The sequence below is a fragment of the Cajanus cajan genome, chromosome 11 (genome assembly GCF_000230855.2).
Source record: "Cajanus cajan strain Asha chromosome 11, NIPB_CcT2T_4, whole genome shotgun sequence".
Taxonomy (NCBI): Eukaryota; Viridiplantae; Streptophyta; class Magnoliopsida; order Fabales; family Fabaceae; genus Cajanus; species Cajanus cajan.
The window spans coordinates 26206804-26318311 of NC_138527.1; the positions used below are offsets into that span (position 1 = coordinate 26206804).

The 111508-nt window shown below is 32.7% G+C and overlaps 8 protein-coding genes, 2 long non-coding RNA genes and 2 other non-coding genes across 20 annotated transcripts; 6 read left to right on the top strand and 6 right to left on the bottom strand.

Moving 5' to 3' along the window:
- Positions 1-16745: 16745 nt before the first annotated feature.
- On the bottom strand, positions 16746-20193 carry LOC114916013 (uncharacterized). 2 transcript variants are annotated; one of them, XR_003804321.2, is made up of 3 exons: positions 19568-20170; positions 17233-17376; positions 16746-16961 (listed from the first exon to the last, which is right to left on the bottom strand). XR_003804321.2 is itself a non-coding variant. In XM_083066800.1 (2 exons), the coding sequence occupies exon 2, from the start codon at positions 18655-18657 to the stop codon at positions 17659-17661; it is 999 nt and encodes a 332-aa protein (XP_082922926.1). In that variant the 5' UTR covers positions 18658-18780; positions 19568-20193; the 3' UTR covers positions 17386-17658. The 2 variants fall into 2 exon arrangements, 1 of the variants encoding a protein (XP_082922926.1); XM_083066800.1 differs by lacking the exons at positions 16746-16961; positions 17233-17376 and adding an exon at positions 17386-18780 and having other exon boundaries at positions 19568-20193.
- Positions 20194-26368: 6175 nt separating this feature from the next.
- On the top strand, positions 26369-33695 carry MGT3 (magnesium transporter 3). The gene is made up of 7 exons (XM_020360601.3): positions 26369-26603; positions 27433-28041; positions 28427-28497; positions 31966-32094; positions 32189-32524; positions 32765-32812; positions 32927-33695. The coding sequence occupies exons 2-7, from the start codon at positions 27591-27593 to the stop codon at positions 33155-33157; spliced, it is 1266 nt and encodes a 421-aa protein (XP_020216190.1). The 5' UTR covers positions 26369-26603; positions 27433-27590; the 3' UTR covers positions 33158-33695.
- On the bottom strand, positions 32778-41679 carry LOC109799937 (putative inactive purple acid phosphatase 1). 4 transcript variants are annotated; one of them, XM_029271560.2, is made up of 13 exons: positions 41655-41679; positions 40918-41112; positions 40673-40764; positions 40446-40512; positions 39548-39670; positions 38634-38726; positions 38269-38398; positions 36989-37070; positions 36153-36285; positions 34975-35180; positions 34766-34891; positions 33870-34179; positions 32778-33626 (listed from the first exon to the last, which is right to left on the bottom strand). In XM_029271560.2, the coding sequence occupies exons 2-13, from the start codon at positions 41107-41109 to the stop codon at positions 33321-33323; spliced, it is 1860 nt and encodes a 619-aa protein (XP_029127393.1). In that variant the 5' UTR covers positions 41110-41112; positions 41655-41679; the 3' UTR covers positions 32778-33320. The 4 variants fall into 4 exon arrangements, with proteins under 4 accessions (XP_029127393.1, XP_020216187.1, XP_020216188.1 ...); XM_020360598.3 differs by lacking the exon at positions 41655-41679 and adding an exon at positions 41366-41525; XM_020360599.3 differs by lacking the exon at positions 41655-41679 and adding an exon at positions 41259-41368.
- Positions 41680-41705: 26 nt separating this feature from the next.
- Positions 41706-46898, top strand: LOC114915972 (uncharacterized). Of its 3 annotated transcripts, none has more exons than XR_003804263.2 (3): positions 41706-41983; positions 42365-43583; positions 43729-46898. It is a non-coding gene; the product is annotated as an uncharacterized LOC114915972 (long non-coding RNA). The 3 variants fall into 3 exon arrangements; XR_014430501.1 differs by having other exon boundaries at positions 41719-42567; positions 42956-43583; XR_014430500.1 differs by having other exon boundaries at positions 41712-43583.
- A 142-nt stretch (positions 46899-47040) lies between these two features.
- On the bottom strand, positions 47041-49840 carry LOC109800140 (pentatricopeptide repeat-containing protein At1g69290). Its single transcript, XM_020360854.3, has 2 exons — positions 49765-49840; positions 47041-49697 (listed from the first exon to the last, which is right to left on the bottom strand). Exon 2 carries the CDS (start codon positions 49421-49423, stop codon positions 47456-47458), a length of 1968 nt encoding a protein of 655 aa, XP_020216443.1. The 5' UTR covers positions 49424-49697; positions 49765-49840; the 3' UTR covers positions 47041-47455.
- On the top strand, positions 49793-49866 carry TRNAN-GUU (transfer RNA asparagine (anticodon GUU)). The gene has a single exon. It is a non-coding gene; the product is annotated as a tRNA-Asn (tRNA).
- A 9852-nt stretch (positions 49867-59718) lies between these two features.
- On the top strand, positions 59719-59792 carry TRNAN-GUU (transfer RNA asparagine (anticodon GUU)). The gene has a single exon. It is a non-coding gene; the product is annotated as a tRNA-Asn (tRNA).
- Positions 59793-61619: 1827 nt separating this feature from the next.
- Positions 61620-68613, top strand: RUS3 (root UVB sensitive protein (Protein of unknown function, DUF647)). 3 transcript variants are annotated; one of them, XR_002239967.3, is made up of 16 exons: positions 61625-61870; positions 61953-62010; positions 62167-62226; positions 62552-62590; positions 62683-62745; positions 63053-63109; positions 63286-63349; positions 64326-64409; positions 65108-65190; positions 65311-65440; positions 66285-66377; positions 66683-66821; positions 67260-67300; positions 67404-67591; positions 67787-68157; positions 68279-68613. XR_002239967.3 is itself a non-coding variant. In XM_020361715.3 (15 exons), the coding sequence occupies exons 1-15, from the start codon at positions 61728-61730 to the stop codon at positions 67880-67882; spliced, it is 1338 nt and encodes a 445-aa protein (XP_020217304.1). In that variant the 5' UTR covers positions 61625-61727; the 3' UTR covers positions 67883-68252. The 3 variants fall into 3 exon arrangements, 1 of the variants encoding a protein (XP_020217304.1); XM_020361715.3 differs by lacking the exon at positions 68279-68613 and having other exon boundaries at positions 67787-68252; XR_002239969.3 differs by lacking the exons at positions 67787-68157; positions 68279-68613 and having other exon boundaries at positions 61620-61870; positions 66700-66821; positions 67404-67502.
- Positions 68614-69443: 830 nt separating this feature from the next.
- On the bottom strand, positions 69444-72268 carry LOC109800617 (pentatricopeptide repeat-containing protein At5g50280, chloroplastic). Its single transcript, XM_083066340.1, has 2 exons — positions 71342-72268; positions 69444-70884 (listed from the first exon to the last, which is right to left on the bottom strand). The coding sequence occupies exons 1-2, from the start codon at positions 72115-72117 to the stop codon at positions 69603-69605; spliced, it is 2058 nt and encodes a 685-aa protein (XP_082922466.1). The 5' UTR covers positions 72118-72268; the 3' UTR covers positions 69444-69602.
- Positions 72269-79387: 7119 nt separating this feature from the next.
- LOC109800936 (ureide permease 1) lies at positions 79388-84345 on the bottom strand. The gene is made up of 7 exons (XM_020361874.3): positions 84039-84345; positions 82374-82512; positions 81987-82161; positions 81859-81896; positions 81670-81770; positions 80765-81139; positions 79388-79958 (listed from the first exon to the last, which is right to left on the bottom strand). Exons 1-7 carry the CDS (start codon positions 84264-84266, stop codon positions 79806-79808), a joined length of 1209 nt encoding a protein of 402 aa, XP_020217463.1. The 5' UTR covers positions 84267-84345; the 3' UTR covers positions 79388-79805.
- A 3875-nt stretch (positions 84346-88220) lies between these two features.
- On the bottom strand, positions 88221-91022 carry LOC145953276 (uncharacterized). The gene is made up of 2 exons (XR_014430816.1): positions 90749-91022; positions 88221-88483 (listed from the first exon to the last, which is right to left on the bottom strand). It is a non-coding gene; the product is annotated as an uncharacterized LOC145953276 (long non-coding RNA).
- Positions 91023-91386: 364 nt separating this feature from the next.
- Positions 91387-94127, top strand: LOC145953216 (uncharacterized). Its single transcript, XM_083067065.1, has 2 exons — positions 91387-93297; positions 93558-94127. The coding sequence occupies exons 1-2, from the start codon at positions 92751-92753 to the stop codon at positions 93590-93592; spliced, it is 582 nt and encodes a 193-aa protein (XP_082923191.1). The 5' UTR covers positions 91387-92750; the 3' UTR covers positions 93593-94127.
- The last annotated feature ends 17381 nt before the right edge of the window (positions 94128-111508 follow it).

Below are 111508 nucleotides of genomic sequence, written 5' to 3' on the forward strand. Positions count from 1 at the left end.
CGTCTTAGTTGCTCCTGGGTGAAAACTAAGCTTGCTCCTATGACCTTCCTCTAGGATCAAACGTCTAAGTGTAGGGTCACTATGCACGCATACTCGGTCTTTAAATCTTAACACTCCATCTACACCCAAGGTAAATTCTCCCCCAATACCTTGTCCTATAGCATCAAGTCTAGCCACTAGAAATGAATCCACTAACTGTGCTTCTCCAATTTCTCTCAACAACTCACTAGTCACCCGAGTCATACCTAGTCTCACACTACTAGGGGTGACCTCACAAGTCAAACTCAAGTCTCTAAATTGAGCCAAAAGGTTCATCTCCCTAATCATAAGAGAAGACAAATGCAAAGATTTCCTACTTAAAGCATCAGCCACCACATTGGCTTTGCTCGGATGATAACTAAGATCAAAATCATAGTCCTTAAGGAACTCTAACCATCTCCTTTGTCTCATATTTAATTCCTTTTGGTCAAATAAATACCTAAGACTCTTATGATCACTAAACACCTCAAATTTTGAACCATACAAATAATGTCTCCAAATCTTAAGTGTGAATACCACAGCTGCTAATTCAAGATCATGGGTGGGGTAATTCTTCATTTTCAATTGCCTAGATGCATAAGATACGACCTTTCCTTCTTGCATTAACACTCCACCCAAACCCATCTTAGAAGCGTCACAATAAACCACAAAAGTCTTACTAAGGTCAGGCAACACTAAAACAAGTGCACTAGTCAACTTCTCCTTAAGGGCTCGGAAACTATTCTCACATTTACTATCCCATACAAACACAACTCCTTTCCTAGTTAAACTTGTCAAGGGTAATGCTAACTTAGAGAATCCCTCTATGAATCTTCTATAGTATCTAGTCAATCCAAGGAAGTTCCTAATGTCACTAACTGACTTAGGTGTCTCCCACTTAAGCACCGCCTCAACTTTAGATGGATCTACTGCTATACCCCCACTTGAAATCACGTCCTAAGAAACTCACCTCCTCTAGCCAAAAGTCACACTTAGACAACTTGGCATAAAGTTGTCTCTCCCTGAGGGTTTGAAGTACTACCTTTAAGTGTTCCTTATGCTCCTCTTTAGTCTTGGAATAAACTAGTATGTCATCTATGAAGACAACTACAAATTTATCCAAATACGGATGAAAAATTCGGTTCATGTAATCCATAAAAATTGCAGGAGCATTCGTCACACCAAAAGGCATTACTAGATACTCATAGTGTCCATAACGAGTCCTAAATGCTGTCTTAGGTACATCCTCACTCTTAACTCTAATCTGATGCTACCCCGATCTAAGATCAATTTTACTAAATACACAAGCACCCACCAACTGTTCCATAAGATCATCTATCCTAGGCAATGGATATTTATTCTTAATGGTCACCTTGTTCAATTGGCGATAATCTACATACAATCTCATGCTACCATCCTTCTTCTTAACTAATAGTACGGGTGCTCCCCAAGGTGATACACTAGGCCTCACAAACCCCTTCTCCAATAAGTCTTCTATTTGTTTCTTAAGCTCCACTAACTCTATGGGTGACATCCTGTAAGGTGCAATAGAATAGGTCCTGTTCCTAGTACTAAGTCTATGGAAAATTCTACTTCTTTTCTAGGTGGTAAGCTAGACATATCATCAGAGAAGACATCCGAAAAATCACACACAACAGGCAGTTCACTCACCAAAACATTACTCTCAGAATTCAAAGAAGCTAACAATATGTACACTTGGGCATCCTCTTGCAAAGATACCTTAACTTGGTTGGCAATCAAATAATCCTTACTCACTTTTTCAACAGGCTCACCAAAAATAATAGATTTATCAGCATAATTCAAAAGGACATGATTGGAAGATAACCAGTCCATACCCAGAATGACATCTAGCTGACTTAGAGGCAAACAAATTAAGTCAACCATGAAATCTCTACCATCAATAATCAAAGGACACTTTCAACAGACATCATAAGTAGACACTGAACTACTAGTTGGTGTCTCAACTATTAATTCAAAAGACAAGGAAGAAATAGGTAATTTTAATTTGGACACACACACATGTGATATGAAAGAGTGAGTTGCACCAGAATCATACAAAACAATTAGAGGAGTTCCATTGATGAAACACATACCCTGAATTAAGTCTTCGGATTGCGTAGCTTTAGCACCACTCAAGGCAAACACCCTTTCTATCGCTCTAGGTTTGCTAGCGCTCCCTCCAACGTCTGTTGTTTCTTTCCTATTCTAGGGGCATTCACTAGCTTTGTGTCCCTTCTCTTGACATTTGAAGCATGTTATTACTCTTTGCGTCTCACACTCAACTGTCCTATGACTTGGCTTCCCACATTTGAAGTAGTTTTTGTGTGGAACAGGACCCACACTTCCCCCTCTAGAAGTTTGGCTAGTCATTGGAGCTTGACTCCTTTGTTGCAAAGAACCTTGGTTATTCACTTTAGAACTCGAATCTCCAATAGACTTGGTGTAAGGCTTACCCTTACTAGATGAACTAAACTTATTATTCCTCATGGGTCCTCCACTCTTATAATGAGTTACCCTAGCACGGTTGTCCTCATCATATACTCGGCACTTGTTTACCAATTCATGATAGTGAGTGATCCCTTGATAATTGAAAACTTGTTTAATCTCAAGGCGAAGACCACTCACAAACTTCACACATTTGTCCTCCTCATTGCCCACACCATCATACATAGGACAGAATCTAACCAAGTCTTCAAACTTAGTCACATACTTAGCCACAGAATTTTCTCCTTGCTTCAACTCAAGGAATTCCACCTGTTTCTTATGTCTCACATCTCGGGGAAAGTATTTCTCCAAGAATAGCTGCTTGAAATTCTCCCAGTTCACTTGGGTACCTACAGCTATCATTCTTTGCAAAACACCTTGCCACCAGATGCTAGCCTCTCCAGAAAGCATGAAGGCAGCCAAAGTCACCTTCTGTATCAAAGGACATCCCATAGCTTGGAATATCTTTTCAACTTCAAAAGTCCAGTCAGCAACTCATCAGGATTATAACCTCCACGGAAGCTTGGCGGATTATTTCCCTGGAATCTCTCCAACCAATCTATCTCTGGTCGTTGGTTCAAATTACCAAGAGCCTGAGCCATCGCTTGTAGAGCATCAACGATTGCACGATCGTTCCTACCTCCTGCCATTACTTTTCTGATCCCCAGAAAAGTTAACAATTATACTCTAATAAAAAAATAAACAACAAACTTAATCAATCGTCATACTAGCATATCAATAAGTTCAACAATCAATTCATTATATCATTCATCTACCAAACAAGCATAGTAGACTCATAACTCACGGCCGATTAGATCGACCTGCTCTGATACCACTAAATGTGACACCTTTACTACCCCAACACATATATTGTAATAATGAAAACTTACAAATAAATCTTTCAATTTCGGTATAAAAGGGTTCACATGAGAAACTTCAAAATTGTTCTTCAATAACCACAATAATAAAAATTTAGAAAATGAAACACAAGAGTTTACAAATTGTTTTCAAAATAATATTTACAATTCCAAATCCATATAAAAATCTATGTCCTAAAAATCCTCTGCCACGATGTCACAATATCAGAGCATACCCACAATTAAACTGTTGGCATTCTAGATGCCACTCGTTGCCAGATCTTCCTCACCTAAAACATCCACAATTTGTACGGTGAGAAAAGAAAACATATATATGTAAAGCACATACAAAAACACAACAATGTAATCTCATTACATAATGAAATATTTTCAAGCATTTCTATATATCATAACTCTATCAATCATGCATCATTTTCACATCATAATTCGCAATCACACCCATTCATCTCAAATCTTGCCATTAACATTATTATTTTCACATTCATAATTCACACAAATCTTACAATTAACATTATGCCAAGGCCACGCCACAACTGACATAAGTGATACGGGTTAATTGCCTCACTCATCCCACACCATGCTAGGGTCATGCCTTCCCTGTAGCATCACTTACCCAAGGGGTCGTGTCATCCCTGGTCATTGATGTGAGGAACCACAATCACATCACAATCCACACAATCTCTTACAATTAACCCTGTGCCAGGTTTGCCATATTTGACATAAGTGATATGTGTTAACTATCTTCCTCATCCCACACCATGTCAGGGTCACGCCCTCCCTGTACACTACAAGAAAAACTATTATTATCTACGGAATATTACCTACAGAATTTTTTCCGTAGGTAATTTTTAGTTATCTACGGAATATTACTTACGAAATTTTTTTCGTAGGTAATGTTTGGTTATCTACGGAATTAGTTATCTACGGAATATTACCTACGGAATTTTTTGCATAGGTAATTTTTAGTTACCTACGAAATTTTTTCCGTAGGTAATTTTTAGTTACCTACGGAATTTTTTCCGTAGGTAGTTTAGTTAACTACTGAATATTACCTACAGAATTTTTTAAGTAGGTAATATTTAAGATTTTCTTTTTCTCACAATTTTTATTATATATATTTTTCTTTTAATACAATGTACAAACAAAATGCGTATATTATTTTTCTTTTAATATTTTAAGGTTTAATATTAGTAATAATTTATTTTATTTTTTTAAAAATTGTAATAAAGTATGTAAATAGAATACGAATTTATCTTTCAATAAACTTATAAATTTTACTTTATTATATAAATCAACAAGTTTAATATTTAAAAAGATAAACAAAAGTATATATAATTTTAATATATTATAGTAAATTTAATATAATAATAATAATAATTATTATTATTATTATTGTTATTCATGTTTATTAAAATAGATCAATTTTTAAGTGTAATATAAGTTTTTTTGAAATAACTTGTAGCGTATGCTTTTTAACTAAATAGATTATAGTAAAAAATAAATATTAATAAAAATTATTATTTTAAATTTTTTATTTTTATAAATTAATGATGATAAAAAATAACATACTAATATTTGATTTTAAATTTTATATGAAAATATTATAATATAATTAGATAAGATTTTAAATTAGTATTTTATTAATGGTTGATAATTAGAAAATAAAACAAGAATAAATATATTTTTTGAATTTTATATCTTAAATTCAAGATGAATAAATATATTAAGTTAATTAATTAATAATTTATTTAAAATGTTAAATTTTAGTTACCTACGAAATTTTTTTCGTAAGTAATTTTTAGTTACCTACGGAATTTTTTCCATAGGTAATTTTTAGTTACCTACGAAATTTTTTCCGTAGGTAATGTTTAGTTATCTACGGAATATTACCTATGAAATTTTTTCCGTAGATATTATTTAAGATTTTCTTTTTCTCACAATTTTTATTATATATATTTTTTATTTTAATAGAATGTAGAAACGAAATGCGTACATTAATTTTTTTTTAATATTTTAAAGTTTAATACTAGTAATAACTTATTTTCTTTTTTAAAAAATTGTAATAAAGTATATAAATAGAATATGAATTTAGCTTTCAACAAACTTATAAATTTTACTTTATTATATAAATCATCAAGTTTAATATTTAAAAAGATAAATAAAAGTATATATAATTTTAATATATTATAGTAAATTTAATATAATAATAATTATTATTATTATTAGGTTAAAACCCTATTTTGGTCCCTTATATTAATTGTTTGTTTCAATTTAGTCCCACTTTTATTTTTGGTTTCAATTTGGTCCCAAACTAATTAATTGGTTTCAATTTAGTCCTAAATTAAATAATTGGTTTCAATGTGGGACTTCCGTCCAAATTATTTAAACGGAGTTAACTTTTGGTCACATGGATGCCACGTAGATGCATACGTGGATGCCATGTGGATGACAATTTTTGGCTAAAAACCTATTTTGGTCCCTTATAATAATTGTTTGTTTCAATTTAGTCCCACTTTTATTTTTGGTTTCAATTTGGTCCCAAATTAATTAATTGGTTTCAATTTGGTCCCAAATATATTAATTGGTTTCAATTTGGGACTTCCGTCCAAATTATTTAAACGGAGTTAACTTTTAGCCACGTGAATGCAGTTTTGATCCCTCAAGTATTACAATTTGATCCCCAATATTTTAATTGGGTAATTTTAGTCCTTAAAGAATTGTAATTGCGCGATTTTGGTCCTTCAATTTTTAATTGAACAATTTTAGTCCCTCGAATATCATAATAGTACGATTTTAGTTTCTCCCATTAAAAATTAATAATTTTAATATATATATATATATATATATATAATGTTTTAAAATTAAACAATTATTTATCTATTCAAATTAACGTATATTATAATTTTTGATATTATATCAATAATATTATTAATATATTTATAGATAAACTAATAATTTGATAAATATAACTTGTTATATATTAATATACTTTTAAAAATATAAGTATATTAATTAGAAATACTTGAGGGATCAAAACTGCATCCATGTGGCCAAAAGTTAACTCCGTTTAAATAATTTGGACGGAAGTTCCAAACTGAAAGCAATTAATATATTTGGGACCAAATTGAAACCAATTAATTAATTTGGGACCAAATTGAAACCAAAAATAAAATTGGGACTAAATTGAAACAAACAATTATTATAAGGGACCAAAATAGGTTTTTAGCCAAAAATTGTCATCCACATGGCATTCACGTATGCATCTACGTGGCCAAAAGTTAACTCCGTTTAAATAATTTGGACAGAAGTCCCACATTGAAATCAATTATTTAATTTGGGACTAAATTGAAACCAATTAATTAGTTTGGGACCAAATTGAAACCAAAAATAAAAGTGGGACTAAATTGAAACAAACAATTAATATAAGGGACCAAAATAGGGTTTTAGCCTTATTATTATTATTATTATTGTTATTCATTTTTATTCAAATAGATCAATTTTTAAGTGTAATATATGTTTTTTTTAAATAACTTGTAGCGTATGCTTTTAAACTAAATAGATTATAGTAAAAAATAAATATTGTTAAAAATTATCATTTTAAATTTTTTATTTTTATAAATTAATGATGATAAAAAATAACATACTAATATTTGGTTTTAAATTTGATATGAAAATATTATAATATAATTAGATAAGATTTTAAATTAATATTTTATTAATGGTTGATAATTAGAAAATAAAACAAGAATAAATAGATTTTTTGAATTTTATATCTTAAATTTATGATGAATAAATATATTAAGTTAATTAATTAACAATTTATTTAAAATGTTAAATTTTAATTTATAAAAATAATATTTTAAAAGAGAAGGGTTATAATAACACCAATGTAATAATAAGGGTTATTTATAATGTTAAAATTTAATTTATAAAAATAATATTTTAAATGTGAATTTTATAACTTCAACTGTTAGATTAAAAGTTTTGTACTCTTAGCTGATATATACAAAATTTTATATTAGTTCAAGATTATTTGATACTTCATTCTTGTAAAACAAAATTGACGTAATATATACATTTCAAAATATACTAAAATAACACTTTGATTACCTTTAAGTTGTTGTTCAATTTTAACAAAATTTGATATAAACATATAAAGTGATATGAACTTTCGATCTAACGGTTGGATTTACAAAATTCATATTTAATATAAAGTTATTGAGCGATGTAATACTTAGTAAAAATTACATCGGTGTTATTATACCCCTTATCATTTTAAAATATATAAATTATTATTTAAACTTTTAAATTTATAATAAATAATTTAATTGTATCATAATATTAATTTTAAATATAAATAAGTAGATTGTTAATTATACAAGTAAGTATATATATATAAAGATTAATTAAATATAATATAATTATTATATATATTTTTATATTTTATAGCAGTCTAGACATACCAAAATGAGAGGGATCCAAAAATAGTATAAGTATGAGATTGTATAGTTGAGAATGACTTAAATGAATTAATTTGTACTACTTATACTGACAACATGCATTAACTTTTCTGTAGCCCATTTCATCAGAACTCCACAGTTAAGCGTGCTTGACCTGGAGTAGTACAAGGATGGGTGACCTTCTGGGAAGTTTCCCAGAAAATGTGTAGTAAGGACAAAACACGTTAAAAAGTGAAGTGTCATGAAATAACATCCTTGAGAGGCTAAATATGAGGGTTGTTACATTAATAATGTTGCCTACGGAAAAATGTTACCTACGGAACAGAAAATTCTGTAGGTAACATTACCTACGAAAAATTTCCGTATGTAACGTTATCTACGAGCTTATTACCTACGAATTTTTTCCATAGAAAATCCGTAGGTAATTAACAGTTACCTACGGATTTTCAGCATTATCTACGAATTTCTTCCATAGATAATGCTGATTTTTCTTGTAGTGGTAGCATCACTTACCCAGGGGCCGTGCCATCCCTGGTCATTAGTGTGAGGAACCACAATCATAATCATATTCACATCCATACAACATCTCATCTCATAGCTCAATTCCATACACACATCTGATAAGTCCAAAATAATGGGTTTCATACACCTCAAACAATTCACATCTAAATCATCAATTTTTATCAAGTAATATAACAATAACATTCATAAATTAATATACTAGTCAATGGAATTACCAATTTAATATAATCTTAACATAAATGGTAAAACCCCCAATTATTCCAAAACCTAACTCTCAGGCACTTTTCTACAATTTCGTTCTCTATCCTAGATCATCATTCTTACAAATTAAATATATATTTCTAATCCTCAACACATACAAAATCTAATATGACCATCAATTCCTCAAACAGAAATAATCCAATTTTTCCAAAACCTAGCTTACAGGTACTTTTCTATAATTTCGTTCTCTCTCCCAAATCATCATTCTTACAAATTAAATATATATTTCTAATCCTCAATACATGTAAAATCTAATGGGATCAACAATTTCTCAAATAGAAATAATTATAAAATTACTCATAATCTTAAGCGACTCTTCCTCTACCCAATTCCCTCATGTAACTCTACATACAAATAATCCCCTTTTCCCCCGTACCTTGATATGTAGAAGTTGAACCTACACAAGATCTGGTTGGTCTTCCTCGCTGGGTTCCCCTCGGTCTGAAGCAGAAAGTAAAGGGAAAGAAGAGAGAGCAGAAGAAATGAAATCAGAAAATGAGAGGTGTGCTTTTTGGGAGTGGTAGAGAGCTCAATTTATAGGCATCAGGCTTCGCCGGAACAGCCTGTTCCAAATCTGGAACGCCCGTTCTAGACCCTTAAATCATGGGTAAAAATCACATCCAGAACGACCCGTTCTCAAACTAGAACGGCCCGTTCTGGTGTGCATTTATTACTCACAACGGCCATATTTTGGAAACGGCCCGTTCTAAGCCCATTCCCATTTAGGGTTAAAGACAGTTTTAATAGTCCGGAACGGCCCGTTCCAACTTTAGAACGGCCCGTTCTGGGCTACTAACTCACATTCATTTTGGTAGTTTGGAACGGCCCGTTCCAATTCCGGAACAACCTGTTCCAAGCTACTAAATCACCCCTATTCATTTATAAAAATTACTAAAATACCCTCAATAAAATAAAATAAAAATTGGGGTGTTACACTAGGTACTTGTGTATTCATATCCACATTCGCGACCAACATTTTATTTATTTATAAAGTAAATAAATCAATAAAGAAATAACATTTAACACAAGCAAAAATAATATTAATTTATCAAATTTTTAACGTTACAAAAATCTAACATAACAATTCTTATAAATAAAGATTAAAAAATATTTAATTATTGTAAATAAACTTTAAAAAAATCAACATAATAAAAGTTATTATTAAAATTACCACATGACAATGTGTCAAAAGTGTGGCTAGATGTGACAAATGTGACATTGAAGTTTGAATTGGCCATGTTAGCACCTTGTGCACCAATTGGATGTCCACCTACACGGACCATATGTCCATGGTGCTCTCATGGGTCAATTGAAGCCCAATAAGCTTATATATCATTTTCTAATTACACACCCCTTTTAAAATATTATTTACACTCCTAAAAAATTATAAGAAAATAAATTTCTATACTATTTGACCCAAAAATACAAGGTCAAAATTTTGAAAATATTTATCAAGAAAAATATTTGCAGAAAAGAGAAATTAAGTTACTAAAAGTGAACAAAAGTTCAATGTAACAGCCCAATTTTCAATGTGCCGTAGGCCCAATTCGTTGCCCAGAACGGGCGCGTTTCAAAAGTGAAACGGGCCGTTCTGGAATAAGTTAAAGGCCCAAAATTTGAGAAGCAGAACGGGCCGTTCTGGAGGGAGAACGGGCCGTTCCGGTTTGGAGAACGGGCCGTTCCAGAGGGAGAACGGGCCGTTCTGGTTTGGAGAACGAGCCGTTCTAGAAGCAGAACTGGCCGTTCTGTTGGGTTTGAGAACGGGCCGTTCTGGTTTGGGAACGGGCCGTTCCAGTTGAAAAATTTACGTAGGTTTGAAGGGCCCAGAACGGGCCGTTCCGATTTTGGAACGGGCCGTAGTGGTAGGTGGGCGAAAAATCCTATAAATAGGCCTCAAATCCTCTCATTTCTACACACCTCTCATTCTCACTCTCTCTTCTCTTCTGTTCTCTCTTTCGTTCCTCTTCTTCTCTCTGAAGACCAAGGGGAACTCAGAGGATGAGGTTCTGCTCCAGTCTTAGTTCCGATCCTTATTTAAGGAAAAAGAGGAGGTTCTGCCCGAGTTCCTATGTATCCAGGTACGGGGGAAAAAGAGATAATTTATATGTGGAGTTATATGAGGAAATTGGGTAGAAGAAGAACCCTTAGGATTATGAGCAATTTTATAATTATTTCTGTTTGAAAAATTATTGGCATTATTTGATTCTGTATGAATTTAGGAGTACGAATATATGATTTATTTGTAAAAATAATGCTCTGGGAGAGAGAACGAAATTATAGAAAAGTGCATGTAGGCTAGGTTTTGGAAAAGTTGAATTATTTCTGTTTGAGCAATTAATGATACCATTAGATTCGGTATGTGTTGAGGATTATAAATATGCTAATAATTTGTAAGAATGATGATCTGGGAGAGAGAACGAAATTGTAGAAAAGTGCCTGTGAGATAGGTTTTAATTAAGGGTTTTACTGTTTATGCTGAATTATATTAAATTGATAATTCCATTGTTTATAATATTAATTTATGAATGTTATTATTGTATTGATTGATAAGAATGAATGATCTTGATGTGAATTACTTGAGGGGTGTGTAAACCCTTATTTTATTGGGCTTATCTGTTGTGTATGTGAGGTGGAATTGTGTACGTGATGTGAATTTGAATTATGAGATGAGATGTTGTATGAATGTGGTTATGATTGTGATTATGGTGCCTCACATCAGTGACTAGGGATGGCACGGCCCCTGGGTAAGTGGTGCTACAGGGAGGGCGTGACCCTAGCATGGTGTGGGATGAGTAAGACAGTTAACACACACCACTTATGTCGATTATGGCAGCCCTGGCATAGGGTTAATTGCAAGAGACTGTATGGATTGTAATTTGATTGTAGTTCCTCACACTAAAGGATCAAGGATGATACGAACCCTGGTAGTTGATGTTTCAGGGACGAGCGTACTCCCGGATAATCAGGGATGATACGAACCCTGGGTAGGTGATGCTTCAGGGACGAGCGTACTCCTTAATGACTAGGGATGGCATGGCCCCTGGGTAAGTGATGCTACAGGGAGGGCGTGACCCTGGTTTGGTGTGGGAGGCAATTAACCTGTATCACTTGTGTCAGATGTGGCGAGGCCTTGGCATAGTGTTAATTGTAAGATTGACATGAATTATGAATATGGAAATGATGTTGTAAATTGTATAATTGGTGTGGATTATGATGGATTGAGATATGTATGTGAAATGAGATATGTTAAATGTGAATTGAGATGTGAAGATGATGAATGATTGATATATATATATATATATATATATATATATATATATATATATATTATTAAATAATGAATTATGATGAGATTATATTGTGATGTGTTTGTATGTACTTTGCATATAGATATTTTCTTTTCTCACCGTATAAACTGTGGATATTTTAGGTGAAAAAGATCCGGCTACGAGTGGCATCTAGAATGTCAACAGTTAAATTATGGGAATGCTCTGATAATGTGACATCGGGGCAGAGGATTTCTAGGACAGAATATTTATATGGATTTGGTATTGTAATAAATGTGTTTAAAATTGTAAACTCTTAAATTTTACCTTTCAAGTTTTATTTTTCAGTCATTTTCTTATATTGAAGAAAGAACAGTTTCGAAGTTTTATGTGAACCCTTTTACAAACCCTTTGAAAGTTTATTCTTCTTAATTAAATTATATTATATATGTGTTGGGGTAGTAAGGGTGTCACATTCAATAAGAGTTTGAACCTTTTTTCTTCAAGCCTAATCCACTCCTCTTAGCTCTTTTAGGACTTGGCCCCTTGACACGATGTCATCAATTAGTCAAACCTAACACCAATTTCACATACTCACGTAATTAACATCAATATTCACTTTTCTCTATAAATCAAGGGTTTTTCACAAGCACTCATGGATTCATGGTCAAAACACTCAATACGAAATTAATCACACATACAAATAAATAAGATTATATCTCTTCAAATAAATAATTTGGAAATATTTATTATCCTTCAAATACATAAGATAATTTCTCATTGAATAATATAATTTTAAAATATTTATTTTTCTTCAAATACATAAGCTAATATATATTCAAATAATATAGTTTTGAAATCTTTATTTTTCTTATCTTAAAACATTCTTATCTATGAAACCTCTAAAATAACCAAAATCATAATATCTAACCAAAATAAGTTAAAATAAAATATATTTATATTTATAATAATTAATATAACAAACAATTTTATAAATCTTTCTTTAATCAATAAAACGCTCATAATTATTTAAATTTTTTTAATGTAATTATAAAACCTAGTTAATTAATTAAAATATTCTTTTAATAACATTAGAAAACTTAATTAAGATGTTAGAACTCTTCTAAAGAAGTCACAAAATCCCTCTTCATTACATCCCAAAACTCCTTAATAAAATTGAAATTCACACCATCTAGCTCGGATTCTTTGAGTTGTCACAATTTTATGTATGACCTCATCCATCCGGACACAATTTTATGATATTATAACTTTAATTATGTTAATTATTTGTGGTTTCATATTGTAAGAAATATTTTTATGAAATCCTTAATCCAATGTAAAATACTTATATTTAGTTTAATTAATATGTATACAAGTCAACATTCTACTTCACTACAATGTTTTTAAAATTAGGACACTATTTATAAAAGTAAAATGAAATAAAAAACTTAAGTGGACTACTTTAAAATAGATTTAGTATATAGGGATATTAGTTATATAATAATCTAACACTAATTTCAAAGAATAGAAATTGACATTTATATATAAGGGTATATTGGAAGGGTAATTTTTTTTTTAAGTAAACATTTTTTGTTAATCTTTTTTAAAAAGTGACAAGATGAAAAAGTATCATGTAACATTTTAATCATTTAATAAATCTATCAATTTCAAAATAAAAGTCATGTTTTTCTTTATTTTCTCTCAACTTTTACATCCTACAATATGATATCCAAAACATAGGTATGAACATACAATTGAATAAATAAAAGGTATGTTTATTTAGTTTTTTAAAAAAAAGTTTTAATTAAAAATTATCCTTGAAAATCATAATAACTATATATGTTCTTATAAAAATAAAATGTTGTAGTATGTTAAAAAATAGTAATTTCAAAAGAAAATGTTCAAAAGAAATATATTAAAATTTTATTATTCTTTTTATTTAAACAAATGAATTAAAATATATTAGAAATCATCCAAATTTTTTAATAACAGAGCATTCAAGACCCAAAGACAAAACTAAAATAATTTTACAAAAGTAAATCTTAAATTAAAGATATATACAAAAATATTTCACAAATATATAAAAATAAAGCAAAAATGTATTGAAGTTATAAAAATATGAGATTAACTTAGGTTTTTCAAAAATTGTTTTTCAACAAAAGTTTCTTAATTATGCAAGATTTGTAACACCCCAATTTTCATATTTTTTATTGAGAATAATTTAGTAATTTTCATAAATTTATAGGAGTGATTTAGTAGTCCAGAACGGGTTTCAAACTACTAAAATAATGGTGATTTAGTAGCCCAGAACGGGTTGTTCCCAAACTGAAACGGGTCGTTCCAAACTACTAAAAAGGCCTATAACCTAGTTGAGAACGGGTTGTTCCAAACATGGACTTTATGGGTTAAAATGCAACCCCAGAACGGGTCGTTCTGGTTTAAGAACAGACTGTTCTGGACGTGAATTTTACAAATAACGAATGAGTTCAGAAAGGGTCGTTCCAGATTCGAAACGGGCCCTTCCGGCCAAGCCTGATGCCTATAAATAGCACGCTCTAGCACTTCCAAAAGCACAATTTTCACTCCTGACTTCTTTTCTTCTACACTCTCTAAAGACTAAGGGGAACCCAAAGGAGGAGACCAACCAGATATCCTGCTTAGTTTCAGCTACTGTTTATCAAGGTACAGGGGAAAAAGGGAGATTTATGTGTAGAGTTACATGAGGGAATGGGTGGAGAAGAGTTCCTGTGGAATTTTTAATAATTTTATAATTGTTTCTGTTTGGAGAATTATTGGTATTATGATATTCTGTAATTGTTTAAGATTAGGAATATGTAATTAATTTGTAAAAATGATGGTCTAAGAGAGAGAACGAAATTATAAAAAAGTGCATGAGTTATGTTTTGAAAAAATTGGGGGTTTTACTAAGTGAGTTAGGATTCTATTAAATAGGTGATTCAATTGAGTATTATATTAATTTATAAATGTTATTGTTATATTATTTGGTAAAATTGATGATCTAGATGTGAATTCATGGTGAATTGCTTGAGGGGTATATGAACCACTATTTTGTGTGGACATATCTATTTTGTGTATGTGATGTGGAATTAAGTTATAGAATGTGGTGCGATGCCTTCACACAAATGTATACATTATATCTACTATTTTAGTATTGAATTGATAACATGATGTGGTGAATAGTATGTTATGACTTAATTGTTCAATTAATTATGATGTGAGTATGTTGACATAAAATGAGATGTTGTGTGGATTGTGAATGTGATGTGATTGTGATTCCTCATGCTTATGTCGGGGGTGGCACGACCTTGGGCAAGAGATGCTACAGGCTTGACCTTGGCATAGTGTAAGATGTGTGAATCTTCATTCTTATGTCGGGGGTGGCATGACCTTAGGCAAGAGATGTTATAGGCGTGACCTTGGCATAGTGTGGGATGTGTGATTTCTCATGCTTATGTCGGGGGTGGCACGACCTTGGGTAAGGGATGCTATAGGCGTGACCTTGACATAGTGTGGGATGTGTGAGGTAATTAACACTTATATCAGGAGTGGCACGACCTTGGGTAGGAGATGCTACAGGCGTGACCTTGGCATAGTGTGGGATGTGTGATTCCTCACACTTATGTCGGGGGTGGCACGACCTTGGGCAAGAGATGCTACAGGCGTGACCTTGGCATAATGTTGATTGCAAGATTTGTAATGAATTGGTGTGATTGTGAATTGTGATGTGAAGATGATGCATGATTGATAGAATTAGGATATATAGAAATGCTTGTAAATATTTCATTAAGTAATGAGTTATGTTGTGGTTTTTCCTTGTGTGCTTTACATATAGATATTTTCTTTTTTCACCGTACAATTTATGGATGTTTTAGGTGAGGAAGATCCGGCTATGAGTGACATCCAGAATGCCAACAGTTGAGTTGTGGGTGTGCTCTGATAGTGTGACATCGGGGCAGAGGATTTCTAGGACATAGATTTCTATATGTAGTTGGAATTGTACTAATTATTTTTAAAACAATTTATAAACTCTTATATTTTATTTTCTAATTTTTATTATTTTGAATATTGAAGAACATTTATGAAGATTCTCATGTGAACCCTTTTACCAATGTTAAAATATTTATTTCCTTAGTTTAATTACATTATTACGATATATGTATTGGGGTAGTAAGAGTGTCACAAGATTGATGATATACTCGCACAAGTTTTATCTTTAAATATTTAAATATATTCCTAAAAGAAATAGAAAGATGACAAAAGAATCAATAGTTCACTTGGAAATAATTTTGAAAATCAAATACTTGTAAATACCAATTTTTTTTATCAATAAATGTCAAAAAAAATTCAAGAAATATTAATTTTTGTTGAATAAACAACTTAAAATTAGGTCTCCTATTACATGGATTACTGAAAATAAAGTAGAATAGCACTTAGAAAATCCTTCCAAAATGTGCTTCATTCATCCAATATGGGTATTTTAAATCTTGATAATTAAATTTAATATATTTAGAAGATATTATGACTAGCTAATGAAAAATTATTATAACTAGCTACTCTTATTGCAAATGAAGTCCTTTATAATTATGACATGGTTTGTTAGACAAACTTTGTGAAACTAGTTGCAAAATCTATTAGTTGTTTGAATTTTAGATCATAATCAAACGATAAGTTCATGATAATTATTATTACTCATGATGATTCTAACCCGTAAATAATTTCATAAGTTCTTTGAAGTGAATGGTGGCATATATGAAGCTCCAATATACATGTGCATTGGCATGTGATCAAACCTAAGTACCTAAAGGTGGCGGTACTGTAAAAAAATGTGGCATTTGATATAAAACCCAATATGTTAACAACATTGGCAACTGGTACAAGAAAATTTACAAAAAGAACAAGAACAAGAAAAACATTTGAACCAATTGCAACAATTGGTACTTAAGTTGGAAGTCACTTCAAATTCTTGTTTAGATGATTGTTGTTGAGGAAGATCCATCTTCACAGAATCATTTGTTTCTTCTTCTTTCAAACTACAACAATTCCAAATTGATTCAAATCAATGTGTTACTTGCAATTTGAGTTGACACTTATATAAATTCAAGACAATCGTAATGTCTTGTAACATATGCAAACATTAAAACAAATAATAAAGACATACTTATAATTAAAAAAAGCATGAGTAAATAAGGTAAATTAAATATTAAAGGAACCATGTGATAAAAATCAAAGAACAATTTCAAGTTGTCTAACTTGATGCTTAAATATTAAATATGAGATATAAATGAAAGGGAGAAAACATACATTGAAGAGGTGTGATGACGATGTTTTGTATGGTTAGTATTCCAACAACAAGAAAATGTCCCACAACAATTGTTACTCAAACTCAAATGGCAGAACACCCTGCTACAATTATAGCAATGCCATAATCTCCTTGAACGTTTTTTTCTGCAGTGCATAAAAAAGGATATTCTTCATTGATTGGATTTCACTATGAAATTTTATATAATTAAAGATGAATGTCCTTATGTGTTATCATACTATTAGTAAAATATGTTTGTCTATAAATGAGTTATAAAAGACACGTGTAAGATCTAGCTATAAACAAAAATAAACATGTCCACATGAACATATATATTTGCTTACCTAGTTCATATTTATAACATCTCATTGATATGTATATATGTGTGTATTATGTATATTATTAAATAATTAAAAGAATAAATAAACTCACATTGGGAAATCACTAGTGCTCATACCAGTGCCAATATTATTTGAAAGACAAGAAATAATGAATTTGGATGACTTGAAACTTTTAGTTTCATCTAAAGTCTCTATTTCATCATTAGCTTCATCAATCCCTTCTCCTTCTAACTTGAGAGATCCTTGCGATGTTTTTGTTGCTTGTAAGTTCTCTACAACATTCTTTAAAGTAGTTTCTATCTCTTCTTCTATAACCGAAGAAATTTTGTTGTTTGACCCACTCAATTTGGTCAAATCCTCTAACAAGCTTAATTCACCACATATAAGTGCTTTTTCTCTAGAAAAACTAGGTTGCCCTAGTTGAATACTAAATAATGAATCATTAGAACCAATACTCCACTCTAATGGATTAGTATTTGCTTCAAAGATTGAAGATGGAACCCGAGAAACATCATATCTTCCAGAACGATCCATCACTTGAGTAGGAGGACTTGCAGTTAGTGACAAACTTTTTTGGTTGTGGCTCAAATTGTAAACTTGATTTGTTGATGTTTGAACTAAAAGGTGGTTGTCAACTTTAGATTTGCCAAAACTTTCATCATTAGAAACATTATCTTTCTCAGATTTTGATGCTTGGATAGATTCATTAGAATTGGTATACTTAAATTCTTCATTTATTCTAAACAAATCATCTAATGGTGATTCTAATGAAGAGGGAGAACTTGATCTTCTTGAAGAGGAAGATATGCTTTTGGTGCTATTGATATGTGTGTCTGAATAATTACTTTTAGCATTTTCACCTTGGTTAATGACATTTATTTGCCTTTCAGAATCAATACTGCTTCCACTTTCACAAATTGAATCATTACTACTTGAATGATCATCCGTAGTTTCTAAAAATATTTTTGTTTTCTTGTCTTCTATGTTATGATCAAATGTCTCTTCATCCATTTGAACACTTTCTACTTCTTTTTCCTCACAAGTTTTTGAATGTGTAGAACTTAGTCTAGGATGTTCCAAATCCATTACAAATTTTACATTAGTACTTGACTTTGCATTGTTCTATATCTCCACATTTTTTGTGTCAGTAAATTGAAATGCAAGTTTGAAAAAATATTTCCAAGTGAAGGGCTCCAAATCTTTACTTTTCTGGAATTAAAAAAAACAAAATAATTACATAGAGAAAATAAGCAACAAAGTATTTCTAGATTATTATAGGCACATGTTTTTGTTAATAACCAATGAAGAAAAATTGAATTTCATGCCACGTAAAAAAATAAACTTTTGGATTTTTATATTAAATTTAACTCTTAGAAAAAAATAAGACATTTAGAATAATATATATTTTTGCAACCTAAGTGTTAAATCTTATTGTTTTCACATAGCATATCATCAAACAATATATGACAAAATTTTCCATGTAAACCCACCTTTCCTCTTGGATTGATAATCATATTAACAAAACATCTTGTGAACATTTAAAACTAATACAAATTCCAGACATTCGAAAGTCATTCCCTTAATCTAATTCCATTATCCATCTGCAACATATATTTCAACAATTCAAAGAACATACAAATTTCATCAATTTTTTTTTTATTATCTCATTATATCATATTAGGTTTTTTTACTTCCTTTCTCACATTATTCATCCAAAAATGAATCATGTTCCATTTTAAATACCCATTTTCAAAAAATTTCCCCTTGTTGATATACGTTAATTCATTCTTGAGTAAAAAATGACACAAAATAATAGGAAAAAACAAAAATTTCTAATGTAGAATACAATAAAAATTTGTAAACAAAGTACAATCGATAACCAAAAGTAAATAACAAAATTAGAATTTGCATCAAAATTTTAAGCATTAAAAACAAAAATTTCAGAGGTAATAAACCAAGTGAAAGATGTGTTCGATTAACTAGATTAGTAATGTACCTGGAAAATCATATGACTTAGAAAAAGATTTCATGTCCAGAACTTTTTGTTGTTTCTCTATGTTGATAATTGTCGCTAGCAACAAAAAAGTAGTTGAATTTGAAAGGTTATGGCAAAGACATGAATCACAATTGGGAATCAGAAGCCAAAAGGAAATGGGAAATTAGGGCTTTGTGAGGGGAATCAAGTGACGAAAAGTATTGAAACATTATAGAAATTAAAGTTTTCGATTCCATTCTGTGAACAACCAATTATTTGTCTGTTTAACAAATCTCTAACGAATATCGTTGACGACAACTAAAGGTATGTTAGGTAATTTCCAACACATGTATGACATACTTTCATTTAATTTCTTTATATAACTAATATTTTCATCAGTTTTAATTTATTTACTTTTAGTTTTATGAATATTTCATTGTATTTACAACCTTACATGAACTATTTTTTTTTTAAATGTAGTTTCATTTAATCAACATCTAAAATAGTAGGTTCTTATAAATCTTTTTTAAAATATTTAATGAGAAATTACGTTCTTGATCTTTTAAGTATTGCAATTGTACTATTTTGGTCTCAAAGTTTTAATTGAGATATTAATCCCTCAAGTATTGTAGTTGAGTGATTTTAGTTTCAAGATTTTAATTGAGTAATTTTAGTCCTTCAAATATCATAATTATATAATTTTAGTTTCTTTTATAAAAACTCTAATAATTTTAAAATTACAATATATATGTATATATTTTTATTTTTATTTTATTTAGTAATAATAAATATATACCGGTTGATACATGAATGAAAATTATAATATATGTAACTTAGATAGGTAAAATATGTATAATTATGTAACATGAAAATTATATTATACGTATAATTTTAAAACATTATATATATATATATATATATATATATAAATATATAAAAGGATGAATCAAATTGCTCCAAGAGTAATTTTTGGTAAAGTTATTCCACTTAATAAATTATGATATATGTTAAATTTCAATTATTCAACCGTTAAATTAAAAGTTTTTAATGTATAGATCAAACTTACAATTTTTTTAAAAATTTGAAAATATATGACACTTCGTTATATAAATTTAAATTAATATATAAAATAATTTTATGATTATCTATTAATTTGAATTATCAAAACGAATTATCAAATAATTTTCAAAGTTTTTAAAAATTTGTAGACTTGGTATATGCATTATGAACTTTTAACTTAACGATCGGATCAATAAAATTTAACATACACCATGAATTATCGAGTGAAATAATTTTATCAAGAGTTACTCTTTGACTAATTTGATCCTCCCCCCTCCCCTCTCTCTATATATATTATTAGTAATATAACATTATTGATAAATTAATACCGATAATATTATCATTATATTTATAGATAACTTAATAGTTTCATAGATATAAATTAGTGTATATTAACATACTATTATGAAAATATAAATATATTAGATAAGATAAATATATTAAAAAAAGTTAATCAGAAATATTGATACATAATATCACATGTAAGCTCCATATTAACAAAAAAAAAATTTAATAAAAGAAACTAAAATCATACAATTGCGATGTTTAAGGGACTAAAATTTTTACTCAGTTAAAATTTCACGAGCCAAAATTACACAAGTACGGTATTTAGGAAATTAAAATTACTTGATTAAAATTTGAGAGATTAAAATCATACAACTGTAATACTTAAGGGACAAAAATATATTTAAGTCAAAAAATTTAATTGATAAAATAGTACTTATAAATAAAATAATCTAAATCAATAGTCAGTACATAAAATATCTTTCTCAATTACAATATTTATACTTATAAATTTCTCTTTTCTAACTCATTTTAAAATTTTCACATTAGCACCAATTCAAGATGAGAATTTCATAATAGAATTTAGAATCTCTGATGTTCATCCTTGTTGGGATACAAGCAAAGTCTCACATCGTTCAAACAAGAGGATGAACATGAGTTTATAAACACACAGTTGTCTCCATTAAAGAAAGATCTTTTGGGTGACGTTCAAAAGCAAAATCGTGAGGACTTGGGCCCAAAGTGGACAATATCTCACCAGTGTGGAGATATGTGTATATATGTGGTAACCCCCAGTGCACAACAAGTAATATCAGAGCTGATGATCTAATCAGGTGACCGGCTCGACGAGTATGATGGTTGGCAGGTAGATCCAAGTTTGGGATCCCTTGTGTCGAAAGTCTTCCTAACGGTGGGTCCATGTGGAAGAGAGGCTTCCTGGTAACATGGAGGGCAGAGCGTGAGTAAGCTTTGTGGGCCATCATCGGATAATATTTGTAGTTTTCGCCGCAGGGAAAGGGGTAAACCGTGGTCCTTTGTTTGAGGGGAGGATTGTTGAGATGCAAGCAAAGTCCCACATCGTTCAAACAAGAGGATGAACATGTGTTTATATACACACAGTTGTCTCCATTGGTTGAGAGGCCTTTTGGGTGATATCTAAAAGCAAAACCGTGAGGGCTTGGACCCAAAGCGGACAATATCTCACCAATGTGGAGACATGTGTATATGTGTAGTAACCCCCCAGTGCTCAACAATCCTATAATCAAATTTTAATATAGTCATCTAGGAACATTTTATACTCAAGTTGGTATGTGTAGAAGATGATGCAACAAATAGAATTATAATATGTGTATCTTTATCCAAAAAAAAAAAAATATGTGTACCTTTTTTGCGACAAACCTAGTTATAAGTCTCTCAAGAAGTTAGTCTAATGCTTTGTATGACGTGGTTTGTGTTGTGGGGGTGCCTTTAGTATTAAATCCTTTATCTCATAGTGTTTATTACTGACAATTCAAGTTCATATTCTTGTACTATACATATATGTTTTAATTAAATATTTTATGATATGTGTAATTTAATTAAAGATACATTATGTTTTTAGTTGTTTTAGAATTTTAAAGATCAAAGGATCATGAAGAGTTAAGTTGATTTTGAGGTTATTTGTGATGGGATCAAGTTAACCAAGTTTATAAGAGAATATTTAAGATTTTTCTTAAGACATAAACTTCATAAGTTCATATATAACTTGAGGAAAGCTAAAGAGAAGTTAGAGAGATAGATTCTAGAGTTAGAGAGATCCTTTGCTTCTTCTGATTTTGCAAGAACCTTATAGGTCCTTTCCTCAACTGAGTAATAGTAGTATATTTGAGGATTCACAACTTGAGAGCTTAGAAATTTAAGGTTGAATTGTCGTATGATGACCCCGAAAAATTTGTTGATTGATTATATTGAATTTGTGACATCCATTCTACCCCAACATATATTAATAAAATAAGAATTTTTTTTTCATAACTCTGAGTAAAATGGTTCACATATAAAACACCTCCAAATATCCAATTAATTTGAAATAAAATTTAGAAATAAAAGTTTTACAATTGTATCTAACAAAAGAGACATGAGATCAATGAAATAAAACTTCAAATCTAAGCCCCTTGCCTCGATGTCACACTATTAGAGCAACCTATACTTCAAATTTTGGCACCTGGAGTGCCACCCATACCAAGTTTCTCTTTATCTAAAACAATCACAAACTATACGGTAAGAAAAGAAAACATTCATATATACAAGTCACAAAAAGAAATTCCAGCCAATACAAATTCATTATATATATATATATATATATATATATATATATAATTAAAGATTTTAATCAATTACACCTCATGTTATCAATTCCAAAAACCATTCCATACTACCATCTCACCACAATTCCATTCAATTCAATCACCACATCACAATACAAATATGCACCATGAACACACTCACATCGATACTCATGCACCATAACCTCCTAAGAAGCATTGACTTAGAACGCCGCACAATGGACAAACCTTATCAATCCTCTCAGGCACCACCTCACACTTATCCACTGTTATACACCACATAGGCCAGTGGATATATAAGTGTAACATGCATTCCTTGTTAAACACCATACAAGTCAAGGTAATGCACTTCCCTGTTAATCACCACACAAGCCAAGGCGGTTACACCTATATATTATACATTCCCATGGTAATGCATATGCGTCTATCGATGGTCATACCATTCCACCACATCCATTCTCATACTCCTCCATGTCAATGCATTTCACACAAACGTTTTCATACATGCAAATGATTTACACACAAACATTCTCAAACATAATAATGCATTACACACAAATTTTCTCATATATCCCTCATTCAATTACCAATTATTCACAATTAATCACCCTCAATCAAGTACACACCATTCATACATATATTTATACATAACACTCGTCAAAACCACATAAAATTCACAAGAGAGCGGTGCAGTTTGACTTTTCATATCAACACGCACTGATGGAAACCCACTTCCCAAGGTTTCCTTTTGAAGAGATAAGACTAAGAAGGGTGAAGGTTGATGGAGGAACATCCATAGGACGCTCACACTTGAAGGCCATTGAACCTTGTTAAAGGTCCATAGTTAGGAGGCTTCTATAGAGGAGATGCTTCTTAGACATATGTTTTATATGAGCATTGAGTATGATTCCTCTTTTTAGTCTCATAATCTCTATTGTACATACTTTGTATAGTTTGAATTCTTTTATTGTTATATAGTAGATACTTATATAGACTTATTTTTGCCTTTGTATTTGTAAGACACATTTATTTTTCTTTGTAGGTCATACCCTAAGGGTTTTAGGATATGTTGCTTGGAGATTCTTACTTCATTTAACCTTTTATTAAGGGTTATAGATTTTCATATTTTTAGTTTTAGTAGTGGGTAGCAAGTAGCAAATGTGTAGGTGAAATTAATAATTGGGCCTTTAGTGGGTCTAGGCCAAATTTTACATATTAGACTTGTTTTTGTCCATTTAATCCAAGAAATTGATTTAGCTAGGTCTCACCATCATTTGGTGAACCTAACTAAAGCAATTCCAAGTTTTTTGGATTGGATTAAATGAAGAAAAATAAGCTTAGCCGCCCATCCTCCTTCTTAGACAAATTCTAGTCTAGCTTTTCCAACACACTTGCCTCTTGGCTTGCCAAGGGGACAAAATGAAACTTGACACTCTATGATTGGTTCTTCTAGATCTAAGTTTCCCCTCCTTGTCTCCTAGGAGACAACATGACATTTAACACCTTATGATTGGCTAATCTAGATCTAAGTGTCCCTACCTTGTCTAGCTTGTACTACAAGCTTCTCCACCACTATATATATATATATATATATATATATAGATAGATAGATAGATATAGACTGTTTCACTTGTAAAACTTACTTTTGATGCATTTTATGAGATTTGATTGAGATTTCTTCTTTGATTTCTCTCTCTCAAAAATCTAAATTCTCTTTTTGATTTGCTTCCAATTCTCTTATCCTCTTCTTAAGAGTGTGGTGAGAGTTAAAGTAATTTATCTTCTACCTTGAAGTGACACCACTTGAAAAGAGTGCTTCACGTTCTAAGGTGAAACCATAGGTCTCTACCTCCATCAGAGACCTTGAAGAAGTTTGAAGGGTGTTAAGAAGCAAAAGATGGAATTTAAAGGAGAAGTCATATCAATCTGATTACTCTATTAGGTTTCCATAATGTACTCTCTTAAGGGAACCCTTTAGTTATCTTTGTCTCTCTTTGATATGGAATGTCAGAAAAGAAAAAAAAATGTAGTACGATCTGGGAACCTAACCTATTTATAAAGAATCTCATATTCTTTCATAAAATAGAATTATCTTTTATGTATCACACATTAAAGGTCTCGTCATTTCAAATACATAATTGTTCAAATAATTTATACGTCATTAAATCATTTTAATTTGACATAACCTTACATTTCCTTAATATATAATTATTCACATATAAGGTCAATGTTGGATTAAGGATCCAACACATTCTTCTTATTAACCCAAATTTTCATGAAGTTGAAGAGAACAAAAAAGGTTAAAGTTGTTTTCTTTTGGATTATTATAACTTAAAACAACATAATTATGTAATAATTTATTTCATTTAAATTGTAATTGTTTCTTAAATGATAGAAAATATTGTGATTTTTTTTTATACGAGGATTTGATTGGAAGACAAAAGATAACTATATTAGATCTAATAATATCATCAAAAGTTAATATTTTATCTTTTTGTTATGTTTAATATGTCTCTTTTAATTCAATTTAATATATTTATGTAAAAAATATTTTACTTATTTAATTCAACATACAAAAATTTAGGGTATTGTTTTCACAAAAATAATAGAGTGATTCAAATATGGATGATGTTATGAAACATGCCTCAAAAAAATTTCTTTTGCTGAAACAAAGTTCTTGCGTAAGCATTGGTTATAGTTGTTATAAAGTATAATAGAAATAACTAGTTAATAATTATTATAATTAATTAATAATATAATTATTATGAAATTAATATAAAATAAACAATATTAAAAAAAATTAAGGATGTGGATTAAAAAGATTTGAAAAGTTGTAATTATAAAAATTAAAAAGATTTATTTTAAATTGTAAAAATTAAAAAAGGTTAAAAAAATAAATATAAAGACTAAAAAGATATATTTTTAAAGTATAAAAACTAAAAAATAAAATAAATAAAGTTATAATAATTTTTTTTAATCAAGTTTAGTTCTTGGTTGAGAGAAAAAAAAAAGTGGTGGTCAATCTCACACTTACCGAATGAAGCATTAATTAACTTTTAGGTTATAGCTGATTTTCCAGCAAATCTCGTGTTACAATTCCAACAACCAGTTTAAAAAGAGAGATTAGAAAAGAAATAACTTAATTACTATCATATTCATTAACCTTTCCAAATGACATCGACCTATATTTTACTCTTTTACAAAATCTAATAATAATCAATGACGTAAAACTATTTCGCATGAAAACCATGGCTACAATCTAATCTATCGTTTCTGGTAATGCAACATTCAAAATCTTCGTCTCTACTCTCTCAGAATAGAAACCTTTTCGTAATCTTACTTTAACCCATCACCCACCAATCGAACATTTTCTGCTGATTTTTGACCTTCAGGTAACTTTACTTCTTTTATTTCCTGGGGTTTCAATTTTTTCCTTTGTTTGAATCTAATTTTATGGAAATTATTAATGGGGTGGCGATATATATGCAAACGGTGAAATCTTGTTGAGACTCGGGGAAATGGGGGATGTAGTTAGTGGAAGATCAAGGAGTGGAAAGATGGGTACTATTGATGATATTGAAGTTAGGATTTTGAGTGAGATTTAGTTCAACATGTGGAGAATTTAACTGATTCAGTTTGTTTGAGTTGGGTTGAAATTGATTGTAGGACTCTTTAGTGTGAATTGCTATGCTATTTTGGCACAACACAACGCTGGTGTTCACAGGTTTAAAGGAAAGTACACGAAACTCTGCTACCAGTATCTGGCTGAGTTTATTGGCAAAGCAAAATTTTGAATTTGAAGATATATTGTGTATTGAATGCTGGCAATTAGCAGAGCATTGGGTTTTATACCCCTTAATATTGTTCTTCTTTTTATTTGGTTGTTTCCTTTTTATTTGATTGATTATTTTGGTTAAGGTTTTATTATTTAATTGGGTGGAAATCACTTGTCGCAGTCTCTTGTCCCTTCAATTAAAAAGTGATATGTGATTAAAATGTAACATTCTTTTTCCTATCATGTTTCACTTTTTAATTGGGGGGAACGGGACATGGAACAAGAAATGGGAAGAGATGAATTTGTTCCATTCAATTCACCTATTAGTATAGGAATAAGGCCTCTTTTTTTTTTTTTTTCCTCTTTCCATTGTCCAGTAATTTTCTTCTGGTATATGTGCTTGTTGAACTAATGAGCACATTGGTTCTATTTTCTTCCAATTTCAGGTTTTAGTTTGAGAATTGCACAAAGTATGGATCACCTCAGGTGGTAGAGGTGGTTCATGACTCCAGTTATGAAGGTTGTGGTGGAAAAGAATGCTGAATACTGATGGAGACTACCTCAGCTAAAAAAAGTACTGTATCAGTACTGCAAGTGAGAAAGGATGAACTATGATGCAATTGCTATGGATGAAACACAGGACCAGTATTATTCTTCCAGTCTACCTGAGTCTTCCTTATCTCATGACAGTGGCGGGAGGTCTTATTTCAATGGGCAAATGAATCGAGGTACTGGTATATCAGGCCTAAAGAAGAGAGGTCATGGAAGTCGGTCTTGGATTAAAATCGGTCAGGATGGGAATTCTCAGACTGTGACCCTTGACAAGGCAACTATTATGAGACATTGTTCTTTGCCTTCTAGAGATCTCCGGCTATTGGATCCAATGTTCATTTATCCTTCTACAATATTAGGACGAGAGAAGGCTATTGTAGTCAACCTTGAGCAAATCCGGTGTGTAATCACTGCTGATGAGGTCATCTTGATGAATTCATTGGATGGTAGTGTCGGTCAGTACAGGTTAGAATTATGCAATCGGCTTCAGAATGAAAAAGCTGGTAAGCATTGCAGCTCATATTGCTGTAACGTATACATTTAGGTGCAAGGAAGACTCGTGGGAAAAAAAATGTTGTGTCTAGATTCATTATGACTGTATTAGCATACCTAATGGTCTTTTCTGTTGTAGCACTGTTTGGGAATGGATGAAGAAAGATAAGGGATAGACATTGAGTGTTGTAAGCTGTCAAGTCTTTTCTTGATAATACTTTGAATTTGAAAGCTTAAATCGAATATGATACTTCTTCAGCTGTTGTGATTTCTTTCTTGAAAGCAATGTTATAAATGCTATATTTCCAATTCCAAGCTATTCTGAGGTTTTTTAAGCTTTCTGGTGGAGGTCATTACTGCATAGAATTGCTTATTTTGTCTTCCATTTTTGAACAGATGATCTACCTTTTGAATTTAGGGCACTGGAGTTGGCTCTAGAATTGACGTGCACATCTTTGGATGCTCAGGTATGCATTGATCTAAAACTCTTATTTGCTTGGAAACCTTCCACATTTTTGGCTGTGAATTGGTGATGGTATTTTTCTACATTTTCATCAACTATTCTGATCATTTGCCTGCAAATTCAGATAATCCATAAAACTTATTCTGAATTTCTGATTGCACTTTATTGACTGCCCACAATATATTCCACCGTTCTCTGCAATCAAGATTCAGGCTGGTAAAAGTCCTAGGATTAATTCTGTGTAGCACTAAAGAAATTTAGGGAGACAAAAGTATGTGCAAGGAGATCTGAAGAGGGTGATCTTCTAGCTAATATCTTACGAGTATATAAAAAGAAACTTCTATTATTAAGGAAATTGGATCTCTTATTACAGCTATGGAACCCCTTTGTATTATTGTATAGTATTAAAGCCATAATCAAAAAGCAAATCCTGGCCCTTATGTCTAAATCCAAACCATCTAAAAGGCTAAAAGAAACTAATAGACACAAATACAATAGAAAATAGAAATCCACAGTAGTGGCTAATACAGTAGCATCTTTAGGGGTGGGTATGGGTTGGATTTTTTAAAAATCCAATCCATATCCAATTAAATGGATTGGATTTAAAATACATATCCTTATTTTTTAAAAATTGTGATTGGATTTCTTGAAACTAGTTTTAAAACCGGTTTGTGGTTCAAAACCAGTTTTAAAACTGGCACAATTTTAAAACCAATTATAAACCATAAATCATTTTGAAATCGCTTCATCATTCAAAAACAATTTTCAAACCGATTTTGAACAATAAAATAGTTTTGAAAACTATTTTAAAATTAATTTATGGTTCAAAATTAGTTTTAAAATTGGTTTGGTTTTAAATCATAAATCAATTTCAAAGATTGTCTTAAATTTGATTTATGATTCAAAGCCAAAAATTGGTTTGATTTTACTGCTATTTATTATTATTCTTTAATATTGACAAGTTCTTTCTAAAGCATAAATTTAAATTGTTCACCACTTGATATTTAACATTATTCCTTAATAATGTTGCCCTTTCTATAACATATAAAAGTAAAGAGTGCACCTCAATAACAAAACAAAGAAAACGTTATAAATTAGTTTATACTTGTTATAAAATTTTTACAATAATAATATATCGGAAACCGTTTTATATATAACTTTTAAAATAATTTTTAAAAAAATTAATAATCTCACTATACATTGTTAATATATTCTAATTAAATTATTTTGAAGATTGTACTTTTTTTTTCGTTTTGTATTATGAATATCTTATAAAAGATATTTTTAAGATATATGTTACTTCTTTACAACTGTTTGTAATACTTATAATTAATTTTAAAACTGTTAAGAATGGAAAGATACATTTCATTAAGAAATAAGAATAAAGAGAGGTGTTTTGTTATGTTACAAGAAAGAAGGCAAATGGAACACATTTCCTTGTTGTATAGGCATAGTTAATAGCAACTTTTGCAATTAGTGAATATGTTATTAATTATTATTAGCACATGAATAAATAAATGATAAAAGTATAGAAATAAATAATAAGTAATGAGGGATGCTCTACCTAATGTATTCTTGGAGTTGACATTCGTTTTACAAAGGAAAATTAACCACGTTAGTTTGTTAATCACTTAGCTAGATGTAGATACAGAGTTGTGTATCTTCATTATAAAGGTTGAATGGAATTTATTCAATTATTTTAAACACAATTTGAAATAAATATAAATAATACTATTTTTTTTTTCATTTTATAATTTTGTTCTTGCGAAGCCATTACACCAACTCCGCCTAGACTAAAGAAATATTCAATTACTAACTATATTTAGTTTCTTTTATGATGAATATACAAAAATAATTTATTAATAATTAAATTAATTTTTTAAGATATTATAAAGCAAGAGAGAATTATGTTTTGAGATGGTATAACAACTTTTGGTTTGTGTAAAAATGGATATGGATATTAACCGGGTACTTAAATGGATATGGATATAATAATCAATGCATTAAAATAGATTTATAGTAGAGCAAATTGGTATGGATATGGATTGGATTTGGTGATCCGGATATTTTGCACAGCCGCTAAGCGTGAGAGTACTTTGGTACACTAGCGTGATCAATATCAAATTCTAGTTGCTCCAATAGATGTCCAGGTGTCTAACATATAATTATGATTGATTCCCCTTTGTCCTACATCAGTTTCTACTCTATTTGTTTATGTTCACATGAGAAAGGGGTCAAACACATTGGGGGGATATTGTAGCCAATGATCTTTGATTGTCTAGATAACAAACATGAATTCAGGCTGTGGTTGCTATCATCACTTGATGTGTGCAAAATACATTACAGGGAAAGTGTACCCTGTTGCACAATATAGGAATAGAGTCCCAAATATCCTCCCATAGAGACTAATTAGCTATTACCAATGTTGCAAGACTTATGCTATTCAGACAACAAATTAAGAGGGTGAAAAGAACTTGGATTAAGTTTAATTTTAGGAGAAGAAACTGATCTTTTTTTGTACTTTGATCAGACTTACATGGAAAGATTATATAGGTTGAGGTGGCTGCAAGAGATCCTAACCGCCCTAATTACAAAATAAATAAAGATAAGATAGGAAAAAAAATAAAAGATAAGATCAAATTAGATTTGAATAATTTGATATTGATCTTAACTACCTAAATCTTCTAGAAACATTATTTGAAATAAAATTATATACAACTGTCAATAGCCCCCACAAGTTGGTGTGTAGATGTCCAACATGTAAAAATTTTGTAAGAATTTGAAATTCAAAATTAGGTTTCAACAGTTCTTTTGTAAGAATATCTACTTGTGAAATAGGAAGAAATGGAATGCATATTAGGCTTGCATCCACCTTCTCTTTTATAAAATGTCTGCAATTTCCACATGCTTAGTTTGATCATGTTGAATGAGGTTCTAGGAAATACTAATTGCAACCTTGTTATTGCTAAACAACTTCATGGGAAAAGTCATAAGAAGTTGTATAGATGTCCCTAAAAACTATCTTCATCAAATCCTTGTGTTGATATCTTCATAAAATCTTTTTGCTATAATCTCCATCAAATGTTCTAAACTATTTTTCATCCAATTTAATTATAAAATAAGAGAAATTGGGCAAAAACCAATACAAGAGATAAATTAACATGAAGTTTCACAATACCCCCCAAGAAATATGAAGGAATGAGGGTTTATCACTGCTCTCCCATCTTATTCTTATCTTTGGACCTAGGTCATTGTAGTGTAAATTTCAATGGCTTCAGTCTAGGTATAGGCATATAGCTTGGATTTTGCAAATTGTTGTTTCAGTGTTGGAATTCAGGTAATTGTGTTTATATGCCATATTGTATGGCTTGCTAAATGCATAGGAAAATATGTTGAATAAGCTACCAGCCATATGTAAATAAATTGTCATCTTGAGTCCCGTGTATCATTACAAAGGACGTTGATTTGATAGGTAAAAGAACTGGAAATGGAGATATATCCTGTGCTAGATGAATTGGCCTCATCTATCAGTACTCTCAATCTGGAACGTGTTCGAAGATTTAAAGGTCACCTACTTGCTTTGACTCAACGAGTTCAGAAGGTTGATTAATGTAGAATTATTATCCTTGATTACTATTCTCATTTTTTTCCAGCTTTCTGTTACCTGCAGCTAGTAACTTACTGTTAATTCCCAGGTTCGTGATGAGATAGAACATCTCATGGATGATGATGGTGACATGGCTGAAATGTGCCTAACTGAGAAAAGGAGAAGATCGGACACTTACACTTTTAGTGATTGTTTTCAAACTCATGCATCAGGTAGAGTGATTTCAAGATCAGCTCCTTCTTCACCAGAGCGAACAATTAGTGGAGTCCAGATGTTGCAAAGGGCTTTTAGCAGCATTGCAAATTCCAGTAAACATGGTAGTTCAATGGGTTCATCTGATAATGGGGAAAGGATTGAGCCTCTTGAAATGTTGCTTGAAGCATACTTTGTCGTCATTGATAATACTCTTAACACACTATTGTCGGTATGAGAAATTTGACTTACTCATCTGTAGCATTAGAATCTGTGTTGGATATCATAGTATTTGCTTACATAACATTATCACGCTTTCAGCCAATCAGCTGTTGCATTCTGATTTTTGCAAATGAGTAGTAGCCTTAGTGACCTTTTTATGTAAACTAACAGCATATGGTTTTATTAATTAGGCATGATGCTTCATGCAAATGCTAAGTGAATATTTTTTTCTGCTGGTAATGGTATGCAGCTCAAAGAATACATTGACGACACAGAAGATTTTATCAACATAAAATTGGTAAGATAAGATTTACAATTTGCAACATTCTGCTGTGCTGATTATTCTTTTATTTCATTGATACTCTAAATTGTATAAACCAAAGAGCGTTACTTTTCACTCTATCTATTACAGGGAAATATTCAAAACCAGCTAATACAGTTTGAGTTGCTTCTTACGGCTGCTACATTGGTGGCTGCAGTATTTGCTGCTGTAGCAGGAGTATTTGGAATGAACTTTGAAACCACAGTTTTTGACTATCCATCCGGATTCAATTTGGTTTTGGTAATTACCGGAATTGCTTGTGTAGCATTGTATTTGGCCCTCCTATTTTATTTTAAGTACAAGAAAGTGCTTGAAGCATAAACTTCAAAAGCTGTAATTTGAGTGTGCATACCACCGAAAGCCATATTGGTCAAGGTGACTGCTTGCAGCCATATACACATCTATCTGTTTGTGGAAGGTAATCTACTCATAACTCACTGCTTCAACATGGCTGGACACTTTGAAGCTTTGGACATTTCATCAATCAAGATGCCATTGTTATGCTTGGGCAACTATCCACGGTGCAGGCCAAGATGTCTCTATAATCCCGTGATATTTTGAAGGAGTCGTGAACCTTCCCATCTCTGCTCTTCTTGTACTCAAACAACAAATTTGAATGATCAAATGCAGTTAGTTTTACAAACCCATAGTCATAGTCTTTAAAGATGCTCCATTTGGTTTTGAGGGAAGTAAATGTTGAAAGGCTTGCCCCACCACCACCAGCAACAATATGTATGGTCCCATTTAAGGTTCCCTTATAGTGGTGTTTCTCTTCATTAGTGCAGATATTCTGTTGCAAAATGTAAAAATGGTACTTGTTAGTAGAGCGAATATCAATTCAGCACCCAAATTCAAATGATGTTATTTCTGGCATGTAAATTGTTTCATTTTTCTCAAGAAGAGCATAGTAGGGATTAGGGATCTTGACGTTTTGAATACTTAATGCTTAATTCTCGTTGTTGTGCTATTAATGAAACATGTTAGCCCTATTCACCAAAATTTGAATGGATGAAGTGCACAAGATTGAAGAGACCTGGTATATGGGGCATGTCCTCTCATAATTGTGCACATGGCCATAGATGGCAATGTCCACCTTGTATTTCTGCCAGAGCTTTTGAAGGCTCTCTCTCCCCATTGGTTCAGCAAATGATCCCTCTTCTGCATAACAGATACAAGAAGAGTATCCAAGTACACGATGTGCAAGGAAAATTAGCCATGGTTGTTTTTGTCTGTCAACTGTTGCCAAACAATGCTCAATGAACTTGTATTGTTCTGTTCCTTCTCTCCAATCATGTTCAGTGTCAGCAATACAAAAGCGGAACATGCCATAGTCGATTGAATACCTGGTGAAAGAATGTAAAAATGTAACATGTTCCAAATACCTGATGAATTATGTCGAGTGTTCTCTACCTAAAGCTTCGATACCAAAAACTATGGTGGACTCTGTTATAAAATTATTTCAGTGGCTCATTGTGGTCACTTTAACCTTTCAATCAAATTGATTATTAAAGACTATCTTCTTGTCACACTTATAGTAAAAGATAGTTTCATAAAAATTTAACATGTTGCCATACCTATAGAATACCTTAAGTATATTTTGGACTTAAATTTCTAGAAATGTGCAAGTCACTTTTGGAGTTATACATGATTAATTTTAGAATAATAGTTAAAAAGATAAGATGATGCCATTAGAAAAAAAAAAAAGTAAAAGCTTCAATACTATATCTTTTTAAGAACTAATTTGATTATTTACTCTTCTTTATTGAATGCCATAGTAATTGTTAGTAATCAATTTCCTTCATGCTCAAATCATGGCAAATCATTAACCCCGACAGCAGATAACCTTTCTACATGGGAAAATCCTAAAATTTGCTAATTTATTGATCATCATCTATTCATCTCAAATGCATGGAAGTCATATTGCCATACCAAAGCTTAGCCCTGTTCAAAGCAGGGGTGTAGAACATAGTCTGTGCCAACACACCACATTCTCCGCCAGAGTCCATGTTCTCATAAAAGGACCCTGTTCCAGGCCAGTCTCGCTCATGGTTCCCACTGTAAAGACAAAAGCAGCACAAGGTGTCACAGTTAAAAAGGAAAAACAATTGACTAATTTTTGGGGTAGGCTATGTAAAAACCTTGCAATCATGTAAGGCACAGTTGATGCAATTGGCTCCACCTGTGCTGTAAATTGATCCCACTGAGAAAGATATCCATTTGCATAACTTATATCTCCAATATGGAAAACAAGGTCAATGTTTTCCAAGTCCTGGATAAGCTGCTTGGTAGTGTTAATTGAACCATGCTGGAAATTGTTGTATTCATTGGAACCATCAACTTCCTCCTGCATGGTTAAATATGTATCAAATACTAAGAGGATTGAATGATAAAAAGATTGTAGTTCATATTGGGAATAATAGGATCTCATAGTCATATTGAGATTCACGCGTATGGAAAAAACTTTGTAAGGAGGAGCTTAAAGGCCTTTTGGATAATTTCTCCAAAATAAACTTATAAGAGAAAAAAAATATAAATTAGAAAGAAAATATAAAATTAGTTTCTTCAAATGCTAAAATTAACTTATACATAAGTTAAAAAACTCTCTCATATTAATTTCTCAAAAAAAAAAAATTTAACTTGTACATAAGTCAATTTTAACTTATAGAAGGGTTATATTATTGTTATTTATTTGAGGGGATATTTATATCAAGAGAAGAGGATTATAACTTTGTTATTTTTATAAGGTTATTTCACACACAATTTGAGATAGATATTGGCTGGATTATAACTTTGTTATTTTTATAAAGTTATTTCATACACAATTCCACAATTGTGAGGTATTGGCCGCTTTGAATCTGAGCTTATACGATTTTGCTTTTAGTTATTACCCAAAAAACCTCTCAATTATTGGAATATGTGTGTGCTTTATAAACTCTTATTTCTTTTCTTATTTTATCAATATGAGATCTTGTTTATATCCCAACAACACATTACAGTTAAACAACAATTATATGCCTAATATGCAGTTTGTGAACACCTGAAACTATGGCAGTTTCTTAAAGAAAGAGTAGGGAAAGAAGTATTGTCTGTAAGCATCCCTTAGAATATTCTTTGGTTTGATACCACAGATTAGATTTTAAAAGGCCAAGCAAGATAGAATTGATTTAGTATCCTCCCAGTATGAGCGAATCTCAATGTTAGACATCAAATTATTAGAATATGTTATGATCAAACTCCATGACCGAAATTGCTGACAAATATAATAGATGTCATCCATCAAATATATGCATGCATATATTTTCATAACAGTTCAAACCTTTCCCATATCTCCAAATATGACTACACGTTGTAAGGACTTTTGTCCAGGAAAAGGAGGTGCTCTAAACTGATAGTTTCCGCTCCAGATATATGTAGCATTGTTTAATCTGTGTCCTATCTTGTACTCATATCTGCACAATCAACAGAAAGCACAATTAAACAACTATCGTGACATCATTATAATAAACTCACTAATTTAAATTGAAAATATGATGCAACACAGTAGGTTTTATCTAGTTAGGAACTCGATAACAAAAACAAAAAAGTTGTTATTAATGGTTGTTGTTAAGGTCTCAATTTAAGATGAAATCTAAAGCAGATAATGACAATACAACAAAATAACAATAATTAAGCCTTACTACACTGGGTGGAATTCGCCCTTAATAGATAACAATATCAAATAAAAAATTATAGCTTCAAAGTGAAGCTCCCATAAAATTAATGAAAAAATAATCTATAACATTTATAATCTATAACAATATATAAAGACGATACAATATTTTTATGTACACATTTTTTTAGACATTTTTATCCTTTATTTAATTTGGCAAGCGCACACCCTCTTTTTTTAGTGTAGAAAAATTCAGTAATTTTATTTATCCAAAATGATTTTTTCTTTAATAAATTGTAACTTCCTTACAATTTTATAATTTTCATGCGCATAGTATTCACATGGCACGGAGTGCCTTTATTTTACTAGTATACTATAAAGTAAAACGAAATCTGAATATAAGATTCACGTATTTGTATTGGCATATACCTTGAAAGTGGAAAACACTAAATTAGAAAGAACATAAAACTAGGCCTAAGCTAGAAATTAGTCAAAATACGTACATTCTGTTGGGCCACAGTTCTTTCAGATGACTGGTGTGTATGTATCCAGGGTCACGCCATCCCACTGTTCTTGCTGGTGCACCTGTTCATAAATAGATAATGTTAATGAGAAATGAGCAATACTTTTGGAAAAATTTTCCACCAAACTAAACTTTCAAGAAAACTGAAGTTCCCAATGGTAGACTAAGCACTTTGTTCAAGGATATGAAGCATAAACACTTTGTGTACATATCTAATTTCGTTCTGTTACCCTTTTGGTGTCCTTGTAATGTCTTGTATTGTGTTAGTGTCAGTGTCATGATCCGGATTCCCTGCATTCACTTTTCCATGCATTTAGCTTTTCAGAAACGTTCGATGAAGATTGAACTGCTCATATTTTCTCTCATTGAATCAACTTGAAACAAATTCATAATTTCAGCCGTCCAATCTTCATCTAACAGTTATGAATGCATTAAACTTATGGATGAAAAAAAGTGACTGCACTGAATCCAGTTCCGTCCATGTTTCTTAGGTTGAAGGGTATTAATGTACTTACAGTTGAAAGGACCGAATTTGACATACAGTAATGTAATCCTTTTGATCAACAGGAGCATTGAGACATTCTTTAGATTTTATATATTTTTTTTTTTGAAAAAGGCAGAGATTTATTAGGAACAAATTGATAGTGGAGATATCACAAGTTTTGGCCTATGACCTACACCCAAAAAACAAATACATCAGTCCATGATTATAGTGAACACCAACACAACCTGGTACCAAATTCAATATTCAAAAGGCATAAATCTGAATTTGGTACTAAAGAGCGAGCAATAATATGAAATCTACTTCAGCTCTTCCATACATAACATAGGTTGAACTTGCTAGTGGTAAAACATAAGATGCCTCATTTCCTTTCGGGGAACCTATCTCTTGCCATCACATCATTTATTATATTTATTAATGATGTATTATATTTATTAATGATGGAGGGAGATGGACATAAAAATGATGTTATACAAATTGTTCTATGTGTATCATTATCCTTTAAGAGAGATTACACAATTTTATACAGACTAATGATACACGTACAAAAATTTATACAACAGTTCGCATAATATCATTTTCGGTGTGTATCTATCTCCATTAATAAATGTAATAAATGATTCAATGGAAAAAGATAAACACAAAAAATGTTGTACAGGTATCATTTCTCAATTCCAAATGTCAAGGTCAAGCACATATCAAAGATGTTCAAATTGCAAGATATACCCCAACTGTAAAAATTTACTGACTTCCCTTACCACATAAGCTATCACTAGTGAAAGTCAGTGTCTCAGCAGGAGAATCCATATGATCCCCTCCTTTTGGACCCCATTGAACAAAAGGTTCGGCATCACTGATCCCATATCCACTTGTCCATGTTACAGTCATCTGATTTATGTTCAAAGTGATATTGTTTTAATTTGATAAAATGAAAGAAGCATTTAAAGGAAAAACAGTAAATGTAACACAAATATTTTTAAAAAATTAACTAAAAGAGATAATAGCAGCATGCTGAATGCTTTCTTTCTTCACATAACATTTGCTTACATAGGGAACTTACTTATCCTTGTAACATCAATTGTATTAGTTTTATGAAGTCTAGGACTGAAGAAACTGAACTTACCTCGTTCCATGACTTTCCTAGCGCCAAGCGAGGGTAAACTGGTGCGTTTGGATTTGCAAAAGCTATTTTATTTGACACTGCCACTAGCTTTGGCTATCATGAGGTAAATAGAAACAAATAAGCGAACGCATTTAGCTATTTCATGATAGATGTACAATTTATAAGTGACAGTTTATAAAATTGGACAATCTGATGGAAAACTAGATTGGGTCCAAGGACCTTGATCAAAACTGAGGATCATCAATCTAATTATAATATATAATAGTTTAGACAATGAATATAACATCAAATGAATAAAATAAAACTGCAATAGTAATATTGTTCTTATCAAGTTCAAAGTAAGAAGCAATGTATAATACATTTCTTTTTGTGATAGTTGCTTCAATTAGAGTTCTTGTCTATCTGGTAGGGGAGAGATAGTCCAATAATAATAATTCAATTCATATACACGCACATATATAGCCTATAGGAAGCTTATCGGGTGAGAGATGACAGCATAAGAGGAGCTAATCTCAACCATCGATATATAGTTGTAAGGCCAAAATTAACACCTGTCACCTCCCACTCGTGCTCTCACTAGATTTCATAGTAATAGCAAAATCTGAAGAGGTAATGCTAAGACTTGGTATCTAAAAGGAAAATACTACAAAAGCAGAACAAAAGTGAACAAAAAAGACAAACTGAAAAGGAGAGAAACAAACAAGATAATGATCACTCATCCCACAACGTAACCTTTAAAGGGATTTGTTAACACTATTTAAAAAGAAAAGGAAAAAAGAAAAGGCAAGAATATTCTCATGGACCAAACCTACTTCAAAATAATTTGGGCATACAATTTGGTTTGTAAAGAATCTTAGAATACTAACATCCACTTGAATACTTGATCAAGCAAGTTCAAATTAATGACAGCTTACGTTTGACAAGCCACCAGAAAATAGTGCAAATGAGAAATCTGATCTCTGATTAATTAGCTGAAGCTTCAGAAACCCTTTTCCAGTTACTTTGTAGAGGGGACTTGAGTAATTTGCATATTGATACTGCACAATGATAAACTCTCATTAGACCATCACTTCAAGAAAACCAACTAAAAGTATTGGAAGTTGGGATTTTTCTACTATCATAATTAAATATTTTAAATTCTTGCAGTTTTCTATTCTGCTTGTATGTTTGGACAAAGATTGCTTATGACAGAAAGAGTAATAAGCAAATTGTTGGGATTCATCCCAAGTCCCACATCGGTAAAAATGAAGGAACATTGGCTAGTTTATAAGTGTCCACCATTCCACATAGTATGAGGCCTTTTGGGAAGGAGCCCAAAAACAAAACCGTGCGGGCTTGGGCCCAAAGTGGACAATATCATACTATGGTGGAGGAACGGGTGGACTGCGGGCCCTACAAGTGGTATCAGAGCCAACGGTTCGTCTGGGTTTGATGCGGGAAGACCCTCAGTGTTGTGCCTCGCGATGGAGATTCGAACTTGGTGCCTTGTGTCGAAAGTCTTCCTGATATTGTGGTGTTCAGGCGGCGTGTCCCGTAGAGTTAACGGCGGTACAAGATGGTGACGGATTATCGCTTGAGGGGAGGAGATCACGAGACATGTGGTCCTTTGTTGGGATTCATCCCAAGTCCCACATCGGTAAAATGAAGGAACATTGGCTAGTTTATAAGTGTCCACCATTCCACATAGTATGAGGCCTTTTGGGAAGGAGCCCAAAAACAAAACCGTGCGGGCTTGGGCCCAAAGCGGACAATATCATACTATGGTGGTGCAAAAGGTGGACAATCGGGCCCTACACACATCCCCGCATGTACCTTAATGGGCGCAGAACACAATAGTGGCGGATAGACTCTACGATTTTCTTTCGCACATGTGGAAGCACTGAAATGCAAAAAACAGAAACTTTTAAATAAAACTAAGCAATCAAGTTTGGTTGTACAAAGCAAGAATTTAATCAAAACTTTTAAAGGACTTCAAATTGTAAAGCCAGTTTTCTGGCTAAAGTTTAGAACGATACATAGACACAGATTTTGAATGTTACCTAAAGTTTGCGGGAGAGAATACTCCAATCCAATCATCAGTCGATGGAATTGGAGAGCTGTACTCTAAGGTTACCCATTCAGCAGTTTGACCCTATAAAAGAATCCCGTAAAACTCAAATCAGCAACAAGGCAATATGGAAGATGGCAAGCAGAAAAATAATACAAAAGTTAAAAGAAATTGGTAATCATCAAAAAAAAATATACAACACTGATGAATATACATTACACAACAGTTAAAACTTACTTGTAGTCCAAGAACTTCTGGTGATGCTTTGATGTAAGCAAGGTCAAGAAGTGATACTGTTGCCTTATGAACAGCAACTTTTGATAGAGGTTGGTCTCCATGTGACCACACCCTTTGGAGCACTGAACAAACCAATAGAAATGCCAAGGAGACAAACTTGGATCCCCCCATTTGAGCTAGCTGTTTCAGCATGAGCTGTAATTAATTACACCAAACCCTATGTAAGTAGTTATAATATAATCAAAGTTACAAAGCAGTAAAGATAGACTATATTCATGAAGAAAATTCTAAGTCCAATTCCAGAAAACCTGGTTATCTTACTTATCTTTTCCCCAACTCACCAAAATATTTTGAAGTAGAAAAACAAAAAAATTGGCAAATTATAGAATATGCAAAGGTAAGGTAACTGCAACTTTATAAGAAGTAGATGGCGTTAGAGTTCACCTACCTGTCACTTATCTAAATTTGTTTGTTGAAAGAAAAATAGAAGCTTTTAATTTGAGGGAAGAGATATTTCATAGGACAATAGATTGCAAGAGGAATCTTGGGAACAAAAAAAACAAAGATGCCACTCCACTCTAACTAACAACCAACATCGTTTTAATAGTATGGCTCCAGTTATAAAATATAAACTAGTGCACACGTGGACCACTTATCTTAACTGTTAGATAACTAATTTTTTATTAAATGGTTGAGATTTGTCACCAGTAACTTGTTGAAAGGGTGAGGTGTGTTACTTTTTTAAAATTGCTAACTCATCCCTTGCCAGAGTTGTTTTTCTGATTTTGGAGAGTGAAGTCCTTAAATGGTTGCTGATCTTTCCTCTTCCCTTTGTGCCAATTCTCACTCAAATAAAGCCTCTTTCTTTAGCTATTTGGCTTGGAGGGTTTGTCTATTGTCCAAGGATAAGGCTATTATTGAAGTTTAGGGTTTAGGCTGCTAAAAAATATCTATCTATCAGTAGTTTTAACAAAATACAAAGGTCATACATATTGACAAATGGTTTGCTATAGCAGAGAGGCTTGGCTTGGAGCGTGTATCTATTCTCGTCTCTTCTCTCGGACAGGTTAAATTTCTCGTTTTTAAATTTTTTTTTTTGGATGGAGTTTAAGTCAAAGTTTTCATCTTTTTCCTTGGTTTTAAAAAAAATGCTGATTTTGTATTTGGGTCACAAGTATTGACGATTTTTTCTACTTTTCATTTATTTGATCCATCTTATGAACGAGGGATTAATTGTTAAATAAAAAGAGTGATTGGTATAAGAAGCATCAAGCATGTTGGAAAACATCATTAAAAGGGATTTCATGAATTTGATTTTTGTGAGAGTGCACTGCCATCATTTGATCCATGTAACAGACCTCACTCATTAGGATAAAGCTATTGTTGTCGTTATTATTGGCTGATACAAATGCTTTATCTGTTTCCATATTCCTACTACCATTGACAGCATTGTCATGTGACACTTGTGTTCTGCATACATATTTGTTCATTGCCGGAAAGTTTCATCCTTTTCGTTTGAGTTACTATGGAAAAATGTTTGATTTGACTGCTGAAAAATTCATGGCCAAAGAAATTGAAGTGTTGGTGGCGGTTGTTTGCCATGTTTCAAATGCTTGACAAAGGAAGGATTTGACAGACAAAACTGTCCAGGTAAATTTCCTTCACATAATCTATGAAATGTATTTGGTGTGATGTGTCGAATACATGTTCATGTACTTGGAAAACTTCTGTCTAACTACATCTTATAACTTTTTTACTTTTACTTTTTGAACATTTATGCCAATATAAATGAAAATATCACAATAGTTAGATAATTTATCACGTCTACAATATCAGTTCCATGTTTAAAATTTGTATTTTATGTTAGTGTTAATTTCAGAATAGTTTTACACGTAGTATAGCCGAATCATATCCCATCATTTTAAAAAAAATTGCGGAATACCTTTTTCTTGATTTTATCTCTGCTTTCAATCCTCTTTTTACTTATCGATGGGGGAAAGTAATTGTACTAGTTACTGTAGTATTTTTTTTGGTATAGTACGAAAGCTAAAAAAAAAAAAAAAAAACAAAGACAACAAAAAGGAAAAAGCCAACTAAAGGAAGGCTAAATCAAGGGAGAAGCTATCCAGCACAGCTTGCGGTGGAGTTCTCCAAGAGCACCACTTCCAGGAAGACTTTGCCCCAAGTTTGGCAAGGATATCAGCAACAGCATTGGAACCACGGGGAGTATGAGTCACCAAGACAGTCCAACACTTCTCCAAAAAGCTGCGAATTTGGAGGATCACCTGTGCATGAGGGTGAAAATTCAGATCAGATTGCCCGTTTACAGCATTAACCACATTCAAGGCATCACTTTCACACATACTGTAGTATAAATCTATTTTATGCCTGTTATATCTTGGTCTGGAGGTAAGACTAAGACTTTGCCTCTATTTTCGCCGGTGCATCAATTTGTGTAATCTTTTATTAGAATGCCTTTCAAACAATTTGAATGCTGTTCTAATATGGTTCAGTATTCTAGTTTGTTACAGAAGTATGAAAAGATAGATGTCATTGTGCCACATGCTGCTGCAAATCCTTCTGTTAATGCTATTTTGCAAAACAAGAGTCGGTCCTTTACAAGCTGTGGGAGATGATTGTCAAGGCCTCTTTAAATGCTTCTGAAGGTAATAATTAATTATGGCCGTTAAATGACCAAAACAAAAAGATGTGCATTATTTTGGCTATTTCACAGTATTTTCTTTTTCTGCCACTTCCATGTGATGTGCTGAAATTGTGTATGGTGTATTATACACTAAATGATTTGTGCAGAAGGGTTCTTTCATTATCATTTCTCCAGGTGCTGGTTATGATCTGCTAGCTTCTATGGCTATGTATGGAGTGAGAAAAACAGCTCTTCTGGGACTTACCAATATTAGTACTTGGCTTGCCATTTTTCATTCATGAAACCAAATTCGGTGAAGTAAAAAATTTCATGCATTCACAATCTGAGAATTGTAATACATTTTTTGGTGCTTCCACAAAATGGTGAATACTGTTAAGGTGGTCTGGACAGTATAAAGAAAGCCATTAAAAGCACAATTGACGAGACTAGATTGCATGAATTTTTGTTTGTTGAAAACAGAAAAAGGAGAAAGACCAAGAACTTAAGGGAGCAAATAACATGAGGAAAAGAAACATGTCTTAAATTTTTTAATAAATTAAAGGTTTTATGCTTTTAATTCAGGATTGAAAAGGTGATGGAAATTTATTTACAGGAATAATGGGTAATGGTAGTATGCTCTACACAGTGCTGCATACTTCTCAAGGTGATCCTCACTTTTGTAACACATTATACAACACAACAACTATGCAAAAGAATCTACCTGGCACGGATCCTAGAGATCTAGCCTATCTGCCAGCGTTTGTTACTCATACAATGCCCATTTTACTGAATTCTTGGACATCACATGTACTTCTGCTACTCAAAAGTGAAGTTCGAACAATTACTCGGCCATTAAAATTTAAAAGTAAGTGTTAAAGAAAAGGATAAAAGAATGAGGGCATAAAAGATAGGAGTAAACCAATTGTAAGCCTATGGTACTTTCTCCACCAGGACAGTTTCCTTCCACATCATCCTTCTGGTTGCAACAATCAGCACATAGAAACGAACCTTACCTTGCCATGCTTTGAGCTGGTGGAGAAAATGAAACCTGCATGGACACTGTCACACAGATGCCCTCACTTGAAGCAAGGTCAGCCTGTTAAACAGCAGATACGAAAATGCCAGATGTTGATGGACTTGAGTTGTCGTCGTTTCCTAGTCTGCAAGACATGCCAAGTATTGAACATTTATAAACAATGAATGTTTTAAAAATGTATTTCCAAAATATATTAGAAGAACATGAATATAAAATTAGCTTCGATAAGAAAACCATTTAAACCAAATCATACACTTCTATACAAGAACAAATTTACAATTACAAGACCCAAATCAAAGCTGGCTTGCTAAGGCGTATAATATAAAGCCTAGCATTTTAAATTGGATCATATATGTGTTTCTACAATCACATCCCTGTATCTTTCAAAAAGTGCTTAGGCAAACATTCAGCTTCCTAGAGTCTCATTATTAAATCATCATAATTTCTGCTCGTGCAATGCATTGTAGAATGACAAACAAAACCATGGCATGTTGTAAGACAGCAAATAAAGCTTACCAAAGAGTTCATTTCCTCATATGGAATAGATAATTTTCTATTTCTCCTTAGATTATTTACTCATTTAAATTTCCACTAAGCCTCCCGGCAATATACCATAGCAAAATTCTAGGATGTCAACAATGAACCAGTTCAGACAATGATCCAGTAACCATAATGTTTTCCAAACTCTAGCACTGGAAAGACCTCAAATATGCATAAACCAGCAATAACTAAACTAGCTTTATAACAAGTAGACGCGGTTAGAGTTCACCTACCTGTCAATAATCTCAATTTGTTTGTTGAAAGCAAAATAAAGGATATGCAAAAGGAATCTTGGGAACCAAAAAACAAAGATGCCACTCTCACTCTAACTACATACGTTCAAGGTTCCAGTTATAAACTAGTTCATAACTAGATCACTTCTTTTAACAGTTAGATCTATTAAATTTTTAATAAATGGTTGAGATTTGTCACCTGCAACTTCTTGTAAGAATGAGGTGTGCTATTTTTTTTAAATTGCTAACTCATCACTTATCAAGAGTTGTTTTTCTGATTCACCCCATCATTGGAGTGTAAACCCCTTAAATGGCTTATCTTCGCTCTTGATTTTGCTCCTTTTCTTCTCAGCAGCAGAGGGAGTCTCTTTCCTTTGTATCAGTTATCACTAAAACACAAACAAAGCCTCTTCCTGTGTGCCAGTACTCACTCAAACACAAACAAAGCCTCTTTACGTGGCTTATGGAATACAAATTCTAGATAACATTAGGTGAGTTTATTACACACCACCAAGTAAGTAAATACATTATTTGCATGTTGCGTCCATGGATAAGTGCATTCTTTTAGGTGACTATTTACACACCACTAAATAAATAAACAGAACACTCATGGAGACTTATATAATGCTTCAAAGTAGCATGTAATCATCTAATTAATTCATTTCATTGCATACAGGTTATTTAGCACTGATTTAGTACATGAACGTTCCTGCTACACAATCACATTTTCTCTTTCATACCTTTAGGAACAAATTTAACACTAACAGTATTCAAGATTCATATGGTTTAAACTATTGCAAAGCCATACCTATTAACGCAAGATGTTGAAAGAGAATTGTCTACACTAGCTTACAATTCATAGAACAAACAAATTGAGACCATGTTTTAGCATATGATTCATTTAACAACTTATAACAAGACATTCCTAAAATGTGTGTAACTCCATAAATTATCTGATATTATAATATTTTACCATTGAATGTCACTTAAATTACTTATTATTTCATATTCAATTATGAAAATGACCAGAGATTAGTAATAGTAAAATAAGCATATGGAACACGCCTAATGTTTTAATCCATTGAAAAGAGTATAAACAAAGATTCCAGAGAGAGCTTCTGAGAAAATTAATTATTTTCCCCAAAAAGTTCAAAATCATACACGTCATTTTCCCACTTTTAAATCTCATTCTACTCATTCAGTTTAAACTTGACAATTTAAGGCAAATCACCTCCTTTAGTTTGTTAATATCACAACTCTTTTGGTTACTATAATTATACTATGACATGATTTGTGACAAAGGTGTAAAAGTTTTGCCCTCACTACTTATGCAGCACATAAAGTATTAAAGTCTCAATTACTATCAAACAGTTTTGACCTATTAAAGAAAACATGAGGTTGAATAAAAATATTAAATATGAAGACAGAAATCTTGGGGAAGAACAATCTCCTGCTTCAAGCCAGGTTTAATTCTAGTGCTTAATGCTTATCTGGTTCATATAAAGACAAAAAAAAAAAAAAAATTAAATCAAGGAAATAGAAAATTGACCTCTACTATGTGTGGTGGTATTTATTTGTGCCCTAGAGTTACTGGTTACTACTTCATCCTTCATAAGTGGTTAGCAAGAAATTAGTCAATATCCAACCATATTTTCTTCTTTTGGGGAATATTGAATTGAAACCATGTATGTATATACAGTTCATTCATTCAGTGTGTTTAAATTTCCAATCTTATGTACAAGAAGACAGCAACCAACAACCAAAAATGGGGGACAGCAGAGAACAAAATACAAGAAAAAATGAATACATTTAAACAAAAATGCAAGAATCAGCTGGATAAACTTATCAAAAGTGTCAAATAATTGCTTTGTGTAACATCTGGGGCAAAAATAATAGGAGAAAAGAACCTTGTTGACAAGCCTAAACTGAGTAAATAAAAAATTGAAGTGCTCCAAAATTTGTGAATTTGAAGCACACGTCTTGAAAGAATTTACAATATTGAATCCTTCCTCAGTTCATTTTGAGTTGTTTCATTAAGACATGATGGTTTAATCCTCCGCAAGTTAAATAGCCAGAATTAAATGTTCATGCATTCAAGCCAGCCCAATTTTTAAAAGCAATAAGTGCTTCCATTTTTCTAAAATTTCTTTTCCTTAACCTAGCCACTTTGAGCTTTTTATGGGTCTCCATGAATGCTTGCTTGTATCTCCACTTATCAACAAATATTTTCATCTCCTTAGCTTTCTCCACAACTTGCATAGCAGCATCAAAGAAACCTCCCTTGACCATAGCATACAAGAAAGCATCAACTAGATTGTGGTCAAACTTGATCCCCTTCTGCCCATCCACTGATAGCTTTCGCTTAACCTCATTCCACAACATCAACACGAGAAAATATTTCTCTGCCAAGACATATCCATTAATCATGGACAAGTATGTCTGATCATTTGGCTCAAATTGTAGGAACATCATCCTTCTGAAAGTCCTTCTTGCATCTTCTAGTCTCCCAGCTTTACAGAAAGCATGGATGATAGAATTCCAATCATGAGTACCCACTTCAACCCTAGGATCCTCAACCACCTCATCCAAGAAAGCTGCCATCAACTCAGGCCGATGATTCTCCATCAAACCCGTCATCATAGTTAAGTAACTCCCTTTCAAGTCAGGAATCCTTGCCTCTCTCATGTCCCTAAACAGGGAAAACGCTGACTGAAAATCTTGGCTGCACATGGAAGCTTCTATCAAAGCATCATAGGTCTCCACATCCAACTGAAGACCCGAATTACTAATCTCCATCACCAACTGAGTAGCCTCAGCAGTCCTATTGTCTTTGCAGTAAGCCTTCAGAATAGGCACATAGACCCCAAGACCCACAGAGGCCCCCAGAGCATTCATCTCATCAAGAATACTGTGTGCTTTATCTGATACTCCAAGGCTTACACACGCATTAACAATACCATAACCTATAGACTTATCAACCACAATACTTGAACCCTCTAACTTCTGAGCTTCAATAATCAAATTAGCCAAGCCCTTGATATTTCCTTTCTGAAAATAAGCGTTAACCACTTGACAGAAAGTTTCAACACCAAAACCCCAATCCTTCCCACCTCCATCATTCAAACACCTAACAATAGTTGACTCCACAGAAGCTAAATCCCCTGACTTAACATACCCACTAATCAAATTAGAATAAAAACCCTTCTTGTTCAAACAACCAAACCCACCCATCAAAACTTCCAACTCACGTATCTTCTCCTGTAACCCCTTGAGTGCATACAAATACCCAAGAAACCCGAAACTCGATTCATCAGGCCTCACCCCGAGCTTCGCCATGATCCCAACCACCCTCTCAGCATCACTCACTGACTCAAGCTCACAGCAGCAACCTTCCAGCGCCGCATTACAAGCGCCAACATCAGGCTTCATGAACTCCACCCCCTCCTCCAAAGCCAGCCTACAATTCTCCTCAAAGACCCTGAGGAAGGCAGCAAGGCTCCCATTGCTCCTGCTGATCTGAACCAGCACAGGGCCCCAGACATGAAAGGGCACAAAGAGCCTGTTCCTGAACATGCTCCTGACAAGGGCAAAGGCAGGGGCAGCAGTGTTGGCACTCCTCATGGAGTGCATGATGTGGTTGAGGGTGTGATGGTGGAGCAGCAAGGGGTTCTTCTCCATGAGGAAGAGGAGAGAGGCAAAGGCCCTCTTGAGGTTGAGGGTGTCACCAAGGGAGGAGAGGTGGGTGAGGAGGGAGTTTGTGAGTGGCTTGGGAGGGAAGGCTTGGTGGGAAGTGAGGGCCTTGAAGGACCTCCATGCCTCATCAGTGTTGCTGCTTATGAGGGACTTGTGGAGGGTGCTCTCCAAGGTTGAAAGCTGCTCAGGGGAGAGGCAAGGTGGGACCTTTTGGGAGGGTTCTGAAATGGGTTGGGGCTGGTTTTTGGTGAGGGCAAAGACTGAGGGCTGGAGGAAGGAGTAAAGGGTGGGGATCTTTTCAGGGGTGGAGGAGGAGAAAGCTCTATGGGGAATAAGAAAAAACGAAACTTTTTTGGCCATTCTTCTTCATTCAACGTAATCATCAATCATTGGAAACGGGTTTTCAGATTTCTCAGTTTTCAATTGAAAATTGACACAAACAAGAATTGAAACGCTCCAGTTTCCGGAAATTAATGACAGAGGTTTAAGATAGTCGGTGCTCTAACCTGAGTTCTTCACTGTCTGAGGAAGAAGGAAGCTTAACATGTGTTTCCGTGCAAAAGCATGTTAAATGTATATATTCAGTGAATAAGTATTCAGTTCTGCACTGTCTAACGAAGACGTTGTTCAATCGCTGCAGGGAGAGAAGGAAGGTCAGAGATAGAACTATGTTAAATGCAAATACTTGATTGAATATCTACCGGTGATGAGGAATGTCATCCAAAGCAAGCTGGAATAGCTCAGTTGGTTAGAGCGTGTGGCTGTTAACCACAAGGTCGGAGGTTCAAGCCCTCCTTCTAGCGTTTTTCATTTCAATTTTCTGAACATCTTGGTAAAACAAATTTACATACTTTAATCTTTTATATTTTTTATTTCATTTCTTCAATTTTTAAAGTGTATAACTTTACTTCAATTAATATAAAAAATAAATTGATTTATTTTACCATTTTATTTATTCTCTACTAATAAAAAAAAGTTTATCGAAACCAAATCCAGTAATTTTGAGTTTTTAAATTATAAATATATGTTCTTGTCTAGTTTTTAATTAAAAATTGGACAAATGTGCAAATGATAAAAAAAACGGAATCTTGGGGAAGAATGATTTATATATATATATATATATATATATATATATATATATATATATATATATATATATATATATTTAAAATAAAGTGTATAACTAAATCTAATAATAATTTTGAATTTGAAATTTTAACTCTTTCTTCAAATATCAGCATAATAGATTATGTACCGTAATGTTTGGATATAATTAGTATTTGTAACACTTTAAGTTTTAAAATATTATTGTTGTTTTATTTAATTATATGTTGTGGAGTTATTATTGTTTTATGTCGAGAAATTTTGAAATTAAGAAATTCTTTGAGTTTTGAGGTAGTTTTGGATTTTGTTGAGTAGAAGTCGAGTTAACTTTGAAAAAAACATATAAGATTTCTGTTTAAAATTGGACTTTATAAATTATGTTCTCTAAAAATTTAGAGAGATAGCCTTAAAGAGAGAAACTCTGGTTTCTAAGCACCTCTTCTTCCTCCTAATCTTCAAAGTTATGGAATCTCATAATCGAGTGGTTGATTGGTTATTTGAAATTATTGAAGTTGAGGAATTTCGTGGGTGCAAAGTAGCGTCGATGTAGCTCAATGTTCTTTTTAGTCATTCTCCTATTCTTCTTGATTTGGATATTTTCAAGGTAAATATAAAACAACTTTTGATTGTAATAATATTGCATTTATACAAAATAAAATTAATATTTATGAAAAGTACAACTTATTATATTATATTTAATTAAAATAATAGCTTTTGATTAAAATGGTGATTTATATATATATGCACCGATATTCAAAACATAGATGGATTTCCTATAAATCTTTATTAGAAAAAATTGTATATGCAAGATAAATTACTTTCAAATATGAATTATTTACTTACTTTAATACAAATGCATATTTAAATGTAATTAGCTAATTAATGTCTAGAAAAAAAATGAAATAGAAAAGTGTCCCGAAAAGGAATGGATAATCACGTATCACGATGCATATCATGCCATATGTCATCAAGGTACATGGTCATCATGTAACAAGATGTATGCTTTCCACATCTCGACCCTCTCGACTATATCGACGGTCGAGATGACAATATATCACCACCTCAGCCACCAAGGCACATGGCGGTCACGTATCAAGATGTAGGATGCTTTTCACGTCTTGACCTTCCTGCCTATATCGACGATCGAGATAAGTAATCCTTGTACCTTGATGGACTCGAGGATTATATATCTCAGCTCACTTGGTCACGTCGGTCACATCAACTATCGAGATACAAGGACTCTACATTGTGCGCAACCTGAATAGCTTAGGAGTACCTAAATTTCGGCCGTCTCGGAAATACATGACCCTCGCTTCCAAAGGTGACCTTTATCATCTCGGCCAAACCAAAGGCCGAGACTGCCGAGACGATGACACCACTAAGTCTTGTTATATGGTAAATCACATTATTAATGAAGAAGGTACGTGAGATTAAGGGATAATCCGTCATTAGCAATCGCACTACTTAATTGGTAATCAAGAGAACAAAGGCCCGTCAAATCTAAACCCATTATGGTCAATATAAATAGTTACACAAAATAGATAAAACTACTGTTTATTTATTGCTACTATCGATATTCGTGTTTATCTTAACTTGAGCGTCGAATTGTCTTTTGCAAGTACCTCTCTCCTTATCTATCAACTCGGAAATCTCATTTGAGCTTAAGACCCAGACTACTACATGAAGATTATTAGTATGCCCTTAAATAAATACAAAAAAATTGAACACAAAATAAAATTACACAATTTATTTCTATAAATATAATTATTGTCCAAAATATTTCAAGCTTATATTTAAATAACTTATTAATATCTGAAACATTTGAAATTGTAATAATTATATTGTGTTGAAATACTTATGATAATAATAATTACTTAATATTATTATTACATTATGACCATATTTACAGGCTCTCTATTGAATATATATATATATATATATGAAATACGAAATTTATAAAAAAAAAATATTAAAAATGGTCATCTATTTGAATATAATATAATATATAAGTAAAATATGAAATGCGAAATTCATAAAGGATATGGCCAGTTAAATTCGAAGTTTGAAACTTTTAACTAATAATAATCAAAACATATATATTAGTTGATATAAATGGTAATTGTTTCCGTTAATTAAGATGATCAAAATTTATAATAATAACACAATTATTAAAAAAATAATAGGAATATATATATATATATATATATATATATATATATATATAATCATATCATTATAAATATAATTTATTGACACATTTTACATAATGTGATCACTTTTTATTATTACAATTATAAACGTAAGAAATCCTGCCAATAAATTATATTTATCTACATATATTTGTATTTTTTTTACATTATTTTCTCATTTAAGTAATGATTTTTTATTTATTTAACCAAATTACTTTTTTATGAATTGAATTTTTATTATTTAAATATTAGTTATAATTTATTCTAAATTTAATAAATAAATTAATGTGATACTTAGTAATTCATTCTAGGAAAAATATATCTTAGTATTATTATTTAATTTGAATGTTAAAATAAAAATTATTCTAGTCAAAATTGTGCTGAAATCGGGTAAAACATATATTTTTTTTAATCTCAATTTGATTTTGTTTTATCGTTTTGACAAATTCTCGATTTGAATATTCAAATCACAAAAATCAATTTAGTATTATGGCCAAAGATTTTGGTAAAATATTTAAACGATTCTGATGTATATTTATGCATATATGCATATTTCAATTCTAACACAAAAATTAGATTTCAAAAAATCACTCCTTGAATGGCTCATGTGGTTCTTCTATATATTGAGTCACAATGAACACTTTCATGTATTTACATAGACAAAAAAAAAGTTTCAAGCACTATACCTTGTTTTTACAATAATGTCTCAAAATCAAATGATCTCCATTTTCAAACTTCTTTCTTTCTTTCTTTCTGTCTCTTCCTTAGCATGGCTTTCAAAGGTAAAAATCTCATTTTCAAGCCTCTCTCTTTAAATATCTATTAACTTTGTTGATAAATAATCATAATTAATAAACCTTATTGACTTTTTTTTTAATAATTTGTTTTTTATTTACGTTACTCAAATTCAAAATCTTATTTAAAATACTCAAAACAACATGTGTTAGTGTGACATAACACTTTGTACAAACATTAATTTTTCTTTAGTTAAGGTTTAACTGATTGGTGATGTTGTAGTTGATGGGGAAAGTTGCAGCATGGATAGCATTAGCATTGTGCAATCAAAGACAGGAAAGTTGGTAGAAGGCACACCAGAATGGAGAGTAAGCATCAGAAACAAATGTAGGTGTGTTCAGTACCAAGTGCAGATCTATTGCCTTGGATTTCAAACAAATAAACCTGTGGATCCATCAATCTTAAGCATTTATAGTGGTGTTTGCCACCTTAATCCCACCAAAGTTATTTCTCCTTCTCAAACTATTCAGTTTCTCTATGCATGGAATGTTCAGTTTCTGTACTATCCGTACTGCGAAACCGAGCTCCGAGCTCGGCACCACAGCGCATGATGACCTCGGGCACGCGCCACACGATGTCAGCTCGGCATTTAAGTAGATCATAACTGATCTCAGGGGATCTCGCGCCAGACGAGATCCGTTATCTAATCATATTTTATCTCAGGCCCAAGGCCCAAAGCAACCCTAATTCACACTAAGGTACGTGCATTACATATACGAGACTCATACTTATACAAACCCTAACTTTAGCATCGGAGTCTCTTTTGCAGGTACCACCCCCATATTGGAGCATCAAGCGTACCAGTGAAGGAGGCTCACCGATCTTACCTGGCGGATCAGCTCTACAGCAGATTTTCGGTAAGAACATTTGGCGCCTACCGTGGGGCCGATCAGGACAGCTCTTATCGGCCACGCTTATGGTTTTCACCAGAAGCCATAGTACACGCACAACAGACGACGCAAACCACTCAACTACCATGGATAACGAAGCAGCGTTGAGGAGACTAATCGATCAGGTCGAACAGATGCGGCAGCAGCACGCCGCCGACCTACAAAACATGCGTGCCAAGCACGACACTGACCTAGCGGCAATGCGTACCGCTAATGAGGCCGACCTGGCGGCGCTACACGCCGAGAACGAGCGAATCTGCGCTCAACCCCCTCGACACCACTCCGATCATCCTCCTCATACGAGCAACCATAATGAGGAGGAGGAGCACTCAGTCTCCCAATCCCGGACTGCAACTAGGGTCCCAACCCCCAGACCTGCTTCACATCAGTCTCATGCACCGACGCACAAGCCGACCCATGAAGTCAGCAAGGCTCCTACTTATGCCGTGAGGGATCAGGCAACCTTCCGCCGCCACCCTTTTGTGGATGGCATTATGGAGACACCACTCCCTCATGGGTGGAAGCCTCTCCACCTCGACCGCTACGATGGCACGACGGACCCAGACGAACATATCGACCTGTACACAACACAGGTAAATCTCTACACCAACAACGATGTTATCTTATGTAGGGTGTTTCCGACCTCGCTCAAAGGGGCCGCGCTCAACTGGTACACCCAGCTACCTGCCGAGTCAATTGACAGCTTTGGCACCCTGGTCAGACGGTTCAAAGCACACTATGCGACGAGCTGACCTCATCACATAACATCAGCTACCCTGGCCAGTCTCAGACAGAGTGACGACGAGCCACTCCGGACGTTCATGGAACGATTCGTCGCCATCTCGGTAAAGATCCAAAATCTGAATCCCGAGGTCGCACTGCACTCCATGCTCATGGCGTTGAAGCCAGGACCTTTCGTCGATAGCCTTTGTTGACGAGCTCCTCCCGACATGGACGAGCTTCGAGCTCGCGCTGCTGGGTACATCTAGATAGAGGAGCATGCCGAGTTCCGCAAGGCAATTCGCGACAAACTACAAGGAAAGCAAGACCAAGGTCAGGCCACGAACATTTAAAGTTGGCGACCTTGTTTGGCGATTACGGGGAGAAGCAAGAACATACCCCTCCAAAGGAAAATTTGGAACTTGAAATTCCAGCCACCTCAAATTTTATTTCTCTTAACTTGTAAATTCAGGTGATGTACTCTTTTTTCCTCCTCAGCCTTTCTTCCCACTAAAGAAAAGATTTTTTGGCCAAGGAAGGTTTTAACGAGGCACACCTCAGAAATAAATCAACAAAACAACTCCATTCCCATACATTTTCGGTATTGGCACATTAACCATGACGACTTGCCAAGGTCGAGTTCGAACCTTGAGATCACATTTTCTTAACCAAGGTATGCCAAGGTTGAGTTCGAACCTTGAGATCACATTTTCTTAACCAAGGCCGAGTTTGAACCTTGATATGCCAAGGTCGAGTCCGAACCTTGAGATCACATTTTCTTAACCAAGGTCGAGTTCGAACCTTGATATGCCAAGGTCGATTCCGAACCTTGAGATCACATCTACTTAACAAGGTCGAGTTCGAACCTTGATATGCCAAGGTCGAGTCCGAACCTTGAGATCACATTTTCTTAACCAAGGTCGAGTTCGAACCTTTATATGCCAAGGTCGAGTCCGAACCTTGAGATCATATTTTCTTAATCAAGGTCGAGTTCGAACCTTGATATGCCAAGGTCGAGTCTGAATCTTGAGATCACATCTACTTAACAAGGTCGAGTTCAAACCTTGATATGCCAAGGTCGAGTCCGACCCTTGAGATCACATTTTCTTAACCAAGGTCGAGTTCGAACCTTGATATGCCAAGGTCGGGTTTGAACCTTGAGATCACATTTTCTTAACCAAGGTCGAGTTCGAACCTTAATATGCCAAGGTCGGGTTCGAACCTTGAGATCACATTTTCTTAACCAAGGTCGAGTTCGAACCTTGATATGCCAAGGTCGGGTCCGAACCTTGGGATTACATTTTCTTAACCAAGGTCGAGTTCGAACCTTGATATGCCAAGGTCGAGTTCAAACCTTGAAATCACATTTTCTTAACCAAGGTCAAGTTCGAACCTTGATATGCCAAGGTCGAGTCCGAACCTTGAGATCACATCTACTTAACAAGGTCGAGTTCGAACCTTGATATGCCAAGGTCGAGTCCGAACCTTGAGATCACATTTTCTTAACCAAGGTCGAGTTCGAACCTTGATATGCCAAGGTCGAGTCCGAACCTTGAGATCACATTTTCTTAACCAAGGTCGAGTTCGAACCTTGATATGCCAATGTCGAGTCCGAATCTTGAGATCACATTTTCTTAACCAAGGTCAAGTTCGAACCTTGATATGCCAAGGTCGAGTCCGAACCTTGAGATCACATTTTCTTAACCAAGGCCGAGTTCGAACCTTGATATGCCAAGGTCGAGTCCGAACCTTGAGATCACATTTTCTTAACCAAGGCCGAGTTCGAACCTTGATATGCCAAGAGCGGGTCCGAACCTTGAGATCACATTTTCTTAACCAAGGTCGAGTTCGAACCTTGATATGCCAAGGTCAGGTCTGAACCTTGAGATCACATTTTCTTAACCAAGGTCGAGTTCGAACCTTGATATGCCAAGGTCGAGTCCGAACCTTGAAATCACATTTTCTTAACCAAGGTCGAGTTCGAACCTTGATATGCCAAGGTCAAGTCCGAACCTTGAGATCACATCTACTTAACAAGGTCGAATTTGAACCTTCAAACAATAAATTTGGAAATTCCTCAGAAGCCCCTTTGCTCTTACATCACTCGGTGCTTGGGGAGCAAGTGTACTGGCCAGCCGAGTTGCCGACTTGTCCCTCACCAATCTACTGACTCGGTCAAAGGTTTACCAGCCTAACCAAGCAGTAAGCTCATTATTACCGAGCTCCTCAGCCCGACCATGAAACATGGACATCGGAGCACCACATCGACCCAAAGAGGCCACGTCATCAAACAAATATAAATACAATCTTGTCACCGCGCCGCCCACGCGTTATGGGAACGAGGTAACGATTATGACACATGGCATCATGACAAATAGGCGTACGCGAAAAGTCACGACCCCTTGTCGAGCTTGGTCTTAACTCCTCGACCTACGGTCTTCGGAGCTCGGGGGGCTAGTGTACTATCCGTACTGCGAAACCGAGCTCCGAGGTCGGCACCACAGCGCATGATGACCTCGGGCACGCGCCACACGACGTCAGCTCGGCATTTAAGTAGATCATAACTGATCTAATCATATTTTATCTCAGGCCCAAGGCCCAAAGTAACCCTAATTCACACTAAAGTACGTGCATTACATATACGAGACTCATATTCGTACAAATCCTAACTTTAGCATCGGAGTTTCTTTTGCAGGTACCACCCCCATATTGGAGCATCAAGCGTACCAGTGAAGGAGGCTCACCGATCTTACCTGGCGAATCAGCTCTACAACAGATTTCCGGTAACAGTAGTTTCCATTTCGTTTCATTTCTTCCATAGTTGAATGTCGTTAAGTACAAGGATTATTTCTGATTTTGTATTCTTTTACTACATTGTTTATTTGCTAGCAAATTAAAGGTTTAATGGAAACAATACATTAAATGCATCTGATACACTCAGCAATGTTCAATAACAACCTCATGATAATTAAAACCAGAGTACTAAATAAATTGCTAAATCGACGTAATACACTGAAACTGGGATAATATATTCAATTTTTTATATTTAAATTTATTGCTGTTATTATTTTACTAATAAAAAAATATCAATAGTACTGAATATGAGTAAAATAAAATATGATGATGAAATTTGAGCAATTTTTGGGAGCAAACTATACATTCTCATGTATAATAATTTATATTATATATACGTGCATTCAGCTAAAAACACCGGATCAATTTTTTGTCTCGCTGAAATTTTTTATTTTATATTTTAATTATAAAATATATAATTATAATAATTAAGATGATTATTACGGCTATATAATATATATATACACTATAATTTTAATTAAAATATAGTAAAATTTAGAGTATCCAATTTAATAATATTCACTATAAGATTTTAAAATATTTTTTTTATTAAAATATATGTTAAAATAATTTTTAGTTCATTGTCATTAATATCAATTAAATAATAACTTAATACTTATATATTACTTATAATATATATATAAATATATATATAATATTATAATATAATGAAAATACTATTTTATTTAAATATTTATAAAAATATCACTTTAGCTGTATTGGTAAAATATTGTTTGAACCCTTCTCTTATATAAATAATCATGAAAACTATATTTGTACATGATAGAAAAATAAACAATTGAAATTAAAACCCTCTTTTATTATATATATAACATATACAAATATATACAACTACATAAATATATAACTATATACAAAATAAGTCCTACTGTAATCAAATAACCTAAGTGTCCAGCAATGTTTATAGATCTACCATGTCACTTCAAAGTGACACTACATTCATACTGCATATGCATCACGAAATTATTATCAAAAACAACATGGAGCCATAAATTACCCAGAATCATCAAAATTCTCACAAACACCATAAAAAACCAAAGACTCAATACTAATCATTTCATCTTCACTCATAATTAAAAATTCAACAACCGTATGAACTTTAATTATTAGAAATCAACATACAATCCATAAACAACACAAGCTCCCCTTACCACTTGAATCCTTCTTTTCAAATATCCATGGATAGCATTAGCATTGTGATTAACATTATCATCAAAATCTTCTTTCTTTCGCTTCACAAGCTACGAATCTTCAATTAAGCAACCCAATTAGCTACAGGAAGGAGGGAAGAAGGATTCAACATAGAAATAGGGAGAAGGTTCACTCAAGTTTCACATAAAACTCTCTCTACTTTTCTCTAGAAGTTCCTTAAAACATGAGTTTAATCTTTTTTACGATGGTGTATCATATCATTAATAAGGTGGGCTAAGAGTTTGAATCGAATTTGGATCTTCTCCTGTAATATTCTCTCTCCAGCCTCTCTCCAACATTATTAATGATCATTAGATATATCTAATGACTCAAATTTAATCTTATAAAAATTATTTAAGAAGTTATATTAATTATAAGATTAAATTTGAGTCATTGAATATATTCAATGGTCATTAATATTGTTAGAAAGAGGCTCGAGAGAGAATATTATAGAAAATGATCCTTTGAATCTCTGCTACACATGCATTCTATAGTGCATATGCTACACGTGTTGGATTCACTTCATGCAATTATGCAAACTAATCTAATTGATTTCTTAACTCATAAAGCATCAATAGTTAAGATGGAGCTTCAATGGTTACCTAAAATAAAGGGGTAGGCTCTCCAAATTCTATTTCCTTTTCGTTAGCAGGTTTTCCATAGAAATATATTCTTCCATCTTCGTATAAATATCTTCCTTGCCCATCATAATTCACTTGAGGGATTCGGATTCACCAACAATTAGTAATATATTTATATATTTATATTTATCTTATATGCTTCTGGGTGGGACCAAATTTTGATAGGAGTCTAAAAATGTGCATATAGTTGCAGATATTATGATTCATAACAACAATGTTTTTATTTTACTTTAGTATACATTATACCATATGCTGGAATAGCTCAGTTGGTTAGAGCGTGTGGCTGTTAACCACAAGGTCGGAGGTTCAAGCCCTCCTTCTAGCGATTTTTATTTTATTTTTAAAATGCTTTATTTCAAATGCTTTTGACATATCACATATACATAGGTGATTTAACTTATATGTTTATTACAGTTCACTTTACATTCCAAAATATTTGTATAAAATGTTATTTTTTGTGACTTTAGTTTTTATATTTTACATTGTCAAAAAATCTAAATATTTTTAGCATTAATTTTTTAAGATCTGATAAAAATTATTATATTAAAATAATTATTATAAAGTAACCATGAAAACATGTTTCATATCATTAGTATTTACGCAATGTATTGTATTGTATTTTTTTTTTATTGATTTTAACTTGTGAATTGTAATTATATTAATAATTAAAATATTTGTATGAAATTCTATAAAAATATTCTTTGTGACATCTTGATCCTGCACATTTCTCAAAGTTTTTAACACTCACTTAATAACATCGTTTAAAGCACATCACCATTTAATAACATTCACTTGATTGAGACAATTGGATTTGAATTAACCATTTTTATTAAATAAAAAAATAGTTTTTATTGTGTAATTAATTGACACATAGAAATGTTAATATTTATGTGTTTATTTATAATTTATAACTGAATATATTTATCCACCTACATAACAAAAAATGTATTTATATATTTAATATTATTTTTTATTTCTCACATGTTTTTTTTATTATCAAAGAATATTTCTGGTCGAATATGAACAATTTCCTTTAAAAATTTGATAAATATTAAATAAATAAAATCTTTTTTATTTTTATTTTTATTTATGTGTAAGAGTTAAGATTTGAAATTTGGTCATATATATATATTTCTTTAAACTATTTGAAACAAAATTACTCATTAAATATTAATATTTTTTTAACAGATATTCAAATCTTAACCGTTGAATTAAGGAAACTAATTCTTTGACTGCTTTTAGCCAAATTTATCATTATTATGAAACTAGCATTTTTCTTATTTAAAAAATAGACTGTGTAAAGATGAAGAAGTGTCCTAATATTTGTATAATTTTTAACTACTTTTTAAAAAAATGTAAAATTATATTTTTGATTTTTATCTTATTTTAATATTTATTTTTATTATATATATATATATATATTTTAAGTTGAATTAATTTGATTTTCTTAAAACAAATATTACTTTTTAATTTTGAAAAATTATTTTAAATTATATTTTAATTGATTTAAGGCAAAAAAATTATTTTATTAAATTAAATTATTTAAATTTATTAAACTCAATCGATGTTCTAAAAAAAATTATAAACATCATGAAAATGATGTAAAAATTAGTCCAACAGATAACTCAAAATTTATTATTATATTTTTTTCTCATGAAATATATTTTTCATGTATTTCACTATATTTATAGTATTGTTGGATTTTTTTTATCTGATTTCTTTTATATATATTTATTTAACATCAATTAGGTTTGATAATATATATATATATATATATATATATATATATATATATATTTATTTATTTAATGAGAAAATTTTCATACCTTGAACCAATAACAAAAATATTTAAAATTGTTTCACAAGATTGAAGGCGTTTGTTTCAAAAAATTAAATTGATATAAATTCAAAAGATTAAAAAATAATAAAAATAATATAAAAAATATAATATAAAAATAAAAAGTTAAATATTTTTTTTAATTCTTATATTTTCACTTATTTTATTTTTTAGTTTCTATACCTTAAAATATATATGTTTAAAAAAATTTAAATTTATTTATTTATAATCAGTTTAGTTTCTATAGTTTAATATAAAAAAATATTGAAAAAGTTAAGTATATGAGCTTAAAAAAATAAAAAGTATAACATGGTCAAAGTCCCTTGGTGAGTTTGAGTTTTGAGATTCCACAACACAACAACCTGCGAACCGCGAAGTCATCAAGGTGTGGCTGGGTTGCACTTCAACTTCTTTCACCTGTCCATGGAAACATCTTCATCTTCATCTTCATCTTCATCCATGTCCAATAAGACCATAACCTTCGAAGAATGGAACGGTTCATCCCCCACCAAGCTCTCAAAGACTTTCACCATCAAGGCTTCTTCTTCCTCTGTCACCATTTCAAGGTACTTCCCTTTCCTATCATCATCATCATCATCATTATTCATCACACTCTCTCACACACTTATTCTTTCTCCTTCTACACAGATCTGGTGCCCGATTTACCCATGTTTGGAGACGCTTACTTCAGGCATTTGTCCCTGAGGCAAGCTTCTATTTTTCCTCAATATCTTCTCTAAAAGATAAAAAAAAAAAAATTGAAATTTTATATGCCATTACTATTTCGTCATGTGGGTTTTCTTTAAGTTCATCATTGTAACAAAGGGTTTCTTATTTTTTTGATGTTGTTGGTAACATACAGGGTTTTCCAAGCAGTGTGACTGCAGATTATGTTCCTTTTCAAATATGGGATTCATTGCAGGTAACACACAATGAAGAAACAGTGTAATTGAGTTATTGTTGTGAGTAAATAATGGTTTTTTTGCACTGTAATCTGATCACAATTTGTCATGTATAACTGGGTTATTATTATGAGTACTTAATACTTTTTACACTGTAATCTAATTACAAATTGTCATATACGGAAAGTTGTTGTAACTTGTAACAATAACTACAACTTATCATATTTTTGATTAGTTGACATTGTTTAAAAAAAAATTATACTAATATTGCATATAGATTAAACTCTATTGTTATATTAAAACAATGTTGTAGTTCTTGAGTTAATTATGGATTGGTTATGGCAGGGCCTTTCAACGTATATAAGGACCATGCTTTCTACCCAGGTAAGTAACTGTTTAACTGGTTTTTTTATGTTGTAGTTGTTGTCATAAAATGGCTAGAATAGTACATGAGTGGTCAATGAAATTCGTTTCAGGCTCTCTTGAGTGCTATTGGGGTTGGTGAGAAATCAGCTACTGTCATTGGTGCCACTTTTCAGGTATCAGCTAGTTATGTTATGTATTTAACAAGAGTAATGATTGAAACCAAGTTTGCTACATGGGGCTTGGGAGAAGAAGCCCCAAGCCTTTTTTGTTTCCTTTATTTGTTTGGTACATATAAAGTCTGATTGGATATAAGTGTTTCTGAGAGCTTCTCTATTGGAAAATATTCTTTATTTTCAGTAGAGAAACTCTCAAAAATACTTTTAAGCTTGTATCCAAACATGTTCACTATCTTTTGTGTTTCTTAGACCACAATGTGTGATGTGTTGACAGTATGATATTGAATTTTGAATCTGTTTCCAGTGGTTTTTGAGGGATCTAACTGGTATGCTTGGAGGAATCCTATTCACATTTTACCAGGTCTGCATCTCTCCTACAAACATGTTCCTTTATCTTATTAATTTTGTACTGAAATGTGTGGTACTAACTTTATGTGGACCATCTGATACTTGGATTGACATATGCTGGTTCTCTCCTCTCTAATGATACTTAAATCATGTTTTAAATTATATTTATATTTATCCTATATGCTGCAGGGATCAAATCTTGACAGCAATGCAAAAAGGTGGCGTTTGGTTGCAGATCTTATGAATGACCTTGGTATAGTCTTTCACATTCATCTTTTTTCAAAAAACTATAATAAATTGTGCAGACATTTCCTACATGCTATCTCTCTGTCTGAAGTATAGACAGGCCAGAAAAAGATTTACATAGTGAGTCTTGGTTTACTAGTAAGTAGAATAAAGGATTGAGATCAGAAATAAACAAGTTGATAGAAACAGAAGGGATCTTGTATCTGGAATTTTATGGATAAATTTGTCGACAAATTCTTTAAAAATTAGTAAATTTCCGTTAAATCATTTGGGTGCAAAAGCTACTGGAATGTTTTAAAGTTTCCACAAAGATTGAACGTTGATGCTAACATGTGTCTCAGTCTCCGCATACCACAGAATAACTTTGTTACAACAAATACTTGATATATGTAACTCCATTCCAGATTTGCTACAGTGCCACAATTAATGAGATTTATCAAATGCCCAGTTTTAATCAAAATACTCATATATAGCTTTTGGGCTATATATTTATAGTAGGCTTCCGTTCTACATTGTCAATTATTTAAATGGAAACTTTTATATTTGCAGGATATGTCAGTTGTTTGAATGGAATTAGTTTTCATCTGAACACTGTCCTGGTTATGCATTAGCAATGTCTTCCAGATTGATTGACTTTGTTGAATTAGTTTCTTTTCTGTTCTCAACTGAAAAATACTGTCGCAGATTTGCATTCATTAATATCATTATAGCTTTGATTTTGTGCATTGTAGGTAGAGCAATATATGCACTTCTTGTGGGTATATTGATAATATACTTAGCTATAAGAAAAGGAGAAATTCTACTTGAAATGCTTTACTTGGCTACTAATGTCTAATTCTCTTGATATTTGCTTCATTAAACTAAAAATTAGTAGCAGCTAAATAGTGTTTTTTTTAAGATGCTGCTTTGTGTTAAATTTGATCTTTCATATTGCATTCTTCATAGCTCACATCGATTTGTTAAGGTTTTTGAATTGTTTGCAGGAATGCTAATGGACCTCATTTCTCCATTGTTTCCATCAGCTTTTGTGTTTGTTGTTTGCTTAGGAAGCATATCGAGATCTTTCAGTAAGTTCCATCATTGCTGGAAGTTCAAAATTAAATCAATAATGTGATTTAGAGTTAGTTGCTAGCTGTAGGTTTTTTTCCTCTTCTTTTTTTCCATATAATATAAGGTAATGGACTCTGAAGCACAGGTGCTTCAAAATTTATGCCGAACACGTATTGGGTCCGTACCTGTACCTGGTACACATGGGTTACTTACGGGTATGTACCCAAAATATATTTTTGGATACATAAGTACCCAAAATATATTTTTGGATACGTATCAGAGCCATACCAAGTCCAATAAATAAAAACTATTTCTTTCAACAAAAAATTTAGGTTTTCTATTAATCTTATTTTCCCCAAAAACACAATTTTTATCCACAAGTGACACAACACGGCTCATCAAAAACTTAAGATAGTTGTTATACATATAAATCTCCATCTCCTCTCAAAAATGAATAAGAGTTATAAATAGGATTAGAACAAAATGTGGAATATTGGTGTTTGATAAATAGGTACTGTACTCGTACCTGTAACATTACACATTACATGATTTGTCATTTCTTAGTCAATAAAGCTGTTAGGCAGAAATATATGTTTTGAGTTATCCATGATTAAGACATTTTTTTTCCTTTATTTCCTGATTGATATTTTATTTGTGTACTAATTTTTTTATTTTTTTGTTTATATTTGTATATCAAAATATGATTTTGAACTAGCTGGTGTTGCAAGTGGAGCCACTAGAGCAGCTTTGACTCAGCATTTTGCTCTGCAGGATAATGCTGCAGACATATCTGCAAAGGTACAAGTTACAATTATTCCAACTCTTTAGATCATTATCTCAGGATTAAGTCTTTGTTCAGTTGGGCATATTTTTGTTTTCTATATATGTATATTTTGACTTGTTAACATTTATCTATAGGAAGGAAGTCAAGAAACTGTGGCCACAATGATTGGCATGGCATTGGGAATGCTTGTTGCTCGCATCACCATTGGACACCCACTAGCCATTTGGTTTTCTTTTCTGTCTTTGACCGTGTTTCATATGTATGGTACGTCTCTAAATTGTAATTTGTTTTATGTACATCCTTTGCATTGTAGAATTGTGAAGAAGGGCCTGATATTAGGTATAAACCAGTCTCTGTGATACTGCTAGGGTATATTAGGTTATAGCTTGATAGTATTACTCCCATAGTTCCAAAATAATTGTCACAAAAGAAGAACAAATTTGACCCAAAAAATTTGTCATTTTAACTTTTCAAGGTTGTATTAATTACTTTTTTTCCATTTATATCCTTATTAACAAGGTTCCCTCATCTATTTATTACATTTTGTAAGACTAAATAAGGTTAATTTTGTAAGGTTATCATTTTCTCTCATCTATTTATTACTTTTTTTTTTAGTCTGTAAAACACCCAGTATTGACAAATATTTTGGGACTTAGGGAGTAGCTTGCAAACAGTGATACAGTTAATCCATTTCCTTACCAGTGTGTTTGGTACAAATAGGTAATCCATTTTATTCTAGGATAGACTATATAAACAACGTTTGCTTGTTTATTGTGACTAATCTTTATATATTGTGGAATATTTGTAGGTGGTTTGTGATAGAATGAAGATTGAATTTCTATTGTCTTACAAAGCTTAAGCTTATTAGTTATTAATGAGATTGTACTATATTACTTTACTTCCTCAGCAATTGAAAACATTATCTGCCCACCTTAAATTAATTGCATCTTTTTTGTGAAGTTAGAGGGCTCATAATTTTATTCTGAAGGTATATGGCAGCTTTTTTCTAGGCATAGTTCCCTTCCCCCCAAAATACACGGGCCAAATTTGAGCACCAGCATTATATATGAAAACCTGATAATGAAAATGATGTCCCTTTTCCGTGCAGCAAACTACCGAGCTGTTCGATGCCTGGCACTGAACTCGTTAAACCCTGAAAGGAGCTCTATTCTTTTGCAGCATTTCATGGGGACTGGCCAAGGTATTGTCTGTTTCCATTCTTCATTCCTTATATCCGCAACATATCTTTGATGTTTGATGATCTATTCTGCTTTTCAATCATACCATAAAATTTGCCTCATCTTGGAACAAGTTTTTGTTACCTTGAGATCATTATAGTCTATTTTTCAATTTTTTTGAGGTCTCTGTCTGGTGTATCTTTAACCGCTTCCTCAACCACCTCCCAAAAGTTTAAAGGGAAATCTAGTTTCCAATATTCAAAAGCTACCTTAATCTTTTTTAATTTTCGCTATGTATATTAATGCTTGCTTCTAAACTTTCTGCCAGTTCTCTCCCCTGAACAGGTCTCTTCACAGGAGAGTGTTTTACCCTTACAGATCATTTCATGGAGCTCAAAGAATGCTAATTCTCTGCATAAGAAAGTACGTTTAGGCATGAGGGTTTCTTCATTCGATAACATGGAAATGTGAGTGGCTAAAATTTGGTCCAACTCTGAGTCCCAATCCATTTAGAAAATACATTTGTTCTTAGTGCATCTATATTCTTGCATCTGTGTGTAGTTTTACCTGAACTACTTATTCGCTGCATTATTAGTATTTTCCATAGCCCAAATCCAAATAGCATTCAAGGTAAATGGTACACTATATTGTGTTCTAACTTCTAATAGCCCAAATCATAATATTTCACTATCATCATTAGCTAACAAAGCACCAGAGAGTAACCTATTTAAGATTGAAAGCATTAGTTAGCTCTTGCACTGTTATATCACTGGTATTGGCTCAAAAGTCAAAACTTGAGCTGTCCATGATCGAGACTTGATTATTGTGCAATAGTATATGCTTGAGACTTGAAATGTAATTAACAAAGCTTAATGAGCAAATTCTTTTTTCTCTGACACTGACAGCAAGGAGCATTTGCTTTCTGCAGCACCTTACTACACAAAAGGTGGATTGTGCCTCTTATTATTTTTTTTTTTTTTAACTTCTGAATTTCCCCTTTCCATTTGAAGTGTTAAACCTTATATCATTTTTGTTGTTTCTGTATATAGCTAAGTATTTACTTGTGGAAAGGAAGGGAATCGTTGATGTTATTGTGCATAAGGATTCAAATGCAGCTGATGTCCTAAAGTCATTCTTTCATGCTCTCGTCTTGGGAAAGAATGTTCATAAAAGCAAATCTTTGCATTCAGATGGCCAAAAGTGGATAGATAATCAATATGAAGTATTTATTCAGAAGGTAATTCCTTTAGCTTCTAGTGAAATTTGATTTAGTTTCTTCTATATTTTCTTTTATGTCTTAACATTGCATTATATTAATCTTTTCCCTTTCTTATGGTAATCAAACTAAATTGATAGCATGGCACTTGCTTTTGGCTAAATTTTATATCGACCACAAGTGGGATATTTAGTACACTCTTTATGTTTTGTGTAGCTCAAGTCATCAGGCTGGAAAACTGAACGGCTTCTATCACCTATAATATGGAGGGCATACTGGATCTATGAACCCTTGGAAGAAAAAATTGATTAGGGTCATTAACGTTGTTCTAGACAAGGTGATTAGCTGCAGCCCTGGATGAATTGAGATTATTTGATGAGGAGATTGAATTTAGGGGCCTTTGTTTTGTTGCAAACTGGAATGATTATGTTTCAAGAGTTGGTGTATGAGTTTTTTCAAATATATGATTTCACCAAAGTTCTATCAAGATAAGGAAATTTGACTGGGTTACTGCTGCACTTGAACCTCATTTCTCTGTTGTAGCAGTTTAGAAAGAAAACATGGTGGCTTTTATTTATATACCTCAGGTGAATAGCAGTTCCCTTACACAGTTATTGTAATTGGTTTATTAAAGCTCATGCCTGACCTTGCATAAATTGGTATATTGTTTCAATTTTTCTCATGTTTAATTATCTTCTGCTGTTACAGAGAATCAGTTGTGTTCTGCATGAAGCAACTTCTAGGGCATTTGGTATATATATGATTATTCAACGGTAATTCAATCTAGGAGGATACTAAATGCCATACAAATCATGGTTGCCTATGTCAAAAGTTATTATTATTTTTACTTTTCAAAATTTAAATAATTCTTTTAGAAACTTAGTATATAATAAGTTCAGATTCAGCTGATCTCTGTCTAATCTTTGTTTTATTTTTCCCTTATGTACTATAGTTAGAATTGTAATTAGACTGGTTGATTTATATCATCCTTTGTAACTTCAATTTTTAATGAAATAAGGATATTCACTTGCTCTTCTGAACTATAGCTCATGTTTCTTATCTTGATATTTTTAGTTATGAGTGTGTACAATAGAAGAGGGAATATTGGCAATCAAAGATTGTATGGCATTTGGTATTTTTACTACTTGAACGACCATGGATTGATCCTTCCCAATTTCTACTCTTTTTGGTTACCTAGTCCTGTTAGTGGTTAAACAAGCAGCATTTTTTTTGTGAGATATTCGATGCCAATGTTCATTTTCATGTACTAATACCCGCGTGAAAAAAATTGAGCAAGAAATAAGTGGCTAAAAGATCTTTATAAAACCATTCAAAATGACCATGTAACACATCTTCCGAAAAATATTTGACAAGTTTTAGATTGAGAATATAATGTGAGAGACATTCCAAGATTTTCCATAATCTAAATCTTAATTTATAACAAAAAGCACAACTATTACTACATTAAACTTTCCAATTTATCATTGTTCACAGGATGAACACTAGATGTCTACATACAAATATTTTAAATAACATATATAGCTTTTACTCCCTATAATATTTCATTTATGATTTGCCTCTAAAATTTCCATCAGTTTTAGACCCTTCAAAATTGTTTTACAATTTTAGTATCTGGTATTATTTTCTTAATTATAAAATCGTAAACTTTTGACATAAATTCCATTTATATTAGAAAATATTCATATCTATTCTATAATATATGGTTCACATATCATCAGTGAGACTAAAATCATAAAACAAATTTGTATAGGACAAAAGCTAATTAATTTTTTTTATAGAGTAAAACCATAAAATGGACAAAATCATATTTAAGCCTATTTTAAAAGTTAAGCTAGGCAATCTACCTGAAAAATGTGTAAAGTACGTGGTTATTTGAAGAGGCAATATATAATGATCAAATTCTTTACAGTTAACATCAAGAAGCTCCTGATGTTATCCACTTAGAGAAAACAAGGGGGTCAAAATTGAACTTACAATTCTTAACATATCCTTAATTACAACAATATCAGAACTAAGTTTTTCTTTCATGTCTTTTCTTGTACTTCCAAAACTCATCTTTCTGACTCCTCACTTTCACACCCATCTTAGTTTCAATCATACAAAGCAAGGCAGTCCTATCCTTGTTTTTTGGTGCAGATTTGGCATCCAGAAAATCATGGAGGCTCTGGTAAGAACTGACATCCATCATCTGCCCACTCTTGATCATCTGCTTGTGATAAAACAATGCCCTCTTAAAATCTCGAACTCGAACAAAGGCAAATATCATGGTTGAATAAGTTACAGAATCTGGTTTTAATTTAAGAACTGCCATCTCTTTCAATAGTTGTGGCATCTTTGAGGGTTGCCCTCCTCGAGCATACGCATTCATCAGCATATTATAAGTCATCACTGTTGGCTGCAATCCAAATTTTCCAAATTCAGATATTACATTTCTCACTTCCATGTAGAGACCTTGTTTAGCAAAACCATCAACAAGAATGTTGAACGTTGCACGTGTTCCTTCGACTTTCTCACTCAGCATCAACTTCCATATATTCATCAACGTTTCAGCATCACCGGCATGCCTAACCGCATCTAGTAAAGTAGTGTAGGTTTCTATGGAAGGTTTAAGACCTTCCCTTAGCATGTTTTCAAATGCCACACAGGCTTTCTCGTTCAAGCCGCTAACTGAATATGCATGGATCAGTGCTGTATAAGAATGTGAGGTGGGTTTGACACCAACTTTTTTCATCTTCAAGAAAGCATCTTCAGCCATGTCACTCATCCTTTTTTGCTTACCATATGCACTGATCAAACAAGTATATGATTCGGCGTTTGGCTTCAAGCCAACATTCTGCATTTCTGCCAGCAGCTTCTCCACAATCTTGGGTTGCATTCTTCTGCTGTATGCATGCATTAGAATGTTGAAGGTAGATGCAGTGGGCTTAATCCCTTTCAATTTCATCTCAACAAAAAGGCCCTCCGCTGCTTCTACGTGGTTGAATTTACGGTATGCATCCATCAGAGTGTTGTACACAAATGCATTTGAAGAAACCCCTTTTTTCTCCATTTCGGATTGGATGATGAGAGCTTCCCTCATCAGACCCTCAACACAAAATGACTTTATTAATGCACCTAGGACTTCTTCACTCCATGTGACCCCTTTTCTGTTCATTTTCTCAAAAAATTGCCATGCATCTTTTGCACTATGGCCAAGTTCTCTCATAATGTTAATCATAATAGAGCATGTCATATGATCAGGATGAATATTATCTGTTTCCATTGATTCATAAACCTTCCAAGCATCTTCATACCTAAAACATCAACAATAAACTCTTACAATTCCTTTTATTTCAGAGGGGAAAGCTTATCTAAACAATATGGAAACACTTGCAGAGTAGGAAGAAACACCTTAAGTAGTATGCAAGTCAAATGTGTAATATCCTATCTAAGAGAAAAAGGTTTTATAATATGATTAGTGGCCTGGCAATGCTAAGGTTTTTGGGGTCTCTACTAACGCTGCACCAGCCTCCTTTGTCAGCAATTTTTCTCAATATTAAGGATCACAAGTGACAACCAAGTTGCGACGGCAATTTAAATCATTGCCAAAAGGTACAAGCAATTTTGATTTTGACTAGCATCCTTTGTTACTTAGGGTCTTTTGATAAACTTCTAAGAGAAGAACATAAGAAGGAAAAATGAAATGCACAAGCTAATTTGTAGAAACGGGAGAAAAAAAGGAAACCATGTAACTATGCAATAATTGTGTACCTGCCACTAGACTGAAGACCTGAAATTGTGGCATTATAAACATGAACATCTCTGAACTCCACGCTGGATGGTAAGTTTCTGAACAAACCCAACAAATCATCACCCATCCCTCCTTTTCCCAACAATGGAAACAACACAGTACAAGCCCTAGGTGTAACAGGTGATGGTTCCTGCAACCTCATCCACTGAAAGAAACACAAACAACACAACAGGAGGTTGTCCTCCCCAAGTATTTCCAGAACCTCCCAGCACTCTTCCTCACTGACCCTTCCTTCATACTCAGCAAAAGCCTCCTCCAGAGTCAGATTTTGAGGCAAATTCCTTGCAAGCTGAACAATTTCCCCCACAATGCCCTCAGCCTCAGGCAATTCCCTCTTTTGACAACACCCCGTTTCTTCATTCTCCAAACCCATTTCAGGTTCTTCATCGTGGTCCGCGGCAAGGTGCCACGAGGTGTGAGGGTCGTTGTCAAGGTGCAATTTTTCTTCGTTTTGAGGGTCTTGGGAAGAAACCCACGTGTCAGTTTCGAAGAAATTGCAATTTGGATCATCTGGGTCATAGCCTTCTTCCTGTTGTTGGATGGAAATGGGGGCTGTTGAAGAGTGAGGGGCATTAGATGGTGATACACAGAGAGAGAGTGATGATGTTGGGGTTTTGGAGTGTGAGAGAAAGAATGGTTTTGAAAGAGTGTGAGTGAGGGGTGAAGTGAAAGAGTGAAGGTAGAAGATGCAAGAAGAAGAAGAAAGGGGTTTATGGTGGATGAAGCTCAGAGACATGCTTCGTCTCTGCGCAAATGCAGAGGTTATCAGTTATCTAGTTAGTTCTACACTCCTAACGGAAACGATTCCTCTCAATTTGAGTGTGTCTAATTTAATCAACATCACCTTGAACGTCCTCACCTTTTATTTTTTATTTTACTGATTTTTCCCTCTAATAATGCTACTCGAGGAAGATTCATCCTTAGAGTTGTCGATTTTACTCCATCGCGCTCATTCGGGCTAGTTATCACAAATTAATACATTAATTTGACATTGTGCTAAAAATTTTCTGACAGCCTAAATAGACTAATTAATCTTTAAAATAGAAAATTATTAAAATAAATTAATTTTATAAAATGTACTTGTCTTAAGGTACTCTTTACATTTTTTTTTCAAATGTCTTTTTTATTTTTCACTCTTTAAATGGTCGTGGTCAAAGAAAATGTACTTATAAAAGACATTTTAGTACTTAAGTAAATAATTCACTTAGTGTAATAAATGCAAATATATTGTGAACAATAATTTTATCTTGATATATAATATTATTTATATTAACTGTGTTGGACCAAGGGTTCAATGAACCTTAAATTGAGATTATCAATTAGATAATACATTTGTAATCCACTTCTTATCGTTATTAGGCTTTAATCATCTTGATTCCCTTTATATATCATGGATAATCATTCATCTTGTTTGGCAACATAAGGAATCGACGTCTAAGGATGTCGAATAGGTATACTTAGGTCTTTAAGGATGCATCGACACCCGAGGGTGCTGAACGAGCGTACTTGAGTCTTTAAGGACATATTAGCATCGGAGGATATCGAACAAGTACGCTCGAATATTTGAGGATATATTGGTATCCGAAGGTGTTGAACGAGTACTCTAAAGTATTCAATGGTGTATCGACATCCAAAGGTGCCAAACAAATATGCTTGAGTACTCAAAGGTATATCGACATGCAAGGGTGCTGAATGAGTACGCTTGAGTATTTGAGAGCATATAAACATCTTAGAGTGTCGAATGAGTATGCTTGTGTATTCGAGGGCATATCGACACTCAAGAGTGCTAAATGAGTACATTTGAGTATTTAAGGACATATCAACATCTAGAATGTCAAGCAAATACGCTTGAGTTTTTGAAGGTATATTAACATTTAAAGGTATCAAATGAATATTATCAGTTTCTAATAACCAAAAAGTCCATCTATTATATAAAATAGGAATAAGACATTTTTTAATTACTATAAACTAAATTAAGAAAAAATATTCTTTTTTTTAGAAGAAAATATATATTGTGATTTTTACCTTATAAAGTAATAATGTGTAATTCACAATAATAGAAATGAAATAAAGTATATTAATTGTAACAAAAACATAAATGTTAAAAATTAAAAATAAAACTTAATATACATAAAATGCTGATTTTCAAATAAAAAATAACAATATATAATATATTAAATTTATAATTTATTATCTTTATATATATATAATATTATAAAATAAATTTGGTCCATGGCCGGTCCAATCTATCACGGCCCAACCTACTTTGGACTAGTAAAATTCAGGTTAAGCCGGGTCAAAATAATCTTGAGCCTAATTGTTTTCAGCTCAATCTGTCTAATTTATCGTACTAATAAGGTTAAGTCCATTTTGAGAGCTCTAAGTAATTGCATTTCTATGTAATAATGTTTCAGGATCAGTGATCATCCATTTGATTGATTTTAACATTTTAATTTCTTTAATTTCCCCCCATTTTTGCCACTTGGGGTGGTTGATCAATGATCTTGATCTCTCGTGTCTGATCTATTCTGTCAATTGCATGTAGTGTTTCAAGAATTTTGTTTACATTTACTCGTTAAAAGGTGCACCGCATTGGAATGTTGCCATTTTTCAATGAATGTCGCAATTTATTGGTTTTATATAAGAGTTAATTACCTTTATACTGTTTTTTTTTACACTAGCAACCAATTAGATTTGTTAATAGTGCTATGTCATTTGCTCATTTTATTAAATTAAAATAAAAAAGCACTAATAATAGATTTGATTAGTTGTCCGTGTAAAAAACTTTACACTGACAGTATACAAGTGATTAACTCTTTATATAATCAAAATAATCATACTTCCAATTTCACAACCTCATCATGCATTCCACCATTTTCAACTTCCTTCAAAATCAAACGGTTAAGTCATTTAAGGAAAAGAAGAAGACGAAAATGTTAACTTTTTTTTTTTTTTTTTTTGTGCATGATATGCACACCTTAAACTTTGATTATGAAGGTTGGGAAATCACGTTCAACGACAAGGTCCTTGAATTCGGAGCAGCGAAGAGGTGGTTGGGAACAATTATTAAATTAGACATTTTTCAATTTTTTTTTTGCGATTGGAGAGGCCTCATTCCCAAAGAGGAGAGGGTGATAGGTTGGTTCGAGTGAAACATGTATAAGAAGATTTCTTTATATATAAAAGTACTAATCGGATGGAAATCAGCTATAACAATTTTTATTGATATTTGATGAAATTTATTGAAAATTAAATGACAAATTTTGTTAAATTTCATTTCTTATTTAACGAGTATCTCTTTTGATTTTGAAGTAAAATCTACCAAAGTTTATCATTTTTAATAAATTTTAAACAATAGTATAAAGTGTTAAAAAGAAAATGTTATAGATAATATTATTGTGATAACATTGGTTTGACTATCTCAATCGTAATCTTATTCTTTTTCACATGAGCAAAATACACATTTTGTTGTTATATTTCTATGACCATCATCTTTGTGGTCCTAACAATAACTACACCACATCACAACTCAGAGCAAAGACTCATAATAGAAACTTAATGGGATCATTCTCATAGAGTGTTCAAAAAAACTTAACCACTCTAATATAATAAAAGTGTAACGACCTATCATAATTCTTACATTTAACAGAATCATTTACTAGCAATGAAACAACTAAAATACCTATGATCAATATATTCACACCCTTTGGATATATATATATATATATATATATATATATATATATATATATATATATATATATATATATATATATATATGAGAGAGATTCATTTATTCTACGAGTAAGTCTACCTAGACTTACTTCATTCAATAACTTATATTTTACATCAAATTTCAATGATCCAACCATTGAATTCAAAGTTCTCAATGTATAAATTAGGTCTACAATTTTTTTAAAAATTTAAAGATTATTTGATATTTCGTTTCATTAATTCAAATAAACGTATAAAATAATTTTATGATTATCTGTCAATTTGAATTAATGAAATGAAGTATCAAATAGTTTTCAAATTTTTAAAATTTTTGCAGACTTCATCTATGCATTAAGAACTTTAAATTCAACGATTAGACCGTTGAAATTTGATGTAGAACATAAGTTATTGAACAAAGTAAGTTTAGGTAGACTTACTTCTATATTTAACAAATCCCTCCTTATATATATATATATATATATATATATATATATATATATATATATATATATATATATATATATATATATATATATATATATATATATACACACACACTAATCTATATTAGTGAAATAAGAACCCTAGGTGCCGATCAAAAAACTATAACAAAATATACAATAGTAGCCAAGGGCTACACTACCAATAACATGGCTCACCAAAGCTTTGTCTTACCTTCAACTAACCTGGCCCCTGTTCCCATGTAAACATAATCATTGTAGTTCAACCACTAGAAAACATGTAAGGGTAACCTAGATTTCCAAAAGAATAAACATATAACAATTATAGAAGTAAAGACAATTATACTAATCACCAATACCAACATGTAAACCAACAACAAAGCACCTCATGGTTCACAACATATCATCACAACAAAACACCTAAACATGGCATCAATAATGTTGAAATACAAACAACTCAAGCATATTAAGCTTACACTATAACCATGCCATTCAACAATATAATCACCAAAACATATGAACAACACCAGCCCACACCACATCAGACGCATACACCTCAACAAATACATCCTTACATATTCACCTATGAAAATCTCCTACAACAGGGTGAACAATCTAAGTGGCTTGATCCTACTGAACTAACACGACTTTTTTACACCTGTTAGGTCAAAAACCAAATTGGGATATCAATTCTTATCAATATGGTTTCTTGAATGTCGCCACTTAAACTAGGAAGTCTAGTATTACTTTCAGGATAAAATAACTTGGATATGAGTCTACCATGACATTAAATTACAACACTAAGTCTCCTATGAAATTAACTCATCAACTACTTCCAAATACTACACTCCTTCGATACTTAGCTAGGGATTAAGTTCTCGACCTTGTACTTTACTTAGTTGGTCATTTTATACACGTATGTCTCGACCTTGTCCATATACAGATCAAAATTTATCACTTATAATTAGTATAGCTCGTCCTAAACCTATATCGTGGTCACTTAGAGTCAGTATGTCTTGATCTAACCTACATATTGCATCAACTAAGATTTTAGAGGAGACTCAACCATCCACTCCAAGAGATAACACCTACTAAAGGAGGACTTTTCAACAACTAGGTTCATAGAACACTATACTAACATCTTCACAATGGGATATCTAACTTTCAAAAATAACTTTTCCTTTAGTCCTAAGTCAATCAACATGTCTAAATGTCTATAACATTCTAAACATCATACCTTAATAGTGTATCAACACAACATGTCTAAATGCCTAAAGCACTATTAGTATTACACCTCAAGAATATTCATCAATATGCATTACCCAAGGTCAATGGATATAAATCTAACAACAATAATCAATTTACAACATAAATGCACATAAACAGTTCTACCATGTAACCAATTACATGTATTATCCTTGATCAATATACATAGACCCCAACTACGCCTAACAACATATAACATGCAATTGATTCATCTAACCTATCCATGTTCACCAATTAATCATGAAAACAACAAGTTAATACTAGGTAACTCGTGCCTGACGCTATCAAACTCACACTTGGCATGGATTAGGTAAAGACCCTTGGGCCCTCACGTCTAGTATGGTAAAGTCCCACATCCGATCCCAAACCAAGCAGAGATGATTCTCTCCCCTCATGCCTGATACCACTTTGTTGGCACCCGACACCAATCTAAGTAGAGCCAATTCTCTCACCTCACGTCCAACGCCATTCAAACTACGCCTAACGCTATTTCAACCCGAGACAATTCTCTCTTCTCACGCCCAATGCCACCAATCCTATACTCAACATGAGCGAGATAAAACACCTCTGATTGAAACCATGCCCAACACCATAAAGGTGCACTTGGCACGATAATAAGTTCTACATTTGCAGACTCACAAATTTGGCTCAAATCACTTGAAAACCAGCAAAATACCAACGTGCATTGCAATATATCATTCAAGTACATTGTCGACATCTCCTTTTTCACTATAATAGCAGCATGCAATGATAATTAAGATCATTCACCAAATATTCACTCTCATAGTTCCAAACCACCAAAACCTAACCCTTCCACCATTTAAATCCAAATTTAATCAACACAATCATATTTTGATGACAATCAAACAACATATTATTGATACAATCCAACATAAACAAGGGTCTAACTTCCCTTACCTCAACTCTAAGCAAAGAGATGAAGAAGGAAGAAGAACGATTCCCATCTTTGAGTAATCGTAAGCTTTGAACCTACACCACCTTGATTCTCAGCTATCTAGCTTTGAATCAACAACCAACAACAATCTTTACAAACCTGAGATGCCTAGAAAAAAGAAGAAGAATAAGAACTTTGGAGTTCCTCTCTCTAGTATCTCTCTAAAGTTCTATGAGAAATGAACTTATGGGGCTCAAGTTTCAAAATAACCTTATATATTCTTTCCTTTAGGATTAAACTAGACTTCTATCTAGAAAAACCCTCTAAAACATCTAAAGACTCCTCAAGAGTTTCCATAACTCATAGGACCCTTCTACCATACCTCAAAACAACTTAATGCATAATTATTGATAAAAATATAGCAATTAACAAAGACGTACAATATTACATAATCTAATTTTAATTTATAAAAATATTATTTTATATTTTCTTTTTATTTTCTTTCTTCTTAAAAGTGCTTATATCAATAATAATTCACTTGTGATATGGACTTAAGAAGTCAACAAAGAATCCCACTAAAAAATGTATCCTTGGAATTTTGCTAATTCTGTCTCTTACGGAATATAGTTATTAATTGCCATGTTTGAAATTTGGAGAGCAAACATCATCATTCATCGGACTTGGCCTTCAATAGCACGTTGAAACTTCTAGTATTCTAAGGCATTGCTTGGACTCTAATTACTTCAATCAATAAAAGTCAATCTTTGTTAGCTAAATTCCATCGAAAATCTCACTTTCATTTGTAAAGTAACATTTCAATAATTCATTACTACTAATATTCAACTCAATAATTAAAAACAATTCGTATATTCCAAGTTTCGAATCACCCCGTTGACGTATTTTATTTTTTATTTTTTAATTTTGTTATAGTTGCCTTCATTTCCTCTTCCGTCTCTTTTGTTCATATTTATTTAATCTTCAAATATGTATAATAAGAATATTATTAATTACTTTTTGGTAATAAAAATATATTTATGTAAATTTTATCACATTTTATTAAAGTAATTAATTATAATTAAAAGTAAAACCGATAAACATATGAATAAGAGCTAACAAAAGTTAATATCAAGAAATGTAATAGTGTGTTTGGATGGAGAATTTAAATGAGTAATTCAATTGTTTAAAGAATTTTAAATTATTTGAGATGAAATACCTTGTTTAGATGGAGAATTTATAAAGAATTTGAAATTCAAGTATTTATGAGTATCCTTCAAATTAAGGATGTGATTTGATTGTTCTACGATATGAGACTTGAATATTTTAAAATACGATTAGAATCAGAAATAAGATAGTATAATCTTGACATTCAATAGAAAAAAAAGTTAGTATAAATTTGTGAGACTTTTTTTATAATAAAGAAAATAAAATTAGAATTATCACTTTTTTTTTACATATTACTCAAATTCTCCAAATCACTAAGTAGAACATAATTGTTTATAGATTAGTCAGGAATCTCAGGATTGAATGATAATTTTTTATTCCTCATATGAGTAAGTAATGATTGGCGAGGTTTGATCATGAAGTTATGGAGACAAAAAGTAACAATTAAAAAACACAAAAAAACGTTTGTATAGATATTTATGTTAGTAAAAATAATTAAATCAAGCTCATGAAAAACTAAAACGTCACTCAACATGGAAGGAAGATTACAGACATACATAATCGGTAAGAAAGTTTAAAATTTATTTGGATACAAGTTTAAAAATATTTTTTAAGAATTTTTCTACAGAAAAAGACTCTTTATCTTCCGTGGAAAAATTCTAAAAAACGATTCTAATTTATATCCAAATAAACTCTTATATTGTATTTCCAGTTTACTTTCTTTGTCTATACTACACTTTTTTTTTCTAAATTCTGTGGTAATTTGTCTCTGATTAACATCATCAACTTTGAGAATACTTCAACACACTTGCATAATTTTGGAATCCTCATCAACGATACTACAAGTTTTATCCATTGAGCACTGAATTAGACACTTCAACACCTTTCAATATTTACTATCGTTTTCCCTTCATTTCAGCTATATGATCATTTTCGATGCCCTGATGAAGCCATTAGTACAGCAACAGCCGCAATAAACATAAGCAACATGCTCCCAAGTAGCACATATGTTCTTTTTGATGATTTACGATACTCCCCAAACAAAACAATACCCCAAAAGGTACTCACTAGTGGAAGTGCCTGCACAAACAACACATCTTCAGTTACCATGAATTGGTAGTTTGAGTAACAAATACAAGATAAATGTTAAAATAAATTAATGAAGGTGTCCATGACAAAGTGAAGAATTTTTTACTAGACCATACACAACAATCATTAACACAAAAAACAAATTTAAGTGTAGTAGTTAAATGTGAAAGACAATCATAACCCAAAATGGGGATCTGTCAATTCTCACAATTATTCGTATAACCTTATCTAAAATAGTTTCTTTCTTTTAACAATGATTTCTAAGTAAGTTGTTTGAGTAAGATGTATGAATGTTGTAAATGTTAGAAGGTTTCACACTACCTGCCTCAATTTTTGGGGTGTATCTTATATATATGTTGAGCAACTTCATTTTATGTCAATTAATTTTAAGATGGAATCTAATATAGTATTAGAGTTTATAACCCATCTTGATAAATCTCCTATTCGGCTAGCTTTGCCTATTTTAGCAGGCATCTATGGTCCATGAAGGAGGGGTGTTGGAAGGTCTTGGATTGGTTGCCTCAATTCCTGGAGTTTAGCTTATACATCTATTATAACTTCACTTGATGTCAATTGGTTTTAAGACAAAATCTAACAATAAACCCCTTATTATCAATTTCAATTCCCATGGATAAAGATAATTAAATTCTTCCTTTTGAATCATCAAACAAATAATTCAAAGAAACTTAATAAAATTTTATTAGCAAGAGTGAAAATAGACACTGCCTTAACATTGTTGTATCTATAATTTTTTTGGCAAAGTTCTTTATAGAGATGAATAAAAAGTAAGAACTCACTTGAACAGCATCTGCTGCTGCATATCCTGCAGCTTGGCCTCCCATAAATTGGAGGCCATTCCCAAAGCCACAAAGGAGACCAGCCAAGAAAGCCCAACCTCTTCCATCCCAGTCTCTCAAATAGGCCTTCAGTGATGACTTGGGTAAGTTTAAGACAGGGTGGTAAAGGAAGGTGATGTTAAGAATTATGGCAATAACAAAGCATGAGACTGAAAAGTAAAAGAATGCAGTGTAAACACTCAGATGGTGAACCCCTTTCTTCAAAGTGTGCCATTGGTCATTTGTTGCCAAATTGAATGCCGGAGAGAATAGAGAGAAACAAACTCCAGCAAAGAAAGTTATAGCCAATCCAATGAAAGTGCTCTTCCCAAGCACCTGCAAAATCATGTACATCATTCTTCATGAGCAAAGATAGCAACACAATCTTTTAAACAAATCATGTCATACACTCTATTATTGGTAAATTTTCAAAATAAAAATAAATCAAATTAATCTCCCTATAAGCATGTCACTTTTTAAGAGTGTGTTTGACTTAGAGAAAAAACTATATAAAAGAGTGTCTTGTCAGCACTCCTACATTCTTCATTGTCTAATATGCAACATGAAAATGCAAAAAGGTTTGTAAAAATTGAATTTGGCTAATCTAAAGTGAGTAAAGTTAAAATAAGTTATCTCGTTCATTAATGAAAAAAATTAATGGCTTATTTTTTAATACATCCATGATTTGTTATGCATATACACATAATATAACATTAATTTTCTTATCAGCTACCGAGATTACTTATTTTATGCTATATCAGCTACCGAGATTACTTATTTTATGCTATAAAGTGAGTTGCTCATTTTAGAGGAGCCTAATCCATGAAAACTATACTGTATAAATTGCCTGAAGCATAAACACATGCCTTAATGGATCTTCTTTTCTCAAGCTCTATAAGAAAAGCTGCAGTTCCTGCTTTGGCTTTGTATGCAGAACCACTTCCATCTTCTACATCCTTTGAATCAACTATGTGTAACAAAGGAGAGGAAAAAGGCCAGCATATATCAAATAAAACAGTTCCATTCGGATAAGCTGGCTAAAGATTTCTTGTTACCTTCACTTGTTTCTTTCAAAGTGGATAAACTAATGCCCCTGGCAAGAGAACAAAATTTGGTGGTGAGAATTCAACTTTATATTAAAAAAGAAGACACACTAGAATAGCTTCAAACAAACAACACATACTTAGCTGCATCTTTGTAATTACTTGTGAAGTTGTTGAGCTTGGCCTTATTATCAGCAGTGTTGGATGAATGAACAGCAGAACCTAGACAAACAGCAATCAAAAAGCATCCAACTCCTGGGAAAAGAATCTCAGCTTTATTGATCTTGTCATCCAAAAAGTAGTTCAAGGTTGTTCCTGTTACAATCACAACAGACACAATGCAATGACATTGAGGTCCATAGCAAGCTATAAACTATGCAGATATTGAAACTTCTCAATGAGTATGTTCGGATCTATAGTTGAGTCTATGGTATTCTAATGTGGGGTTTATAAGGTCTTGAACTCTCCAACTACAACAGTTAACTATTGTGGTATGGTTCTTGCAAGGGGCATCAATAGTGGGATACCTATAACAACAGTTATGCTTGATGTGATCACTTCTACAACTGATAAACCAACAAAAGCCCAAGCATATTGCGTTGACAGATTTCCAACACTGAGGACCACCCCACCACCCATGGCAAACAGAACAGAAGGCCAGTTATCCTGCAACAGATATCATACCACATTCATAAACCAGTCTTAAACAATAATAGATAACATAAAGTTCAAGGACATTACTAACCAAAGATAAACACCATATATTAGTAGAAGAACATTGCAAAACATATTTGATAAAGGAGGAAACGCCTATAAATTGTTCCATTTTGCTTTGATTGAACCATTATAAGTTAAAATTATTGTACTCATTACAAGAGATAACAGAGTTTGGTTCTAATGATGGGGATATTTTTAAATCAGGAGTGACCAGCATTAGAATTCAGTAGTAATTAGTAGATTAAGTTGCAGTCCCTTCAGGAAAAATGTATATCAGCACATATTAATTATAAACAATAATAAAATTCTGCTTGCAAATTTTAAGAATACAGATTGAAACTATATTCAACTCCAAAATATAGCTACTGCATATGACCATAAAACTAGTATAAATCTCATAAACCATATAAACATGCTTCGGTGGTTTGTATTTTGTCAGGTACACAGTCCACACGATTATATGGAGGTGTTTCATTTTTATGTATATTGAATTGAACACAAGATAGCAAAACCAAAATACAAAACAAGACTAGTGTTAGTATCACACTCTTTTAAACACATTATCTTATATTGGTTGAAATTAATTAAAAATTACACAATTTAAGAGATTTATTAAATAAAAAATAAGATCACAAAGTTTTGTAATTTTCCATAAAATTCAACTGATAAGAGAGAATATGTATAAAAGAGTGTTACGAATGAGTTGCCAACATTTTTCTACAAAACAAATGTTAATTAGGGATCCTATGATTTGTATATAACAAAACTAATTAAATAAATAGTGCATGCATGGACAAGGTAAATAGTGTTTACAGAACCATAAAATCACAAATTGACACACAGAATTGACCTAAGGATACGGCTGCAAAAGCTTAAGTTTTAGGTCTATAAAAGAAAATTATTTCTTTATAGTTTTTATAAGATAAAAAAGGCTTTTAAGTTTAAATCTTGGATATGCAATAATATTTAATACTCAAACTGAGTTTTTTCGTATACAGTGATCCTATTTGGTTAAAAAGGACAGCCTCCAATAGAGGATATGGGTGGTATAGACTAAAAAGTAAAAGGGCAACATATATGACAAAAAAAAAAACCCTTCTATGTCCAGAAAAAAACCAAAGATATACCTTTCTCATTTAAAGAATTTTTTTTTCAAAATTTACTTTATGTCTCACTTATAATTGGAACAACCTTACATGTATGCATGTTGATTTTTATAATAAACACTCACAACTTATAGGAAGTGAGACATGTGGAAATAACAACATGATATATAAAATCTTTCTCCCTGAAATTCCAAAAAAGTTTAGACTACTTGTGTGTCAAAATTAAACTCACACAAGAACACAATTCACAAGGTCTTTACAGATGTTTGACGACTAATCTGTGTTTACTGTGATTTTTGTTGGTCAAACATTATTTTAAAACAAACATACATCAAGACAAACTCACACATATAGATAATATGAAGGCACCTGGGAAAGCTGAGATAAGAAGTTAGGTTGAGTGTTGCCAATCTGGCCAAAGGTGAAAGCAATGATAACAGCAGCCAAGAGATTGGTGAAGGTGTAGTCAAGGTATGTGTGTTGAGGAAGACGACCCCTCCTCTCCAGCAGAGTCATGACAGCAGGCCATGTCCCCAAGAAGAAAAGGGACACCAGCATGCACACTATGGCCCCACCCTTGCTCTCCACCAAATACATACTGAAATTCAAGAATGAAACTCACAACACAACACAAGATGCTATTGCTATGGCAGCCACTGCTGTGACACTGATAGATTTATAAACAAGTGTCCAGTCAACAGGCTAGTATACCAATATGATACAATAATTATGGAATCTTGACAGCTACGTCACGAATTTTATAGTCTAATTAAATGTGCCGGTCAAAAATGTACACATCAATTTTGTATGTGTTACCATAGTAACTGTGGTGTAAAAAGAAAAAGAAAAATCTGAAAATAAATGTCATTTTAATTGTTAATATATTATTAATTATATTCTTTCCATTCATACCGTAAAGAAGATCAATACTTCTAACTATTTCAAATATACAGTTTTTATAATCAAGATTTTTTTAACTTTGACTGTGGATGTTTGGTTTCAAATCCAGAACTCTTAATTCGCGTAAAAAACATGAAAATAACAAGTTAACATTATTTGTTTCTCCGTCAAATTTATGAAAACGTGGATCAATAACACAAATCTAAATAGACACTAAGTTTCACTATCAAATATGTAATTGTGTTAAATATTTTAAGTGAAAGATTTGTTTCTACTGCTGATAATAATCTTATTTTGTTTGAACAAATTTACTTGAAAAAAATGTGATCTAAAATACTTATGGTCTTTTAGTTTGCTTTTTAATCCCAAGACAATTGATATATTTTTAGAATTTTAAAGTCTAATTAAGTTTTTTTTCTTCTTCTTTCGATTATATCGTTATTTATTACTCTACTAATGAGTGCATAGAACTTAAGATAGCGGAGTTGAGATATATGAAATATTAAATATTTTTTTTTAGTTCAAATTTATATCTATTAAATATATTTAAATTTATGTGCATTAACTTTCAACAGCTAAAGATTTGCGATGAGAGCATAATGAAGTTAATTTCAAATAATAACTATACTTTTTTTTAATCTATTTACTAGTATTTTTATTTTTTGGTCTGTAAAAAAATATAGGATAATAATTATTATAGTAATGCAAGAAGTAATACATTTATATTTAAGATAAATATTTTTCCTATATAATACCTGTCAAGCAATGAACAAATTGTAAGACACAAGTTACTGGAAAACCACACACTTTATTGAAAAACAAGGTCTTGACTTATATAAACCTTACGATAGTAGATAACAAGAGAAAATAAATTGTGCACGTGATACCAACCTAGAAATGTGATAAGTGGCTAAGAAATAGTTAAATAAGAAAAAAAAACTATTTATCTGATTGTTATTAATCGACTAAACATCAAAACAAATTCTAAAAATGCAAATTATTAGTCATAATTAAAAATTTATACTAATTAAATAATTTGAATATAAAATATATTTTGAATTTATAATAAATAATTTAAATTGTAATATAAATTATTTTAGTTATGATCATTTAAAAAACTATTAAATATTAATTTAGAAATAAGGATAGAAGATGATTAATTGAAAAAGATACATAGTTAAGATTAAGAAAAGCAAGTTTACTTGTAAAGATAAAATGAGACTAATTTTGAGATAATAAAGAGAAGAAAAAAAATTAGTAGCCGAAGTAACGTGTAAAATACACCTTCAAAGGAAAGAAGGCAAAGAATATTAAAAATGTTTAATTTAAAAGTGTAATTTCACCCTCTATGCATTATTAAAAATATAAAAATAAAAGTAAATATAATTTATATATTAAAAAATAAAGTTGAATAATCAAGCTATATGAATAGCTCACTAATAGTAATTCATTTAATCATTTTTTTTCAACATAGTTAATATCAAACTCAAGAAAATAAAATTTAAAAATTTCATTTAATAACAATAATCACAAGTATTGTTAATAATATTATATAAAAAAATATATGATTTTTAAAATTTTTAATATAGTTTGATAATTATAATAAGACATTTTCTTAAGTATTTCTTTTAGCATGTTAAATCTATGTAGTGTGGATTCAGACATGATACAGAGACACGACATGGTCATAGACATGAGAATACGATAAAATCAAAAAATATAAGACACGTGGACATGACATATATATAATATATAATATAAATAACATGACAAAAAAAGTATATATTAATATAGCAATAACCAACTACGTCTCAAAAAAATATATTAAGAGATATCATATTCATAATTTTCTTTTTAAATCTCGAATCCTCCCTTCATTGTTTTTTATTTTTATTAAGATTTTTTCTTTTCTATTATGTGAAAGTTAAGTAAGGAGAGATAAAACAATTCTCTTTATTATTTCTATTTTTATCAATTTTTTTAAAAAGAATCTCAAATCTTACCTTCTTTGTTTATATTTTTATCAAGTTTTTTTTTTCTTTTTAAAAAAAAAATCTCAAATCATCCTTTCTTTATTTATGTTTTTATTGAGATTTATTCTTCTTTTTTTTTTAAAAAAATTTTAAATCCACGTATCGAATAGTACATCGAGATGAAAACATATTCATTTACAGGTGTCTTTGATAAAGACAAGTTAGTTTTGTAGATGTTCGCAATGGAGACACGTAAATTTTGTAAGTGTCCGTGATGAAGACGTGTCCAATTTGTGTGGACATGATCTGTCGAAGTGTCTGAGGTGCGTTCACAATGTGTTCACTCCTAAAGAGTGTCAACCTCAGGGACACGACAATCCCATGTCGTGTTCGTGCAACATAGAATTCAATTTGTGAGAAAAAAAAATCAATAGCAATAATAATAAATTAATTCTCACTAAAAGTCAAATTTGTTTCGAGATCAATATGTTTCTTTCAATTCATTCTATTTTAAAAAAATTGTAATTCAAATTAAGGATAATAACAGGGGACTATTGTATTCATGTTTAAAAAAATCCTAACTCATTTATTATTTATATATTTGTACGGATAATAACTTTAATTTTCATACCTGTATTTGTTGAGTATTTATATACTCGTATTTACATCTACTATCCACATTCAAATCTAGAATTTTTAATATACTACCCCAACTTTCTCTCACTAGGCCAACTTGAAACTTCTAATTCATTCTTTGTAAAGATTTGTAATAATAATATTAGAAAAAATTAACAAGCTATTATATTAAAAAAAATTGCAATCTTCTTTATAAATTTTAAATTTACTGATGAATATCATAAATGTCAAATATGTAAAAAAGAAATTATAGAAATTCATAATCATTAGTTAAAAAGATCATTGTCTCATAAGTGAAAAATATAAAATACAATACAATACAAATTTATAAATGTGTAAAGATCAACTAATGTTTACAACATTAGCCTTATTCGTACAATAGTAACATTTTTAAAACTCTAAATATAATTATTTTGTTAAAAACTTATTATGAGTAATTATATTTATTAAATGTAAATATTACACAGTACATACACACATTATACATGACGAAGCTAGAACATGACGAAGGGTATGGATTAAACTATCTAAAAAATAATTAAACAAAACAATAAAAGATATAACAATTATAATAGAATAAATAAACTAATGCAATTTAAAATTTTATGTTTAGATTTTTATATTATAATATATGATATTTTTATTTAGTTAATAAAATATAAATAATGGTTTAGTGTGATAGGGTGGGTAATATAATATGTGTACCGTTTCTTCCATTAAATTTTATAGGTAAATTCTAGCTCCGCTCCTCATTCCCATTTTGATGGTCTTACCTTGTCCATTGAATATATTTTTGTAGGTACTTGAAAGGTTTGAGTATATTTTGTCATCCTAATTCAAATAAAATAGTTTATAGTGATTTTATATATGAAAATCTTTTCAAAATAAACTATAAATTAAAGAAAATAAATTGATTTGATAGGTTTATAAAATAATCAAAACTTAAAATATATTTTTTAAGTATAAAAAGTTATTTTGTAATGTAACGACTTGATAGGTCCATACATTTTATATTTTAACAATTATAGTAACAGAAAACATAAAACTAAATAATTAAAATTATCCTATATATATGTATGTATGTATAGGAATGAATCAACTTAAATAATAAATGTTCCTTAATGGAACTATAACATAAATTCTATACATATATACATAACTACAACAAATCCAAACTAGAAGCACAAAATCCTAAATATCTGTCAAGCAACAACTACAAAATAGTATTCTTGGGTAGCACCAAAAGAACTTTGATATCCACCAACATGGCGCCCTACACGTACTCCTCCTCCAACCTATCCTTACCTTACTCTCATACAAGGAAACATGCAAGGATAAGCTTACAAAAAATAACATAACAAATATATAGGTAAAGTACATGTATGCTATCAACATCAACATAGAACTACTTAAATACAACTCATCAAGGACTCAACTGTACAACACAACAACACCTTAAATTAGCATATGAAATACTACAATTCTTAACACAACATGTAATTAACATAATAGTATACAAAAAACTATTTCATAATACAACAACTTCACAACACTTCAACATGTCAACATATATCAACTCCATAACTTAACATCAAAACAACACAATGCGTCGTCATGTATTTAACTAAAAGATCTTTTACAACACACGTGAACAATCTAAGTAGTTTGACCCTATCAAACCAACTTAGCAATGTGATCTTTTCAGGCTTGCTAGATCAACGACAAATTTGGATAAAAATCTACAACACAACATGGTTTATGGGATTTCGCCACTTAAACTAGAAAAGTCCAGTACTTCTATCAGGGTTAAGACAACTTGGATATGAGCTTACCACGATCTTAACATTCATAATTAAGCTTATTATGGAATGACTCTGTCGACTACCCTTCAAATATTATGTCCCTTCCAATACTTAGTTAGGAGTTTTGGCCCCTAACCTTATATTTTACTCGATTTGGTCACTTTGCGTATGACTCGACTTGGCGCCCATACAAATCTACATTTGGTTACTTTATAATCAGTATAACTCAACCTAATCCCTATATTATTTTATTTTGGTTGCTTTATAATAATATGACTCGACCTAACCCCTATACTATATCAACTAAGGACTCAAAGAAAGCTTGAGATTCCACTTCAAGAGTCAACTTCTCATGAAGGATTTTTCAACACTAGGCATGTAGAGCAACAAAACACCATCTTTGCAAAATGTGACATTCATATTTTTAAAAACAACTACTATCCTCTAGTCTTAGGTCAATCAACACAACTCAACACCATACCTTAAGCCTTCTCAACACCATAACTTTCAATACTACACAACATACAACATTGCTATATTTCCAACTCTCATCAACTTGCAACTTCAAGCAACTTAAATATTAATATACATCATCCTAGATCAATATTCAATGAACTAGAATCATATGACCATATACAACATGTGAGAAAACCAACTTATCACATACATGTTAAACACTTAGTCAAATATAATCAACCACTTTTCATTAAGCAACTCACGCCCGACGCCATTCTCCTAACGTCTAGTGTCATTAAGGTAAAGAGCCTTTGGCTCGTCTACACCCGATGTTAAACTACTCATGCTTGGTATGAATAAGGCAGAGAGCTTCTATGTCATTGACCTTGGCGTAGCCAAAACCACACCCAACCTTGTTTAGGCAGAGAGCCTCTGCATGACTCATTCTCGATGTCACAACACTAGTACCTGACATTATTTAGGCAGAGAGCTTCTATCTTAATCACGCCTGACGCCCGTCAATTGGGGTTCGACATCACCAAGTGAGAAAGCTCTAAGAGAATCCATGCCCAACACGCCTCAAACTATGTCCAATGCAATTAAGTCAAAAAGCTCTCCTACAACTCATGCTTAACGCTACCAATCTCGTGCTTAGTGTCAATGAGGCAAAGAGCCTCTGGCATGCATCATGCCTGGTGCCATGAAGTTACACCTAGTGCAACGATGAATTTTGTACTCGGTAGATTCATGTCTTTGGCTCTCTACACCTAAAACTTGAGAAAACCCAACATGCAACATCATAATTCACAACTACACATCATACACAACTAGTGGTAGAATTTGGATAAAAAGTTAGCGGGTGCCAAATTAATTTTTTTTATATATAAATTAAATTTTTTATTAATTAAAATAATAAAATTTCTCATTTTCTTTACCCAATTTTTTTTTTAATTTTATTACAATTAATAATATGAATATATAAATATAATATTAATATATATATATATATATATATATATATATGTATATATATAAAAAATATATCTATAGAAAAGTTTGGGGGAGCCGTGGCTTCCCCATTTCATAACTAAGATCCGCCTCTGTACACAACTCATGTAAGCAATAAATTTCAGCATGCAACCAACAATCTCTTTAAAGACCAATTTCTCCTTATGAGAACCAAGCAACCTAAAACTACACAACCTCTACTTTGAATCCTATCTCCATTCAACATTACAATTTGAATTGATGATTTTAGACAAAGAAGCAACAATAACAATCCAACAAATAAGAACTAGCAAGCTCCCCTTACCTCTAAATCAACAATAATGGAGGAAGAAGAAAAGTAAAACGGGTCACTCCGAGCTAACTTCACACCATCACCACAACTACTTTGATCCTTGGCTCTGGAGCTTTAAATCACCTAAACAACCACAAAGTCTACTATCAAGGAAGGGATAGAAGGAATCAGTGAAGTCGGAAGAGAAAATATTCCTCCTTGGGTTCCAAAGTTTCTCCCTCTAACTTCTCTCTAACTTTCTTTAGAAAATGAACTTATAAAGTCCATTTCTTGAAAAAGACCTTATATACCTCCCCCTTAATAGATCAAACTTAACCCCTATTTAGAATAACCTCCTACACAATAAAACTCATTAAAATTCCTAAATCCTTAACATTTTTCAACTAATTAATTAATCACAACAATATTTAAATTAATAAATAATAATAATAACTAATATTAAAATTTACAAAAACTACAATGTTACATGTAAAACAAAGTATAAAAATTTAAAAAATTTTAAAAAAATCATCAATATTGATAGGATTTTGATAAATATTTCAAATCACATAAGTAGTAAATTTGGTATGATCAAGTATTATTTTCTAAAGAGACTTGAGTAATACCCCCCTCAAATTCAATTTTATCCTATATAGGTTATAACAATGTATTAGGTTATGAAAATTAAAACAAAAACTTTGATCAATTTATAGGAAAATAGTGAATTTCAGATTTTTAAAGTTTCTAGTTGATTAAAAATGAGGAAAAAAAAAGTTTAACTATCCACCTAAAATCTATCACAAAATCGATTATTAAAATTTAATTTTAATTATTCTAATAATCGTCACTTCAACTTTAATTTTTTGCGTGTGAAAACCTAATTTTTTTCATCAAACAAATCAAATCAATAAAAAACAAAACATGTGGCTAAATTTATTGCATGTGAAAGAGTAAGATTTTTGATTAACCAAATAAATCAAAAAAGCATGAGGCTAATTTGTTTTTAAAATAGTAGTGATTCTTTTCCGACAATATTCTTTCTCTTTTTATGCGATAATGGGAGAATTTTGTTTTTGATAAATATTCTTTCTCTTTTTATCAAGGGCGGTGAACTTTTTCGATAATATTCTCTCTCCTTTTTATGGAAATGGCCAGGAATAGAGATAAGAAATGTTGCGGGAACAACGTGAGAGAGAGGAATTTACACTTTTTAGTACTCAATTTTTATAAAATTAATTTTTATGTTGAGAATATAAAACTTACGGTTATTATTTCGATTATTTCATTAATTGTTAGGAAAGATAATTGTATCCCATGATTCTTGCTGAAAATATGAAAATTATAATATCATAATAGCTTAATTATAGGAACAGAATCATCAAATTGGAAATACATATTTGTGTATATATTACCTTTGTTTCTGAATAAAAAATTACAACCCAATTATTCTGGATTTCTCTTTTATTTTACATGGTACCAGAGCGGTAACGACCTGCTCTCTTTTTCCTTTTTTTAAACCATTATGGCTAATGATGGGAACAAATCTGATCCCTCTTACTCTCTTTACCATTCTGATCATCCTGGAATGGTTCTTGTTTCAAAACCTCTCAATGGTGACAATTATTCAACTTGGCGTCGAGCCATTACCATCTCGTTAAATGCAAAATCTAAATTTGGTTTTGTTGATGGAACTCTCAAAGCATCATCTGCCGAAACCAAACTAGAAGACTACCCAACATGGAAAAAATGCAATGATATGGTGTTTTCATGGATTCTTAATTCATTGGCCCCTGATATTGCAGACAATATTATTTTTATGATACTGCTCATGAAGTTTGGAAAGATCTTCAAAATCGTTTCTTTCAAAGCAATGCACCACGCATTTTCCAACTCTAGAAAGAGATTGCTTGCCTTACTCAAGATCAACAGACGGTTGCTGCCTACTATACAAAGTTAAAAAAAATTGTGGGATGAGTTAGGATCTTACAATGATGCAGTTTGCACATGTGGAGAAAACAACAAAAGATGCAAGTTGATGCAATTCCTCATGGGCTTGGACGAATCTTATAGTGTTGTCCGTGGTCAACTCCTTTTGATGATTCCTTTACCTGATGTTTCACAAGCTTATTCTTCCATCATTCAAGAGGAAAACCTACGAAATTTGGGTACAAGAAAAGAGACTATTGAAGCTTCTGCCATGGTTGTTCAAAAAGAGGAACCAATTGCCCTTGCTGTTCGCCACAAATATGGTTCATCTTCTCGTCCTAATTCCAATTATCGCAAGCCGCTGCATTGTTCCCACTGTGACAGGGATCATCACACAAAAGAGACATGTTGGAAGTTACACAGTTATCCACATGGACAGTCCAAGCACTCTACAAATAAACACTATCATTCCAAGCCCAACGACAAAAATCAATCTTCAGCAAATCATGTTAGAGAGGCCCCAACAACACATGTTCAACCTATTGTGAATGGATTAACTGAATTGCAACTGCAACAAATTTTGTCTGTTATTCAAGGCAGCAGTGGAGCATCTCAATCAGTTGCTCCCAAGGCAAATAATGCCAATCTTTCTTCAGGTTTGTCCACACCCAAGTTGATAATTGATAGTGGTGTGCTTGACAACAGTAAAGAAAACACCTCCTTACCACCAGTTGTTATGCCAAATGGAGATCAGGCTCCAATTCTTTCTATTGGAAATTTACCTTTAAGTCCTATAATTTATTTGAAGAATGTGCTTGGGGTTCCATCTTGGAAGGTGGATTTGATGTCTGTGAGTCGAGTCACAAGAGATTTAAATTGTTCAGTAACCTTTTTTCCTCAATCGTGTGTTTTGCAGGATTTGATGACAGGGACGACGATTGGTTTGGGTGAACAACGAGATGGACTCTATTACTTGGTTGCAATGAATAAGTCACACAATCCTATCCAGTCAATTCATACTATCAAATCTGCCTATACTTCCAACCCTATACTTCCAACCCTTCTAGTATCTTGTGGCATAGATGTCTAGGACATTTATCCTATTCTAGATTAGACTTTTTGGCAAAAAAATTCTTACATTTCTGTTTGGAGAAAACTAATAATTGTAATATTTGTGCTCTTGCAAGACAAACTAGGCTTCCTTTTCCCCCTAGTTCAATTTCTTCTGTTAAGCCTTTTGAATTAATCCATTGCGATATTTGGGGACCATTCAAAGTTTCTTCTCTTTCTGGTGCAAAGTATTTTTTGACTATTGTGGATGACTTTTCTCGTTTTACTTGGGTTTTTTTTCATGCATCATAAGAACGAGACACAATTTTTTAACCCATTTTTTCTCTTTTGTGAAAACTCAATACTATAGCAAATATTCGGGTTGACAATGGAAAAGAATTCTTCTTAATGCGAGAATTTTTTAAATAACAGGGCACTATTTACCAACATTCTTGCATTTATACACCTCAACAAAATGGGGTGGTCGAGCAAAAACATAGACATATCCTTGAGTTAGCCTTAACTTTTTGTTTTCAATCTCATCTCCCTTTACACTTTTGGGCAGAATGTATCTCTACTGCTATTCATGTAATTATTAGGTTACCCACACCTATACTTTCTCGTCAAACTCCTTTCGAAAAACTTTATGGAAAAATTTCCTCTTATTCCCACCTAAGAGGTTTTGGATGCCTAGCCTATGCTACAAATGTTCATGTGTCTCATAAGTTTGCTCCTCGAGCCACTCAATGTATTTTTCTTGGTTATCCAGTTGGTCAGAAAGCATACAAATTGTATAACATCGATTCTCATCAAGTCTTCACTAGTCGTGATGTTATTTTCCACGAAGATATTTTTCCCTATGAATCCATCTCTTCTTCTCCACCTAAAACTGATTCTGTCATACCTTTTGCTGTCCCAGATTCATCACCCATCCAACCAACACATGCGGAATCTGCCCCTGCCATTCCTCCAATAGCCCCTTTGCGTTGTTCTCAAAGAACTCATGTTCGCCCTGTAGCTTTGAATGACTATGTTTGCAATCAAGTAAGTTCTCCCAAATCATTGTTATTCTTGTCATCTTTTCCAAGTCAAGGTACCCGATACCCTCTTTGCAATTTTATCTCTTATGGTTGTTACTCACCACAACATAGATCCTTTATTGCTACTATTACTAATGATGTTGAACCTACATGTTATGAACAAGCTGCCTCCCACTCTCATTGGCAAATAGCAATGCAATCTGAATTGGCTGCTTTAGAGGCCAACAACACTTGGTTCCTCACACCCCTCCCTCCGAAAAAAGCAAGCTATCGGTTGTCGTTGGGTATACAAAATCAAGCGCAACTTCGATGGTTCTCTTGAACGCTATAAAGTGCGGTTAGTAGCAAAACGTTACACACAAGTTGAAGGTATTGATTACCATGATACTTTTTCACCGACTGATAAAATGGTCACAATACGTTTTTTATTAGCTTTGGCAGCCGCTCAAAATTGGCCACTTCATCAACTTGATGTCAACAACGCTTTTCTTCATGGAGATCTCTCTGAAGAAATTTATGTCTCTTCCTCCTGGTTTTTAACGACAGGGGGAGAATCTTGTGTGTCGTCTCAACAAATCTTTATATGGACTAAAACAAGCCTCTCGTCAATGGTTTGCCAAGTTCTCTACAGCTATTCAAGGTGCCGGATTTATTCAGTCCAAATCAGATTACTCATTGTTTACTTGTAAGAAAGGCAAATCATTTACTACCTTATTGATCTATGTTGATGACATCATCATAACCGGTAATGATCCCAACGCCATAGCTGTTCTTAAACATTTTTTGCATAATCAATTCCATTTTAAAGATTTGGGTGGCTTAAAGTATTTTTTGGGCATAGAGGTTTCTCGGTCAAAGAAAGGTATATTTATTTCGCAAAGAAAATATGTTCTAGAGATTCTAAAAGATGGAGGATGTTTGGGAGCTAAACCTGTGAATTTTCCCGTGGAGAAAAATGTAAAATTGTCAGATGAAGGAGATTTATTGAAAGATCCATCCTCATATAGGCGACTTGTAGGATGCATAATTTATTTAACTGTTACCCGTCCAGATAGCACTTACTCAGTGCACATATTGAGTAGATTCATGCATGCTCCTTGTAAACCTCATATGGAAGCTGCCATGCGAATATTGCGGTACCTAAAGAACAATCCAGGTCAAGGTTTATTTTTCTCTTCCCAAAATGATTTATCTTTGCGTTCTTTCTGGGATTCCAATTTGGGAGGTTGCCCAATACCAAGAAAATCAACTACAGGTTATTGTGTATTCTTGGGATCATCACTAATTTCTTGGAGAACAAAGAGATAGAAGACAGTTTCTCTATCATCAGCTAAAGATGAATATAGAGCTATGACAGGTGCATGTTGTGAGTTGTCTTGCCTACGATCACTATTGAGGGATTTAGAGATATTGCACTCAAAGGCAACATTGTTGTATTGTGATAATAAAGCAGCTCTTCACATTGCGTCTAATCCAATATTTCATGAAAGAAATCGACACATAGAGATAGATTTTCATTTTATTCGTGACAAAATTCAAGATGGCTCAGTTGCAACGGAGTAGGTTCCTTCAGCAGAACAAATTGCCGACGTGTTCACTAAACCATTAGGGAAGGAAGATTTTCTTACAACGAAGAGCAAGTTGGGAGTTCATGACATTCACTCTCCATCTTGAGGGGGAGCGTTAGGAAAGATAATTGTATCCCATGATTCTTGCTGAAAATATGGAAACTATAATATCATAATAGCTTAATTATAGGAAAAAAATCATCAAATTGGAGATACATATTTGTGTATATATTGCCTTTGTTTCTGAATAAAAAATTACAACCCAATTATTCTCGATTTCTCTTTTATTTTACATTAATTGATATAAAATATTCAATATATTTCTCTCAAAGGGAATCAACATCACTTAAAATTTGTAAGACTAAAAAATATAGTTTAATAATAGTCTAATAATATGTCACTAAGTATGATAATAATAATTGTTAGGGCAACCACAACATGGACATCTGGTTCTTTGGAAGATTTGCTTGTATAAGACCTTGTACTATGGGTAATTTTATTCGAGAGACAGGGCTTATGGAAGAATAGGAATGTTATACAATAAGTTTTTTTGAAAGAAAAAATTAACATTACTGACATAACATATATTTATTATAACATTATAAAACTATTTTTTAATATAATTTTATATATTAGTATTTGTATAAATAGATATTATATTGTATATTTTTTACTCATCAATTCCTAATTTTTCTTCTTCTTTTTCACTCTTTGTCTCTTAAAATCCTCTTTTAAGCCAATTTTATCTACTCTCAATTATCTTTGTGATTTGTTTTCAGTTAATGGAACATAATCAAAACCAATTCAATCCTTATTTTAATTTCATGTCAAAATTTTAACATCCGATTAATCCCAATTCTCAAAATTCTCCATATTTATCACACTCACAAAATAACACAAATATGAGCAATTTTTAGTTTCCATTCCCATTTCTATTTGAATACCCCATGTTTCAATCACCACTAATTAACCCCACAATGGATCATGACACTTTAGTGGGTATTAGTGAAGGCAATCTTGTGAAAGAGATCTAGAAACACCACCTGAGTTTGCATCTTGTACCTACACGAGGGTACTTCGATAAATTTGCTATTCCTACTGGGTCTTCGTCTTCCATGATGTATCCTAGGGAATGAGAGGGGTACCTGCAAAAGACACTCTAATGCTTAAGTCAGTCCTCGGTCTCAAAGATATCAATGTTAATCAAATTGGTAATTATGAAAACGTACCTTTCTTTATCACTAATCACACTTATTTATACTAACCTTAATGGGCCTAGGCCCATGTGTAGGCCCATAAGAGGATCCATTAGTGCTTATTCGTAATAAACAGGTTAAGTATGTTATTGTAATGAGTCGAGGACTCCTCGATGTAATCATATGGAGGAATCATCGGTCCTTTATATTTGACCTGGTGTCGTTCTTCCTTTTAATCTTTTTTTATGAGTATTCTTAGGATCCTAAACGTAGCACCTACCTAGCTTCACCCGAATAGTTGGGCGGCCATGCAGGCCTTTTGGAGTCTTTGTAGATTTACCCATGTGAAATCCACTTCTAGTTTGTTCCTTTTTTATTATTATTGTCATCCAGCCAAACAGGTTAAGTGGGTCTCTTTAGCTCGAGTCCCTTCTCGGAAACTCTTGAAACCTTTCACCTCTTCTTATAAAAAAGTTCAAAGTAGGGTTTTTCGAGGTGTGTATACACCTAAGTGGTTAATCTTACTTTTTTGATAGTCATAATACTTCTTTTTTTCCTTTTTATTGGACTCGAACTCCACTACGATATGATACCTTTCCTCATCATTCCTTCCTTACGCTCGAGGAATTTTCTGATTTTTCCTTTTTTGAAAGTCTTCCTCATGACCTCCCATGCCGACGACTCATAGATTTGCTTAAGTCTCCCAATCCCATTTGGGACCTTGAAGGTATATAGTGTTATTTTGCTCATGTTTTGTGACCGTGAATTTGATTTTAACTTATCTTTTTCGTAGGTATTATGGCTTCTTCTGGTGCCAATATCCTTTCCTTCCGCCAAGTCCGAAAAGAACGTGCTAAGGCCGAGGCCCCTGCTGCTACTCCTATAATCGGGGTTCGTCCTGCTGAGCCTTTGGTGAATGTGGTCCTTCCTCGGGCTGAGAAGAAGAATCCTTCAAAAGATAAGGGCAAGGGCCCTAAGCGTAGAACCACCGAACGCATGGAAACCAAAGTTGAGGCTGAAATGAGAACTAAGAAACAAAAGAACTTAACCCCTTCCTTCATTAGTCCATGCACCTTGCCCCCTGCTTTGACTTCGAGTAGTTTTTTGAATCCGACAATCAACACACGTGAAGTCTTCAGCCAAGGGTTTATTTCCCCGGAAGGTTGTAACTTTTTGTCTCAAGAGAACTCGCTGACAAAGTGCTATCTCTTGTGTGAGTTGATGGGTCATTCCATGGCAATAGCTCAAACCCTTTTCATGGAACCAATCACTAAGACAGATAAGCTTCGTACCAACTTGAAGAATTCGGAAGTTGCCCTTGCTTCGGCTCTCAACAAAAATGAAGTGCTTTCTGCCGAACTTGACAAACTTAAGGCCAAGCGCACGGATCTGCATGGCTTGGTAAGCAATTTTCAAGAGAAGTTAGGTGAGGCCGAGGCATCGAAGGCCAAAGTGGTGGAAGTGTTCGAGGGACAACTTGAAGAGGTGACTGCTCAAAGAGACAAAGTTATCTCCAATTATGCGACCTACAAAAATGTTGCCGAGGAAAGGATTTACAATGAGCACGAGGAGGGCTTCAATGATGCATTTGGTAGGCCTTTCATTTCCTTGATGCTCCCTCGGACTTTCAATTTGACCTTGGAAAGGATTTTTACGAGAGAAACTTCATGGATTTGAACGATATTCCTGATGAAGCCACCACCGAAAATGCTAACACCCCTCCTCTTTTGTCTCAAGGTGCCAAAGACAATGCTGCTCCAACTAATGCAAATCCTCAAACTTAGGCTTTTACTCTTTGTTTCATGATTGTTATTATGTACTCTTCATAGTTTGTACTCCACCCATGTTATGAATGTTAAATGTTAATGTTCCTTATGCTTCTTTTTAATTGTTATGCTTTATCTTAACCGAAGCCATGAGTAAGTATCCTTGAAAACAATTTAAGGTAATAAAACAATGTTATTCTATTGGAAATACTCCTTGGTTAAGTCTTTAATAATGACTAAACGTGTTCTCAGCTGGAGCTTTATTTATTATTAAAAAATTTGATCAATAAGCTTTTGGCTGAGAAGTCATAATTATCATCCTAAAAAGTTTTTGGCCGAGGGGTTAAACATTTAACCCTGGCAATATTTTGGCCGTGAACCATTAATATATAAAACTTTAGCTTTCAAATTTTTTGGCCGATGCCTATTTATATATAAAACTTTGTAATCATTGTTTTTAACATGGTTTTTACGCAGTGGATTTTAAAAGTTTCATAGCTGAGGGGTTTTTAATATATTCAAAAGGTTTTGCCCAAAGGTTTTTTGGCTGAGGTGTCATAACATTATAAGCTCGAAAGTTGGTTAGGGACTTTAAGCCGACAACTTTAATAGGTCGAGGGGTTTTAAAATCAAATAGGCTGAGGGGTCTTTTCAAGATGAAGGCCTTAGGCCAACGGGTGTTAAATGCTTGAATTTATACCTAATCGAGTTCGTTTTTTGACCGAAGAATCCTATGTTTAGAATCACTCAATCATTGCTTTGCATTTTCAACCGAGTTTGATATTGCTCGCATCCTCAATCGGGTGTGCCCTCGGTCTAGGGTTTTTTATTTACATATTCGACCGTGTGTCATCGATTAAGAGTCATGTTTTATTTTCACATTTGGTCGAGTGTGTCTTCGGTCGAGGGTCTTGAGTTATTTTTACGTGCTTAGTTGAGTAAGTCCTCGGTCGAGGCCATGAGTTTTTCTTCAAGCTCGTCTGAGTGTATTCTCGGTCAAGACCTTGAGTTGTTTTTCACACTCGAATGAGTGTGTCTTCGACCGAGACCTTGAGTTGTTTTTTCATGCTCGACCGAGTAGGTCCTCGGCTGAGGCCTTGAGTTGTTTTTTCATGCTCGACCGAGTAGGTTCTCAACCGAGGTCTTGAGTTGTTTTTCAAGCTCGACCGAGTGTGTCCTGGCCGAGGTCTCGAGTCATTTTTTCACGCTCGACCGAGTAGGTTCTCGGTCGAGGTCTTGAGTTGTTTTTTCACGCTCGAATGAGTAGGTTCTTGGTCGAGGTCTTGAATTGTTTTTCATGCTCGACTGAGTAGGTTCTCGGTCGAGGTCTTGTGTCATTTTTTCACACTCAACCGAGTAGGTTCTCGGTCGAGGTCTTGAGTTGTTTTTCACGCTCGACCAAGTAGGTTCTCGATTGAGGTCTTGAGTCATTTTTTCACGCTCGACTGAGTAGGCTCTCGGCCGAGGTCTTGAGTTGTTTTTCAAGCTCGACCGTATGTGTCCTCGGCCGAGGTCTTGAGTTGTTTTTCAAGCTCGACCGAGTGTGTCCTCGACTAAGGTCTTGAGTTGTTTTTCACGCTCGACCGAGTAGGTTCTCGCGGCCGAGGTCTTGAGTTTTTTTTCACGTCCGACTGAGTAGGTTTTTGGCCGAGGTCTTGAGTTGTTTTTCAAGCTCGACTGAGTGTGTCCTCGGTAGAGGTCTTGAGTTGTTTTTCACGCTCAATCGAGTAGGTTCTCGGCTAAGGTCTTGAGTTGTTTTTCACGCTTCTCAACTTGACATTCTCTCTTCTGAGTGCTTCAAGCTCTTGAGCGTCTTTTTCCCAGGCTTGCTTGACAGCTGCTATTTCTTCATGAAGCATATTCACAACATCTAAGAGATCAGTTTGATCTTCCATAGCAATCGGCCCCAAGTCTTGTTCGGGTTGAACCGAGTGGTTGTTCTTCTTGGTAGTAACCGTCTTCTACAAACTCTTCTTCCTGCAAAACAAATAAACAATGTGAGCCTTCAAAATCGGCCCCACGGTGGGTGCCAAAATGTACCTGCACGATGGTACTCCGGTAAATTTGCTACTCCTGCTGGGTCTTCGTCTTCCATGATGTATCCTAGGGAAAGAGAGGGGTACCTGCAAAAGGCACTCAAATGCTTAAGTCAGTCCTCGGTCTCAAAGATATCAATGCTAATCAAACTGGTAATTATGAAAACATACCTTTCTTTATCACTAATCACACTTATTTATACTAATCTTAATGGGCCTAGGCCCATATGTAGGGGCCCATAAGAGGATCCATTAGTGCTTATCCGTAATAAGCAGGTTAAGTAGGTTATTGTAATGAGTCGAGGACTCCTCGGTGTAATCATTTCGAGGAGTCTTCGATCCTTTTCTTATATTTGACCTGGTGGTAATACCCTTATCTGGTATACATCTAAATCTCATGTTTCACTATTTTCAACTCAAATTAGGTTCAATAATGTTAATTACCTTCAATGAAGAAGAGAAAGAGGAGTCAACTCATAAACTACAAAGATCAAGGTTCAACATGGAGGATGATAAACTCCTCATCCAATAAAAAAGAATCTTCCTTTTGGTCCAGGATTAAAGAAAATTACAATATCATCGTCAGTTACAACCAAGGGAAACAACACAACTGAAATGTCGATGACAAAAGTTGAATAAAGTTATTAAAAAATTTGCAAGATGTTACAAACAAGCTTTTCAAAGAAAGAAAAGTGGTAGCAACGAGACTGATATCTTGCGAGATGCATATAAAATGTATTCTCGAGATGTTGGTGATTCATTCAGGTTAGAGCATGCATGATGGTTATTGAAGGATGAACCAAAATGGTCCAATGCATCATTCAAAGAAGCTAGTAAGAGAATGAAGATTTCCATTTTGAGTGCATACTCGTCATCTTCTAATTTGGAAACACCACCAAGTAGCGAATACAACCCAACTTCATCTTCTATGGTTCATCCAATTAGGACATAAGCGGCAAAGAGAAAGGGAAAATCAATCTCAAAGGAAATAATTAACAAATGAAATAAAAGTATTAGCATGTGTCTAGCATGAATGCAACAAGTTAAAAAAGAAAGAGTTGAGGATGAAGGAACAAGAACTTGAGTGCGAAATTATCTTCAAGGATACATCTGGTATGACAGCTTCACAATTATGATATCATGAAATGTTGTGTAAGAAAATAAAAGAAAAGTATAGACTTGAGTGAGGATTTTAGTTAAATAAGTGTTAGAAAATGTAATAGTATTGTCTATGTCTAAAATATGTCTTTATTGATGTAATATTTTTTTTTGTTATTAATGTGATGTTGTTATTTATGTTTACGACTTTTCATTATTAAAGTAATCATTTTCTAACTAGCTGCTGGAATTTAGCCGTCAAACAAGTCTCATCTTATGCATAATGGTAAAATTACATTGACATTTTATAATGTTCCTTCAAATGGCCAATGAATCATCTTATGAAGAGGAACTTGAGGATGAAATCATTCAAGAACTATACACAAGGTTGGTAATAGAGAGGCAACAAACAACTACATGTAGGCAGAGATGAACTCATATTGAAAGGAGTCGTGAAGAAGGGCATGCTCAATTGTTCAATGAATACTTCTCTAACAATCTAGTATACATAGAAGAACAATTTTGATGATGATTTTGAATGCAAAAGAATGTATTCCTTCACATTATACAAGCCCTAGACAACCAGGATGAGTATTTTCAACCGAGAGTTGATGCAAGTGGAAGAAAAGGGTCTTTCTCCATTGCAAAAATGCATTGTTGCTATTCATATATTAACATATGGATCACCTATTAATAGTGTTGATGATTATGTGCAAATTGAGGAAAGCACTACAATGCAATGCTTGACTAAGTTTGTCTATGGATTTTGTCAAATCCTTGGAGTAGAATACTTAAGAAGACTTACAACAATAAGATTCAATGCCTACATCAAATAGGAGAGAGACGTGACTTTCTAGGTATGTTAGGTAGTATAGATTGTATGCATTGAAAATGGAAAAATTGTCCAATGACATGGAAAGGTCAATATTGTCACGATGATCATGGAAAACCCACAATCATGCTTGAAACAATGGTATCATAGGACTATGGATATGGCATACAGTTTTTTTTTGGGTTGGGGATTCAAATAACGATATCAATGTGCTCAACAATCTCCCGTGTTTAATGAAGTTTTGGAGGGACAAACTTCAAGGGTGTAATATATGGTCAATAAAACTCATTATGACATGGGGTACTATTTAGTGGATGGTATTTATTCAGAATGAGTTATGTTAGTTAAAATTATCCCAATGCCAGAAGGAGATTGAAAAAAATATTTGTCCAATATCAAGAAGTAACAAGAAAAGACGTGGAGCGCACATTTGGAGTACTTCAATCTTGATTTGCAATTATACTTGGCCATGTGCGTGCTTCGCACATGGATACAATCAACCATATATTATATACATGCATTATATTACATAACATGATTGTGGAAGATGAATGATACACATATAATGATAATTTTGATTACTTTTATGAACATTTTAATGATGATGTCTCAACAATTGACATACATAATGATCCTCATCCAATTTTTGCGCCATATTTACAAAGGAAAATACTTCTTCGTGATAGACAACATTATCATCAACTTCAAGTAAACCTTGTGGAACACATTTGAGAACATTTTGAGAATGATTGTTCGCAAAATTTGTTATTGTTTTAATTATGTATTTTTTTAACTTTGCAATTTTTATATTGTTGCAATTGCGTAATTTAGTTGCCTTCACATCATTTTAAATAAATTTTGATGTAGTTAAATATTTATTTTTTATTTGGTATCATGAAAAAATATTTCCACAAAATAGTAAAATAAAAAATCTCTTAATTTATAACTTAATAAAAAAAATTAAGTTAATAAATAAATTATTGATGATATGTAAAAATATAAGATTTTTTGTGGGATTCATTAAGGATTGAAAGAGAGATGTTGAATTAAAGAGGAGAATATTTATAAATATGCTTAAATTAAAATGAGTAAAAATAAATAATGTATATATGTAGATCTCACTTAGGGATGGCAAAAATACCCGTACCCACGGGTATTTGTGGGTAAAATCCACTACGGATAATAAATGGATAGGCTAATTGGGTACCCGCAGATAATGGGGACAGATAATTTTTTACCCGTTTATAAATGGGGTGGGGGCGGGTATGATGATATCCATACCCGCGAGTACCTGTTTAATAATATTTATTAAATATCCTAATTATCCTTGTTTCACATAACCCTAAAGTTACACTCTCATGTTATTTTCTTTCCATAGAATTATGTTGGATGTAAATTGATTAACTTTATAGCTTTGATTGGACCAATAAGATTTATGTATTTTAAGTTGTTTACTTACGTTTGGAATTATGAGATTGAATTATTGTAGCTTTGTGATATGAGACTTTCACATACTTGTGTAAGATTGATGTATTTTAAGTGATTGATTATCTTGCATCTTTATTATTATTTCAACAGAATTAACGTTAAATACAAATTCAAAATTAACATTGAATTTTTATTTATAATATTTCAATGACATTAAATATAAATTTAAAATTATTTGTAATATAATTTTTTTTAATTTCTTAAAAAATTTATAAATATCCATGGATATCCGTGGGTATTCAAGAAATTCATGGATACCCGCTTAATGGATACCCGCGTGGATATGGAGTGGGTATGGAGCCAATTTTCATACAATGGGGCGGGGGCGGGTTTACTATTACCCGCCTCCATGGGGCCTCATTGCCATCCCTAATCTCACTTAAGAATTTAAAGAAGAAATCTCTATTAGAAATGACCTTAAGATAAACTCAAATATCATTTTAAAAAATAATTTAAATCTAACTCAATTTTATAAAAATAATATTTAAAGTGATAATTTGTTCTCCACTCATATACACTATAGAAATTATCCCTCTAATGGATATGTAATTTTCAACATCTTCCTTTCTTTATCCGAATCCTGTCAATTTAATATATTAAAACTCATAAGTTAAGAAATTTTTATTAAATAAAATGTAAAATCTACACAACTTTATGATTCTTAACGAATTTTAATCTTGTAGAGTTTTCAAAAAGATATGTTCCTAACATTTATTTTACAGAAGAAATGTTCGCAAAACTACTAAAGCGGTAAAGGAAGGAACAATTTCTTATTGACTGAATGTATACTCTGTTTGTGAAAAAAACATTACACCTGAGGCTGGGCTGGATATGAATATATATAAGGGCAGCCAGCAAAACTGAAAGGAGAAAAATACAACACAAACAAATTAATTAACTTAATTAATTTTGCTAATTGTAGAATTGTGGTCTAATACCCCCTGCAAGCTGGAGAGTATATGTTGATGACTCCCAGCTTGGACAACAAATATTGAAAAGGTGAAGGATCAAGCGGTTTGGTAAGTATGTCAGCTAATTGGTGAGAAGAAGCAATAGGTAGTAAGTGAAATAAGCCAGCTTGAAGCTTCTCACGAACAAGGTGGAAATCAATCTCAATGTGTTTGGTTCGTTCATGGAAAACAACATTAGATGCTATGTGTCTAGAGATTGGTTATCACAATAAAGGAGGGATGGAGTAGTAAAGGGAACTGAGAAGTCTTGAAGCAAGTAAGTTAACCATTGAATTTCACAAGCTGTGGCAGCAAGAGCACGATATTCTGCTTCGGAAGAAGATCTTGAAATGGTGGACTATTTTTTGCACTTCCAAGAGATGAGGGAATTTCCTAGGAAAACAGAATAGCCTGAGAGAGACCTTCTAGTATCCGAACAAGAGGCCCAGTCTAAATCACTAAAAGCTTTGAGTTGAAGAGGGGAACCTGCTGGATAAAACAAGCCTTGTCCAGGATTTCCCTTGAGGTATCTAAGTACCCTGATGGCAGCTTGATAATGAGACTGTTGAGGGCAGGATAAAAACTGACTTAGTTGCTGGACAGAATAGCTGATATAGGGTCTAGTTGTGGTGAGATACAAAAGTTTGCCAATGAGCCTTCTATACCCAGCTAGATCTTCATAAGGGGAATTAGTGGTGTGGCTGAGTCTTGTGGATTTAATTATGGGAGTAAGAACTGGTTTACCTGCAAGAAAACCAGTTTCATCAAGTAAGTCTAATGTGTATTTTCGTTGAGAAAGGGAAATGCTAAGATGAGACCTAGCAATTTCCAAACCAAGAAAATATCTTAAAGGACCAAGATCTTTAATTTTGAATTTGACATCTAAAGATTGTTTAATGTGATTAATTTCTTCAGAATCTGTTCCAGCAATGATAAGATCATCTACATAGATTAAAATCACAGTAAAATGAGTTCCATGACGTTTAGTGAAGAGAGAATGGTCATGCTGAGATTGATTGTAATGTAAGGATAGTAAAAATGAAGAAAGTTTAGCAAACCATTGTCTACTAGCTTGCTTCAAACCATAAAGGGATTTGTTGAGTTTACAAACATGATTAGGTTTATCAATGTTGAGACCTTGGGGTATCTCCATGTAAACTTCCTCAAGCAAATCCCCATGAAGAAAAGCATTATTAATATCAAGTTGATGAAGCTCCCAATGTTGATAGGAAGCAATAGCAAGTAACATTCTAACAGTGCTTAACTTTGCAATCGGGGCAAAAGTATCAAAATAGTCTAAACCTTGGATCTGAGTGTACCCTTTTACAACCAACTGAGCCTTATACCTTTCAATTGAGACATTAAATTTGTACTTAATTTTATATACCCATTTGGAACCAATGGGTGTCTTTCCAGGAGGTAAAGGCATAATAGTCCAAGTTTTATTGTGTTCAAGTGCATCAAGTTCAGCTTGCATGGCTTTAACCCACATCTCATTTTTAACAACTTGATTAAAAGTATGAGGTTCAACATGGGTAGTGATTGAGAGAGCATACCTGGAATATGAAACTGAAAGGGAATCATATGACAGAACAGAATTAAGAGGGTACCTGATGTGTTTATCTTCTGGTGGTGGCACACCAATCAGCAAGTTACAATGATAGTCCTTGAGATAAGTAGGGGGACATTTATGTCTAGTATATTTCCTTAGTTGTGAAGGAGATGATGTTTCAGAGGGGTGAGCAGATTCATCAATGTCATTAAGATCATTTTCATAATGAATAGAATCAATATCAAGGAGAGAAGAATTATCAACAGTAGTGACCAGATGAGATGATGAATCAGGGTATAGGAAATCAAAGCAAGCATTATTTTGTTGTTGTGAATTAGTGGTAACAGTAGAACCTTTTTCAAAAAAGGGAAATATATGTTCATAAAAGACAACATTTCTAGAAACAAAAATGCTTCTAGTTAAGAGATCAAGGACCAAAAAACCCTTAGTGCCTTGTTTGGCACCAAGATAGACTCCTTTAGTGGCTTTAGGATCCAATTTGGATCTGCCTTGAATCAAAGTGCTAGCATAACAAAAGCTACCAAACACCTTTAAGTCTAATAATGTAGGTGGTTTATCATACAACATTTGATAAGGTGAAGAATCATTTAAAACAGGTGAGGGAAGTCTATTTATCAAGTGAATAGCATGACTAACAGCCTAGCACCAAAAAGATTTAGGAACATTAGAATGGAAAAGAAGAGTTCTAGTTATGTTTCGAATGCGTCTATGTTTTCTTTCCACAATAGAATTTTGTTGTGGAGTTTCAACACAAGAGGTTTGATGAACAATCCCATAGGTAGCATAAAGTTGATCCATTGCAAATTCAACACCATTATCGGATCTTATTACCTTAATGTGTTTAGTAAATTGAGTTTGCACATAAGAAATGAAGTTTTGAATCAGATTTCTGGTTTCACCTTTTGATTTCATGAAATAAATCCAAGTATGCCTAGAATAGTCATCTACAATAGTAAGAAAATACTTATGACCATGTATAGTGGGAATAGCAAGGGGGCCCCAAATATCCATGTGAACAAGATCAAAGAAAGATAGACTTTTACTAGTACTAGTAGGAAAAGGTAATCTAGCTTGCTTGCCAAAATAACAGTAATCACAAGTAATATTTTTATTGTAAGTCACATAAGGAAAATGACTTTTCACAATTTGTAAAACAACATGAGAAGGGTGACCAAGCCTATAATGCCAAAGATCAAAGGAAGAAGTAGTGGCCTTTAGTTGAGCATTCAAAACAGAATTAGATTTACAAGCTGAGATAGAATTATCCTTGGAAGGACGTTGCAGAATGTAAAGGTGATTTTTTACCTCAGCAAACCCAATCATCTTCTTGGAAGTGAGGTCCTGTATGGTGCAAGAATTCTTGTTAAATATGAGTTCATAATCTAAAGATGCAGCAATCCTTTGCACATATATGATGTTGAGATGAAAGTTGGGTATGTAAAGAACATCATTAAGGAAAAACTTTTCAGAGAAAATAATGGTTCCAGAAAACTGAGCAGTGGAGGTATTTTCATTAGGCAGTTTAACATGAACAGGATCTATAGGATGATATTTAGTAAAAAAATATAACGAATTACTGACATGATCAGTAGCTCTAGTGTCAAGGATCCAATCAGTGTGTTCCAAAGGGTTACCTGGTTGATTTTGCTGCGAGTTGGAGGAACTTACTGATTCAGCAGTGGTTTGATGGACAAGTTGATTAATGCTATGTTCTGGTGATTGCAACTTAGCCCGTTTTAGCATGTCAATGAGGTGATCATAATCTTCATGGGTAAAATTTGAGGTGGACTTTTTGTTTTGCTTTCCTGAAGTCTCACTAGCTTGGGTACTAGGAGCCTTACTGCTGATAGTGTTTATGGAAGTAGAGTTCCCTTTGTTCTTGAATTTGAAATTGGGAGGGAATCCATGTTTGAAGTAGCAAGAGTCTATGGTATGATTTTCCTTACCACAGATGGTGCAGACCTTCCCTGCATTGGTGAAAGATCCTCGACCACCTGTTCTTCCTCTTCCTCTTGAGCTTCCTCCTCTACCATTGGAAGGAGATCTCCAATTCCCCCCAGATTGTGTGTTGAGGCTAAAGATTCTTGAATCTGCAAGATTGGGTGTGTTTTGCTGTCTTTCTTGCTGCAATACTAAAGAAAAAACTTTGTTGATCACAGGCAAAGGATCCATAATAAGAATTTGACTCTTGACAGTGTTGTATTGATCATTAAGACCCTTGAGGAAGCATATGACATATTCGATGTCCTTGTAGTCTTTTACTTTGGTGGAAAGGTCACATGAGCATCTAACATCACAGGTACAAGTTGGTGTTGGCCTTAATGACTCTAATTCTTCCCATAGGATTTTTAGCTCAGTAAAATAGCTTGATATAGTGCGGTCTGCTTGGTTGATGGAATGAATTTCTTGTAGTAAGTCTGAAAACCTAAAGTAATCCCCTTTTGAAAATATTTCCTTCAAATCCTCCCAAAGCCTTTGAGCATTGTTGATGTAGATGACACTCTGTGCTATTTGTTCAGAAACAAATTTTGTTATCCAAGAAAGAATCATGGTATTGCATCTTACCCAAGCATCATGAAGTTGATCGGATTTTTGTGGTTCTTGAATGGACCCGTCGACAAATTTGAATTTGTTTTTTGACAGCAGAGCCTTCATCATGCTTCTGCTCCAAGAATGGTAATTTGACTCATCAAGAATTGGGCTACCAAGAACAGCGCCTGGGTTTTCTCCGGGGTGGAGGTAATAGGGGCTTGCAGGGTTTTGGGGATCTTCATCTTTTCCTTTGCTGGTGATGGTTTCTTTTTCAGCCATAGTTGCAGACAGCGGGATCCGCGTATGGAAGCAGTGAGCTCTCACATTGAGAGGCTCATGATACCATAAAGCGGTAAAGGAAGGAACAATTTCTTATTGACTGAATGTATACTCTGTTTGTGAAAAAAACATTACACCTGAGGCTAGCCTGGATATGAATATATATAAGGGCAGCCAGCAAAACTGAAAGGAGAAAAATACAACACAAACAGATTAATTAACTTAATTAATTTTGCTAATTGTAGAATTGTGATCTAATAACTATTGTTGAGCTACAAGACCGGAACCACGTCAAAGGTTCTGCATAGACTTTCATTTAATTTGAGAATCTGAACTTATAGCAAATCTGCCACTTGATTAATTTCTCTCCTAATATTTACTTTACATCATTATATTTTACTTAATTTCACATTTGGACTTATTTCATGAAGAAAAGAAGAAATAAAAATATGCTCTTTTTCTCGTTCACTACACATTTTATAAGTGTAAAATTGAAATATTTATTTCTTTTCCACTATTTGTTTTTCTTTTACACTTTCTTTTGTCCATAGGTTAAATATGTTTTGATCTCTAATTTTTCTTTAATTTAAAAATAAAATTTTGATAGGTTTTAATTTTTATATAATTTTTTTATTAATACTTTTAGTCCTTGTTATCAAATATCATCATTAAGTGATAATATGACAATTAAGTTGAGAGCCAAGTAACACATTTAAGTGAAGATTCGACACTCAGGTGGGGAGTCGAATCCATGTGAGTGACCATATCATCTAGTTTAATGTGATAGATATGTGTAATTACTTTTATCATATGAATTACTAGTTTGATGTAGTAGTCACATGATAAAATATTATTATTCCATACACTTTTTAGTGATCCTCATATGTTACAAATTGGTTGACAATGTAAAATTGTCAAAAAATAATATTTGAAATAAAAAAAATAGAAAAAAAATACATGTAAATATAATAACTCGCTTGAAAATTCTCACAACATTGAAATTTGCCATCGTCACCATGCCACCTTGTGCCTGTCCTTTATGCACTATGTTACTCATGGAGCAAAAAGGTTAGTGAGAGCAAGATTGGAATGAAAAGGTTTATTGTTTGCTTGAGAGATAAAGTTTGATATTGGGATTTGGATGGAAGGGTTCAAAGATTAAGGGTTTTTTGATTTTGGTGCTTGAGGTTTTTGATCAATTCATGACTCATGAGTTCAATTATTTGTATTTTTGTTTAATCTTGTTGATTTCGCTAACCTTGAATTATTGATTTTGTTAAACCCTAAGTTATTTATTTTGTGATTTGAATCATAGTTTATCGTTATTAATGTGGTTAATGAGGATTGTTGATTTTGTTTCCTATTTCTCCTCCTCCATTTTTCTAATGATTTTATATCACCAATAATTTTGTATTGCATTATAAACATTATAAAATGTCACAAACCATCGACATTTAAC

What these genes read in the sequence shown, in the direction of transcription:
- LOC114916013 (XM_083066800.1), bottom strand. Translation starts at nt 18,657, where the DNA reads ATGGATTTGGAACATCCTAGACTAAGTTCTACACATTCAAAAACTTGT.
- LOC145953216 (XM_083067065.1), top strand. Translation starts at nt 92,751, where the DNA reads ATGCAATTCCTCATGGGCTTGGACGAATCTTATAGTGTTGTCCGTGGT. An exon ending in TAATGCCAATCTTTCTTCAG is followed by an intron (nt 93,298 to 93,557) that starts GTTTGTCCACAC and finishes TGTGTTTTGCAG; the next exon opens with GATTTGATGACAGGGACGAC.
- LOC109800617 (XM_083066340.1), bottom strand. Translation starts at nt 72,117, where the DNA reads ATGTCTCTGAGCTTCATCCACCATAAACCCCTTTCTTCTTCTTCTTGC. An exon ending in GGTCTTCAGTCTAGTGGCAG is followed by an intron (nt 70,885 to 71,341) that starts GTACACAATTAT and finishes TTGATGTTTTAG; the next exon opens with GTATGAAGATGCTTGGAAGG.
- LOC109799937 (XM_029271560.2), bottom strand. Translation starts at nt 41,109, where the DNA reads ATGCTGAAACAGCTAGCTCAAATGGGGGGATCCAAGTTTGTCTCCTTG. An exon ending in TGTGTTCTGCGCCCATTAAG is followed by an intron (nt 39,671 to 40,445) that starts GTACATGCGGGG and finishes ATCATTGTGCAG; the next exon opens with TATCAATATGCAAATTACTC. An exon ending in TTTCTGGTGGCTTGTCAAAC is followed by an intron (nt 38,727 to 39,547) that starts GTAAGCTGTCAT and finishes ACCTCATGATAG; the next exon opens with CCAAAGCTAGTGGCAGTGTC.
- RUS3 (XM_020361715.3), top strand. Translation starts at nt 61,728, where the DNA reads ATGGAAACATCTTCATCTTCATCTTCATCTTCATCCATGTCCAATAAG. An exon ending in TCATTCGATAACATGGAAAT is followed by an intron (nt 66,822 to 67,259) that starts GTGAGTGGCTAA and finishes TGACACTGACAG; the next exon opens with CAAGGAGCATTTGCTTTCTG. An exon ending in AGCACCTTACTACACAAAAG is followed by an intron (nt 67,301 to 67,403) that starts GTGGATTGTGCC and finishes TTCTGTATATAG; the next exon opens with CTAAGTATTTACTTGTGGAA.
- LOC109800936 (XM_020361874.3), bottom strand. Translation starts at nt 84,266, where the DNA reads ATGTATTTGGTGGAGAGCAAGGGTGGGGCCATAGTGTGCATGCTGGTG. An exon ending in TCTTATCTCAGCTTTCCCAG is followed by an intron (nt 82,513 to 84,038) that starts GTGCCTTCATAT and finishes TATCTGTTGCAG; the next exon opens with GATAACTGGCCTTCTGTTCT. An exon ending in AATTACAAAGATGCAGCTAA is followed by an intron (nt 81,897 to 81,986) that starts GTATGTGTTGTT and finishes TTCTCTTGCCAG; the next exon opens with GGGCATTAGTTTATCCACTT.
- MGT3 (XM_020360601.3), top strand. Translation starts at nt 27,591, where the DNA reads ATGAACTATGATGCAATTGCTATGGATGAAACACAGGACCAGTATTAT. An exon ending in TGACTCAACGAGTTCAGAAG is followed by an intron (nt 32,095 to 32,188) that starts GTTGATTAATGT and finishes GTTAATTCCCAG; the next exon opens with GTTCGTGATGAGATAGAACA. An exon ending in ATTTTATCAACATAAAATTG is followed by an intron (nt 32,813 to 32,926) that starts GTAAGATAAGAT and finishes TATCTATTACAG; the next exon opens with GGAAATATTCAAAACCAGCT.
- LOC109800140 (XM_020360854.3), bottom strand. Translation starts at nt 49,423, where the DNA reads ATGGCCAAAAAAGTTTCGTTTTTTCTTATTCCCCATAGAGCTTTCTCC.